Source organism: Pezoporus flaviventris, unplaced genomic scaffold, assembly GCF_033815535.1.
Source record: "Pezoporus flaviventris isolate CSIRO_AGI_PZ_B2104156 unplaced genomic scaffold, CSIRO_AGI_Pfla_v1 ptg000050l, whole genome shotgun sequence".
Taxonomy (NCBI): domain Eukaryota; kingdom Metazoa; phylum Chordata; class Aves; order Psittaciformes; family Psittacidae; genus Pezoporus; species Pezoporus flaviventris.
The window spans coordinates 1,606,691-1,750,869 of record NW_026892598.1 but is presented as its reverse complement, the minus strand read 5'-3'; the positions used below and the strand labels follow the sequence as shown (position 1 = coordinate 1,750,869).

General features: G+C 39.0%; 1 protein-coding gene across 3 annotated transcripts; it reads left to right on the top strand.

Annotated features, from left to right (window-relative positions):
- Positions 1-27,870: 27,870 nt before the first annotated feature.
- Positions 27,871-104,288, top strand: SNCAIP (synuclein alpha interacting protein). Of its 3 annotated transcripts, XM_061468680.1 has the most exons (13): positions 27,871-28,736; positions 54,124-54,226; positions 60,591-60,663; positions 69,560-70,422; positions 72,340-72,519; positions 78,420-78,533; positions 84,172-84,297; positions 88,010-88,179; positions 93,782-93,874; positions 96,307-97,363; positions 99,101-99,171; positions 103,168-103,266; positions 103,732-104,288. In XM_061468680.1, exons 2-13 carry the CDS (start codon positions 54,170-54,172, stop codon positions 103,814-103,816), a joined length of 2,988 nt encoding a protein of 995 aa, XP_061324664.1. In that variant the 5' UTR covers positions 27,871-28,736; positions 54,124-54,169; the 3' UTR covers positions 103,817-104,288. The 3 variants fall into 3 exon arrangements, with proteins under 3 accessions (XP_061324664.1, XP_061324661.1, XP_061324663.1); XM_061468677.1 differs by lacking the exon at positions 103,168-103,266 and having other exon boundaries at positions 27,872-28,736; XM_061468679.1 differs by lacking the exons at positions 99,101-99,171; positions 103,168-103,266 and having other exon boundaries at positions 28,439-28,736.
- The last annotated feature ends 39,891 nt before the right edge of the window (positions 104,289-144,179 follow it).

Sequence of the window (144,179 nt, the reverse complement as noted above, 5' to 3'; positions counted from 1 at the left end):
ATGCTTAAGAAATATTTTTTCTTTACAGTCATTGAATTTTTTCCCTAAATTGTACATATTTATTAATCATTTATTACTAAAAGCCAGTAAATATCTAACTAGAAAATCACCCAACTTCCAGACTTCATAGATATATCCTTGTAAACAAGCTAATCCACAACAGTAGCATGCCTCTGTGAGTTTGTGTATGTGTGTCTATTAGGCATAGATGGGAAGGAACCAAAGATTAATTCAGAAATAAACTAAGGAGATGAAATACATGCGTTAAACTTCTGTTTCAGCATCTCCAAGGTTGTTATTGTAGAGTTAATTTACTACATTTTCACAAAGTATGAAATGTGCTCAGAATTATGGGTGCAACACAAACGTGTCATTCTTTTAAAGTTAATATATAGTACCAGGAAACACCACAAGAATGGATTTTATCAGAAACAAAGACTGGGTGAACCTGGCAAGTTGCAAGGTATCAGTAGCCAAAAGATTATCATTCCCTAGTGGATTAATTTTTACAATACCAACTCATTTAAATTTTGCTTTGTTGGAACATGAGCTATATGCCATTCTTTCAAAGGGATACTGTAGTTTAGAGACAAGGACAAAACTCCATGACAAGCAAAAGGCTTTTGTCTGAGATTCAGTTTTGATTGTTTGGAGCACTCCAGGAGGGTCTGATCTCATCTGTCACTAGTGTGCCATGTAGCTTAACGGTAATGTAGTGCTTCGGTTTCCAAGTGAAATACTGCTACTTAGCCTTCCCAGTGATGTTATTTCCCTGTTTCGGGCATCTACGTTAATGAGGAGGCTGCAGAAGTTCAGCTTACAGTTGTTAGTCACAAAGCATAACAAACTAAACTCCAACCACTTTCTAGTGGCACTGAAATGACCTTTTCCATTCTTTAGGGCCTTGAATCTTATCTTTGTATCTGTTATGTCTTTGTGCAAATCACTCTTTGTAGAAAAAAAACCTGAAGCTAAAATCCTGACCCTAGAATCCAATGAAAAAAATGCCATTGATTTTGTTGTAGCCGAAAGATTCCGAAGCATTTACCTGTTGTAGTATTTTAATTGTTATACTATATTAGTTGAATATTCTCTGAACATTAAAATAATATTCTGTGTTTCTTGCAGGGAAGCAGCTGCCATTTGCTTCTGTGGCATGGAGTTGCAAAACAGTCTTGGCTCATTGCACAAAAAAGGTTATGATGTGTTAGCAACAAATGCTTAAGTGAAGCATCTCTTAAGATCTGCAAAACAATATCCATAATCTGGGTATTTCTGAAGGCTCAAATTCTCCATTTTCCTCTAGGTCCAGATTTCTTGCCATATCATTTCAACCAGTCATTTAAAACTTGCTGTAATTATCTTACCTCTAAGAGACAATTTATTTAGCTTGATGGATGGCTTGATGTGTATTTTTTTTTTCTTAATTGAATTCTTTGTTCCTTTAAGCCACAAATTCAAATCCTAACAGCATCAATTCACCTTGTCTTTTCAAATCAAATCAGAATTTCATGCACCTTCTTTTGTTAGAAGACAGTGAGCTACATTAATTATTCTCAGGCAGTTTATGAAAGAGATTTTTTTATTACCTTTGATCAATCCTCCTTTCTTTTCTTTATCACCTAACATATTTCATGTACATTAGTTTTCACTCCTACACAGCAAAGGAGCAAACAACCAGTGATGCTGCACAGCTATAATCCTTAAAATGCTTTGTAATAATACACAAACAAAGAGTCAATGCTATGTGGAATAAATGTAAAGTACTGTTCTGTATTAAAATGGTTCTCCAACACAATAAGAGGCTTCAGGAAGAACATTTTTAAAAGGCAAACCAAAAGAAGGCGTGATGAAACACTATCTCAGAATTCTCCCAATGCACCAGTGCCCTATATGACTCATGCTATCCTGTAAACTACAGTTCTGATGTCAACCTTTTTATTAGGCTATTTTACATTCTTAATTTACCAGTGCATATATATGAACTGTTTTCATGAAAGGCTTGGAAAAGAATAAGACTTGTTTTCTTTTTATGCTTATACAGTGTTTATGCTGTCTTGGAATGTTTATTCAAAGCATACTTGTTTCCAAAGGATAATGGCGCTTGGTTCTTTCTTCAGAGTAAAGTGGGCAAACCAAAAAGCATAATTTTTCAAAGAAGCAGCATCAACACAAATAAAATTATAAAGGTTTCTGTGGAAAATACCTGATTTCAGTGTTCAGTAGTCCTCACTAAATGTTCCTTTCTTCTGATTTGAATTTATGCCCACTAAGACCTCAGCTCCGCAGTGTTCTGAGTTCAGACACCAGCCCAAAAGCAAATGTTAGCACAGCAGAAGTCATAGCATCCTCTTTCTCTATATGCAGTACTGTGCATATGCATTGGTCTGTCATATTTTAAACACTTTGTTTACAGTACACGAATAAATAGTTTTGTAAATAATATCTGCACTTTGCAGACTTTCAATAATGATCATATGGAAAACAATTCACAAAAGGAAATTTTTTATTTTTGGCATCTAGAAATGATTTCCAAGTTTGCTAGATGTGAATTTATATTATTGCAGGGCCCTCATTTAAACTACAAGATGTACGCTGTTGCCCTTACCCCAGCTAGTGTCTTCTCTCTGAGTGTCAATGGCAATAGATGAATAAAAAAAAAAAGACAATATATTTTGAGGTTTCTTGAAAAAAAGCCCCTTCATACTCAGTGTTTAATATTTCAGGATGTGTTTTGTGGTTAGAAAAACTTAAACCAAACCCCACACTTGTCAGAAAAAAATGGATTTCCATTTTGAGTCACTTTTTAAAATTAATAAAACAGTTAAAGAGATGACACACTGGGTGGCTGACAGCTTCTTTTTTTTTTTTTCATGGCAGCTCAGTTACCAGAAAATCCACCAAGCCATGTTAGCTCCAGGTCCAGTCACATTTATCAGGCTCATCTGCCTGTGGTGATGGAAACAGAGTTCCCTTTAGTGCATTACAGCCACTATGAAATACTGGGAAGGCTGGAAGAGGGTTTGTGAGCAGTCTTATTTTAAAGCCTTCCACTTTGTAAAAGCAGAAAATACTTTTTGGAGGACAAAAGCTTTACCTGCCAAGATAATGTTGAAGGCATTCGTCAATGCAAACAGCATCTGTGTCCTCCTATGTGAAGGAAACATTTCACACAGCATGAATGGTCTCTCTTAGGAGGAGGCAAACTTTCTCCTTTGGCCAATCCTTTCTGAGGTGGACACAAATTCAAATCTATTTGATACCTCAACAGTGTCAAGCTGAGACAGTGTCAAGCTGAATTTGTCAATCATTTCACTGACTATGGGCAGGGGAGCAGCCAGGGTGTCAGACAGAGCTGTGCTGACAGCTCTGAACCCTCATCAAGCTGGTGGGTATAATAGCGCCTTCCACCCTTCCCTCCCACCAGTGACAGCAGCATCTGACAGAGTGAGAGAAGCTAAGAAAAGGTCCTTCTTGTGGCCTCCCATACCTGGTTTTAGAAGTTATGGGAGCTCAAGGTAAACAAAATTCTCAGTGTACTAGTGTACTAGTGGGAAGTTGTTGCTGTTGCTGCATGTTTCACATACTATCCATGTCCTTCTAGTCTCATCCGTTCCACCTTGAGCTATGGATCTGTGTTGAATGTAGAGTGAGATTTCTGACCTGTCTTGGGTCAGAGGCACTAAGACATAGCAAATAGTATCAATATAGTAATGCAGTGAATAACACAAAAAGGAATTGAAAGCTGCTTTAATATGCCCTCGTATAACTAAGGCACTGTAGATACTCCACATGCAAGTACCATATGACTGGCATGAAAAGTATGTTGGGGTGTAAATTTTATATAGTGTATATACTGAAATACCCAGCCAGATCAGGGTGAGTTAAGGATATGGTTTTGCCTTTTTGGACTGGAAAAAAAAAAAAAAATTATCTTTAAGTGATGTTTTTCCTTATTTTTGAACATAGCACCTACAGTAAAACAAAACCATCTCTTATTGTCCTTGTACAACTTCCAAAATGCAAAAGGATCAGTTATATCCGTAGGAAGCAAAGCTCTTGACACTGTTTCCTGCCTCTATCTTCTTTGGATCTGATACATCTGTGGAGCTATAATGGCTCCTTTTGTGAGACATTGCCTCTGATATTATTATCAGACTCTCCAGACATGATATCATGAGAGTGCTGTCAGTGTGGTGCTGTGATATAGTATGTCACTGAATTTTTCCATAATGTAGCTGAAGCTGTCACAAGAAATAGCTTAGTATGGGTGGTATATGAGCGTACACAGCTTGTGTGCTGAGGGAGTTGTTTAAAGTAGTGAAAAGCATCATTTCATAGTAATAACAAAGGGACTTAGTCTGCATTTCTTTTATTGTTGCCAATGGCAGCTTCTTTTATGCAAAGAGATTAAAATATGCTTGTAAGTGCTTGCAAAGCCTTGGAATGTGTGGTTTACAACGGTATTAAGAACTGACCTATAATTACAAATAGACATGGTACTAGTAATTTATTTAGTAAGCTTCTGAAATGCTGACTATTTAATTCCTTCTTATAGTTTGAATTTAGGTTGTACAAAAGCAGGCAAAGCAGAAGGTCATGTTTTTCCCCCTGCCTCCCCTTCCCCTGGGAATTCAATTCTGGACATAGTCTGGATCTCACTGTCTCATTTCCTTCAGAATCCATGGTACCAAAGCATCCCTGGCTCTGCCTAACCCAAGCCAATACTGGCTAGCTGTTTTTCACATGATACCCTTACTGGAGGGGGTTATTCATTTTATAACAACGTCTGCAGATAATGCAAGAAATCAACAGGGTAGGTTTAAAAAGGTAAGGAATAGCTTACAAACACCACTTTGCTGTTCAGGTCCTCTCTTGGTAGAAAGCCTGCCACATCTGCAATCATCAGAGAAGCCCAGACGCAGACTGTTTTTCCTGTGCCATGTGAAAAGACTTTAGCAAGACTACCCAGCAGAGAGAATGGAGGCCTTTGTCTTTACAGTTCATTTGATGTACTTGCTCAACCACTCATGCGAGACTGAAATGTACCCATCACCTCTGACCAGAGGACTAGCCCTCAAAACAGGGATTAACAGTCAGTTTGGGAATTCTGCCTTGTATGATTAAACTGATGACTGATTTAGTTGCTGTTTTTATAAGATTTACAAGACAGCTCAAGTATTTTTTTTTGAAGTAATCAAGTTTTCAGCAGTATATCAAACATTAAGAAGTGAAATCCACTTGGGCTTCTTTTAAATCAAGGTTCATGCAAAATCCATGAAAATTTGTTGCATCAAAAGAAGCTTGTAATTCTTCATCAGACTGTCATTGCCATACATGGCATCAATCTGTATACTTTATCAAGCTGTGTAATGAAAAGGAGGGAGAGGGGCTGGCCAACTGTGCTTTCTTGAAAGAATTTAGAAAATGTTATTTTCATTGCATGTGTTGACCCACTTCAGCAATGACATATCCAGAACTGGAGTCCCTGAAATTTATTGTTATGGCAACAGAAGAAAATTAATCTGACGAGGCAATCCTGTGTGAAGAAAGCATAAATTGAGAATTTCAGGCTCAAGTGTTACATCAGAATTCTTAATGTCAGTCCTAAATAATGAAATAGATTATTTCAGGATTGCCTCTTTCAAAAGAAATAGGTACTAGCTGGATCAGTTGCTATTACATATTTTCACCACTTTCTTCGCTATGGTACTCATAATTCGTGAAATGACATTAGCTGAAACTCTGGCTCCTTCAAACTATATTTTCTTCAAGCATTAAAATATGTCTTTACCAAATATTATGGCAAAAAAAGTGGTAATAATATTGTAGGATCTGTTTTAATTAGTGTTTACTATAAGGTTAAATTGTCATGAGACAGTATACTAAAAGTAGCAGCTGGAAATGGAAGATGCTCATAACCCTTATTAGAAAGGGTGCTCAAAATACATCTTATGCAGGTGCAAACCCCACTGCCTGTGCCCCAGGCTAGATGGTGATGGACCTGTTCCAATCTGGAAGTGATTTTAACAGTGGTAGTCAAGTGCTGCAACTAATTTAGTAGGGCCTGCTGAGAGTTTTGCTGAATGGCAAACATATTAACTCAGGCTTACTGCCATGCCAAAGCACCATATAACTTCAGCCATCCAGAGTAACCAGAGAAAACACTGGTCTCCTTGCAGCTTTTCATGCAATCATGATCCCAGAGTCAAACTCAGAAATTTAGTCCTAATTTTGCCCTTCATCAGTATTTTAAACTATGAGAAATTGCAATTAATTCCATCACAGATTTTCCCAAGAGTAAGAACGAACAGAAGCCATTTGAATATTGGAAAGAGTTTACAGAGAATAATTCAGGTTGGAAGTGAGTCCTGGAGGTGGAAATGAAGAATTTTCTAGGCTTGCCAACTGTAAAGAAATCACTACTTTAAGCAATTTAGACATACAGATAGATATGGGTATCTCGTTTTAAGAAGAAGCAGCAGTGGAAGGAGCAGAAAGTTTCAGTGAGACAGCCATGTGCTAACCTACATAAGAATAGGAAGACAGTCTGCCACAGAATCTGGGGCAAAGATAAACCAAGAGGCACAGGAACTGGAGAGTACTTTACCCAAAAATGACCAAACATTTTCAGAGAAGGGTACCCATTGTCACGAATGTGACAAGAGAAATATTAATTTGCATTTTTCCTCCCTATATAGTTTTAAATCTTGTTTTCAGTGATTCTTGGTTTTTCTGTTTCAGATGAGAGGTAAAAGAGTACTTTTGATTCTGGTAGCCACATTATCAGTACACCTGCAGAAAAGGCAAAGGAGAAGCACACTGTATTCTCTCTGGTACTTCCTTACCTCTATTTCGCTTAAGTGTTCTAGCTCTCTCTGTGAATACAAAAGAATGGACTGATCACAGTAACTCAGACACCAGACTGACTGTCAAATGCTTAGAGCAGTCTTTACAGAGGACAATTCACAGGTAAGCAAGCTGTTGGTTTTAGTATCTTCTTACAACCCACTTTTACATTAGCTACTGCCTGAACAATGGGCGTATTCACATACGGCTTTTAATGTGAAATACATACCAACAAAAAAGAGCTGAATTTGATGGCTATTTGTTTTAAATAAATCATGGAGACTGTCCAGCAGCAGCAGAGGAAAGACAAACTTCATCACCTTCTCTTCATGGATGTAAGGAGGTAACATGACAATCTTTACAGAAAAAAAAAAGTGTAGATTATGTTAAATTTGCATTTGTAATGACAAAGTAACAGGAAAGATTTCAGTTACAAAGAAAACTTGTCAAAAACTTCTAGAACAAAGAGCTTTAGTTTCTTGAAATATGCAAAAGCCTTACTCATTCCAGTCACAGGCATGAAGGAAAGCTGGCTGATAGGAACAGAAAATAAACCTCCATGCCTCAATCTGGGCTTATTCTGTGTGCCAAAGGGTAGTGGAATGTGGATATTTTTGTCTTCATGGTGTCCAATCTGAGTTCTTCTATAATGCATTTCTTATTTGGTATCTTTTACATCATTTTACTGCCCACTTTCCTGTGGCCTGCCTACTTTGGCTGGTTATCTCTTTAGCCTTCTCTACCATCCTATAAACAGAGATCCCTTCTTCTCTAGTCTGTAATAACCTAGTTGTAACTGTGTACTTTGTGTATCTCACTTTGAATCAAACTTCACAGAGAGTATAGTGAACGATCCTAGTGACTCTTTGGATAATGGTATGGGATATTTTATACTTTCAGAAAAGGCAATTACAAAGGGCAGGTGAACTTTCCATCACTGTGGTTTTTTTTTCCAAAGGTGTACCAGTTTGCTGTGGTTGTTACAGTTGACTAGGAAGTATGTAAGCTCTGCTGTACCTTTATGTTCCTTTTGCCATTTCTCGTCACCCCCAGTAACAATATGTGTAATGCTCCTAACTATTAGAGTCTTAAATATTTCATCTTATCAGAGATCAAAAGTAACCTGAGTTTGCTTTTCTCATGTACAAGCAAAATTCATTGCAACAAAAGAGAAGATTGGTCTGATGTTCTGTCCTTTATTTACCACAGAGCTTTCATTTCAAAATAAGCTTACTTGCATGGTCAAACATGAGCTGACAGGTCTAACCCCTGCCCTACTTTTCAGCTGTGCTAGTCTCTTAGTGAAAATCTTACATGATAAACTTTTCATGGATTGGACTTCCATGATTATAACTGAGAAAAGCACTGACTTATAAAGGTGTTCTTTCATGCATAAGGGAAAGGTTTATCCAGCTTAATCCTGTCAACGCAGGACTCTGTTAACACAGCATATACTATTACCATGGCAGTGCTTCCTAATACTTCTGTACCTAAAAATCTGTCAGCGTTTCTCCAACATTCACCTTTTTGAACAACACACATCTTTTATCTCCATTAAACTTCCTAAAGATATATGTTTTAAACAATTTACTTTGGCTAAACAAGGACATAGGTACTTGTAACTACAGTTGTGTGAAATTATAGGGTGCATTATGTACATTGTAAATGTTCAATAACATCAAAATCATGTGAAAAAAAGTTAGCGGTGATGAACTTATTCCTTGGTTTTAAGAATGACAGCTTAGTGGAATAAATTCCATCAACTATATGCATTTTTGTTTTACCACATGATGTCCTCCCTGAATCTAAGAAAAGAAACAAGAGCCTAGGCTTTTTCCACCCTAAAATAAAGCACTGCTTTTAAATCTGTGTGTCTGGCTGAACTGAGGGATCTGATACTTCAGGACTAATTGCAATCTAACCCCATTCCTAGAAAACCTGAATGTATCTTGTTATTTAAAACAATGACAACAGTTTAATTTCAGAAGTATAGAAGTACATCAAATAAAAGGTTTCCTATTTTAGCAGTTACTGAACTCTCTGAAACCCTCAAGAAGATATGAACTTTATGAGTCTGCCTCATGGGCTATGCAAAAAGCAAACACAGGTAAAGTGGCAAATGAGTTGACTTTTGCAATATGGAAACATGACCTCTTTCGAGTAAAATCTGAACCCTGTGAAGCCAATGGAAATTTTGTCTTTTCAGTACAGACAGAATGACAGTCTGCATGGGAACGTGCAGCACTTTGACAGCCCACTTTGAGCCCTGTACATCTTCAAAAAAACAACGCAAAAAATGGAAAAGCAAAACTATTGTTTTAACCTAACTAACCCATTACCTTAGATTTAGTGACACTGTGCAGCTGACTCTGAGCAGGTGTGTCAAAACAACACAGCGAACAGCAATTAACAACACAATGTTAATAGTAGGTAGTCCTTGAGAGACTGAATTGGTTCACACATTATTGAAGACAGAGTTATGTTACTATGATTCATCCACAAAAAAAAAAAGCAAAAATTTTCTGCAGGTCTCTACAAAATGCAAGGAGCCAAAGTAAGAGAAAGAGAGAGAAGATGAGTGATAAATAGACCACACCCACTCCAGAGAAGTTAGATGTGGCAAGTAAATTTTCATTTCGACAATTACCTGTGTAGTTATACACACAGTTTTGGATCAGATGATGTTATTTTGCTTCCTTGCTTTTTCCTGATGATACTTTTTTGAGGTTCTTATTTATTCCTTGGTTAGTGTTACATATGAAAGAATGACATGAACTGAAAGAAAGCAAATAGGGCAAACAGAAGGGATATGTCAAGTCACGGATATTAAATCTAAAATAGCAGCTGGCTGAGAGAATGTTTGGTAAATTGAAGAACAACACCAGAAATAAGCATCTTGGTGCTGGGTCAAGATTACTTAATATTCAACTGCATGAAATGTCTTACTATTTCCTTTAAGTCAATAAGGCATTGAAAAGCCATTCAGCAGTACAAAGACAAGCTATTTCAATGCAATGTCAGAATACATGGTTAATGATGAGCTGCTACTGGCAGTGGCACTGGAATTTTGTGTAAAAAGACAAACAGAATACATGGAAGAATTCCTCTGCCTTACGAATGTCAGTTGGGCACCTATATGGGCACTACTCTTGTTTTCTTCAACAAAAGAACAATAAGTTATATAATTACTCCATATGGTCTGAAATTCCTTGAAAGTGTTTCTCTTACAGTTAACACTGCTCTGGCCTATTTTCTCTCTGGATCTGCTGACTGCACTCCTGACCTTACACACCAGAATCTAGTTATCACCCATTCACACTAGACCCAGTACAGTTCCTCTCTCGTATGTCTCCTATTTTTCTCTGTCCATTGTGCCTTCCTTTTCTGCTTTCAGGATTCTCTCTGCTCTTATATTGCAGACTACGGTTGGAAAAATTTTGTGAAGTCAGAGTGTTTAATCTTGACAGGTGCTGAGACTGTAAATTTCCCTGCTTTTCTTAAATAGGGTGGCTTCAAAGAGAAATGTGGGGTTCTGGCCCCTATCAATGTCAGATCACTATTACACTTGTCTATTTTACCCTTAAAAGTCACAAATCCTTCTTAGCTAATTCACAGTTACCTCAATGATCTCCAAAGCTTGAACTTTCATGTGTATTTTACTTTTGCTTATATCATCCTTAAGTGAAAGATCTGATCTCATACTCTCAGGTCTGATTCTAAACTTGGCCTTTTCATACTTCATGACTGCTAGATAGCCAAAAAGAAAGAGCTGGCAAAAGTACTTTTTGGCTGGACAGGAGACAGCCTGTTTTGACAAATGGAGATTTGGCAAGGGTAACCAATGAACCTCTGAGCCTTCAGGCTTCATCATTGCAGTGTACCATACCTGGCCCAGAATAATTTCCCACAGGGTGAAGGATGTGACAGCCTATTGCTGTACGAATTCTGATACTATAGATACAGCATCTGATCCAGTAGGTTTCTTGGTTAAACTCCAAATTCTTGATGTAGATTCTTTGAGGCATTCAATTTGGACTTGGCAATCACATAAAGGGTGTGGGGGGATGAAGGCTGACTAGCTCGATCCTCAGGTTGGTTCAATGCCAGCTCCCAGTTTAAAGCAACCAAAAAGAATTTCTAAACTATACCAGCTGCTAGCAGCTCCAAAGGAACCATCTGCCAGGTTAGCACAACACAGTGCAGTCATGCCTTGATTGTGCAGCTTCCAGATCATGTTCTGGCAGGACAGATTGTGTGTAAGAAACCAGCTAGATGTTAACATAAAGTTTCCTTTCAGAAATTCAGTTCTGGCATGTGACAAGTTTCAAACCCCTCTGTACTTCTCTTGTATGGCAAAGAGACTAGAAAGAGAGAAGATATAATTTCACATCTTCATTTTCCAAGCTCTCAGTAGGCTAAGTATTCTGGAGTTGCTCTCATTATGCAGGCATACCACAATAACAACAAATATCTAGAACAATGGAGTTGTCACTAAACACAGAGACTGGTACTTCCTTGGTGGCCCATGGGTGGGGAACACGCTGCCAAGACAGATTCAAATAAATCTGTTTTCTTCTGGAGAAAAGAAAATTGGGACCTGTTTCTTTGCCAGTTAAAATGACAATAATATCTCAAGAGAAAAGACACAAAAGAAAGAGGAGGAGAAAAGGAAATGTCTGGAAAAAGAGAAAAATAACTAGTGTAGTACATAATACAAGGAGGACAAATACAAAGAAAATATGAATCCTACATAAGATGTGTTATCATTGGCTACTATTACGATCCTTACTGATGTATTGAAAGGAAGAAAATGAAAGATCAGAGCTGGAATCTCCATGTGTGTAAATCAGCATCATTCTTCCTTGACCACAAAAAGCTATGTCAATATAGAACAGCTGTTATTTGGCCCATATTGGGGTTTAGGGGTTTTATTTGTTTGCTTTATTTTTGTAAATCACAGTGATGATCACAGGACAGAGCTGTGAATCTCATGGGACATGTCTGCTGTTTCAAGTTTTTTAAGTCTTTTGAATGCTTAATGCAATGCTATTTGAATAACTAACAAAGTTTTTTTTTTTGGCAGAAACCCTATTTGGTATCAGAACAACTAAACGATGACTTCAAATGATAATTACCAAATTGTGTTATTGCTGTTTCATGATTACATGTTTCAGTGTTGGGAAAGCGAGAAATTAAATTCTGTGTCATTGACCATGTCAGGAGAACTGTTATTCTGAGTTCAGAGAGAGTTAGTTTAGACTTTAGTTCAGCTTCTGCTTTGAAAAATGCTTTCTTCCATATAAAGAATAATGTGGTGTTTCTTAACTAGGTTTTGCCCACAGAACTTACCTGCTTGTCAAATTTACAAAGAGTATCACAATACCATATGCCTTTATAATTGTGATTCTTTTACGAATTATTTATTGCAGACAAATAACAGTGCATATTACTTAGTAGCAAGAGCGGTATTAAAAAAGAACATAAATTATGTCTTCTTTAGCTCACAGTACTTTAAATAGATATGTGCTAGACAGGAGAGCTGGCAAACATAAATAATTACAACGCTGAAAGAAAACAGTAAAGTACAACACAGCACAGGAAAATGCTGTTTGAAATAATCTTGTTTGTAACTGCCCCTCTACAAGAGTAAGAAAAATAGGCTTTCATTACGCAAGTCATACAGTAGTCAGGTTAAGTCAGTCTGAACGTTCACAAAACAGTTCACTTTGTCTACTAGGAATGTATAATACCACGTAAAAAATGTTTGATTTGAAATGCTGATTATGGCAAATGAACTATTCTCCTGTGCTTTTCCTAGTTCACATTACTATTTCAGACCTTATACACAAAAGTTCAGGCAGGGAGGCCATTTTAGTAAGCTCTGGTGAACATAGATCTGCTAAATAAGAAGTCATGTGAACGGGATTTTTTTCTTAATGTGAATACTAATGTTCAGAAGCATCTTGTCAGCCACTGAGGAAGTGAAAACTCTAAAATACCCGATTACAAAAATGAGATTCCCTTTTCTCTGATGCTGTTGAATTGGCTGTTCCTCAGCACAAAGCAGCACCTTTAGTGAGCTTGGCCATAGCCTCCTGTCAACACTCATCACAAAATGTGGATCCGCTCAGCTTCTATTCAAATGCCATTTTTGTTTGCCATCATCTGTCTCAGTATATTGAAACTCTGATACTATTTTTACCCAAAGTAGTACCTTTGATCTTGACAGTATTTTGAGAGGTTGTTTAAGAAGGCATCACTGTGATAGGTGTCTGTAACTGTAGTGTGGCTGCTGTTAGCACCCTTACTTTTATGAGAAGCAACGAGACCACTGCATAGTCTCATTTATTGAGGTAACACAAAAGTTGAATCCTCTTCTTTGTGATTCACAGAGAATTAAGAGGGGTAAAGAACCCATGCTTACTTCCAGTGACTTCCAGTTTCAGCTATCACTGGCAAGTTCCTTTCATATAGGTAGACCATGCAGACAGATGTGTGTATCTGTGTGCACATGTCTACATGTGTTGTCTTTGAGATCCAGCAGGAAAAGCAAATAGAAAACAGACACCTCTCTAACTGCTTAGAAAGTTGTCATCTTGTCCACCAAGTTGCCTCCACTGATAATTATTGCAGAACTCTTCATTTCAGCAGAGAAGTACCAGGCCCCAATACAGGCATTTGGTCAGCTCCCAAAGTTGAACCTTTCTCATCCTAACTTTTTAATAAGAAATAGTTCTCCTTTCTCATGTGGAGACCTATTACAAAGTAGTCTTCAAGTCTTACTTTACCTTCCTCTTAGGCCTATGTCACACAGTCAGCTGGTTTCCAGAGATTTCTCCAGACTGTTTTATTATTTCATTCACTGTATTATCATTTCATTATTTTAGCAATTACCTAAAGATTGATTGAAATGTCTTGATTTGACCTAATTCAGGACATGCACCCTTCTGCCAAGAGATTGACAGTAAGCATGATTTGAAATTTCTCAGAATAGAATTATAAATGGGGCCATCTTCAAGACAGTTGAATTAGTAGTGATGTATTGATTATAGCTATAAAATTTTTCATTATTCCATAGGGTTGCTGTGGTTAGAATTCACTTCCACCCCTTACAAGAAGTAAGGTACAGATTTTGCTTAAGTGAAACATTGTATTTGGTCTTAATCCAATTTAAAGTGTTGCCTAGTCAGGATTTCCTCTAATGACTCACTCATACCCCTACCGAAGTGGAAAAGATATGTGTAAATCGATATTGAACTAAACTCCAAGGCTTTTGGCTTCTTATGTTATCTTTAAATTGGCACCATACATTATATTCTGATCATAACAAAAAAACAACTGTTCCTTTTTTTCCTTGTTTTTCTTGTCTAATGAGGTCACATCAAAGAATGCAGGTCACACATACAGGATGGAACAAAAGTGGGGTGTAATTCTGGACAGCCAACTACACATGTACTCCCAGTATAAAGCAGTAGCTGAGTAATCCCACAAGCACCATAATGCCATGAGTCGGTGAGGTTCAGCTACTCTGTGGGATCTGCTTCTGTGCATGCTCCCCTTCTGATGAGTGCAAGCTCACCTGCCACTTAACAAGAACACGCTTGCGACTTAGCAAGTGATCTGATTTCAGTACAGGGGGGACAAGGAGCTACACAAGAGCAGCTACGGAGCAGAGATTGTAATCTGCTCTACAGACCATTTTACCTTGTAGTAACCTGCTTACATGGCTTATATTCAAAGGTGGTCTCTGTATGTATTGCAGAGGAATAACAGATTAAAAAAACATGTATCAACATCTGTAATTGCTTTGAAACCCACTCTTAAAAGCTTTCCGATTTGCCATCATTAACTTTCAGAATGAAAATCTGTGATGTGAAATACTCATGAATTTGAAGTTTTAGGTTTTATTATTGTTGAAATCTCAGGGAATTCAAATATATCCTTTATAATCTATCAAAAAAAAACAACAACAACAACAAAAAAAAAACCAGCCTCCCCCTCCCCCCAAAAAAACAACCAACCAAAAAAAAACCACACAAAAACCAACCAAACAAAACAAAATGAAAACCTTTTGCAGAGAGGCAGAAATAAAATCTATGAGAATGGTAAGCTTATTTACAGCAGGCAGAGGCAAAACTAAAGCCAGTGTCAGAACTTTGAAACTCCTAATAGCTGGAGGAGAAGGTGGACCAAGCACACATAATTTAACTGTGAAGTTAATTATCTGCTACAGCAACATTGTTAAGAGTGTAGTGATCAGGATTAGATCACTTTCTGAAAAACATTCTCTAGTTCAAACAGTAATTGTGGGTCTTTATGCAGGAAGCTAGGGTAGCTGATTCTGGTAATAGTCCCTGCTATGTACTAGCTTTCCAACCATACATATTTGTTCTGCAATTCTGCACAGTTATGCTGAATGTGTAAGCAGGACCTTGGATGCCACATTGTGAAATTCACTATGTGCTTCACCCAGCAAAACAGATCAAATCAATAAGCATTTAATAAAGCCCAGGTTTCAGACTCCTCTTTGCTCATGCTTTTTGTCAAGTAAATGGTTTCTTACAGCTGCAGAAAATACCTTCCTGCACATTCCCAGAAACAAAGCTGAATGCACTGAAAGATGTTTTTGAACTAATTATTCAAGTAATGCTGTCTCTTCTTCTGAATGAGGATCCGATCTACATTCTTTGCAAGGCAATCTCTTGCTTTCTGAAATTCATTGAGAGCAGAGTGGCCCATTGAGATCAGGTTCAGACATTATGAACATTGAAAACAGTACAGAGCAGAAACCCAATTCTATTTTATCGCAGTCCCAGGTATGCAGTCTCACGGTTCATTCAGATGCAGCAATTTCATGAATCTAAGATGGCAGACTTACTCATCAGCAAGTGAGTGGTATTGTTTGTTGTAACCAAAGTGAAACAGTGAGTCAGTATACTTCCAACAGACTATGCAATCTTGTTCTCATTCTCTAACAGAACTATCCCTAAACCTCTATTTGCTATATTTTTACATGATTTTCAGAATTGTTTTTCCCAATTGTGTATAGTATTTTGTATATTCTAGGGCAAACTGAAGATAGGGAAAACTAAAACCTATGTTTTTTGAAAGTTAGATACAAGGTTAACTTGATCTGTGTCCCATTTAACTCCATTCAGAACCTGAAGGTAAATATAGGAACAATGCACCTCATTTGGGCTCACTCTTTCAAAATGAGTACATGAATTTTGTTGTGCTCTAAAACTGGTAGTTATTCTTACTGGTTCTCAACGTTGAATGGGATTTATTTTTCTAAAAGAGAACATCTAAGTGCCCTGATGACTGCTTTGAACGACTGTGAGTCATCATGGACCATCATATGACTGAGTTAAAGCTTATTTTTGTTATTTCAAGAGATGGACTTACTCTGTAATTATTAGGTTTTGCTTAATATGATACTGCTGGTGATGTTCCTTGGTGGAGAAATCACACATCAGCAGTCCTAGTCACCATCTGGAAGTCCACACACTGCCTTTAAAACCCCTGCAGTGTTACCTTTCAGAGCAAGGCTGGCCTGAAAAAAGAATGACAACATAGTGTATCTTACTGAACTCATCTCTTTCAGGCTCCTCTTACCTTCTTTCTGCTCCTGCCAACCTTCTCCATTGCAGGACTGCTGCACACTTCCAGGAACCAGCATAAAGGCACTCAAGTTGGTCCTGCAGAGAAACAGAAAAGCTCCTGCAGTATGTGTCTGAATGGGCTTCATGCCTTAACTAAAATGTGTTCACGTCTTCGTGAGCAGCGTAATTTTCTCTGTGGTCAAAAAGCGCGCCACATTTTTAAATCACTGCAATGTCATCTCTTGAAGGAGTTTAAAAAGTAATGGAGGGTTTTCTCTCATATTAATTAACATCGATGGATGTGATCACTGACAGATGCTGCTGGATCACTCACGGATGCTGATGGATTGCTGCTGACTGCCATGAGCCCTTGACGGGGGCCACAGAATTCATTTTTGTGAGTGTTGCTAGCCCACAGAAGGCCTGTCTTTTCCCATCTGCATCCAACCATATGGTGTGCAATTCTGACACAAATATCAGCCTTAGCTTCATCAAGTAGACATTGAGGTTCAACAGACCATTAAAGGATCATGGAGAGATGTATGAGAAAAGCAAAGTACAACACATTTTTGAGCCCCTTACTGCACTGGGAATAAGATTATCAACAAGCAGTTGCTTCTATTTCTGCAAAATTGTGTATCTGCACACACAGTAAGAAGAGTGCTAGGGTTCTGTGATTTTATGTTAGACAAAAAGTACTGATGGTGCCATGTAACTGGCAGTAAAAATTAATTCTGAAATTTTCAAGAACTGAAGTTCTTGACATTTCATCATACAGTTTTTGTGCAGCCCTGTAGCCTAATCAGCACTTCAAACAGTATTTCCAGAAATAAGTTCAGAAATAGTTATATAAACAGGGTTATCAGCAGTAATTGAAACACTATCACATGTAACATGTACAAAGGCATTTGGCAAGCTTTTATCTTAGAAATGGTATTTGCATATGGATGGTGTTTTTTTTTTCCAGTTTACGTTTTTCATCAGTTTTGTTCATCAAGCAGGCCATAGTCCTACCTAACATTGTGTTCTGGAGCTGACCTGCATTCCTTTCAAACCATTTAATCACACACAGCTGACCAGCATTATAAAACCACCTAAGCAAATGCACTACAAACACCCCAGATGGGTACTTAATCTTCATATACGTACAAGTGTGAAATGTGCAGGGTCCAAATGTGTCCTTTCATAAAAGCAAGTGACATAAAAGCAAAAGGCTTTTCCTAAGTAGACCTCTCCCTCACCACAATCAGTACAGACATTCTTAAAGTGGTTAAGATAGTTAGCCTTGCACGTGAAGATTAGGATTCACAGCAATTAATATTCAAGACTGCTTTCTACTCATCTTAAAAATGCAGTTTAAGAGGAAAAAAAAAATATAACAGCTTTCCACTTCAGGCAAGTATGTCAAGTGAGCTGAAAAATATTTGAAAATGCATGACGCTGGGCCGCTAGATAGCTCGAGGAACGTATCACAGAGGACTATACTTCCTTTCATCTCCAAGTTGCTGGGTTTGGATGAAAAGCTTCTCGAGGCTGTTACTGTCTGATGACTGTCTCTGGATCAAGGGGAATGAGTTATTTTTCTGTGTCCAGTAACCACATTTTGATTAGCACTTTCACTAGAAATCCCTATAGGAAGAACACAGAGCCGCTGAGCTGGAGACTGAGCTGTTTCCCCAGTTTCCAGAAGCACTCGTCCAGAGCAAAGTTAACATGCTGACTGATCTGGGCACACTTGTGCTGCTGCTGAGTGTGTCCTGCCTGCAACACTCTTCCAAAATGCCAAACTAGCATAAATTCAATTAAATTTCCTACATGCATCTTTTGGTCTTTTGCAGCTGTTTGCTTGTCAGAGAAAATTACGTCTGAGGCGGTTTGTGTTTGAAATGTAAAAGCACACAAAAGCAGGAGGCGATGGAAAGGTATATGAAGGGATACATTTAAGTGACATGATGGAAGAAAATGTGCCTATGAACAGTAAGGAGGAGAGGGGGAATAAATGCCTGTTGATGCCGTGAAAGTAGGGCTCAAGACAGGCTAAATGTCAGGAAAAGAAAACCGGCCAGAGCACGTTCACTTTTCTGCTTTTCTCGTGCCACCAGATGCGCCGGTGGCAAACTGTTAACCCGAACCGACCCATTCGCAGGCCCGGCGAGTCGTCGTCTGTCGGGCTTACGGGGCGGCCAGGCCAGCCCACCCTTCGCAGTCCTGCTGACTCCAGCCCTGTAACCGAAGGCACCGCTTAACCACCGGGGCAGGTAACACCTACTCAGCGAGAAGGAGACCGAGGGTGTCACCGGCCCCATCCGCATCAAACAAGAGGGAAGGCAGGCAAGGCAGCAGCGATACTCTCCAGCTTCTGTAGCAGACCAAACCCCCTCCCCACCAGCCCCAAAACACCCCAAAACCACCGACTTTTTATTTTAAACAGATGTGCGCGGACTAAACTCGGTATTTCCAGGTGTTTTTACCGCACCACTCGACATGACGGCTTCGGTGCCTCGGGCACGGCTCTGTACAGCCGCAGCGGCGGGGCTCGCCGGCAACGCGGTGATGTTGGACGGGGAGTGTCGCCGCCCGTACATCCACCGCAGCCGGTCACGTGGCAGCGCCCTCCGCGCCCCGCACCCGCGGAGTGTTGCGACATTATGACGCAGCAGGCCCCCAGCCGTGGCGGGAGGAGGCGCGGGCGCGGCGGGTCACTGGTCGTGCGTGGACGCGGGTTCCGGCCCGGGCAGCCGAGCAAGCTGAAAGACCGCCTCCCAGTCTGCCTCCGGCCGCGGGCCTGTGGAAGGACAGGGGCGGGAGGCGGGGCAGGGGCAGCGAGAGCCCTCCCTGCACCGGCGGGGAGTGGCTGGGGGCGGCAGCCGAGAGGCGGCACCTGGATCCTTCCTCCGTCTCCATCACTCCGCGGCTGCCGAGGAACGGTCGAGCGGGACGGAGAGCGATGAGATGAGGCGCGTGAGCGGGTAGGGGGCTTTGTTGCCGCCACTGTCCTCCGGCGTGACGGCAAGGGGGGGCGCAGGCACAGGCCCAGGCCCGGGGTCCCCTGCGGCGGGTGCGGGCAGCGCTGGAGGCGCCCGGCGCGTCTGAGGGTTCTCCCCGCCGGCTTGTCAGCGGGCGGCGGGAGCGGGAGGAAGGGGGCTCTGTTTTTGCGAACCCCGGCCCCCGCCAGCCCGCTCCGGGGAAGTGCTTTCCGCATGAAATCAGGGCTGAACGCGGGGGTTTTATTAAGGCTGAGCGGATACGTGATGTCAGCTCTGCGAGTGCCGCTGCAGAACCCCTCGCAGCACGGCGAAACCGGCTGACACCCGAAGCCGGCTGACACTCGAAGCCGCTCCCGCTCTGCTCGCAGCCGGCGTCCCTGGCGGGCACAGCCTTCCACATTCTCCGTCCCACCGGGTCTCGCCGAAGCCTGGAGGAGAGTCAAGTATGAGTTGCATGTGTGTAACTGTGGGAAGCAAATGCAAAGTTGTCTGGTAGAAAAACTGCACCTTGGGTCAGTCCAAGACTGTGGTTTTTGCAGTACTGGGGGTCAGACGGGCCTTTTGATGTGAGCAAATACAGTTTATATGAAGGGGAGCTCGAGGATTATGTCCTAATGGTACTGGATACAAACCAGCTCCTAAATAGTCTCATTGTCAATGTTATCACCTCATGGCACGTTCAGTGGTTGGCTTAAAGCCACAGCTCTTAAAGAGAGATTAATCAGTCACAACTGCTTCTCAGAAAGCCTCCCCCCCCTCCAAAACCCACCAAAAACCTGCCAGTGCCTATGTTTCCGTAGAAAATCTTGGAAGCATGGCCTTCTTGTACGCTGCAGTGATTCAGCTGCAAAAGATAACTAAAAAAGTTTTTAAAAAATGTATTCTGAAGCAAATCACTTGATAGTTGGACCTTTTTTTTTTTTTTTTTTTAGATATTTAAATGGCTGAAGAGCTACAATCTTAGCACAGGAAAATCAAAATTGCATCATTTTCAAAGACCTCCAGTCCTCCAGCCAGGAATTACACTGAGGTGCACATATTTAAGCTTTGCACAGCATGCTGTAGCAGATTTTCAAAGTACCCTGTCCTTGTATTTGGTAGGTGTATGTACTATCAGCACTCCCAAAGAGCCATAAGTGGTATGACCCATTGGCTTACTACTATCCATAAACATGAGCTTTTTCACCCTAAAATCCTCTGCACCTAGCTCATGGTCTGCCTGCTGAACATGGCTTCTTCATGTCTTCTACAAAGACCACTTCTGTCTTTGTACTGCGTGTATGCCTGGTGCCATACTGGAGCCATGTTTTAAAGATTTTGTACCTTAAGCTGGAAACCTCATCTTGAGAGGAGGCTTGAGGGGTTGCTCAAGAAGGAATTCAAACAGTGAGAAAGGATTTTCATATGACTAAAACAATTTCACTTGTCCATCTGTCAAGAAGAAACTTGTCTCACTAACTTTTCCTTTAGGTATTTCTTCAGGTACATAGAGGCCATTGTCTGTTGTGAAAAGGCTCCCTTTGTAAGACGGGGTATGTTTCTTTCCTGTGTAGATTTGTGTGTCAAAGACTGACTGTTCCACATTACCCAGTTACTTAATGGCATCTTAAACCAGTTCAGTCATTTTTCAGGTCTTTTTGTTTTCTGATATGTGTCATTGACTGTCAGTGTGCTGCAGAAAGCAAATGTGACTTGTAACTTACTGGAAGAAGTGGGTAAAATAGGATTGTATCAGAGAACCAGTGGAGAGTTATCTCCAAATCCGAGCAGCCTGTAAAGAGCAGCCTGTTTAAAAAAAACAAAAAAAAACCAACAAACCAGCAAACAGCCTCTTTGTTTGAGCAAATAATCCAGTGTGGACTTCTCAAAATACTACAAATACTTTGAATGTATTCTCAAAATACATTCAAAATACAATACGTTTTGGCATAAGGAGATGGGCAGTCTTTCAGATAAGCAGATTAGAAGATAGCAGATAATGTTAGATGGAAAATGCTCCTTTTCGTACTGTTGTTTCTCTGGTGACAGTGATGTGGTAAGTATGACATAATTCTTTGGGGCCAGCTTCTGAGTTTATGAAAAGCTGCATGTAAAACAAAAAGACTAGTTGGACAAGGTGACTGAGTGGTGCCTTTGGAGATGCAGTCCCTCCCCTTAATACTGTTCATAAGCAATAGGTTACTTTGCATTTGTTTTTTTTTTTTTATGTTTGGAAAACCATAATCCCAAAAATACAAATTTTTGTAACATTTTTTGGCAAGGTATCAGCAGAGCTTCAAGGAATTGGAAAGTGCTTCCCTATTGTTCAGCCTTCCGGGCAATTAACTATCCCAGTGCAAACTCCATAGCTGCAAGAAGTCTCCATCCCACAGGTACCTGAGGTGGGATACTGTCTGTGCTGGTACAGCTCTCCTCACATAATCCTCTTCCACAACATCCCAGCCGCTGTTGTTTCTGCACTCAGAACAGCTCTGTCCTGCTTGGACACTTGCCTGATTACAGCCAGGAAGGGGAAAGCACTACAGCATTGCTGCAGCTGCTCTAGTTTCTGTCCTTTGAAATGGAGACACGGGGGTAGATCTGCCTCCACACTGTGATGTGGTACCAGCAAGAAAGGGGAGCACATAGCCAGAGGCAGCCTGGTGGGGGGACCCAGCCATCATGGGCAGCAGTACAAAAAACATGTTGGCAATAGTGCTGGGATGATGGTACTCTTAGTTGTGGCGTCATTTGGTGGTCATATATGCATAGAGTGGTGTTGCTGCACCTCACAAGCACACAGACCAGGGGTTCCAGCAATATTTGTGGGATGCAGCAAGTTCCTTCCCCTCACCTGGTTTATAAACATTTCCACTGACTAGATGGGATGTGCAGTAGAGTTCTGTTTCCACCCTTGTCTGTTCCTGATTATGTGCATGAAGCTGCAGAAGCAACCCATGAATCACGAGCATGGTTACAGGAGCAAGGAGGCGAAGAGAAGAGAACAATTACCATTTTAATTTTGATTTTGCTAGAATAAACCTTCATGTATTTCAGGTTAAAGTTGAAGGTAAGATACCAGAGTGAGATTGTGCTCCTCCTTCCTTATGCACCCATGTTAATTAATGCTAACCAAAATAAAATTTAATATTTTTCTGGTGAAAGTCTTTGTAAGGAACCCATTTGCCAATGCTTTGATGTATATTAGTTAGAAAATAGAGTGATTGTGTTCATTGTCAAGATTAAAAGTATGTTAAAAGAAGTTGAGAAGCATTGGATTTTGGAAGGGCAGATAGTTGCTCTTTTCAAATTCTGTCAGCATAGGGCGATAACTAAGCTAAAGGAAATAAAGCTTATATAATTAGCAAGAGGACTTGGAAGAGCATTGTGTCTGTGCTCTCTCTTTTTCCGGCAGACCTGCCTGTTTCTCAAAGGAGGCAGAGAAGACAGGCTTACATGGAGCAGGTGCAGAGTAAACTCAAGGGAATTTGTCTTTAAATGCAAATGTGGTTGTATGATAGATTTATATTCACAGTGGAACCACTGGAAATGAGAAAATAGAACATATGCATCAGATACCTTATTGATTTAAGGTCCCAAGAGAGTTTTTAACTGCAGGGAAAAAAGTAATGAATTAATTATTGTGATAGAAATATCACCTGCTGTTTACCTCTCTAAGGTGGAACTGTAATTTCATCTTCTAAGATAAAATCTGAGTGATTCAGAGGTCTGAAGATCCTAGGGATATCAAAGGAAAGTGCAGTCCAGCTGCCATAGTTTGGCAGTTGGCACCATCCTTCATTAGCTGTATTTACTAGTATGTTAAGGAGCATTTAGGAAAGCTTATTTTGAATATGAATGCAGTTGATTTGCAGTTTATAAAGAATTATTGAGTAATGCCTGAAAATATATTTTTCAGATTAAAATGAAGCATTATGTTTCTAAGGTTTGCTGTAAACATTTGCTTTTCCTCCCCAGTTCTTGTTTGCAGTCAAACTGCTGGCATCATTTTTCTTTGTTTATACTGGAGAAAAAGGCATTGTATCACTTATCTTTTAAACTCAATCTGGTACACTGTGTGACCTCTCCTTGTGTATAAATCCTCCCCCTTCTCTCCCCCATCTGTTTTATTGTTACTGTATCAATCTGGAACTCACTATTTAAAATTAAATTCCAATTAGGAATTTAACTGCTTCCCCCCCCCCCCTTTTTTTTAGCAAACCTGTTTACCTCTGTGAGTAAAAATCATGCTGTACTTCACATGCACATGACAGGGGTATGTACATGATTATGATTTGAAGCTGTACTGCTCTGCTGGTTATTCACCCGTGTAGTAGTTCTGCAGGATCTGGCCATACTGACTGGCATTTTGTTAAGAAATAGGAAATGCCTTTAACTGCTCAGACTAGTAACATATAACTGCTGGCATGTTTATACATGAATGTACATGTCTTGTGTTCTCTTTTACTAAAATACCACTGTAAATATTTGGCCTTTTGTATGCGAAGCTGTCAGTTCCAGTTGAGTCACACTAGTGAATTTATGAAGAGCCAAGAATTGCTTTCAAATTGACTTGAGGTTTTAAATATTGAAGGTGTCAGCAAGGTGAGAGATTTATTTCAGTATTTGTAAATACACTATCGAAGATGTTTTTAAAAACAAAAGCCAATCCAACAAAATAAAGCAAAATAAAACTGCCAAATTTAGTGTACACAGAAGCAGAAGAGTGCTAGCAAGGTAAATAAGCTTCATGTCACATTCTCTGACCCACGCTTCTATCAGGCTAAGAATATTAATTTCTTGTATATTCAAAGAGCCTTAAGGTATGTTAAGTCCTAATTATGTTAAATACTGGGATATTATAATTTTGTAAATTCTGACATTGAGCACTGGCTAAAGCACAATATTTGTGCTTGTTGCTAGGACGTGGGCCAAAAACTTATCTTGAGTTACAGAATGGAATCACCAGGAAATTGACTTACATAATTAATTATTTGCTTTTCATTAACCTAAACCAGATTTTAAACTAGAGGTAGAGGGGTTTATAGTGGCTACATGTAAGGAACTTTGAATAAATATTGTAATCCTGAACTCCGCCAGTGCTTTTCAATTGATATCTGTGGAATCCTAGTTACCAGGGCCACTTGACTAACATGTTCATGTTTAAGTTAATCTGCACCCTTGTCATAGATGTGAATGGAGTGAGGTGGTGTACCCGTGGAACAAGCAACAGGTTAGAAAATGGAGCATTCAGCTTTTCACTGTTCTTTTGAATATAATACTTTCTACACCTTCTTGATGAGGTATTTGCTTAAAACAATTTAATAGCATAATCTTCAGGAGGCAGAGTTTGTATTCCTCTTTATACATCTTTGCATTAGTTATTTGTATGGCATTCTAAGTTTTCCATAGGAAAAGAAGAACTACTTGTAAAGTCTCATGATAACAGTAGGTGCTGTTATGATTGAACAGGCCAGATCTTGGGAAAAATGCTGTCAAAGCAATTAGTTGCAAGTTAAAAGAGGACCAAATTTGTGATATGCTGTTACACAGCACATGGTGCAGTTCCAAAAATTAATGTTTGGAGTGTTTGCATCTAAATTAGTATGTTTCTGTTAATGTTTGTTTGTGTTAGTGTACCATGTATTATCCTTGATAAATGGTAATGATACTACTTTTGGTGATAAGTTGACTCTTAATTCTAGATTCAGGAAGCCTCTGTTTACAAATAGCTCAATGAAGCATTTTTTGGAACAGATTTCTGAGAGCACCAAAATCTGAGAGGTTAATTTATTACTTATTGTTCAGCAATATGAATCTGCTACTGGTATGTATTACACAGATACAGCAGTTATCTTGTCTGCTCAGTAATGCTTTCAAAAGCACTGATATTGTCAGTCTAATGGGTAAGTTTTTCACACCATACTTGGCAAATTTAGCTGTCATTCTCTAAAAGTGAACACAGCAATTAAACTCTCACCCACCTCCTTATAGTTGTTCTTGAAGGTCGCAGATGAAGTGCATTAGCAAACAGAGTAGTGGAAAATGTATTTCTGCTCTTTATGATGATGCTCCCTATGTGGAGGAGTTAACCACTGTCTCTCTGCACTTCCCTAGTAAAGCACTTCATGAATCCGAGACGAAATGACTGGAGTGGCACTGCCCAGGGACTGGAGATTAAGCTGTGATTTGAGTGCTGAGATGCCCAGATCTGGACAGCTAAGTGGAGCACAACTGTGCACGTGCTCAGTGTTTCCACAGAGAGACAGGCAACAGCAAGGGATTTTTATCCCCACACCCAGAACTTTCTTAATTTCACTGGCTCACTTCTTCCCATGGTAAATTAGACTATATGTAACCCCTGCTGCTGTGATCTGATTCCTGCCACAACTTCAGTCATCAGAGTCAACACTAGCTTTTGTGTCTTTATACTCTCCTCATAAGGCAGCTAAGCATGCTGAAGAGCTGCATTCCTTCTTGACTTGTCTTCTGGTTGTGATTTAGCAAATGCACACAAAATCTCCCTGTAGTGAATCATTCATTACACAGTCAGTGTAAGAGCATACATAAATCCCTTTGGTCACTTGCTGGACAAATGGTAAGCTATCCTCAACAGGATGCAGTGTAGTAGTTTATATTTTGTAGCTAATAGATGATGTAATGTTGCAGATGACCAACAGACCACCATTTCAGGGAAGGAGGTCCTGAATTTGAGGTACTTCATCAGCTCCTGGGTTTCTGCATCACAGTAGGTTCTGCCACTGATAGCAGCAGTACTGGATAAAGGCATTGCTGGTTATCTTGTTCTTCTGAAATAGCTAGCCTTGAAATGGTAAATAACTAATATGCCTGCTTAGGTTAGGGCTTCAGCATCTGGCATTGGTACTTCATGAAGAGGAACAAGTGCCATTTACACATAATATGGTTGCCTCCAGCTGCCTCTAGAGTGTAGCTGTATCTCTTCATTAGCCAGTAAACCTGGGTGAGCCACCGTACCTGAAGGATCAGGTTAATCCAACCTGACTGTGAATCCTCATAGGAAAGGCCAACCAGCTCATTATCATGCCCTCCAGGAGTACAAGGAAAGCATATTGTGTAGGCAAAGGAATTAGTCCAGCTAATACAATTTAGCATAATGGACACTGTCTCAAGCATATGTTCCTCATCACGTCCCATATGCTTTATGGTATGTTCCCAGGCTTTGCTTTTTGCAAATGCAGTTCTTAGATGAACATATCTACAGTAGCACTATTTCTGGATGTGTCTACACTGTAGTTGAGTAGTTTAATTGCAGGACATGCAGACAGATCCATACTAGCTTTGATCTATATGTGATGTGAAGAAGTGTCAGCCTAGACTTACTAGAGGGCTGTCCAAACCTTTTGGGCAGATTGTTAAGCCATGCTGAAGTCTGCTTTCATCTGTCTGCACTGCTATTTTTAACTGTGCTGTCTAGATTGGCGCTACCGTGGATGCTCCTACACATGCTGACATAAATTCATGACCATGCCCACTGCTTCCTTGCAACATTGGCAGTGCATGCTCTGCATCTGGGCCTGAGTCCCTTATTCTTTGTACTCATAGAGTCTACTCATACACTCTTTTCTATAGAGTTTAGCCAGTTATTCCACTGTTTAATTCCCTTATGTAAGGAATTACAGAAAAGACAATGGAGTATAGGAGAGACTTCTGGCAGTTATCCACTCTAAAAATTAATTTTACAGTCTCTCTTCCAAGTTTGATTGCTAATCTCTGCCTTGAAAAACCTCCAGATCCAGGCCACACATTTTTTGCAAGTGTTAAAATCCAGATGAGATAACAGGTTGATGGAGCAATGTTAGAAAGTTTGCATTTTTAAATATTCTTTATGAAAGTACTGAATCTAGAGCACAATTATGTGGAAAAAAAAAAACATTGTGAAATTATATGAAAACTATCAACAATGACAGTAAGGTAGTTGTAGTTGTAATAGGTAAAACACGGTTCAATTTTATTAAGAGGATTTGAATGCATTTTTGAGAGGAGTAATAGGGTTTTGTGTTCTGTATATTGCAAGGAAGAGCCCAGCACTACTGAGAGTTTCTTGTGGGTTTTGCTTTTTGTTTTGTTTTGGTTTGGTTTTTTTTTTGTTTTGTTTTGGGGGTTTTTTGTTTGGTTTTGTGGTTTTTTTTAGTTTTTTTTATTGTTTGGCTTGTTGCTTTTTTTTTTTTTTAATGGATGTCGTAATGGTTTTGTTTTGTCAGATCAATTGTTAAGTTGCTCTATAGTTTTGTTAGTGAAGTGTGCTTTCAGTTAAGGTAGCATGTTGTAAGAGCGAAGTTTGACAAGTATGCTTGCAAATGAGATTATTTTTTTTTATTCAGAAAGACACTTTCCTAACCTTGTAAAAAAACAGCCAACCAACCAATACCTCAGAAAACAGCAAACCGATCTCTACCTCTAGTCTGAAAAGGTCTGTTGAATATCCAGTTCTTTCACTGTGCAGTATTCATAGTATTAAACAAAGACAAGGGAGAAAACATGGTTTGGAAATTGAAGTTAGGACATAAAAAGATGAATTCATGCACATTTTTCCTTTCCACAGAAATATTTCACAAAAAAGAGAGTACTGTCAAACAAAAGAGGAATACAAAATAGACTAACAAGGCGTATATTTCTGTGACATGAGATAGGCTATAGAGGAGTAAGGTGAAACTGAGATTTTCAGCCTGGTGGAATGTTGCAGCTTATCTGCCAAGAAAATATTTTGTTTCTAGGTAAATGGTTGAACTGAAAGAAATAAAATATCCCCTCATCTTTCCTTAAATAGTTATTTAAAACAACTATTTCTTACGTCTGACCTTGACACCTTTCAAAGGAAAAAGAACAGCCTTGGTTCACCGAATGGAGCACAAGAATGCAGGAACGTACTAGCTAAACCTGATTCTAGCACCACATGGACTTGAATAAATTATCTAACTCGTTTCACTTATCCGCCTATAAAATAAGAAGAAAATACGTTAGGAAAGTAAGTTAGCAAAATTGTCAATAGCAACATCTTTTTGTAATATGGCGATCTAACAGTGTCTAATCTTTCTCACCATGAAAACAATTACAAAAAGATTATGAAAAGATTTTTCACTATGAAAAAGAGTCATACTTTTTGCTGAATAGCTCCATTACCTTCATAGGTGGTAGCCTTTAAATTAACAAATAGGAGAGCCACTTTGTGCTGTCCTTGCTCTTCCCTCTTTTTTGGAGGTTGTGAGGTAGTCAAGGGTGTTTAACAGATACCCTTGGCTCGTTTCCTAATGGAGCTAGAAGGCACATAGATAATGTGGTAAAGAAATGATAAGAGGAACCTGTTGCAAAGGATATGGAAAAGGTGGTAGTACTGAATGTGTTCCTTGCCTCAGCCATTACTAACAAGACTGGCCTTTGGGGATGGAGCAAGGAGGATGTACCCTGGAGGTTAGGAAAGGGAATACTTCAGCAAACTGAACATACATAAATCCAAGGTTCATGACAGGATGTGCATGAGTGCACAAGTATGAGTAAGGGGTTGGAGCATTTCACGTGAGCATAGGCTGAAGGTAGTGAGGCACTGGAACCGGTTGCCCAGAGAAGTTGTGGATGCTCCATCCATTGCAGTGTTCAAGGCCAGGTTGCTTCTTGATCGGGGTGCTGGAACTAGATGAGCTCTAAGGTCTCTCCCAACCCAAACCATTCTGTGTTTCCATGATTCTACTATCTGGAGCTGTTCAGCCTGGAGAAGGAAGGCTCAAGGGGACATCTCATCAATATGTATGAATTCCTGCAGGGAGGGTGCAAAGAGGATGAAGCCAGGTGGTGCTCAAGGACAGAAAAAGTGGCAACAAGCACAAACTGAAACACACAAGGTGTGTTTCACACAGGAAACACTTTTTTATTATGAGGGTGACCAGCACTGGCACAGGTTACCCAGAGAGGTGGTGGAGTCTTCATCCTTGGAGATATTTAAAAGCCACCTGGATGCAGTCCTGGGCAACTGGCTCTAGCTGATGCTGCTTGAGCATAGGTGTTAGGCCAGGTGAGCTCCAGAGCTCTTGCACCAACTCTTGGACAATACTGATGAGTATCCTTGAAAAAGCTATAAAGATATAAATGATTTTCCATACAGGCTTAAACAGACTATTTAAGATTTAGACTAGCTAACTGCTGGATGGGGGAAAACAAGAAATGGAAATTGCTACCTGATATTTCTGAGTAGCTTTGGCTGTGCCCTGCATGATTTAGATATCCTTTTGTAAGACATGAAAGTGTGATCCTTCAGCTAGACTCTGTATAAAAATCAGTACAAGCAAATGAATGTCCCCATGCATAGATTTTGTAACATTGTAGTTTCTGACGGAGTGAGGTTTATTTCTTTAATGTAGTTTCAAAAATGTAATTAAGTTTTCTTGAGATGTCTCTCAAGAATCATTCAGCTGCTCATCACTGAATTTTTCAGTTTCCCCAAGCCTTAACTGAAATAAAAAGTTCTTGTTTGACAGTGCTTGCATTTACAGTAGTTTACACTGTTTAGCCTCTAAGAACTTTTGCAAACAACATCATGGGCTATGTTTAGGAAATAAGATTCAAAAAATTGACAAGTTTTTGTCCTTTCCTCATTTAAATTTTGTCAAAATAAATATATTTGCATGGATGCTAATGGTCAAGTTCCATTTCTAGTTATGAGAAAAGTTAATATTTGCAGTATAATTGTTAAATACTTTTTAATAGTAAGTTTACTTTTAAAGTAAATACCTGTAATATATGTATACAGTCAAATTTGTGTGATTCACCAGGTAACCTCAAATGAAAGTGGGCTGTTCCGAGTGATACGGAGTTCTTTTGACGGAGTTGTTGAATTCAAGGTTTGCTTTTTGGCCTATGGCCACAATATTTCCAGATATATGCTCTGTGTGATGCACCCTGCCTAAGGCTGGTTCACATACCAAATGGAAGTGTAAAGCTGGTTACTCGCTGGTGCCCCAAATCCTGACTGTGAATAAAACCCACTTTACATCAACAGGAAGTTTCACTCTGAAATTTGGAGTATTAAAGTTTGTTAGAGATTAGTTGCTGAGTGTCCTAGTGAATTTCAGTGTGCAAAGCATGGGACAGTAGAGTTGGTTGTCCAAAAGTGAAAAAAAGAGAAAATAAAAGAGTGGTGGTCAAGGACAGTATAGCAAAGTGGTTTGGCCCTTGTTGCAGAGAAAACATGCCTTCCACAGGTGAGCAGGGCAGTGCATCAACTTCACACAAATGGTGGATATATTGAATATGTTATGACCTTTACAGGGAATGTTACTTACATAGGAGTTTTCTCTTGAATTTATAATTAAAGCTCACATGAAGCAAAAAAAATCATCAAGGAACTAGATGCAGGATATATATTTTGACAGGCGAATGTAAGTGAAGCAAGTTCTACATTTTTTACTTCAAATACATCATTTGAATGTTACAAACTTTAGAGTGTACCATTTGGCATTAGTTCTTTCCCTGGATGTTTCTAGGAGTAACTGAACAGACCACTGTGGGACTACAAGGTGTTGAAATTCTAATGGATGATTATTGAATTTTGGTTAAAGAATTTAAATGAAAAGATGAAAGATGCAGATAAGAGTTTGAAAAATGCCTTTTTCTCATCCCAAGAATAATAATTAAAAAAAAAAGAAAAAGAAAAAAGAGGCAAAACCCAACATGACCTAACAGATACTTTCAGCATTCGAATTACATTGAGCAAAGATATCTCAGGTTACTTGGTTTATTGAAACAACAGTTTGTAAACGAAATATGTTCTTGCATGAAAAAAGCAGCTTAAGAAGAATTATGGGGAAGTTATACCGATCAAATTAATCCCGCATTTTTCTGTGATTGGTGCCACTGCAAAAGATAAGGTGAGTCAGGGTGTTGAGACAAACCAAAGCCAGGATTGGACCACTGTGTCACAAAACTGCAGTTTCAGATTCTATGATTTAATTGAATGGAATGTACTGATACTAGAAAGTTATGAAGAATCCCAGCCCCAGTGCTACTGTGCCCAATGCTTCTGCTGTTGATTCAGTGGAAACAGGAGAGACTTCAGTTTCTGATTTTAAATGAGAGTGCAATGAGTCACATCTGCTTTATTAAAGATGTTGACACAGAATTCCCTACCTCCCCCCAAACCAGTGCATGGTTTGGAAAGGCTGAGCTATGCTATGCTTGATTTCTTCCTAACACAAATGCTGGAGCCTACATCAGCAGCGGTAGTTGCCATAAGCCCTTTACTGCTCTGTCTTATTTTGGGGCCAAGTTTCTGGTTCCTTGTGGATGCTGTTACTAGGGTGTATTATTTTTGGATTTTTACACAAGAACTAGGCTACCTAAAGAAGGCATTTTTTCATTTCTGTAGTTCATGAACTTGCAGCAGCCCTGCAGATGTGGAATATTCATTATCTTTGCCAAAAAACTTCAGAAGCTGTGAACACTTTTATGGCACAGTACTTTTCAAATTGTACCTGGAGTAAACTGTTGTTAAAGCAGAATATCGTTCATATTTGTATATGACACTTTGAAGTTGACTTGGAAGCGTATGTAACCATTAATTTCCTGGATGTTGTGTTTAATTCTCCAAGAAGTCATGTGTCTGAAGTTTCGCTTAAGTAAATACTAGTACAGTATGTATTTACTTAAATACAGTACAGTGTGTATTTACTTAAATAACACTTTCCCATGTGTTATTTATGTTTGTAAAGTTTTACATTACTATAGAATGGTTTTAGGTGACACATGGGCTTTATACGTTCAGCCACCTTTCAGGATATAATGGTTGAATTTTCATTTTTCTGTGTGTTTTCTGTAGAGAACGAGTCATCGTTGTGTGGACTAGTCAGTTGTTCATGGTATGTTGCGAGGCTTGATAGTAAATGTGGAAATGAAAAGCAAGACATTCATCGTATTCAAATAGTTATTTCTTTCTTATTTGACAGTATTAGTGAATAGCTGCACAAGGCTCTGCTCGCTCTTTGCTTACATTAGCAGTGTACTGATTGTGTTGAATAATTTAGGAGTCCTGTCAGCTGCTCTCCCAATTGTCATTTAGTAATTGCCTCCTGAATTAAAGAAAAGGAATAAGTACTGGCTTTAATCTGGAGTGCACTGTATTTCAGTCACTAATATTCTCTGAAATAATGAAGTGAACTGCAAATAATTCTGACATGAAATAGCGCAGCATTTTATGTCTCTCTTTCACTGTTCCAAGCAACCATGACTTGATCCGTATAAGTCTTTGGTTCAGTCTCAAATTTAAGTTTAATGGAGGATTTACAGAAATGTTGAACAGCACAAGTACTTGTGCATGATTGATGCAGTGTTCTATATATATTTTACAGATCTGCATTATAAATTATTTGGTGTTTTAGTATTAAAACCAGATGACAACCTATAGGTTTAGTATTATGTATGCTTAGAAGATGGATATATACTCATACATACTCTCTTTATTTGTGATTGCTGAATGTCTACACTGTATTAAAATGTATTATTCATTTCTGCCAGCAATCATGAGTCAGCGGAAAACAATGAGTGCAATCATTTGAAAAATGTGCACTCACAATTTGCTTATATTCATCTCAAAGTTCAGATTACAGATACATAACCATTCATTTTACTGTTCTCAGTAATGCGTGAAAGCCTCCTGGGGATTCACATTTATGAACTTCCTGCACTGACATTGGTAGTTAAAGTAGAACAGATAGGTAATATGGAATAAAATTTATTTCTGCCATAGAATTTACTGGTATAAGAGGTAGCTATTAAAAAAAAAAAACAAAACATCAACACTCAACCTGATTTTGTTAGTTCAGCTGCTGTATTTTCACTTGTAAAGTCATAAATTCAATTAGCAGTGGGCTTTTCCTAGTAATTCCAAACACTGTATGTGCAAGGAGTCATACTTTGGAGTAGAATTTACTTTTTTCCCCTAAAATTTTGCAGGAAGTAGAGAAAAAAATTAGTATCTTTTAGGCTTGCTTTATTAAGCAAGATTTTTCTGGTCAGAGCTAACATTTTTAAAATGTCTGAAAAACAGAAGAGTTAATTCCTGCTGTTTCTGCTCAATCATAATTTTCCATGAAAAGTTATGTCATACACAATCTCCTGATCTGTATGCAAATGTATTATTTTAACCTGGGTTTGGTGTTAGCATTAAATTACTGATACTCAAATGTATTTGAAGACTTTTTTTGCTAGCTCTGCTTAAGAAAATATTTTTTAAAGCATATAGGAGGTACAATGAACTAGTTACTAGCTGCACAATTTAAACTCGAGCCTTTGTATATGCAGTGCTCCAAAATATACCAATGGCAGATTTCCCACTGTTGTACATGTTCTATTAGATTGTTCCAGATTGTGCTGCTGGTGTAATTTAATCTTATTCATAGTGTGATAGGATATGTAATTTTATTCCTTTGATTCAGTTGTTTTTGTTTTGTTTTAGTTCATTTATTGGTATTATATCCTTTATATTTCTTCACCATTTCAATATGCAAAGGAAAAAGCCCTTTCATAAGCCTTCTGCACAGAGCTATTTTTTACATGTTGCTGAGATCTTTCACTTTCAGAGGGTGTTTTGATTAGGGGGATAGTGTATAATTATAAATTCAATCTTAATAAAACCTCCATAAGAAAATATTGCAATATCAATCCATTGTTGTATTTTTGGCTCTTGAAACAGTTCAGAATGCAAATTTTTTTTTTTTTTTTTTTTAATTCTTCAAACATGTCAAGATAGATTGATGTGATGGGGGAGAAAGTGAAAATGATGTTTTAAATACAGGTATAGGATAATATAATGCTCCCTAAATCTATTTTAGGTCTCTAACTGAAACATGGAAAACATGAGTTTCACTAGTTGCAAAAATTCTTTCCCTGTAAGTGGAGAGGTTTAAACCAAACAGGATGCTTGAAAAATTACAACACTTACAAAATCTTTTAAAAATATTTGCAGATTACAGTTTTTCTAGACATGGGCCTCCAGCATGGCAACATAATAAATAACCTGCTTTGAGGGAAATTGCTTCCATAAAATTGAGAAAGTGAAAAAATCACCAGTGCTGCATTTACATCACCATAATTCTGCAGAGTGAAGGAAGTAACTGTTTTTCTTGCTTTGAAAACTAAATTTAATGTACATTAAGAAAGAGATAGTAATCTTTTTCTTTTTTGCATCCTTCACTCACACCCTGTGGAGTACTCTGAGGCACCCTGTCCTGGCTGAGAAAGATCAGAGCACAGCTGATGCCAGAACTGTTAGGTCATTCGTTGGTGAAAGCAGGAGGATAATCAGGGCTTATTCTTTCATAAACCCTGAAAACAGAGCTTTTCAGATTTGTGCAACTACCTTCCCCAGAGTTTAGTCTTGAAGACTGGCTGATCTGGCAGCTCTGGTTTTCAGGCAGGTAGATAAATCTCAGTTACGTTAGCAGCAAATCCTGTCTGGCTGTTCAATGTAAATCTGAATTTTAGATTCTGTAGTATATTAGAGTGTGACATTCTGCAGAATCACTTGTTATATGTACTCTTGGTTTCTGTATTTCTACTTATGTAGTGCACAGCAGTGTATTTTCTGTCCTAGTGAGACTGCCAGCTGATTCTGAAAGATCTTGCTTAGATCTGACTTACACTCACTTCCCTTAGGATAGAAATAATTGCTTAAAAGGTCCTGCTGCATTTTAAGAGAATTTGTACAAGCCTTAACTAACTTGCAGGCAAACAAAGAAGCTGAATTACCTTGCAGGGAAGAGTGTGGCTTTGTAAGTATTTTGATGATGGGCTCTTTGAATCTAACAGTTACAGGAGAGACTGTTGTCTCTACCGCTTACGGTTCTATGGATGTGCCTAATATCTTGTCGGAACTCTCCCATAAGGCTCTCAGTAGTTTCTTTGTATGACTCCACAGCACTTCTTATGGCTCTGCATGTGTTTCTGCAAACCCACTGCAGTACTGCTACAAAACTTAGTGGCTGTCTTCACTTGTGAAAGTATTGGACCTTTGAGTGAACAACCAAAGTGGGTGAAATTCTTCATAAATGGTCAGACCTTTGAGAGCACAGCTCTGGATGAGGGTTGGACGTCCTGTTGGATCCAGGATTTCAGGTGGATTTAGAATTCACTTGCCCTTCTTCTTCTGCCTTCTCTAAACACAATTTAATTTTTAAGGTAGTCAGGTTTCAGAATTTGTATGTGTGAATAACTGCCTGTTCCGCATAGTATCTGCACTGTAGCTGACATTCGGTTTTACTATTATATCAGAACTATTCACAAGAAAGAACTGATGATGATGACATAAGGGGCATTCATATTTTACATGAGCCTGAATCACCAGTTAGCAGAGGTCTCTTGGCAGCTGCAGACAATGTACTCTTTTGTTTGCCTAGCCATGGTTCTTCTGGAATCATAAGACATCATCTCAAATCTTCTAGGAGCATTGGTGAGAGTTACAACTGACTTTTGAGTAGCAAAAATATAGTTCTTGGAAGATGGATTTACTAGGAAACAAGCAACCTAGATCATATTTGTTAGTAGCAGCTAAGTGCTGAACTGACATTGCAGTCCAGAGTTCCTTTTCAGACTGTACAGCTATGATAAAAATCAGTGAATCATCTGTATAATTGAAACACCATATGAACATCCTGGACCACATAAGGATCCCAACTTTGACAGTATTCCACAATCCAAATTCTGGCATTGGCAATGCTTTCTTCTGTTTAGTAGGATACATGAACCAGGAAATCCTTGTTCCTCCCTGCTTACCAGATGTAATGCCCCTTTACCTTGCAACAAGTGAATGGAAAAGATTGGAGCTGGTTTAAAAGGAATAATCTCTTGAACAGTTGCAACTGGCCCTGATTTGTTCTGAACAGTATTAAAGCTGTCTTCTCTTCCTGAAACCGAGACACATCCTACCTGGAGTGCTGTTGCTTGTTTCAGCATATATGTGTGTGGGAAAAAGAGGCAGTAAAAGAAATACTCCTTTGTTGAAAAATGGAGTAACAGTCTTACAATACTGCCTAGCCAGCTGCATTTATTCCCAGTAAAGCAACTACACTTGTAACTTGGTCACATGCCAAGACTGATGATTTACTTTATAGAAGGAGAAAATTATGTTCATAAAACTACAAATTATAGTACTATTATCCACAAGCACAAGCTTTCCTATGACAATATTGTTTACTTGAAAACTAAACATTATAACATTGATGCTAAATTACTTGCTCAGATTTTAAACCACATCTAGCCAATCAGTGTTTCTGCTTACTTGTCAGTTGCAGATAACTAAATATTTGCTTGTGAAGCTAAACTGCTGTCTGCCAAATGTTCTCCTTTTTTTTTTTCCCTCAGTAGATAGATGTGTTCCCAGTTTCTAAATTTATTCTTTTACACCCTTCTAGGACTAGGAGTAGAAATGTTGGTTGTTGTAATTTTTAGTGAAAAAACAGATTGTGGTATTTGGCCATGCATGTGGTATTTGGCCATGCATTCTTTCAATAATCCCTGTCAACAGATTGTACTAAACATAACAGCTGTTTCTGGTGGGCCCAAGAGTCATTACTAGAGAAGAGTTCAAGGGTGAAGTACAGGCTAACTCATTGGAGGTGGAGGAGTTGGGAGTCCTGGAAATCAAGATAGCTCAGTGGTGAGAGCTTAGTCCTTCTGTTTCTATGATAAGCAGCTCGGGCATACAGTTTCTGTATCTCAAATTGCAGGCCCTTTCAGAGGTCATCATAAGTGATACGGTTGCATAATTTTCACTTGTGAAGGCTAGTGGCTAGGAATCCAAATTGGATATCAGTTGATAGTTACTAGAGACCAGAACCATCTGGTTTTGGCATGCTTTCTTGGCCCTTTGAACAGAAATATAGTGGTGTGGAGCAAAAATGAAGCTACTGCTGAGTAAAAAAGAGTTACAAATCAGTCAATACGTAAATGATTTCTGGTGTCCCATTCTTGTTTATCAGCAGGCCCTTTCCGGTCATCTTCAGCTGTTAAACTTCCTGGTTCTCACTGTCTAGTTCACTACATGGTTTGATAGCTCTATGAATGATTTCTTATTCAGTGAAGTTTGAGTAGAATATGTAGAAAGAAAATACAATGTGCTTTTAACAGTTTTGAAAGGTTTGTCCGTGTTAATATTTTTGGTTTCCTGTTACCTTTGAAAATTTAAACAGTTTCATTTTTCATTTAAAAAAAAAAAATCATTCGAGGCAGATTTTTGAGCTTCTTCGTATGCTTGAATAAGAGGCACTAAACTGTTTCTATCAGCTGCAAACATTTCCTATTATCCAGCTCTGCTTTTTCCTGCTGTTGTCACCCATGTCCATGCATTCTAGTGTTTTTCCAGACAACAAGAGTGCTTTTTGGCTCCTTCATTTCCTTTCCATGTGTCCTTAATTAAAAGTGACACCCACAGAAGTAGCTAGAGTCCTTTAAGGCAGAGCACTTAAAATATTGGGCTTTACGAGAGTCACATATAGTGGAGCAAGGGAGTTTGAATAGTTGTCTGGAGATTAGAGTCCTGGATGGAAAGTAACAGAAGTGTAAATAAAATGTTTTCCTGCTTGTTTTAGTAATTTATAGTGTGGAGTCAAACCCAGGAGATAGATTTAAACTTTAGCGGTAGAACATTTGTGGTTTGTTTTCCAACTGTAGTAGCAAGTCATTCTGGCCAACTGACATCCAAAAAGTTAAAAATACTACTGCAATATTTTTGCATGTGGTAAAGGAAAACACACTGGTTTAATGGAGGGCATTGGTTATAAATTCCTCTAAGTTCATTAAAGCTCTGAGGTTTTTCCTTTCTCTCTGCTGCATTTTCTGCAGCTGTTTATACCAATACAGAATAAGTGAGAGAGTACAATACTGATAAATCAGAAAGGAGGAATTCCAAATCCACTTTTAAAAAATGTAGTAAATTACACAGGGCAGAAGTGCACCCATCCCTTTTCCTTATCTGTGCTATCTTTAAAACACTCGGTTTAAACTTGCACAAATCATTATTGCTCCAGTTAGCGGGAGACAGTGAGGCATGCCTTTTCATCTGTCTGTTAAACAATTCTGGAAAATACAGCTGCTGAGAGAGGATGTGGTGCATGCTTTACACGGACAGTAGTCCTGGCAAAGTTCTAGCTGCTACTGGTTCTGGTTTTGGCAAAAAAAGATAATTACAGTAATTGATGCTGAATGACAGAGCCCTTCAGGAAGACTAATTGCTAGGTGTCTGATTTGGAACATGAAAGATCTATATTCAGAATAAAAAGTTCAAGATACTTTCTGTACTTTTCTCTGATAGCATTCAAAGTGTTTCCATGTCTTATGTGGTCTCTTTCTTTAACTGAATAGGCTTGTTAGATGCAAGAGGATAAAAACTCAGAAAAGAAGTAGTAAAGAAAAAACAGCTGAGGAAGTCATGCTGTCCATTTTAGATTGTAAAGAGTGATATACATTTTTCAAGTGGTGAAGTTTTTTAAAATTTTCATCAATGTTAGTGTTCCTCATCCAGAAATTTGTGACTTTTGCATGTCTCTAATGGCTTATAGATATTTAGCTGAATGAAAGTGAGTAAAGTAGCTATGTTGATCTGTTTGTGTTTTTTGATGTATCAGTCAATAGTAATAAAAAACCTGTGGGATCAATTTCAAAACCTCTTAGCAACCACATAAAAAATAACAACTGTATTGATTTCTCTGATAATTGTCCTGGAAGAATAGTAGGAGTTTAATGATACGAACATAATGAAATGTGTTTATCAATAGCCTATGTGTTGGCCTTACTGCATTAGAAGCCTACAGTAAGATGCTGTCAGTGGAGCGTCTAGATATAAACTTTCATGGCCTCTTTCATAGACTGATAAAGTGCAGAAATCATGAAAATAGGAGAGAAAACAAATACTGCAGAATACCTGTAGCAAAAGGCAGATATTTGAAAGGAAATGCAAGAGTGATGCTCTCTTAATTAGTCTAGCACGTTCCTTAAAAGGACTGAAGCATAGTCTGTTGTACGTATGTTCTAGATGTATAGAAGGAACTTTGTGAGAAATATTTTCAGAGCCTGCTGGGATGTAGTCAGGATTATGGCAATTTCCCATAAGAACATGTGTTTACCAGCTCCAGTTTCCTTTTGAAACGCTGTAAAGAATTGCTTTCATGAACAGGGTTGGTTTTTTCCTGTTTGAACAGGGAGAACAAACAGGATATTTTGGTCATAATGAGCAACATAATGAAATGATAAGTACATCCTAATTGCAGCTTGTTTATATCATAATTATGCAAACAATTATTTTGATAGGTATTTCTGTTTCTGCACAACCCAAAAATTCTTTAAACAGTATTATTTCTTTTTTGTTTCTCTTCTCTGTTAACTATTTCAATACATAAGGAGGACACTAAAATCAAAATGCATTGAAACCATGGCAATCTGTAAAAGTGTATATAAAATGCAATTGCTTGGCCATCCCTGGCAGTGTTCAAGACCAGGTTGGATGAGGCCTTGGGTGATATGATTTAGCGTAAGGTGTCCCTGCCCACAGCAGGGGGGTTGGAACTAGATGATCTTAAAGTCCTTTCCAACTCTAACTATTCTATGATTCTATGATCTCTGCTTTGGGTTTACTTTTCAATGTTGTATATCCTACATTACTAGCATTATACCCAGTGTTACCCAGTGTTTGAAATTAAAAATTTGTTTTCTTTAGAGTCACACAAATTTATAAACTAGAAAAATAACAGAGAAATAAATGCTTAGAGAAAGAAATCATTGTTAACATAGGAGCCACCAGTACTAGTCCATACATCTCTTCAGAGATCTGCTTGGAAAAATCCCATAGGTTACAGCTCTGGAAAGAAGAGGAGTCTGAATTCACTTGTTGGTATACAAAGACCACCTCTAAGCTGAAGAAAAGTCCAGCCCAACAAGCCGGAAATCAAGCAAAGGTGGCAGGAGTCTGTTCTGCTTATTGTATGAATGAGCCAGGAGCTCCTGAGTGAACTCAGACATGAAATGTACAATAGTTGGAACAGGGGCAGTTAACCCAGGAGCAGTATAAAGTTGTTGTCTGATCTTGCATGGATGAAAGCCAAGGCTGACCTGGAGTTGAGTCTGACAAAGGATGTGCAGGGTAACAGGAAAGGCTTCTGTAAATACATAAGCAGTCAAAGAAAGACTAGAGAAAACCTGCTGCTGAATGGGGAAAGGGAACTAGTGACACCAGACACAGAAAAGGCCAAGTTACCCAGTGTCCTCTGTCAGTCTTTATGGGTGTATCTTTATGGGTGTAGCAGGCTGCATGAATCCCAGGCATCTGAGATCAGAGGAAAAGTTTGGAGCAAGGAAGGATAAGGAGGAGGACAAAGTGAAGGACGAGGAAGCGCTTCAACTGGACACACCTACATGGGGCCTGACAGACTGCACCCATCAGTGCTGAGTGAGATGGTTGATGTCATTGTGTGACCAGTCTAGATTATCTTTGAAAGGCCATGGTCATTGAAGGCTGGAGAAGACCAAATGTCAGTCCTGACTTCAAGAAGGGTGAGAAGGAAAACCTGTGGAAAACCAGAGTTTTTCCTCAGAAAAGAAAAAAAGAGATCAGCCTTACCTCAGTCTCTAGTAAGGTGATGGAGAGAAGCTTCCTATAAAGCACTTTCAAACACATGAAGTGCAAGAAAATAATCTAATCAGCATTGATTCGGGAAAGAGAAACAATGTATAACCAACCCGACAGTGTTCTACAGGTAGGTGGATGCAGGTGGATAGTGGGAGAGCAGTGGATGTTGTTTGCTAAGATTTTTAACACTGTGTCCCATAACATCCGTATAGACAAGCTGACAAAAGTTGGCTCAAGTGGACAGGGAGATGGATTCAAAACTATCTGTGAGGCTGCACCCAGAGAGCTGTGATCAGTAGCACAAAGTTTAATTAATGACAAGTCATTAGTGGTCTACCCGAGCAGTGAGTACTGGTGCCAATACTGCTTCAGATCTTCACATGAGCTGTTAAACAGACCTGGACAATGGGACAGAGTGCAGTCTCATGAAGTTTGCAGATGATACAAAACTGAAAGGACTTATGCTGCCATTCAGAGGGACCTGAACAGGATGATGGACTAGGCAGAGAGGAATTACACAAAGTTCAGCAGTGGGAAATGCCAAGTCCTGCATCAGGGGAGGAATAACCCCATGAATCCACAAATGTCTGGGGCTAAGCGGCTGGAAACAAGCTCTGCAAAGAAGGACCTGGGGGTCTTTGTGGACACAAGGCTGACCATGAGCCAGAAATATGCTGCTGTGGCAAAGTTAGTCAACAGACTTCTGTGCTGCTTTAGGAAGTTTTGCCATCAAGCCAATAGAGGTGGTGCTTCCTTTCTGTTCAGCCCCAGCAAGGCCACACCTGTAATACTGGGGCCAGTTCTGGGGTCTCCAGTACAAGAGAGATACGGACTTACTGGAGTAAGTCCAGTGCAGAGACAAGAAGATTAAGGGACAAGAGCCTCTTTCATATCAACAGAGGTTGAGAGAGCTGGGACTATTGAGCCTGAAGAAAAAAAAGATCAGGAGAATCTTACCTATGTGTATAAATACCTGATGGGATAGAATGAAGAAGAGGGAACGAGTCTATTCTCTGTGGTGCCCACTGTCAGGACAAGAGGCAATACGTACAAAATGAACCACATGAAATTCCATCTGAACACAAGAAGACACTTTTTTTTTTTACTGATCAAACAGTGGTACAGGTTGCCCAGAGATACTGTGGAGTCTCCATCCTTGGAGATACTCAGAAGCCAGCTGGGCAGTCCTGGGCTTAACCTACTCTAGCTGACCCTGCATGAGCAGAGGTGTTGGACTAAATGATCTCAGGCCCCTTCAAATCTGAATGATAAGAATATCACACTTTAAGTAGTTTATTTTTTGGGGGTGACTGTTTCATATATCTCTGCATGACTGGATTTTAAATTTACAAGTAGGTAATTTTAAATGGACACTAGTATTTTTTTGTATAACAGAGATTTGAGAACTATTATTCTCTATTTTAAGCAGAAACATTTTGTCACTTTAGAGTCACACTGCTGTGAAACGTTAGTGGTGAGACTGAACAAATTCATTTTGAGAATGAGCCATAACTGAAGATAACATGAAGTTAAATACATATTTAAAGAACAGTCTAAACGAAGTAGCAGGACCTCCTTACCATTTAAAGACCCTTTTTAAACAAGTGAAGGGAGAAGCTGTCATGCCCAAATAGGGTCAGCGGCTGTCAGGAAGTAGTACTCCACAGCTTAGGTAAGTGGGATGAAAGTAGAGTGGATATAAGTAGAACTACAGGATATTTTCCACACTTGACTGGTTTAACGCCCTGTAATATGAAATGGCTGAGAAGAATGAACAGTGCATCGTTTCATTTTATCTTCCCTCACATGTAAAATATTTTTTTTAATATGGAAAATTGCTAAATAAGTAATAAGCTTATAGAAATTAATGGTTAAAGTTACTTTGTGGTCTGTGTCACAGAGGAGAGGAGAGGAAAGGATGCTGATGCAGCGTACTCAGTAGAAACTATACCTCTGTGCATGGTACCTCGATTAAAGTTCTGTGATTCTTACTGACGTGAGTTGGCAAGTGGATAAAGTGGCAGAGCCAGACCATGTCCCACTTCTAATGCAAAAGTTAAGATGTTAGAAGCTATAATAAATCCCACCACCTGGTTTACTTGCAGTTTGGCTGTGGATTGCATCTAAGGCAGCAACTATATGTTCCAATGTTCCAAATGTGCACAGAGCATCCAGTACAACTGCTATCCTACTTTGTACTCTGCTGTCACTATATCAGTACAAACAGTGGCACTCTAGGGATAAGTAATGGTGATAGTTATTGCTGTGTATACTAGTGAGGTTTCTGTCTGGTCTTCCCCTCCATTTATACATGTATGTGCTTATGTCATTTACACAGGACAGTTGCTTGATCTGGTTTGGATCTGCATGTCAGTGAGTCTTAAAGTCCATAGAGTTAGCTGATGTGAAATAACTGAAACAAGTTGCCATACAAGCTTGAGTACAATGATGTAAACATATTAATTTTGCATGACTGTAAGGTACTTTGTATTAAGAGCAAATAACTTTATAGTAGTTCAAAGGAAATAAAGCCATAAATTAATCAAATACAGCCAACTAAATATCTTCTTTTCAACAGATCAGTTGACCTCTTATTTTTTTGATCCTGTCATTAATCAGACAGTGCTTTAGCTTTTGCACAATGCTTGAATCATGTATGCTGTTTCAATTTTAAAATAACAGCCGTTAATTTCCAATTCCAAAGGTTTCTGCTTCAAGCCTAATTGAAACAAACAGATTTATTTTTCTAGGCCTCAGTCCACAATGCTCAAGTGCATTTATTTTGGCTGAATGCTTGAAGTCTAGTTTTCTGCATGCTTGAATGTTGAAGAAAAGATAAGCTGTGGGGTGGAAAGGATGGTTTAATTATGAGAAACCTGGGGTGGTTTGCAGTGAGCAGATTTCTTTCTTTACAGTAAAAACAGTTCTTCAGTTAGTCAGATCACTTGGTAGCCTGAATATTGATTTGGTTTTGTTAGGTTGCTGTTTTCTTTTGGGAATGAAGAAGTAATACTAAATCTCGTGGTTATTCATGAGAGTGCTAAATGGAGTAGTATTTACAAAAGCAAGAAGGAAGTACTTCCTAACAGTCAAATAAATACTAGTTAAGGTGTGTGATGTCTTAGTCACACAGAGAGTAATGGCAAAGCTTGTTTGTACTTTACTGGAGCTCAGATGTCATCCTTGGAGTAACTCTTTCCCTTTGTAGTAAGTTACATGGAATACAATTCAGCCTCCTAAAAAAAAAAACCAACAAACATTAGGAACTGTGTCTTCATAAGCACACTTTATCTTCACTCTGTTAATCATGACAAATGTTTACTTACAGACTGCATAGTGTCAGTCACTGTAATCATTAAAGATACTTGATGTTTACATGCCCCAAGTTGTGATGAATTTTCCATACAATTCATGGGGGCAGAAGACAAAGTAGGTGAACTGTACACTGTTACCTACCTTTAAGTGACTTCTTTAAAATAGAATCATAGAACCATAGAATGGTTTGGGCTGTAAGGTCATTTAGTCCAGCCCCCCTGCAATGAGCAGGTACATTTTTAACTAGACCATGGTGCCCAGAGCCACATCCAGCTGGGCCTTGAGTGTCTCCAGGGATGGGACATCTACCACCTCTCTGGGTGACCTGTTCCATCCTTGTAAACAGTTTCTTCCTTGTATCTTATCTTGACCTACCGTCTTTTAGGTAAACCATTACCTCTTGACCTGTCACAACAGGCCCTGCTAAGAAGTCTGTTCACATCTCTTTTATAAGCCCCTTTTAAGTATTGAAAGGCCGGAGTAAGATCTCCCCGAGTCTTTCTCTTCTGCAAGGCTAAACAAGTCCAACTCTCTCAGCCTTTCCTCGTAGGAGAAGTACTCCAGCCCTTTGATCATTTCTGTGGTTCTCCTTGGGAGTTGCTGCAACAGATCCATGTTTTTCTGGTACCGGTGACACCAGAGCAGGAAGCTCTACTGCAGATTTTGTCTCACTAGAGTTGAGGGGCAGAATCACCTTCCTCGACCTGCTGGCCATGCTCCTCTTGATATAGCCCAGGGTACAGTTGTCTTTCTGGGCTGGAGGCACACATTGGTGGCTCATCTCCTTTAAGACTTGATAAGACTGGTTTATATCCAAGCAGTATGTGATCTTGAGGTCTAGGCAGACAACCAGGAGAAGTTCAGTTTTGTCTGGCCAGAAACAAATACATTTGTTCTTATCTAAAACCAGTGACTTCATTAGGAACAGAACTGGGCTCAGTATTCGTGCCTCTTCAGAGCTGTGGGTATATTGTTTCCACATGTCTGAAATGCAGAGTTTTTCTGAAGTTGAATTTTAAAAATAGCATCTTTTGGTCTTGGAAAATTGTTGTGCTTCACTGCATTCCTTTTTCCTGTCCTATCAGTATAGCTTGTGCACTGATGGTACTTGCATGGTGATTAAAAGCAGTGCTTTTATTTCTACTTGCTTTAGAAGTATCATGCTGTTGTGAATTGCTGCTGTGAACTTTTAAACTCAGGAAAACTTCGGTACAAATGTGATAAAGGATAAGGTAATCCTGGTCTCAGAATTTATTCCTTCACTGAAATAAATCATCATTTTTCAGCCTCACTGGTAACTTTTTTGGTTTGGTTTGGTTGTTTTTGTTTAACAATACATTGCTATTTAAAATTAACCTTTACTCTTTAAAATCTCCCTACTGAGCCTTCCCTTTATATATTTATTTTAAAAATTGACTAGATAGATAATTTCATTTACAATATATTTTTCTTGGAAAATAAAAGGAAGAAAAGTAAATAAAACAAACTAGTACAAGAGATGTGCTCAGTCAGTAATAGACAATCCAGACACTGAGCATGGCAAGTAATAGAAAAGATGTTACTTCACGTAATTGGAAAAAGAGCACTTTGAGACCCCTAGAAGGTTACAAAAATTGATTGCACAATGCACTTCACAGCATTATAATATCACAAATCCTTATGTGACTTGGAAGTGTCAACCGAGTCTAACCATATGTCAGATTGTCATTTTATGTGACTGAATGAAGCAAAAGTGGTATGCTTGAAAAGAAAACCTCCATTTGAGCTGTAGTGTCATTCTTTCTGTTCTTGATGTCATATGCTTGAATATCGATTGATTTTATCCAAGTAATTTCCCCCTTAAGGATAATGAAGCGAATGTAAATAAGAGTGAGAAGCTGTGGTCTTCTACAAGTGTATATGTATAGTATTAAATATAAAATATTTCTCATGGCTAGATGATCATTGTAGGTCCCTTCCAACTGAAATTTTTCTATTCTGTTCTGTTCTGTTCTAATTCTATTCAGATGAAACTGCAAGCTTTCTATATCTTTGATGCTTTCTCCTTGTATTCCGCATTTATCACAGCTAGGCACTAGGGAGCATAAGTACTAAGAGGTGTGACAGCTGCAGAGGTGGTGGTGTTAGCCCAGACTGGCTTTGCTGGGATCCAGTGGACAAGCTTTCTTGCCTTCATTAAATTATCCAAACCTCATATCCCCTAATTATAGCAGTGCTCCTGAACACAGGCTGTCTTTATACTATGTAATAAATAGGGTTACAAGGACAAATCAATTTTTTTGCTAGAACTTCACTGTTACAGAGGATGGAGGAACTGAATTCAAGGTTCTAGATATTTCCTACTGCTGACAGATGATGTACCTTCCCGAACCATAAATTTTAATTAGGTGCTGGGCTTTTCACTGCATGCTGAATAGATTTAACATAATATAACATTACACTGTTCTATTTATTTCAAAGTGAAGAAACTTGGGTTTATGCTCTTGGCATTTCTTAATGTTAGGGAATAAAATTCAGACACTTACCAGATTTCAAACATTACTTGAAAAACATACTGTATGCTTAAATTAAAGATGTAAGGTCTTTCCTTTCTGCCCATGAATCTTGTTCATCTTGAGCTGCTATAGTTTCTGATGCTTAGGAAAGGGTGATATGTTTATTTTGTTATCTTAGAACTATAATTGTAAAATGTAACCTTATCTCTTAATTAAAAAGCAACCATCATGGCATTCTGATGTTTAAAGCCTAAATCTTTAATACTAACTGTGCTTAAGGAAACAGCCTTTTGCCAACCACCATAGAAGTATTTACATCTGATTTACTTTAATTAAAAGTTTAAGTAAATCCTCAAATATTTTGGTATAGCAGTTCTGAGATTTCTGAGATGTGAAAAATAAAATCCTCTGTGGCATTTAGCAGGATTTCTTAGAGTTACAACCAAAGTAGACATTCAATTGACAGCAGATTATTTTATTATTTGTTCTTGTTGTCTATGTATCCATAAATAATTAAAATGATGCATTCTTAATTAGTTATTTTGTTTTGGCTCAATAGAGGATGTCTCTCCTGTGCACCCTCTTGGATTTAGTCTTTCATGTGGAGCACTAAGACTGTTTTTGGCTGAGGTACTGGATCAGATTCCTTTCAAAGCTACCGTATTTGCTACAGCCTTGTTGCAAAGGGCAAATCAGTTATTTTTTTTTAGTCCACAGTTTTGCATTGAGCAGACAGAACAAAAAACAGATGCTTGCCTGCTTTCTACCTGCCATGCCAGTCTCTCCATTCACTCAGTTAATTGACAGACAGCAAATGTTCACCTGTATGATCTTGTTCTTGCCTGATGTGCCTTAGTACGGATAAGGCAATGCCCATTGGCTTCATAATACAAAGTCAGCATGAGGACTGGCTTTTAAAGCAATCCTGCCTTTCCCACGTTCAGTCTTCCTCTTCCTCAGAAGGCTCATCAGCCCCTTGTTGGGGTGATTGTTTTCTTGAGACAGTGTGGTGAGACAAATCCAAGTCTTGATCTACCTTAAAAAAGAAATCTGTGAACAGTGTAAGCATTTCATCTCTAGGTAATGCATACCCTCAGTGTAGAGTGGAAGTTTAGTGTTTGCAGAAATTGATGGATTTGCTTTTCTGTATCTAATACTTAATTGTTGGGGTGTTTCTGTTTTGCGTTGTTTGTTTGTTTGGGTTTTTTTAATTATCATTTTACTGGGAATTGCTTTCTTTGTGCCTTTTTTTTCCTCATTCACGTAATTGTATTGAATATTTGTCAGTAACAGGAACTGAGTTCAGACAACTACTTTAGCTAAGAAGGACAAGAGCAGACAAAATCTATGTTTTGGAAAAACAAAAAAGGATTTCTACTGCTGTTTGAAAAAGGGAAGGGTGAGTTTGGGGTTTTCTTTTTGCTTTATTTCACAACCTAATCACTGTTTAATATCAGTTGCAGTGCAACATATGCAATATGTTACTATACCAATACTATTACCACATTTGTGTGTGGTAATTTTTAGCTGGATTATTCCCCCTGGTGAAATTTTTTCATGTAACTATAAAAAAAAGCAATTTTTCTTGAGCACATATGGGTGATGTTTATGCAGCTTCTTTCTTTTAGCTGTGAATTCTGAGAGGAAATAGGATTTCTTTTACCTGTATAAAATGTGTCCCTCTGCAAGCCAAATTTCCAGACAAGAAATGCCCTTTTCTGGATTAAATTTTGTGGGAAATTTAATGACTAGCTTCCATAATACAGTTAGGAAAATTGATCAGACATTTCTGCTGGCTGGCTAGAGACAGTCATCTGTATTGTTCCGGTCTTAATGCTGGAAATAGATTATTCATCTCATGTCAGTCTTTGCTGGCAGTTGCAATTCTGATTGCACTTATTTTTACCCTGGATTTGAACAGTTGTGCTTATGATCTGCTAGTGAGTGGTGTTCAGATTGTTTATACTTCTGGTGATATGCTGGATTCAGCCAGCATTGGTCTCAAAATAGTCACAACTCTGAGCGCTCTGCTTACCATATGGTTTGAATTATGTATGGTATAGTTCTACTATGTTGAATTGTATCAAAAAAAAGTGCACCTCTTGAATTAGACTCCAAGCACACTCATGGGAAATCATATTTGGTCATAGTATTTGTCCTGAGTTGCTGTGCAGTTTTACCTCATCAAGTAAGAAATTAAAATCTTACAGCAAACAGAATGCATAACTCTCTTGCCCTTTCTTTACATATAACTGAACACTATTTTCAGAAAGATAAGTTTTCCGTAGAGAAAATATGTTTTGGTTACCAGTTTTCTCTTCAGCCTTTGTGTGTTTCATGGTCTTTATGTTTTGAGATGATGGAAGGTAACATTTTTGGGGAAGTAATGTTGCAAGGCTGTGGACTGACACAAGGAGTTTTGTACACCTTTAGCTAAAATGTAGTCCTTTTGTCAACCATGGATGGATGCAGCTGGGTTTTTTTTTTGTTTAATGGTTTCTTGCAATTTAGAACTAAATAAGAAGTTTGAAAGGTTGAGATCTTTTTGTTCTAAAACCTTGAGATATGTGGTAATGAGGAATAGTAGTTTTCTATGCAGGTTTATTTTTTTTTTTTTTTAACTTGAATATATCAGTTTTAACTGCAAAATAACTTCATGATTCTGGCTTGTTGTGTGACATTCTTAGAGTATCTCTTTCATTGATTTAAACATACTGATGAGGGGTTTTTAATCCATTTAATTCCAGTGGAAAACTGAAACTTAGTGAAGCTGTAGTTTGGTTTTAGGTTCTTTGCATGTGATATAGTCTATTTATGTCTTTAACCTTTAAACTTTTATATTTTAATTCTCATTCATACTTCACACGTATCACCTTATGGAATAGTACTGGGTAGATTCTACAATCCTGTAATTTTTGTAAGATAGTACATACAGAGTTGGCACTTATCTTGCTCATAAAACCGGCTTAATTACTTGGTTTGAGCTGGTAGTCATGGTGATAAACTGACAGCTAGCCTTTACCTTCGTGGAGGGATTCTGTGGTAAGTTGATTTTGCTTGACTGTCAGATGCCCAACAGGACAAGAGGAGAAAATAAGATTAAAAGGTTCCTGAGCTGAGATCAAGACTGGCAAAGCAGACTTAACTTGGGGTAAATTTCTTTCATTTGTTGCCAGTTAGAAATAGAGCAGGATAGTGAGAAACATACACAAGACCTAAAACACCTTCCCCGCACCCCTCCCTTCCCCCATTCAACTTCACTCCTGTGTGTCCTCTTCCCTTAGCAGCTGAGAGGGATAGGGTATGGGGGTTGCATTCAGCTCATTATATGTCGTCTCTACCACTCCTTCCACCTCACACTCTTCCCCTGCTCCAGCGTGGGTCCCTTCCAAGGGGTGCATCCTTCAGGAACATACTGCTCCAGTGTGGGTCCCTGTGAGGTCACAAGTCCTGCAGCAAACCTGCTCCAGCGCAGGCTCCTCTCTCCGTAGGGCTACAGCTCCTGCCAGGACCCTGCTCCAGCATGGGTTTCCCCTGGGATCACAGCCTCCTTCAGGAATCCCCCTGCACCAGTGTGGGCTCCTCCATGGGCTGCAGGTGGAATCTTTTCCACCATGGACTTCCATGGGCTTCAGGGACACAGCTGCCTCACCATGGGTTGCACCATGGGCTGCAGGGGAACCTCTGCTCCAGTGCCTGGAGCATCGTCCCTGCCTCCTGTCTGCAGGGCCGTTGCTCTCACATATTCTCACTCTTCTCTCCCAGCTGCTGTTGCGCAGAAGGGTTTTTACCCCTTCTTCAGGCATAGCGTGTTATTCCAGAGGCACTACCACTGTCACTGGTGGGTTCAGCTTTGGCCAGTACTGGGACAGTCTTGGAGTCAGTTGGGATTGACATGGGAAGCTTCTGCTGTATTTTCACAGAAACTGCCCCTGTAACACCCTGTTAACAAAAGTTGCTACACAAACCCAATGAAGTGGCAGTGCACTTTGCCACAAGTAAGCTTTAATGTCACCCAAATGCAACATGTTAAAGCATAAACCGTAAAAAAATGCTGAAATTCTATGTTTCTGTTAACAAAGCAAAATCTTTAATGTGGAAAAGAACCTGTAGACTCGAATATGTCGTGCCTTTTCACAACAGCTAGTTCCTCTCATTACAGGGATTTTGACTGATTTTAGTGGCTCCCTTTAAGAATAAATTTAGCATTTGGGAATTGTGCTTCTGACTAGTTTCACATTCTAGCTACTTCTATTTCCTCATATTGAGCTGACTGAGGGCTTTATACTGTTTTTATCTTTTTGTATCCATCTCATTTCTCACTGCTTGACTGAAGTCTAACAGTCTCAATAAAAGCCAGCAACAGGTAGTTGAGGTGGTTCTTAGATGCTGCCTTCCTCCCCAGTTTCTCCTCCCCAGGAGTTCCTTCTCTTTTTGCAAGGAACACAAATACCCTAATGTATGAAAGAAAATACATGCTTTCCCCCTTTTCCATCCTCCCTTTATCTGCTTCCCTCCCCCCACCGCATTTTTTTCTTTCTCATTGTCATTGTTTAAGCCCATACAGCAACTAAGCCCCTTAGAGCTGCTTGTTGACTTCCCCTTAGTGGAATGGGGGAGAGAATTGAAAGGGTACAAGTGGGAAAATTCGTGGGTCAGTAAGTGAAGCAAATTCAGGACTTCACATGGGCAGGCAGGTGTTCAGCCATATCCAGGACAGCAGCTCTCCATCACGTGTAATAGTGACTTGGGAAGATAAACACCATCATTCTGAATATCCTCCCTTCCTTCTTCTTCCCCTAGCTTCATATACTGCTCATGACATCATAAAGTGTGGGATATCCCCTGGGTCAGTTGGTGTCATAGAATCATAGAATAGTTAGGGTTGAAAAGGACCTTAAGATCATCTAGTTCCAACCCCCCTGCCATGGGGAGGGACACCTCACACTAAACCGTATCACCCAAGGCCTCGTCCAACCTGGTCTTGAACACTGCCAGGGATGGAGCATTCACAACCTCCCTGGGCAACCCATTCCAGTGCCTCACCACCCTAACAGGAAAGAATTTCTTCCTTATATTCAACCTAAACTTCCCCTGTTTAAGTTTTAACCCGTTACCCCTTGTCCTGTCACTACAGTCCCTAATGAAGAGTCCCTCCCCAGCATCCCTATAGGTCCCCTTCAGATACTGGAAGGCTGCTATGAGGTCTCCACGCAGCCTTCTCTTCTCCAGGCTGAACAGCCTCAACTTTCTCAGCCTATCTTCATATGGGAGGTGCTACAGTTCCCTGATCATCCTCGTGGCCCTCCTCTGGACTTGTTCCCGCAGTTCCATGTCCTTTTTATGTTGAGGACACCAGAATTGCACACGATACTCCAGTTGAGGTCTCATGAGAGCAGAGTAGAGGGGCAGGATCACCTCCTTTGACCTGCTGGTCACGCTCCTTTTGATGCAGCCCAAGATACAGTTGGCTTTCTGGGCTGTGAGCGCATACTGCCGGCTCATGTTCATTTTCTCATGAACCAACACTGCCAAGTCCTTCTCTGCAGGGCTGCTCTGAATCTCTTCTCCACCCAACCTGTAGCTGTGCCTGGGATTGCTCCAACCCAGGTGTAGGACCTTGCACTTGGCATGGTTAAACTTCATGAGATTGGCATCAGCCCACCTCATAAGCATGTCAAGTGTCAGCTGTCCTGCCTGTGTCCCCTTCCAGCTTGTGCATCTGCAGCCTCCTTGCTGGTGGCGTGGGCTGAGAAGGCAGTGTGTAAGCACTGCTCATCAGTAATGAAAAGGTCCCAGTGTTATCAACAGTGTTGCCAGCACAGATCTAAAATATAACCCCATACAAGCTACAATAAAGAAAATTAACTCTATCCTAGCCAAAAGGAGCACATTCATTTAGAAAGAAAATGATGCTGAATAATATTTTACTTTCAGTAACTTTCTGAGAAATAAGAAGAAATAAGAATTTGCTTTTTCCTGTTCTTTCAGCTTAGAACTGTAAGTTTGCCTTTTGGTTCTTCTTCTAATAATTTTTCAAGAACAGGTGTCTTAAGATCATCTTTCTCTGTGGATGCGGTGTTATGAAGGACATTAACTGAGGTTTTGTTTGCCAGTAGCACCTGCAGAAAATCATTTTCTTCCCTTTTCCTAGGACATTCTTAACTGCATATGAATATTTCACACAGTGTTTTTATTTAGACCTACACAGCCGACTTCATTATTCATGAATATATTTCTTGGCAGTTGTCAAATGAATAAACTGAACTTGTATTTTTTGCTTTTCTTCAGATGTTTCCTTTTGTTATGTAAAAATACTAGAAGGTTTTAATTTGCTTTCATAATAACACTTGACACACAGTGCCTCACATTATTTAAAAATGCAGTGATTTTATTTTTCAGCTTCCTTTAAAACAGCTTCCTTGTGCAGTTCTGTTGTACTTGTCTGTAGTGATAATGCACACCTTCATTCTAGTTAGGAGTAAGAAAGTAATGAGGGTTTTATTGTCTTTGGTCTTTTGATTGTTTAAGCTCCAACTTATTCAGAATTACGTATTCCCTTTCCACCCAGATTTCTTGCTTTGCAAAAGAATTTTCTCTTCTTTCTACCTTCGTGTAAGGAAATGGTTAAGGCCACAGATAATAAGTTCACATTGATGTAATTATATTTTTGCCTTGGTTACTCTTCTGGGAGAAGTTCACTCACAGGCTGAGGAGAGATAAATCTCCCATGTATAAAACACGGACTGCATTATGTGTTTGATTGCTTGTAAGTGGAGATAAGGTGTGATAGGATTTTGTTTTCTGTGCACAGCATGATTCTCAATTCTTCCCTACTTTCTTGGGCAGAGGAGAACTATAGTTGCAGAAGTTGCTGCGTTCAGGCCAGTAAAATAATAGCATCCTTAAGGAAGGTACATTATTAACGTAGCAGGTTAATGATTGCAGGGTTTATGAGGATGCTCAACAGCTTAGGTCTTTACACCTATAATGAACTTATGGAAGGACTGAGTGATGTTGAATCAAGTATTTTTGGCTTCTGGTTCAAGTATTATTCTCCCTTAAATTTTAAAAAGGCTTCTTCATGGTATGCAGAGTAGAGATGGCAAATTGCATTTAGCTTTTAGTATTAAATTATGAAAGACTTGACTATACAAGTTAAACATTTTCAGTAATTTAGCAACTATATTAAACCATTTCTGTGTAATTTTTGGCTCTTCAGTAGACAATCAATCTCTTTTTTTCTTAATTAGGTCTTTACTACTATGCTGACTCACCCAAAATGTCCATAGAAGAATAATGGAAGCCCCTGAATACCTTGATTTGGATGAAATAGATTTTAGTGATGATATATCAGTAAGTACAAATCTTATTTTATTTGTTCAAGTTGAGGTATTCTTAGATATCTCAATCCTGATATAACAAACTACACTATTATTGGAAGCCATACTCCTTTTTACTCCTCATATAACAATGTTTAAATAAGTTTAATTTAGAATAAAATAATGTGGTTTTTAAAGGAAATCTTGATTCCTGTCCTCCAGGTACTAAAAATTGCTTGTAAATCAAATTAATAAGAGAGTTATATTTCTGGGTTGCTTGTCTACTCTGCTGTCTCATACGAGTTATATGCACTCTGATGCTAGCCGTAGATACCAAAATGATGTTTATCTTGTTTTTAACTGAATGTATTTAACTTGTAAAAAACCTCCTGCGTCTCTTACTTCTGAATTGCTCCTTTTCCAAATCAGTTGTTGCTCTGCCCTTTCCTCCAGTAGCCATCTCCAAATATACCAAGATTTTATCAACACGTGTGATGTATGTACCTGTGATACGGTAAAGACAGAGGCAGAAAGACTTCCAGGGATTCACAGACAACACTGATCCTTAGTGTCACAATTAAAACAACTGCAGCTGTAACTGCAAGCAAAAATGCGTTCACCTTCATTGTTAGTGGTTCTTCTAGGAAGCACTGATACAGTATATTCTATTATGATAACGCTCCTACTGCTAGCGTTTCTCCTTTTTGTAGAATAGAGTTGATAATACTTTTAATGTCAATTTAACAATGGGCTTGAATACATAACTTAAATCCACTAGAAGATAATTTATTAATTCAGTTTTCAGATCAAAGAAAGTGTTCCATCACTTCCACATTTTCATAATTTTATACTTTCTTTTTAAAAAAAAAAGAAGTTAAATTAAGGGCCTGTTTTTCCTTTAACATTTGGGACTCTTGATTCATTTTAAAAGATTCCAGATGCTTTATTCACAGACAGATTCCTTTTGGAGAGGATTGGTTTTTTTTAACCTATTGTAATGTTGAATTTTTATTAAAAAGGAGTATGGCAAATGTCCAAAATATTAGAAGACAATGAGCCAATCTTAAGTGAATACTTTGTGCTGGGCAACTTTCTTTTTATTGCACCTATATGCTAGATCATGTCCTGCTATCTGTTTCTATACTCAGTTTTGTAAAACTGTAAAACGTAATAGATGTAACCTCTCCATGTCTCTCCCATTGTGGCTGTTGCTGCATACTGGTGGGTTAGGTTACTCATTTTTCCGCTGAACAGCTCAGGCTGCCTGCTTTAATAGGCTGTTCTTTCACTGGACACTGAACCTTGAATGAAAAACCAGCAGAAATTATAGAGGTAGCAGTTTTACTCCTTGCTTTAGCAGGTAGGAGAGCAAAGGATTTGTTGCAAAAATCCAGATTAACAAGAGAATTCCTGGTTGTGCTAGTGCTCTACTCATATCTCACCACATACAATTTAGAGATACCTGACCTTCACATTTTATCATTAGCCTGATGTGGAAGAAGCAGCTGCATAGCATCAATATTAGCAATTTATATTGTTCCTGTTAGCCGTCTGGTTCTACTCCAGTGCAGAACAGTATTGACTAAAAATAATGGCAGCAAGAAGGCTGTTAAAAAGATGCACTTATAAATGTACCTGAATTAGAAAGTCATTGTTTATAGTCCAGACGCTTGTAGAACCTTCCAACCAAAATAACATAAAAAATAGAAGGAAATTGTTTGAAAAGGAAAATAAATATGTAAATGGGCTTGTTACTTTTTTTTTTGTTTCAAATGTCTAATGCATTTGTGCATTAGAAAATGAAACTGTACATTTCCCCAGTATTATAGATGCAGAGAGGTGTTCCATCCTTTTGACCATTTTCATGGCCCTCCTCTTGACCCGGTCCAACAGGTTTGTGTCTTCCTTGTACTGGGGGCCCCAGAGCTGGGTGCCATACTCCAGCTGGGGTCTCACGAGAGCAGAGTCAAGGGGGAGAATGCTGTGTAGCCCAAGTACAGTTAACTTTCTGGTCTGCAGGTACACATTGCTGGCTTATGTCCAAATTTTTATCCACCAGTATCCTCAGGTTCTCTTTTCTGCTCTCTATCCCTTCATCCTCCCGTCTGTACTGATACTGGTGATTGCCCTGACTCAGGAGCAGAATCTTGACCTTGTTGAACATCATGAAATTTGCATGGGCCTGCTTCTTGAGCCTGTTAATTTCCCTCTGGATGGCATCTCTTCCCTGAAGTGAATCAACCACACCACCCATCTTTGTGTTACATGAAAACTTTCTGAGGGTGCGTTCAATCCCACTGTGTCATTGATCAAGATATTAAATAGTATTGGTTGCAGTATGCATCCTAAAGGGACACCACGCTTACTGGTTTCCTCTTGGAGATTAAGGTGTTGACTGTAGCTCATTGGGCATGGCCAATTTCTTATCCCTCTAACCATCCATCCATCAATCCCATACCTCTCCAAATTAGAGGCAAGGATGTTGTGTAGAGCCATGTGAAAGGCCTTATGGAAGTTGAGGTAGATGACATCTGTAGCTGTTGTCACTCCATCATATGATCACAAGATTTGTCAGGAACGATTTGCCATTTGTGAAGCCATGTTGGCTGTCTCAATCATTTGTCATGGTCTGACTGGGCACTGAGGTAAGGATGACTGGTTTGTAGTTCCCAGGTCCTCCTCTTTACCCTTGTTAAAAATTGATGTGATACTTACTTTTCTCCAGCCACTGGACACTTGACCTCACTGCCATGACTTTTCAATATATGATTGAGAATGGCTCAGCAACCACCCCTACCAATTCCCTCAGGGCCCTGAAATGCAAATGAGATGCTTATTTGCAAATTAAGATGGTACTCTGCCAATATCCACAGTATATTTGACTGTGGTTGACACATCAGAATAGGTTTCTGGGACTCCTGTTTACATTAAACAAAAATAACATTCTGTCTGCAATGAAGCAATGACATTAAGCAACCAAGCTGTATATTTTCATTTATTTCTTCATGAATAACTACTCACAGAAAGGAAGAAAAAAATTGCAACATATAAGTTGCGTTAAATGGTAGATACAATACTAAAAGTTTAAAACGTCCTGCTTTTCCTCTTAAATTTATTCCTGCCTATAAGTTGTAGGCTATTGTTAAGGTTACCTGAAGGTTTCCTAATCCTTTAATTAAAATTCTATTGGCAGGTTTTGCAAATTTAAACTATTTTATTTCTTCGTTTACTGAAATAATGCCAAATGCCCTGGTCATAATCAGAGCTCCTGGTGCTAGTTATTTATAAACTGTTTGGGGTTGAGTGTGTATATTATTGTTCTGATCATTCAAATAGTTCTGCATGAATAAAAGCCTGGCTCAGTGGTGCCAGTGGAGGAGTGGGCCTGATCTGAAAGCTTGTGAAATGTGAGTGCAGTAAGTTAATTCAAACATAATTAAGCAGCTACTGATTTTTTTAAGTATTTTGAAACAGCTTGAAAACTTCTTCATGTCAACCTTTGTCTCACAGGGCAGGTATGAACTATGTATGGTCAGGAGTATGGCTGATGATCTGGCCTTCCATTTACTCGGCACAGGGCACCTCCTGAGCCTGCTGTCATCCTTCCTTGGCAGTGGAAGGAGCTGGGTCACTCCACAGGCTTTTACAGTTGTACAAGCAACACACAGTTAAAGAAAATTGGGAATATCTTGCATTTGCATAGAATACTTACTGCTGTTTTTTATTTCTTGCTTGCTGTTGATCCTGTTCTTCCATGTTACAAGGACCTTAAGGGGTTTACTGAAATTCACTATTTCAGGTTGGACATAGAAAAAAACCTCAAACCTTTAACATTCATTATCCTGGGAAGAAGCCAGGGAAGAAGCTTTTAATTTTGTTACTGAATTTAGCCATCAACCACAACACGCTTTGATTAAATACAAAAGATCACAGTAAGCATTGACTATGGAAGCGACCTCATGTGCCTAGCTCTCACATTGTCATGCCTTTGGGCATGGCCCTTGGCTCTGGTTGATTTGGTTATTCTAATGGTGAAATGTAAGAAATTGCATTTATTTTTGTATGTAGAGTAGTTCAAAATTAATAAATGAAGAGTGGGAAATAATCTATTTTAAATGCCACTGAATAAGCATTAGTTCTAAAATTCTGTTCCAGGGAAGGGTTGCAATCTCAATCCCTTTGCAATACCTCTGATAACCTTAAAATTTTTTGTTGAAGAAAAGCTAACAAATGTTACTAATTATCAGAGCTGGAGATAAGCGTGTGAGAGAAAGTAGTTCTAGAGGGAAGAGCTGGCAATGGATTGTGCTTATGGTTGGGAGAAGTCCACTTTAAAGAGCAATTTTAGTTGCTTCCTGGATCAAAAGCCAGTTCTCCACATCTTGACCACAAAACACAGATGGCAGAATTGTAAATGCACCGACTGACGGAGGTGAGTGGGAGGAAGTCTGTTAATGAAATCAAACCAATATGATTAAAATGCATAATGAAATTTATAACATTTAATAGATTTTTGGTGGTCAGAGGTGGTAACTGGATACATTTTAGTGCAGTGTCGAAACAGAAAGAAAATCTGTTCTTCCAGGAAAGAATAGCAAAAAAGACAAAAAGAAAAATGGTTTTCTGTTTTTTGAGGTTGCCTGACAAAACACATAGCAGTGGAATACAAAAGGCCTCATTCTAATTGAATTACAAACTGTGTAATAGTTTAAACTGCACCAGCTGGTCTTATGAAGCTACCATATTCCTTGGAGACATGTTCCTTGGATTCTCTTAAGAATCTTACTAGACTAGCTCAACATTGCCTTCTGAGTCTTTGTGCTGAAATAGCAAGATGTATAGCTTAAAGCTCAATCATTATTAAACAATAACCAAAGTGAAGCGCAGCACATGGTGTTTGTGCATGTGTACGTTTAACTCATATTAATTTGTATTTCGTAGCATCTTTCTCACTGTCTTTGTTCTCGTGCTTTTTGTTGTTTTAGGCTGTCACATCCTGCAGCCACAGCCTTAGTAGACTACCTGTTATTTAATGGGATTGGAATCAGTGGATAGTTCTGTGGTGTGCCGCTACCCATTTTAATCAATAAGTTTAGTATTGATCCTGGGAATACTTATGAAAGATTCTTGTTGTAGTTAAGCTTTCTCAATACATCCCTGAAGCAAGCCAACAAGGGAAAAAGTGGGAGGTTTTTGAGGCTTAATAAAGTAACTACAATTGATTGAGCAACAGTCTTAAACTTGTGCTGGAGAAGTAAATTACTTCTGCAGTTGGTCACAGGAGGTTAACTTCAGCTTGTTTTGAAGTAGATTGCCAATTGTGATCAGAAGCACATCAAACTCAGAATGACGAACTGTCAGCAAAAAGCAGGAAAATGCATGACCATTTATTTTTTGTATGGAAAGCTTATGTGGTTTTCTACGTAGTTGTTTTGCTTCGTTGATCAATAGCATACCAGCTAAAAATATCTGTTTCTTTGAAAACATATGGTGTTTATATATTCCTTAAAAATTTTCAGTTGTGCTAACCCTAAATGCAGTTTTGTGTTTTAGTTTCCAAAATACTGGTTTTAATAGGGTTTTTTTGAATATGAGCAAAGCCATTGATCTTTCACAGGCATAATGATTTTCATTTGTTTAAGTAAAGATTCCTGTAACATTTAAGCATTTGATTAAGGAAGGCTTACTATTAAGTAGCTTAATTTCTGTATGTCAGAATATGTAGCTTTATAACGCTGAATCATGTGTCTTACCAAGAATATTCCACAAGTTTATAAGAAAAAGATTTCTCTTTAGTAAGATACATACATCATCCCCATTTTTTTTCCTTTTTATTCAGAGAATAATATACTGATTAATATCAGGCATATCCTGTCACATCAAAGTAATAATGCAAGTGTGTTTTAATAAAGCCTAGGTTAGAGAAATGAGCCTGTCATCTAATATGTGTATGTACATGGATACCCCTCTGAAATCAGATCTCTACAAATACAAAATATTGTCTAAATATAATGCAAATATCCTGCATTATTTCTACATATTGATTTGGGAAAGCTTGACATTTACTATGAAGTCTAGATCTATTCTCACCTTCACGGTATCTTGCATCCCATGGAAAGGATGGAGATATAAAATGTGTTTGTGATTTGAATCATGGTGATCAACAGGAAGGAGAAGATTGAGGTGGGGAGACAATTTGCTGTAGCTTTGTGAGTCTGTTTGACATCCCTCAAAGTGGGTCACAAAAGCAGATGTCATCCACTTTTCTTGCACAGCCTGAGAAGACCATCAGTCTGTTGGAAGTACCCCTGGGTTGGTAGATGTAGGCTGTGAGCACAACATTACTTTTTTATCTTTTTTAATTAATTACTTCATATGCATTTTTGCCTTTTTTACAGTATTCTGTAACTTCTCTCAAGACCATTCCAGAATTGTGTAGAAGGTGTGATTCACAAAATGAAGACAGATCAGGTATGATGCCCACTTCTGTCCACACATAGTTTTCTAGGCTGCTTTGTATCGTGTACTAGTTGGCAATAATAGCTTCTTGGCAGTGTTCTGTTGTTTTGTTTTCTCTCATTTTTGTACAGCTTTCTGGAAACATGACTTTTTTTTTTTCCTCACCCCCCCCCCCCGCAACAGATGTTAGTTCATTAGAAGGAAAAAAAGTTCCAAAAAAGGATTTGGCTGTATACAGATAAATGTAGGGCTTCATCTCAGCAGCTCCAAACCACAGTATATGCAACAATTTACTTGAAAACCCGAGAAACCATTGGTGACAAGATGTAATAATGTAGGCGCCAATGAAAAAATGTTGGATACATTTACTACCCATATGGCCATGACCAGTTTGAGGGATGATGTTTTGCCAGAGTCTGAAACTGTATCAAGGATGCTACATGATAGAATCTACTCTAAGGCACACTGTAATAGTTAAGATTAAAGCTGAGTTTTTTAGTTTAATAGTGTAAACTAAATGAAGAATCATGGCATATATATGAGAACCAGCTGGAGACCTCCCCCCTCCCCCGACAAAAAGTGCATTTAGTGTTGGTTTTCACTCTTTAAATCAGATTAGTCCGCTTTTGTTTTTCTCTTTTTGATGGAGCGGAAATGAATTGGTGAGAGGAGCATTTTTGTTGAGCTATGAAAAGTTTATTACGTTTTCTGATGTTTTAATTGATCTTCCATTAATGTTGTTTCATCAAACACTTTTATAACAGAAATGCAAGACCTGGAATTTATGGGATGGTAGAAAGCTTTAAGACCTGTGATATACTTTGGGAACTTTTATTTCTCTATTTCCTTTCAGAGAGTTCTAAATGCCAAGGTGTGTAACTAAGTCAAAAGCTTCTGGGAGCTACTTCTTCTACAGAGTCATTAAAGGCCAGGTCATCACAACTGTGTGCCACTGCCTTTGGCAATAAAAAGAAGCAAAGCTCCCTTTAACATACCTGTTTGCCATGTTACTGCCCACTTATGGCACAGCAGTGATAGCACGTGCAGTATTACCTGCTGCAGGCGGATGCAAGGAAGAAGCAGAAAGGGAGAGGACCCCTGATTCACCCCTCTCAATTTAGAATCAGAATCATAGAATAGTTAGGGTTGGAAAGGACCTTAATATCATCTAGTTCCAACCCCCCTGCCGTGGGCAGGGACACCTCACACTAAACCATGTCACCCAAGGCTCTGTCCAGCCTAGCCTTCAACACCACCAGGGATGGAGCATTTACCACTTCTTTGGGAAACCTGTTCCAGTGCCTCACCACCCTCACAGTAAAGAACTTCTTACTTATATCTAATCTAAACTTCCCCTGCCTAAGTTTTAACCCTATCATCACTACAGTCCCTCGTCTCATTCTACCATTTCATGTTTCATTCTACTGCAGTCTTCCCCCTGTCCTCCACCACCCTTCCCTCCATATTCACAGAATCATAGAATTATAGAATAGGGTTGGAAGAGCCTTAAGATCATCTAGTTTCAACCCCCCTCCCATGGACAGGGATACTTCACACTAGACCATGTCGCCCAAGACTCCATCCAGCCTGGCCTTGAACGCTGCCAGGGATGGTGCATTTTTAGGTTTTCCTGCCTAAATTTGCACTGTCACTTCCCTATATTGGACAGCACTGGCCAGTGATCTGTACCAGTGGGAAGGTCATGTGGTTCCTTCCTCACCCTTTGCAAGATGTGTATGGAAGTCATGCAGTCATTACAATCTCAGTCCTGACTCCTTTGCGTTCTTCCTTGGATTTAGGGAATTCTGACTCAGGAAAATTCTAAGGGACCGTTGGAGCCAAAGTAGCCCCAGATGACAAGGTAAAAAATACATGAAATTGGAGAAAAGCTACAGGGCACATCCTGGTTTACACACAATAAAGCGTGATTAGGGGTAGTTGTTCTCTCTACCATCATGCTTCAAAAGAATTATCTTCTTAGCTAGTGTATTAACCACTAAGGTCAGCATTGTTCATCTTCAAAGATAGAAAATTAGAGTGTAGTTTAAAAATAGATCTAAGTAATTTTTCTGAAATGAAGTGTTAGCCAGCCTGTCCATTAATTTCCAGCATTAACTAATGTAGAATGATGAACTGAAACAGAAATCGGTCCTTTATGCTTTTGTTATTAAGCATGAAATTGGTTGCTTTCTTTCTGGGCAGATTTTATAAGGCCCCATGAGCAAATGGTGCAAGACATCTGTGTTCAAAAAGCTTCACTGAGCCATATAGCTGTTGAAGTATATTCTGTGACCTATGATGACTTTTGGTTGTCATTAAATGTATGTCTCAAATGAGGACAACATCCTATTCTAAATCTTTATTCAAAGGTTGGTAAAAGGAAGGAAGTTCATTTTTAATCTCCAGCAGTTATCCTTCTGCACTATATTCATTCCCAAAATAGCTGTCATTCACAGAATTGTTCAAATTTGTTTCCTGTTTGAGAAAAAGAAATAAATCAGTGAATATGAAATTGAACACACTTTCTGTCTAAAGTTCTTTTTAGTTTTTTAGCTATAAGAAAAATTAAGGCAAAATTTGGTCTGGAGGCAGTGTTAAATGGCATAAATTTCACTGTTGTGCTCCAAATACCTCACAGGTAAATATGTCTGAAACAGTGCGGTATTTATTGATTGAATACTGAAGAATTTTCTTAGAAAAAAACCAACAATTAGTATCATCGCAGTGACACTTGTGATGCTTGTATATAAGCTCCTCTTCTACCTTATTTTTGCATCCTGCCTCTTCCTGTTTTGCACATTTTGTGCCAGAATGACCTCTTCTGATTTTTCAGTAGAACTTAACTTAGTACTTCCCTTTCACATCATTAGATCAGTCTGGACAATGGGACACACAATTTATTTATTTTGATATTTTCTTTTCCTCTTCTACATTCTCTACCTTAGAAATGACAGCTTTTGTATTGTTCTTCCTCATCCCTAGGTAAAAAAAAATAATTAGTTCACTGAGTCTTGTATTAATGTTTGAATTTCCTGGAAAGTGCACTGTTACTTAAAAAGATGAATTATTATTTACCTTGTTTATCCTTTCTTTCTTCTTTAGAGTAGCTTCTAATTCTACTTAAATGGGAGTAAACCTTCTTTGTTCTTACCTGTGCAGGGTTCTTTAATTCTTATGCAACAGAGCTTACATTGAAGAACCTAAAATTTTTCTGGAAGTTATTCCTATATTAAAACTGTAAAACAGTGCCACCTTCAGTTAAAATGGTTAAATATTATTTCAGTGATATTAATAGTAAATAGATATTCAGAACTGGTTTTGATTATGCTTTTATATGAAAGGCACATCCCTTCCTCCATCGCTTGAAGCCCCAGTATTGCTGCCAGTGTTGGGGATAAATTTATGTTAATAGCTGTGATGAATTTTCTAAAAGTTTCCCTAGTGTAGACAACAGCTCAGTGTCCATATACAAAGTCAGAATCACAGTGCTCTAAATGGACCTGGAATGAGTACAAGTCTTAATTGATTCAAGAGTCTGTGCTGAAGTCATATCACAGGGAAGAAGCTCAAGCATTTCTTTCACAGGACAGTAACACTCTGAATGTGAAACTTTTCAGGCCCCTAAATGATTATCTAGTACGTGAGCAATACAGTCAAATACTGCATTTAAAAAAATGTATAGGTAGTTGTCAATGAAAATTGCAAGCTTCCTTAATGATGATGATGGAAAGTGAAGAAAACTCCACAAGTGAATTTTTAAAGCAAGGAGGAAGAGTTTTAGGTAAAAGAAAATCATTTGAATGCATTTGGCCTTTGCAGCAACGGAGTCAACCTAGCAGAGTTTGTTCTCATTTATATAATTGTAGAATCCGAGAATGGTTTGCATTGGAACGGACTTTCAAAGATCATCTAGTTCAACCCCCCTTTCCATGGGCAAGGACATCTTTCACTAGACCATGTTGCTTCAAGCCCCATCCCGCCTGGCCTTGACCACTGCCAGGGATGGGACAGCTACAGCTTCTCTGAGCAATGTGTTGTTCCGTTGTCACATCACCCTCATTGTAACGGTACAAGACCTTGCACTTGGCTTTGTTGAACTTCATAAGGTTCACACAGGCCCAGTCCTCAAGCCTGCACAGGGTCCCTCTGGATCCTTTTCCTCAAGCAGACCAGCTGCACCACTCAACTTGGTGTCTTCTGCAGATTTGCTTAGGATGCACTCAGTCATGCTGTCAATGTCATTAATAAAGTCATTGAGCAGTACCAGTCCCAACACAACCCCTGACACAACAAGTGAGGAACACCAGTTGTTATTAATCTCCATTTGGACATTGAGATGTTGACTGCAACTCTTTTGGGCGTGGCTATCCATCAAACCTATCTCTTCACATCAGGGGTAAGAATGTTGTTGGGGACTGTGTCAAATGCCTTACAGAAGCTGATAGTTTACATCAGTAGCTCTTTTCTTGTCCACTAATGCAGTTGCTCTAACATAGAAGGTCACTAAGATTAGTCAGGCATGATTTTCCTTTGGTAAAGCTTTGTTGGCTGCTCCTGCTCATCTCTCATCCATATAACTGTGATTCAACCACAGAGGTTCATGGAATATTGAAAAATCTATTAGGCATGATGAACTCATCACATCAGTAGGTAGTCTTATCATAGCCTGTGGGCTTACAAGAGCTCATGTAGTGCAGTGTTCTCCATTATTCAGTTTTACCATGGTTATTGATTGCACAAGTATGAAAAAAAAGTTTGAAATGCAGAGAGTTTAGAGATAGCACAGCCTGGATGCAGGTCAGGCCATTAGGTGTCATTGATGACTGATGAATGTTTGGATAAAAGGAAAGCATATAGTTTTTCCCCTGGACAGTCTTTCAGTGCAGTTTACTATAAGATACTGCTCTGGACCATCCTGAGAAGGAACAGAGGCAGCAAGCTGAAAAGGCTCAAGAGGTTCATTGAGGGATGTAGCATAGTAATGGGGATCACTGGTTGCCCCCTATGGAAGAACAGGAGTGAATTGATGCTGTTTTTCATTCCTGTTAAACTGGTGTGTAGGGTGTAAAGTGATGTAGTAAAGCAACATGGACTTACCTGCCAGTTTATCTGCCAATGACTCAGATCTTTACATCCAGTTTCCTGCTTGCCAACACCACTGCCTGTTGTATGTCCCAGCTGTTCAACAGCAACATTTGTCATTACAAAACACTTGTCAAAGCATAAACCTAAATGAGTCTGTAGTGATGGCGATAGAAATACACTGTTACGAGTTTGACCATTTCCTCAGGCAGTCAGTGCTCTTTGAACGTGAGCCATTCTGGGTTCATGAAGATTTGGCATAGCAACATCTACAAATACCACTCTGCAGTATGTTCAGTTCATTTTGTAATGATAGTGATGTGTGATATGCAGCCTTTTGCCACCTCCTATTTGTGTTACCAGTGCTGTAAACTTCATGAAAACATCATCATTTAAAGAATGTTACTGTACCCATATGCCAGGGAGATAGGCTCTTGTATGCACACGAGCAATGAATTTCAATGGTAGTTTCCTTATAAAGCTAAAGTAAAAGCTGAATTTTTTGTTATTTTCGTTATACTCAGGACAATTTAAAGGTATTCTGGTGTTTGGCATTAGGTTTTAAGTATCACAGAAACTGCCTGTCACAAGGGTAAAGTTTCATCTGTGCGTGAGGTAGTCTTGTGGTTGGACAAAACTCATATAGTTACCCTATAATTCTACAGATGCTTATGTAAGAGATACAATTCCCCCTCTTGCTTCCCTCTGCCCTAGATACAGAGATGATGTTGAAAAATGCTCTGAAGTCAACAGATGCTTCCAATTGGAAACATAAGGATTTTATTTTTTTTTTTAGAAACTTCAAGGTAAAGATGGATTCCTAAAATAAAATCTAATGAAGTGGATAAATTGCAAGAGAAGTTACTCCCTGATTGTGCCCTTTTCTTATTATTAACCCCCAGTAGTTTTAGGAGACACCTGTAAATAAATAAACAAATACAAAAACTAAAAACAATCATTCAGGCCTCTTTATTCACCTTTTGCCTTTTCTCATCTTCAAGGAGAGCATAGATCACAATTTATGGTGAAGAACAACCTTTTCAAATTTGACACAGGTTTTCATCAGATACTATTTTCTTTTGTTCAAAGGAAATGGTTTAGCACCTCTGGTCTATCAAGCAGCACAATCCTTCTTTACTGATACGAATGAAGTCTCTCAAGTTTTTATGTTCCTCTCTCATTTTACTTCAATGTCACTGTCCAAATCTCCATATTAGTGAATAAAAGTTAAACACATAATTTTGACACCCTAGTTGGCAAAAAACATTGTCATCATTTTTTTGCATTTGAGATATCACTACACAGAAAAGATGTGGCTTATCCAAGATTATAACAGAGTTATTTGTCAGACTCTGGAATTAGGATAGCTGCTCTGCATTCTAGTTACCTTCCTTAAACTAAGACAATCCTTTACTGTTGTTTGTAAAAGAATCAAAACAGCACTTGTTTGACCCAGATGTTTAATGGCCTCTGCCCAAGTTCGTAAGTATGGCGAGATGAGCAAGAGGTTTTTCCTGTGGAGCAGCTGCTCACATGACTCCTGCTGTGCTGGTGCTTTGTTGCATAGGCAGCACTTGATTTGCTTCTTCAGGAAACAAGCATCTGAAAAGAGAGTAGAAGAGATTCAAGTCATGCCTTTATCCAGTCTGGGCTATGATTTCAATGCTCTCTAGGCAGCAACCATTTTGTTATTGCTTAAGCACTGATGCAGCCTGTACAGCAACCAAGTAGAAAACAGCACAAAGAAGGATTGTGTCTACCAGTCTAACTTGCTTTCTTCCCTACTGCTGTGTGGTTAAATGCCATATTCTAATAATTTATTAGATGCAGTGTAAATTCGTCACCCCAGTTAAGTGAAGAATATGTCTTTTAAGTCAGTAAAAATATTGCTAACCATTCTCTGTATTCTAGTTTGTTTTCTGGAAAAACAATGTTTGTAAAGGGGAGTTGGGAACAAAAACAGCGAAAAATGTGGAAGTACCTTACTGTGCTCTAACTGTAATGAAAGAAAAGAGAAATACATGACTTCACAATGATCCAAGACAGATTTGTAACAAATGCCATTCCTTCTTCACAGTATCCAATTTTACAATTTTGTCATCAGTGATTTATGTAAATATGTGTTATTAAGGTTAGAAAGTGGAGAAAGCCAAGCAACAAAATAAATGTAAGCCTAAATAAAGTGACAACAAACAAAATGTTGATGCCTTTTCCTCTGTCTAGACCCCTGTGTTGAAAGCAGTGTTTTCATAAAACTCAGACAGAATTCATTTCCATACTGAGTGCTTAATAGTTCCTGTCAGAGCAAAACAGCTGGGAAACATGTGGTATCCATTTCCCTGTATCACTTGGAAAAAATTTCACATGTAAATAAAACCAACATAAAAGTGTAGGCCTTTGAACCTAGAATCTTATACAATACATGAATAGGTCAGTACAGTGTGTTCTTTGTATTGGCCCACTAACTTACATGCCTTTTAATTATTTTTATTTTTATTTCTTCTTCGGAAATGTATTCTTAAGTGCTTCCAAAAGCATTAAGGTAATTTTCAGACATCTGTAACTACTAAGCCATACTAATCCTTTACTTCAGACATTAATGTTGCACTGAAAGTGTATATATGTTTCCTTAGGAAGGTGTTCATGGCAAATTGTGTGTTTTGACCACAAATTAGATCCCACTGATATGCAGTTAGCGCATGTAATAAATCTGCTTTGTTTAAACAGTATTCTTGACTTTTAGAATGCATTAACTCTTAGTGTACCTTGAAAGGGCATAGAAACTGCCTAAAGGCTTTAGTGGTTTTAGTGCTGTCCCTCAACCAAAAAAAAAGACAAAATAAGGAAAACTCTGTCAGAGTTCTGGGTCTGTGTGAAAGAGTGCAAGTTCTGTAGGATTAAGTTCAGGTTCAGTAGGATTAAGAGTTCAGGTGTCTTAAGCTCCCTTTCTCATCTGCAAATCATATTCATTGGTCAAACTCCAGGTCCTGCAGTGCACTGAAATAATGGTCTGGAATACCCAGAGCTATGTATGTGTGTGGGGAGTGCGTATGTGTGTACAGGTTATATATATAAGAGATGGAAAGCTTGGCAGAGAAGGCCAGCATAGAGAGAAATGGAAAAGGAAGCATCATGCCTGAATAAGTAGGGTTAATTTTCAGATCAGAGACTCACAGAATCGTTTAGATTGGCAGACTGCTTGAGATTAGGTAGTTCAAAAGCCTTCCTTAAGCAGAGTCAGCTGGAGCAGGTTAAGTTTAGGACTGTCCAGTTGGATTTTGAGTATCTCCGCAAATGGAAACTCTGTATGAATTTCTCTGCGTAACTTGTGCTAGTGTTTGACCAGCCTCACAGTAAAAAAAAACATTTTCTTGTGTTCAGGATGGATTTTTGTGGGTTTCACTTTGAGCCCATTGTCTCTTCTCTTGTCAGTGGGCATTGTGGAGAAGAGTCTCACTCCCCCTTCTTCCCTGCTTCCCATCATGTAATTACATTTAAAGATAAGATTCCTTCTGACCATTCTCCAGTGGACAGGACCACTGTAAACACCACTAAGCTCTTATTGATGACCATTACATGATTAGAACTACTTTATTTGTAATTGATTACAATGCATGTCCTGTTTGAAGAAAGTTTCTTCTCTGGAGTCTCAAATTCTTCATTTGTTTTGATAGAGATGCTGTTAAAGCTGCTTAGATATGAATGTGGCATTTCATCATTAAATTCTTGTTTCCAGTGTTTGGCCAAGTATATCTTTAAAGCATGCTGTATCATGTCACCTGTCTGGTAGTAATTACTTCTAAATCACATTCTTCAATTTCTCTAGTTTCCAGCAGCAGCTGGAACTGTGGAGTCTCAACTCTTATTGGAAATGCACAAAAACCATCAGGAATTGCAGATGTGTGCAATAAATTCAGACCAGTGAAGAGGGTTTCCCCATTAAAGCATCAGCCAGAAAGCTCTGAGAACAATGAAAGTGATGACTGCAAGAATCAGAAGGGAGAATACCAGAAAGGTAGTGATTCTCAGTCTGCCTCTCCAAATGATGACCAGAGTCCAGAAGAAGAAGAGAGCCTTAAAAGCAAAAACATTGAGCCTGCTGTTATGCTTGGGGAGCTGGAGCACTATGACCTGGATATGGATGAAATTTTGGATGTGCCTTATATTAAATCAAGCCAGCAACTTGTTCCTTTTACAAAGGTAGTTCCTGAGAAAAAACTTTTGGGTGTGTGTTCAACAGTGAATGGTCTTAGCAGCAAGACCTGCTCTGCAGGGAACACAGAGAGCTCGCCTGCTAATAGCATGCAGTTCTATGTGCTGTCTCCTGTGAAAGGCTCTCAGCTGAGAAAAACACAGCCTATTGTCCTTGATCAGCACAAGCATTTAACAGAAGAATTAGAGCTTTCCCAGCCTTTAGTGAAGTGTAGCTCAGTCCATGAATCCGAAGCCCAGGGTAAGGGCTTCCTCAGCAGGACATTTGTTGATCCTCATGCTCACAAAACTGAGAAGACTATGCCAAACTGCCATCTGAGGACTTTCCACCTGCAGACAGCAGTGGCAGAAAACAAGCAGCTAGAGGAACTGAGTATGAACTGGAACAGTGTAGGGGGCCCAGAAGAGAGGAGCGAAGAGGGAAAAAAAATTAAGAGCATCTTAAATATTGTAAAGGAAGGCCAAATATCTTTACTGGTAAGTATCATCTTTTTCATGAAACAAGAAGAATAAAGGTTATGGGGTTTATTAAGCCGGCAAAGCTGATGAAGCACATATTTTGAAATTCTGCCTTTTTTATCTTGTGCGCTTCCTCATAATTGAGCATATGGGCTTCCAAATGGAAAGTTTTAGTCTTTAAATCAAATATGTAACAAAACAAAGATACTAGTTTTATGTAAAGACTACCAAGATTGCTAGTGTATGTAGTACACTGAAGTGTTATAGAAGGCATGAGTTTTACCTGTTGATTCACTTAAATATTGAATTTAAATCTTCATCCTTTTACAACATTTGTGGGTCGCTTTGTATAATTATTGCTGATTTACCTCAGTTATTTAGAGACTGATGATGGAAACAGAGGGGCCTCTGTTGTATTCTGATTATTATTCAGGAGTTTTCATGCTGTCTTGTTGCTGCAGCATTCACAGGCAGGAGCTTTCTCTGAAGCCTCATTGGCCTCTGACCCATATGAAATTTTTTAGTAAATTTGAGCACGGTGATCAGACACTATCAATGATGGTTTCCAAAGTAACTAGATTTAAGTGAGCACAGTGATTCAGAGAATGGGATTTCTACTCAGGGCAGCTGGTGAAGGCACAGTGTATGTATAAGAACTGGTTTTGTTAGATTTTTGTTTAGCTTCTCTGTTTACCAGTCTAGCTCAAGCACAGAGGCATGCTGTTAACGTAGCAGCAAGAACAAAAGCAGATATTCAAAGACTATACTGAGGCACAAGACAATATTAGACTGCTCAGTAAGAAATAGAAGCAAATTAAATTCACTCTGAAATAGGAGCAGAGAGAGGAAAAAGAAGTCACCATAGGCAGATAGGTAGTAAGAAAATGCATATTATTCCCAAACAGTTCGAAAATTTTGCATGAAATAGACTAACTTAACTATACTCTTGCAAGTCTGCACACCTCTAGGAACTTACTTCTACTTCTTAACTCCATCTTCCGTCTTCTGTTTTCCTTCTGGATTTTCTCAGTCTTACTGTTTTGTCTCAAAATTACATTTGAGAAGAAATAATGTATTAGCTCATGGTTGTGTAGTATGTATACATAAATGTGTAGTATGTATACATAAATATTCCAACATTTTTTTTAAATGGAAACAAGGTACCATTTGTACCACATGTGTTCTATTATGCAGTTTAACTTCATTTTAGATGGTGCTTAATGCAAGCTGCCACTTTTGTGATGAGCAAAATTAATCAGGAATTTTTTTTTTTAGGAGTCATAGATGTTTTCTGTTCAATTACTCATCAATATCTTTCTAAGTCAGACTCTTACCAGTGGTGCCACATGATAGGATGGAAGACCAGGGGTATAAACTAAAACACAGGAAGTTCCATCTGAATACAAGCAAGAACTTTGTTACTGAGCATTGGAAGAGGTTGCCCAGAGAGGTTGCAGAGTCTTCTTCCCTGGAAATATTCATGAGTAATCTGGACATAAACCTCAGCGACCCTGCTTGAGCAGGTGTCAAGATGACCCCTGGTGATCTTTTCCAAACTCAAGCATTCTGTAGTTCTGTAATATAATGGAAAAAAAAAAAAAAAGAGAAACCAAACACAAAATGGACAGAAATTATGAAAATGTAGGTATTTTCACAGGTACTTAATTGATCAAACTAGTACAAAGACTTAAAGCTACTTAAGATCTTGCACTGACAATTGTATGACAGTTGCATGAAAAAGAGAAACTACAAGTGAATCAAGCCAATTCAAACCCCATCTCTGTCCTTCTGTTAATAGTAGCCAGTTTGCATACAGTGAGGTGAAAAGCTTCTGATTTTGAGTTATAAAAGAACATTCCTGTGAGGAAACATCTTTGTGTTTGGCTTGTGTCTTGGGATGTGAGGCTGTAACTAACATAATGCTTTTCTTAATAGCCACATTTAGCTGCAGATAATCTGGATAAGATCCATGATGAGTGTGACAACAACCTGTTACATGTAGCAGCATCAAGGGGACATGCAGAATGCCTGCAGCATCTCACTTCTTTGATGGGTGAAGACTGTTTGAATGAACGAAACATTGAGCAGCTAACTCCAGCTGGATTAGCAATAAAGGTAAACTAGTCTTTGTCTCCACTGTAATCATAGAATCATAGAGCACTCAGGGTTGGGAAGGACCTTAAGATCATCTAGTTCCAACACTCCTGCCATGGGCAGGGATGCTTCACACTAGACCAGGTTGCTCCAAGCCCTGTCCAACCTGGCCTTGAACACTGCCAGGGAAGGAGCATTTACCACTTCTTTAGCAACCTGTTCCAGTGCCTCACCACCCTCACAGTAAAAAACTTCTTTCTTATATCTGATCTGAACTTCTCCTGTTTAAGTTTAAACCTGCTATCCCTTGTCCTATCGCTGCAGTTCCTAAGGAAGAGTCCCTCTCTGATATCCTTATAGGCCCCCTTCAGATACTGGAAGAATGCTATGAATGCTGTGCAGCCCCTCTTCTCCAGGCTGAACTGCCCCAACTTTCTCAGCATGGGGTCTCACAAGGAAAGAGTAGAGGGGCAGGATCACCTCCTTTGACCTGCTGGCCACACTCCTTTTGATGCAGCCCAGGATACGGTTGGTTTCCGTGCTGTGAGTGCGCACTGAAGCCAGCTCATGTTAAGCTTCTCAGCAGCTAACACCCCCAAGTCCTTCTCCGCAGGTCTGCTCTCTGTCACTTCTCCTCCCAACCTGTAGCTGGGCCTGGGATGGCCCTACCCATTATCTTGCTCTTATTATGTTGGAAAATGTGAAAATTACTGTTGTTGCTGCAGTAAAATAAAACATAGTGGTGCACAGGAAGGCTGATAGTTAAACATACTGATTCTGGTTCTTTAGTAAGTGAGATTGAATAGTTGGATGCCATTTCTTTTATCCACTAAATATCTTAAGAAGAAACAAGGAAAGGGGTGAAATACAATACAAGAGTTTCTTATTCTTCTGGGATTTTATTGTTATTTACTTCTTGGGAAAACTTTAGAAATGGAAAGAGGACTGCTGGATTCCAGGTTTGCATCTTTGAGGCATGTTTTCAGTGACCTATGGCCCTGATCCAAGTTTCAGGGTTGTGGTTTTCTTTCAGTTTCTCTGGGACAAGCCATATGAATATAAACCTAAACCAACAGCTAGTTGTACTAATGAAATGCTATTATAAAAGTCAGGTATTTAGCTTCAATACCTTGGCCCATGTCCAAACTGAATAGTTACAGTCTCCCAATTTAAAGTCTTACAATTTTACTTGGAAACCGTTTTCTTTCTTGTTTGTTTTTTGTTGTTTTTTTCCCCCAACCTTCGTATGTTTTGTATTTATAGTCAAATAAAATCTTTTGTCTTTTTCTCCAGAAAGGTTAGCTTTTTTAATGATTGGCTCCTTTAATTTTTATAATAGTTGAGCATGCTTTGACATTCACAGAAAAATGTGTAAATGTAATGGAGTTTTTAATGTAAATGGGGGTGCTAAGGCCCAAGTGTTTCTAATGATGACCTGCATGGCTGGACTTGACCTGGATCATTGTGAAATGTCTTGACAGCCTTAAAGTAATTTGGCATAATTAAACTTTGTAGTCCTTGAGTCTTACTTCCAAAGTGGTTTTGCATACTGATAGAATGGACTTTATTCATTCCAAGTTCCAGAATATTACACCATGTGGGGCATGCACCTGTGTTTTACAAGAAAACTTGCATGCAGGAACAGAAATTTCCATGCAAGAAAATTTAAGCAATTCACTGATGATGCATAACGTTTCCCAGTAAAGAATTAATTAATTAAAACTAATTCTTTCGATTATAGTACTCTTTCTGACCTTTAGCTGTGAGCTAGAGAGAGAAAAATGGAGTGCTGTTATGTCATACTGTCATGTTGATAAGTTATTTTAACTAACTGCGGAGAAATCTGTTCCACATTAGCAAAATTATCTTATTTAGCAAGTAATTTATTAATTCTATAGCTTAAATTTAAAAAATACAAAATTATTTTACTCAGTTGTGATACAAAGGAAAAACAGAATAAAAAAATTATTAGTCACTAATATTCAAACTCAAATATGATAAGGGGGATTTTTTGTAATATACTAAAAAGAACAGAAGTAGCTTCATTGTTTCACTTCATTATTGAAATTGAGAGAAAAAGAGAAAAATAAGTAAAATATAATGGTGTGCATTTTTGTGTTTATATACATACATTACATATGGAAAGAATAAGACAAGTATCAGTTTACTCTTATTCCAGTTTTTATTACTCCCGTATAATTTTAGATGGGTTTATCACAGTATCACAGTATGCTAGAGATTGGAAGGGACTTCAAAAGATCATCTAGTCCAATCCCCCTGCCGGAGCAGGAACACCTAGATAATGTTACACAGGAATGTGTCCAGGCGGGTTTTGAATGTCTCCAGGGAAGGAGACTCCACAACCTCCCTGGGCAGCCTGTTCCAGTGTTCTGTCACCCTCACTGAGAAGTTTCTTCTCAAGTTTAAGTGGAACCTCTTGTATTCCAGTTTGTACCCATTACCCCTTGTCCTATCACTGTTTGCCACTGAGTAGAGCCTGGCTCCATCCTCGTGACACTCCCCCTTTATATATTTATAGATACTAATAAGGTCACCCCTCAGTCTCCTCTTCTCTAAATTATAGAGACCCAGCTCCCTCAGCCTTTCCTCATAAGGGAGATGCTCCACTCCCTTAATCATCTTCGTTGCCCTGCGCTGGACTCTCTCCAGCAGGTCCCTGTCCTTCTTGAACTGAGGGGCCCAGAACTGGACACAGTATTCCAGATACGGTCTCACCAGGGCAGAGTAGAGGGGAAGGAGGACCTCTCTCGACCTACTAACCACCCCCCTTCTAATACACCCCAGGATGCCATTGGCCTTCTTGGCCCCAAGGGCACAGTGTCGGCTCATGGTCATCCTGTCGTCCACTAGGACCCGCAGGTCCCTCTCCCCTACACTGCTCTCTAACAGGTTGTTCCCCAGCCTATACTGGAACCTGGGGTTGTTCCTGCCCAGATGCAGGACTCTACACTTTCCCTTGTTATATTTCATCAAGTTATTCCCTGCCCAACTCTCCAGCCTGTCCAGGTCTCGCTGGATGGCAGCACAGCCTTCTGGCGGGTCAGCCACTCCTCCCAGCTTAGTGTCATCAGCAAACTTGCTGATAGTACACTCAATTCCCTCATCTAAATCACTGATGAATATATTAAATAATACTGGTCCCAGTACTGACCCTACAGGCCTCCAACTAGACTCCGCCCCATAGACTACAACTCTCTGGCTTCTCTCCTTCAGGCAGTTCACAGTCCACCTCACTACCTGATCATCCAGACCACACTTCCTCAATTTAGCTGTGAGGATGCTGTGGGAGACTGTGTCAAATGCTTTGCTGAAGTCAAGGTAGACCACATCCACTGCTCTGCCATCATCCATCCACCGTGTTATTTCCTCATAAAAGGCTAAGAGATTGGTCAAACATGATTTCCCCTTGGTGAAGCCATGTTGACTGCCCCTCATAACCCTCTTATCCTTGATATGCCTTAAGATGGCACCAAGGATAAGGTGTTCCATCACTTTCCCAGGGATGGAGGTGAGGCTGACCGGTCTATAGTTACCTGGGTCCTCCTTCTTGCCCTTTTTGAAGACTGGAGTGACATTTGCTTTCCTCCAGTCCTCTGGCACCTCTCCCGTTTCCCAAGACTTGGTAAAGATGATGGAGAGTGGTCTAGCAATGACTTCCGCCAGTTCCCTCAGCACCCGCGGGTGCATCCCATCTGGACCCATGGATTTATGGATGTCCAGATTGCTCAACTGGTCTCTAACCCATTCCTCATCGACTAAGGCGAACCGCTCCGTTGAGCTGACTTCATCTGAGGTCTCAGGGGTACAGGGCTCTTCAGGACTGCCTGCAGCAGAGTAGACAGAGACAAAGAAGGCATTCAGTAACTCTGCCATCTCTGTATCTTCTGTCACCAGGGCACCCATCCCGTTCATCAGTGGACCTACATTGCCTCTGGTGTTAGTTTTATCTGCCATGTATTTGAAAAAGCTTTTTGCTGTCCTTGACCCTTCTCGCCAGGTTTAATTCTAAGGAGGCCTTAGTCATCCTATCTGCCTTCCTACATCCTCTAGCAGCAGCCTTATATTCCTCCCAAGTGGCCAGCCCCTCCTTCCATGACCTGTAAACTCTCCTCTTCCACTTGAGCATACCCAGCAATTCCCTATTTAGCCACGCAGGTCTCCTGGCCCTCTTCCTTGACTTCCTATGTGTCGGGATGCTCCGATCTTGAGCTCGGAAAAAGCAATCATCAGGGAAGTTAAAATCCCCCACGATGACCATGGCCTGTGACTGTGAGGCCGCTCTCAGCTGCCTGTAGAAGGTCTCGTCAACTTCCTCACCCTGATCTGGTGGTCTGTAACAGCAGCATCGCCCCTGCCAGCCTGCACCTTAATTCTCACCCACAGACTCTCAACTCGCTCATCATCTGTCCCTGGACAGAACTCGGTGCACTGTAGTTGCTCCTGCACATAAAGAGCAACCCCACCACCCCTCCTGGCTGGCCTGTCTTTCCTGAAAAGGACATAGCCCTCCATGACTATATTCCAGTCATGTGAGCTGTCCCACCACGTCTCTGTAATTGCCACCAGATCATAGTCCCCTGACTTAGCACAGGTTTCCAGCTCCTCCTGCTTATTTCCCGTGCTGCGCGCATTGGTGTACAGACATTCCAGGGAGCGAGCTGAGCACACCGATTTCACCCTAGGATTATAGGAGGCCTCCCAGTCTTCATCAATTCTGGAGCGCTGCTCCACTGGGGCAAGCCCAGCTACATCCCCAGCCCCCTCTGAATCTAGTTTAAAGCTCTCCAAATGAGCCCTGCTAATTCGTGCCCCAGCATCCTTTTGCCTCTGTGAGATAAACCTTTCCCACATGCCATTGTCCAGACTGGTGCCCTATAAAACCAGCCGTTATCAAAGAATCCAAAGCCCTGCCTGCAGCACCAGTCTTGAAGCCAATCGTTTATATATAATATAATATTTGTTACAGTCTTCTGTTTGTTTTTGTAAAAAGACTAAAACTTTAAATAGATATTTCTTTCCTTTTCATGATAGCTTTTTCTTTTTAATGTACGCAAACGGTTTTTTATATTTATGTATGTTGATCTCTCTAAGGTTTTGACTGAGCAATTGAAATACTTGTTTCAGCTATAAAGAATATAATAGCCTTTATGAACATGAGAGCTGAAAAATTAAGTAAGAACAGGCTGGAATGTAAGTCTTGCAAAACTGCATTTAGTGAGGTACCGTTGCTGAAAAGTAGCTGCAGCAAGGGAAGCTGCTAAAAACTCTTGCCTTTAAACTGGGCCACAAGTGTGGTCTGAAGAAAATGTTCATATCTTTCCAAAGTATCTATGTCCCACTTCACAGTAACTTGCAAACTACTAGGAGCGTGCATAACAGCTTGGAAGTCTTGAAACTAGGCTGTAAATGTGTTCAGGCCAAGAACCACCTCCTTGTTTCTGTTTATACAGTATCTATTACAGATAGGTCCTAATCCATGAGGATTAGGTGTTCAGCTACTACGTACATAAGAATAATTTAGGAAGCATGGATTTGAATAGTGATTAGTGCATATCAGAGTTTGTAGGGAGACTGTTCAGTCTGCTCCAGCAAATTATCTTATTTAGTCATTGAGCCTTGCTGTACAAGTGATGAAAACAGAACTATGGTTTTTCTCTGAACAGTCTGACAGGACCAGGTTATGTATATAATACTGTTTGACTGCCACTTTCACTGCAATCAACAGCCGAACCATAACTGATACGGGACAAGATAAACAAGTGCATTACATGAGAGCAGATAACACATTTTCAAACAAACTGGAATTTCATAATATTTTAATAATTCTAATAAACTTTTCTGTGTTTAGTAGACGTGTTTAGAACAGAAACAGTTGGAATGTATATTTTTTATTTGTTTAGAATGGCCAGCTGGAGTGTGTTCGATGGATGGTGAGCGAAACAGAAGCTATTGCAGAATTAAGTTGCTCAAAAGACCACCCAAGCCTTATTCACTATGCAGGTTGCTATGGCCAGGTATGACTTTAATTTACTTTTTTACATAGATTATTTTGGTGCTTGTAGAAGAATTTCAATGTAAAGCATTATTATCATTTTATGGCTTTTAACTACAGGTGTTTTTAGTTCAAATATAGAAAATCTTTTGCCACTTAATCTCTGTATTTTTTTCAGTAAGTTCCCTCCTAAATTCGGGGGGGGCGGGGGGGAGGTCTTCTTTCTCTCTTTCTGTCTTTCTCCTTCTCTCCCTCCCTCCCTCCCTCCCTTCCTTCCCTCCTTCCTTCCTTCCTTTCTTTCCTGACTTTCCTGTCTTTCCTTTCTTTCTTCTTTCCTTTCTTTCATTTCTTTACTTTCTTTCTTCTTTCCTTTCCTTTCTTTCCTTTCCTTCATTTCCTTTCTTCCTTTCCTTTCTTTCCTTCATTTCCTTTCTTTCTTTCCTTTCTTTCCTTTCCTTCTTTTTTAACTAATGGCTTGGAGAAGATTAGGTGGCATATTAGGCCAACCTATCAGTCTCAGGAACATAGAATCATAGAATAGGTAGGGTTGGAAAGGACCTTAAGTTCATCTAGTTCCAACCCCCAACAGGTAGGGAAATGAGCTGTCATAATCCCTAGAGGACTCCTAGGACATATTAGAAAATCATCAAACATTTGGGGATAGTTCACATTTCCTTTCCAGGAGAGATTAATCTCAAAAAAAAATTGGCAAATTGTGGCAATTTAGGAATTCAGTATATTGGCAGTGAAGTGTGTTGAAACTTGAACACCATCTGCCTACTTCTAGCTGGTTTTATTGAGAACTACATATAAAAGATGTTGTAAATTGATCCTCTTCCACACCTCACTTATCTGTAAATCTAATGATGAGAAAACACAAGAAGTACAGCATTTCAGTGCTTTTCTAATGTCTGGGGAAACATATACCACGTAATTGCACCACATTCTTATCCCACAAAGTCTGTTTTTCCGAAGTAGACCTTTCAATAACCTCTGTTCAACAGACTTTCTCCAGGATCTTCTATACAAGGAATAGTGATAGGTTATTTTTCTATAATCTCTTTGGCAGGTGGTCCAGTTTAACGCTCAGTTTCTACACCAGAGATTAAGAATAAATGCAGAAAACCCACTATTTTTGTGCTAATGCTTTTTTCCTCTTTACTTGTTAAGCGAGAACAAGCAAAATATAACCACTAAGAAAATTATCTTTTTATTTCCAGTACAAGTGTGGTTGTCTCATTCAGTGCCATAGAATTATGGTGACATATTTCTGCTGTTAACTGATCCTGTCCAGCCATGAATTTACTGGAGGGGGAAGGAAAGAGAGGGGGCAGGTTTGGAAGGCTGAGCTGGAAGTCTACCCTTTCTCTTCCTGTTTCATTGGGCACAAAGACACACTTGATTTCATGTTATGCAAAGACCTCCTTTGCCTTTTTTCCATTCACCTACTATGCAGATGTTACCGGTGCAAGTTAGGACCCTGCTGAATATACTGATTGGTGGTGTCCTGCTTTCCACAGCAAGTTTGACCTGTAAACGTACCACTGAATTTAGGGAGGCTTGGAGCCAGATCAGGATTGGATTCAAGAAAGGTGTGTTTGCTACTGGGAAGAAAACATCTGGAAAAGAAAATTTCATGTGAACTTACATTCATATCTTCAATTGATTAGCCTAATTTTGTCCTCATCTCTGAAAATATTTGTACAAGCTAAATCCAGTAAGCTTTGGGTTTTTTTTTCAGTCAGCTATGCTATCTAATTCCAGGAACAAACCTGGCACCCTTTATATAGATTCTTTTCAGAGAAGGATGGAAGCTCTACCAGTTAAGAAACACCAGTCACCCATGAAATTTAAAAAGGTAATATATAAATTGCTGACAATTTTTCTTAGTTAGCTGAATGCCAAAGAAAGTTCACATGTAATGGCAATTATCTTTTATATATATATATAATTCATAAATATCTTGCAAACATGAGGGAATGTAGAGGCTGAATGTTTGCCAGACTGTCTTACCCAACTGTGTTAAGGCAAAAAAAAACAACTTTGAGAAATTCAAATATGTAGCTGGCACTTTCCTCAAAGTTTTGATTTATTTTTCCATTACTTACATGAGAGATAATCTGTGTAAACACTGGTCTTGGCAGAATTACAAGAGTAATATTTTTACGAGGAAGACCTGTTACTGAATCATTTTCTAAAAGAGTCAGTCCATCCATTGTTTCCCCAGACATTAGACATGGCCACCATATTTTTCTTCAATAAATATCATTTAGAATGGGCAGCAAAAGGGAGTTGATAGCATAGCTTCTATGTTGAAGGTTGTCAAACCACAGTCATGGCCTGACTCCAAAGACGTCTCAACAATGTTACATTTTCCAGTGAGAGAGGAACTACATAAGTTCATGTGATGGAATATAGGAAGAGCTTAAAGTCAACCTGTAGCCTGATCAGCTGCTCCTCCTATCAAGGGCTTCTTTACGCATGGGATTATGCAAGATACAAACAGGGCTGTTGGCAGTCCTCTCCATGCCAGGTATAAATCACAGGTACATGGCAGATTGTGTACCAGCTATGTCTGGCACAGACACCATGTGACAGGAAGAAGTGGTGGTGCAGTCCTAGATTCACATAGTAGTAGTTCCTGAGTAAGAGTTTCACAGGGCTGTAATTTCTTCCAACACGGATACTGTGGTAGCATGCGCTAGCACAGAAGAGGCAGATGGGGGGGGGGGGGAATGCCGAGGGTTTGTTGCCTCCAAGCTCCAGACAGTCTAACGGAACTTTAGGGAAGCAGAGCTACAGCATGACTGAGAACCTAGAAAGGGTTCCGAACACCACTTGGCAATGGTGTAATGTGGAGAGCACAATGGGCAGGACAGTGTGACATGCAGGTATGCAAATGTCTAACAACACACCTATTTTTCACCTTCAGGATGTTTGAAGATGTTCCCTGTCTAATGTAATTTTTGCAAGAATAATGTATTTTTTCACTCACTCTATGGTGAAGGGATATTGGGAAGGGTACCTTATTTAATTAATATCAACTGATGAGGTTAAGATTAGAGTTGGTCCTCCTCACCGTGCTAAGCCTTCCATTTGTAGTCTAATGGTTTAAATGGTGCATGTTAGTTCTTTCTGCTCCAAAACTCAGCCAAAGTCTGCAGCCTGTCACAAAGCAGAAATTATGTATTGTGACATTTTCCCAGGATCTATTTTTAGGGAGGCTTGAATTATTATAGGCCTAGAATATGTGAGAGAGGTTATTAACCACTGCTACAACATAAGGCCATTGTAGGTCTTAGAAGGATCAGATAGACTAAGTAATTTGTCAGTATTTGTCATTTCCTGTTACATAACAAATATGTGATTATTTTCCATTATCTTAATCTCATGAATTTTCTGATCTTTCATTTTGTCTGAGTAAATTGAGTTGATTTTTTTAACCTATTCCTAAGAACACTTTTGTCCCAAATAGATAATGTATTACTGAAGTGATACATTTTTCATATATAATTTTTTATTTTCCCTAGATGTAAATGAAGAAAGTAGCTGGGTTTGCGTTTTTGTTTTGCTCTGGATTGTTTTGTTTTTGTCAAGAGTACGTTTGTTGAAAAATACGGTTATTTGAGAGGAACACAAACTGTTTGAGTAGGCCTCTGACTTTGAGCCTGTGATCAGCTGATGCACAGACAGTCCTAAGTACAGATGATTACCTTTAGCCTTCCAGGCACTTGATTTCCATGTTGATAAGATAAATGAATAGAAAGCATCATTTGCTCCACGATGATAGTGATCATAAAATTACAGAACATGCTTAACATTCTAGTTCCTATTATGTTTCAAATAAATATATGATTCCAAAGCTGTAGCTGTCTTCCAGTTCTACAGAGGAGTTTTGCTAATATATTTTTCTTTTAATTATTAAAACATAAGGGCAATTCATAGGAGTAGTGTAATCCTTTTTCACCGCTGGCCAACACCACAGGCATCTCAAGAAATTGCTCAAAAATATTTTAAAAGGGGTATGTGATCTGAAGTCATCTCTCCATGGTGGCTGTCAGCTATATTAGGCATTCAGCCAAGGAGAAGTAAATATACCTACCCCTTCACCCTGTAATAAAAACAAAACTGCTGTTAAAGTGGAAATATGAAGAAGATAAGTTCCAGACAGACTAGCCCTTTGAAGCAGTAAGCAGAGATCCAGGTGCTTGAATAATGAGAATCATTTAGAAGAAACCTAAAAGAGTCTGAATCTCTTTTTCCTTGATATTGAAATTTCTGTGGTACTTTTAGACACAAAAAAAAAAAGAGGATTATGCTCAAGGTTACTAGGTAAAATTTCCTTTTCTCATTTTTATTCTTTCTCTTTCCTACCTGATTACTGCTCAGAGTCCTAGACATGTTTTCAGTACTGTTTCATTTGGGTACATTTCATTCTTACAGGCCCATGTATCTGACTGTGAGTGATGATGTACTTAGTATTGCTGAAGCAACTGAGGTACTGCAGGTTAAGTCTGTGCGTTGGTGTTTGCCTCACCAAGACTAGAAACCATTTTGAACTAGAGCTCCTAGCTAGTATAACACATGATAGATGTCAAAGGAAGATAAGAAAAAAATTTTTAAATGAATTTTCAAGCTAGAAAGTAATTTATTCTTTCCAGCTATTCAGATGCAAAAACTGTGACTACAACTGTAGTCAGCTACCCTTTGATGGACCTCACTTTTTAATGTAATCTGTAGGTTAATTCTAGATATTCATTATATATCACATTCAGCAATGCACAACGAAATTTAATCTGGAGAGTCATGGAAGGTTCCTAGAGAGAAGAAGATTTTTCCAAATAAACCTGCTGGGACAAGTAAGAAATAGAATAAGCATAGTGCACTTATGTAAACTGTCCACTGTTAGGAAAGAATACCCATATAAATGTGTATACATGTACACTGTAAATATGTATAAATATACACTGGCATACATGTGCAAAAAGCAATGTTGAAAAGAGTTAGGTTGGCATCTCAGTTTTTGCTTCCAGACTTCCACTTCCAAGTTTGCAGTTCATGTTTTCCCATCCTTCCCAACATGCACTCGCATACAAGCAGTCAACTAGCCAACACACTGAGAGCTCAGGGTAGAGGGATTTCCTAGGTTTAGTTGTATTGCTTCTCCTCTTGCACACACGGAGCTGGGCAGGTGATAGATTTGAAGAATCTGAACTGCTCAGCCCTATGAACTCCACATACTCCTGCTTTACTTTTCCAGAGAGACTTATGAGGTTTCACCGCATTTCACAAGCTGATTTTCAGATTGACATACAGGCTCTTCTGCCCAAGGTCTCCCCTGCAATATGCGGGCATGCATGCTTTTTAATGAACAATTTTTCAGAAGTACAGTACAGTAATAACAGTACAGTGTTACAGTACTCATATTTTTCCTAGTATGTCTTTTTATAAAACAAAGTACTTCAGTTTATTTATCCAGGGAACAAACAAACAAACAACAGAGGCAGACACATGATACATTAAGTCTTACAAAGTTAAGAGAGATGAAAACAAGGAATTATTGGACAACATTAGTAACAGAAGACAGTAGCCATAATCTAGCACATTTAGGGCTGTATTATTTTTTTGTGTGTGTGACATCTCTTTCCCCCTCCCCCTAGGAGAAAATCCTTCTGTGGCTTCTTCAGTTCATGCAAGAACAGGGAATTTCACTGGATGAAGTCGACCAGGATGGAAATACTGCTGTTCACATAGCTGCTCAACATGGTTATCTAGGATGCATACAGGTAGAGTGATAGCTGTACCAGAAACCTCTTTACATCAAATCACTAATAAAATGATTATAAGAGATCTTACAAGAGGGAATAATCATTGATACATTAAAATATACTAGAATGAGGAACTTTAAAGCAGTAGGACTCAGACTGAAATACTGAAAAGATCTGGATTTCGATTCTGTTGTCAATTATGCTGTTGTAAGCCCAAAGTAACTGTTGTATTGCAAGAATAAAGTGTGCTTATATTGTTATATTGTTTATACATGAGCAACTAGTGTATACTCTTTTATGATACAAAAGGGCAGCCAGAGTAGATACTTGTACTCTTCTGATATTTTCCTTACATTTCTTTTTCCAGTGAATAGTTGTAGCTCTCCTGCTTAGGCAAAGTCTGGCAGATAAATTTATCTATGTTGAAGGATTTCTACCCTGAGTAAACCATTCTTTCCAGACTTAGAATTTTTGAATGTGTCTGTACTGAATAATGCAGTGTAATGCCGATTTCTAACTATTTCTCAATGAATTGGCCTGGCCACTGAAAGCAGTATAGTTGTGTCTTATAGAGCTACTGAAAAGGGTAGTTTGTCCTGCTAAGAATGTTTATGCAGCTATAGTACTTCTGGGAGCCAGATCTGAATAAACCAGTTTGGATACCTCTTTACGGTACCATTGTCAAGTGCAGACATACCAAAAAAGCTATAAGGTTGAACTGGATGGCTAGGTTAAACATCTCAACTCTGCAGATTTGCAGTTGAATTGCTGATGTACTTTTTGGCCATCAGAGTTGTTAGAACCTTTAGTTACAGAAGCACATTTCAGTGTTCAGTGCTGTGAGCACTTAAAGTGAAAGCTGACTGGAGAAGAAATAATAATAAAATTATTTCAGAAATGTATTTGAGAAACAAATTAGTCATTGGATAAAAACAGATAAAAGAATAAATAATCCTGTTACCATATATGACAGCACTTCTTAGTTCACTGCAAATACAGAAAATCTGTATTAATGCTAAAAGAAATACAGCTAGTCAGTACTCATTATCTAACCTCTCTGGAGTGCACAGTTATGTTAAATCTGCAGATACATAGCTGCTTATTATTATTATAGCAGTCTATCTATGTACTTGGACACCAAGAAGACTGCTAAAGCCAGTTTGAGAGTCTCGTGCGATGAAAAAAGGAAAACAGGTGACAGCTGAGCTGAATGAATAGACTTGAACACAGTCAAATAGATTTGGAGGAAGTGACTGTGCATTTTCTCATAGATGTCTGTCTTTTTAAGATGTCAGGGATGGACCCTCTACAAACCCTCATGAGAAAAAAAATAAAGATCATCACATCCATGCTAATTTTAGTGGTTTTAATATTGTATTGTGACAAACTATAATCAGTTGAAAAAAGTGGATAGAAGAAATGTTGATGATTTACTGGGGGGGAGCACTACTGTGGTAGGGTGTGTTGCTAACTCAACAGTGCCTTATCAAGATGGACAATGAATTTCAAAGAGAAATGAGAGTAGATGAGTTTGAACAGAGTGGTGACATCTGCAGGCTGTTTTCATGGATAAAACAAAACAAAAAAGAGAATAGCCCTGCTTTCCCTGTGAAGAATAAACCTTAATAAATAGCTTAGAATTCTCAATATTATTTTATTGTAAATAAATGTAGAAATCAAAAAGTGTTTTGTGCTGAAGTGAAACCAGGAGAAATAAAACATGAAAATATCTAATGACAACAAAAATATACAATGTTAGTAGTGTCACTTCATGAACACCTCAGTCTTAAGTGTAGTTGAGGTTTTGTTGTGCTCTATGCAAAATAAGCCTTCTTCCAAGTGAGTTTATAGTCTAATTTAAAACAATATACAGTGAATGATATGGTAAAAGGAAAGAAGTGATAAAGGGGGCATTGAGATTCTAAGTAGCATTACAAAACATGGAGGGTCACCAGCTGTCAGTGATTCTCTGGCTCTCTCATTGAGCTGGTGATACTCTTACCATGTTCCAAACTATAAGATTGCTTTCTACAGAACTTTCCCTTCTTTATTTTCTTTATCAGAAAATTAAACCAAATTTATTGACATGAGATGCAGTGACAGACTTTTGGTAAGTTCCCTTTCTCTATAGATTTAGAAGCCCAGACAGATCATCATTCCTCTTCTCTGTAAGCAGATGTAGAGGTCTCTGTGGCTGGTGTTCTTAGTCAACAAGGCCACTCCAATGCTTGGTGGATTACCAACTCTGCTTGCATAAGTCAACCAAGAGCTCAGCCACGCAATACCTCTTCTTCATCTGTATGTGTGATGTCAATAATGCTGTAGTTTAAGAATGCATTATGATTTGTTCAGAATTTTTTCCAAAGTGCTATGAGCAGTGTGTGTCTGAACATCGCTGAGAATATTTAGGTCCTATCTTAAATGCACACCAGTAAAGCAAATAGTGCATAACACTAATTATCATAAACAGATTGAAAAGGCTGAAGATTTGGTCTCGATTGGACATCTTGAGATCAATCTGACAGAACTTCTTTGCCTTTACAATGCTCTGGATTCAAGTCCCCGAAGTAACTCAAATGTCATGCTCACAACTTAGTTCTTCAGCAACAAACTAGGTTTCTTTGCTAGCACTGTGAGTAACACAGGAGTACACATCAAAATATAAGCCATTATTTCTCTTAATGACTAAAAGTTGGCATATATTTGAGTATATCTTTAAAAGAGAACAGAGAATGTAACCAAGCAAGTGCAAAGCAATGAGACTTCTTTCAGCATTAAAAACACATATACAGAAGAGAACCCCAAGCAAACAAACAAAACCAAAACCAACAGAACAAATGAAAAGTGATGGTACATACTTTTTTTTTTTTCTGCAAAAAAAAATTTTGTCTGACTTAAAAGGCATTGTTGAAAAGTATCTGCCATATTTTTCCTATCCAAACATCATTTGGCTAAGGAATCAGGAAATTGAGACTGAGTCTGTTGAGTGTTTTAAATTAGGAAATTAAGAGCTAAACCAGAAAGAGAGTCCGCAAATACTGTAGTAAAGACTCCTAAAATGAGATTCTAAGGGTGTGTTGCAATGCAGCACAGAGATCCCAAGAACAGTGGATACCAGACCTGGTAAGCCAATACAGCTGATCACCGTCTTCTATAAATTGGCTAGCAGTGTGTTCAGTCTGCCCTGGCCCCTGATGTTATCAAGTCATTTTAATTGCACTTGCCTGTGTCTTCTTTTTTAAAATTACCATGTGCAAATTTAGCACAATGTTCAGTAATGCATAGACACATGCTTCTGTTACTGTGGCTCAGTATTGGTTATAAGGAGATAATAGGTACCTGAAAGTAAGTCCTGTGTTTTCATTTGGTAGTCCTGCTCACTCTATGAATACTAAAAGTCATACTGTACTGTACAAACAAGCAAACAGAAGACTGAGTAGAACTCCAAAGAGAGAGGAAAGAAGAATACAGCCTTTTCTTAGTTCTTCTGAACAACAGCTCACTATTCTGTGTTATCCTTGCACCTGACTGCTAGATTTTGATGGTATGTGTTTTGAGCTCAGTCTGCATACAGACTTGCAAGTGACCAATTTTTAAAAGTGATTGGCTTAGACCAGCATTTCCAAGCATTTTATTCAGGAGTGATTTGGGCCCAGTCAATATTGTGCTTAACTAGAAGTCAGAACAGAAACATTTACAGATGTCAGTGTTTCTTTTTGTGTTTTTACAGACATTGGTTGAATATGGAGCAAATGTCACCATGCAAAACCACGTGGGAGAGAAACCCTCACAAAGTGCTGAGCGACATGGGCACACCATGTGCTCCCGCTACTTGGTAGTTGTGGAGACATGTATGTCATTGGCCTCTCAGGTGGTCAAGCTAACTAAGCAGCTAAAGGAGTAAGTGTTTCATTGCTAGCATTGGAATCATTCTTAAAATACCCTACTTTGTCTTTAATTTATTAGCAGTGTCTCGTTTCTGCTTCTTATGTATGATACTTTCAAGTCATATTTCTACCTTATTTTTCCACTCTTTCCTGTTCTCAAGAATTTGCCTCTTCACCTTTAACAGCTCAGTTTTTCAGCTGTTCTCTTTGTAGGCAGTTTGCTGTGAACATAGATGAAAGGAGTGGAACATGGTATGTATGAAGCAATATAGTCCCTTTTCTGTTTGCATACCTAGGGATCACATTGTTGATGATCATAATTTCTGTTCACATAGCATGCTTTTATATACAGTGAGTTTCTTTTTCTAATTACAGTGCTGGGGGTTGATGTTGGGAAAAATAATGAAAATAATAGTTGCGAGGGGGGGGGGGGGGGGGGAGGTTGGACTTGAAAGGTCACCAAAGCCCACAGTGGCTTCTTAGGAAATATGCTCTGTTTTTTCTTCATAGGAGCTGGTTTGAATATTTTTGTTTGGGTTTTATTAAACATTCTGTAAAAAGCCTGTTATTTTGAAACATGAATTTACGCAGTTGCTTGCTTTTATTGTAGATGCAGTTACTGTGACTTAGTAATGTTGACAGTTTCGTAAGACTCTTAGAAAGCATCAGCACTGACCTAACATTGTTTTGACTTAGATGCATGATGAAGAGCTTGTCAGCTACCACAAGCCATGAAAATAGTTTCTGATAATCCTATGTATCAGGTGTTTTGTAGTTGGTTCATTTGCTGGGAAATACTAAAATATACAAATCAGCTGATATAAAAGGAAAAAAAAAAAGAGAACATAGGGTATTTCTTGAGTAGCCTGCATTACCATCTGAATCATCTCAATATATATAATGAAATTTCCTCATAACTCAGCAGGAAAAAAATTGCACACACCAAGAAGTAAGAATGGCGACCTCAGATTCTCCATGTTTCAGTTCTTTTCAGTGCTCACCCAGTATTTGATATCTCTCCTATGGAAAAGAAAGACTTGTTACGCCAGCCAGCAGGCTGTTTACCCCTATAGAAATAGTCTAGTTCTGACAAAAATACTGCCACTTTTTCATGTCTCTCCCTGTCATCTTACAGACTGCACGCATAGGAAGTCATTTAAATTATTCTTATCTGGCTCCTGGTGGGTTCCTTTACTTGTCTCAGCTGGAGTTAAATCTGCTTCCTTTCAGCAGCCTATTTTTCAGGCTTCAGATTTAGCTCCAGTAACTGCTGCATCAGTCTTTTCTTCCATGTCTACAAAGAGACTGAGTCTTGTGCAATCCTATTGCAGTTTACTGAGGCAGTGAAATACTCTATTTTCTGCTTGAAAGATCAGCTTCTATGTGGCTATTTGGGCTGCAAGCTTCAGGCTGTGAATGACTCTGATAGAAGCAATGGACCATGTTCAGAGGCCCATTCTCAGGAGCTGTAGAGGATGACAGAAAAATCTTCCACTGCTTTGCAGGCCCATCCTACATAAAAATCCAAGTACATGCCTGGGCATTGGCATCTTCTCAAGGATATTTACCTCTGGCATAACAGGAGAATTCATTGGTTACTGCAGCTCTGAAGATCCTGAAAGCACCAGATAGCAACAGATGGAAGTCCAGTTTATGCTTAATCACTTCAAACTGCATTTACATAAGGATATCTCCAACTTGGCTAAATCAGCTGTATTTCCTCCACCTATTTCTGCTGATGTTAATGGACAAAGTTCTAGAGACAGAGGAGCTATGATTGCATCATGATGGATTATGTGAATGGTTCGTATCAACACATAATGTGCTTCCCAGCCGTCCCTCAACTGCTGTAAACACGAGCTGATCATTCAGTCTTCTTTTATTCTCGGTGCTTAGTAGCCTCTCTCTGGTAACACTGTATCTCCCCAGCTACAGGAAGACCAGAGTGGTTGATATGGTGCAAGAATAGCAGCACAGAAACTGTCTTAGACCAGCACCTACCAAGACCTGTCTTCAAAGGTCCTAAACCAAAGAAGGAAGTACTTTCTTTTGTTCTCTTTTCATGAGCCCTCAATCATCAAGGCAACACAGAGCAGTTCTAGAGAAGAGTGATCCCAATTCATCTCACTTTTTGGAGCCATTCCTGAAAAGAAGGCCTACAGCCAAAACAGTAAAATCACATTTTGCCGGAGTATTCACATCTTTCAGCTCTTTGATCCAAAGCAGCTCAACTACAAATGCTCTGTTGAATCTTCACAAGAGTATTAACTGAGACTTTTTCTCAAAAGAGGGAAGGAACTAAAAAAACCCAACTGTTTCTGGTTTCAAAATAAAAGTGTATGTTTACATCTCTTACTAATTATAGATCTTTTCTCAATCCAGTAGGACTTTCTGAATTAAACAAAATGCTTATGACACAAAAGTTTCTTGCAGAGTCTATGCAAAATATTGCCTTTCATTTTAGTTCCTGAGATCTCGTAAGTCTTAAAGTCTTAGTTATTTCCTCACTAATTTAATCTGCTTAAAAAAAATGTAGATGCCAGTGTAGAGAATTCCTACTTTCACAAATACATACTTTTTAGCACTGATGACATTAGCAGTAATGATTTGTATCGTTTGGACTTTCCTGGCCTGAAGAGACCAGATCAGAACTACTGACATAAAATTAATGCTTCCCTAGACTACTTTTACAATTCTGCTTCATGACAGACAGTTCTACTTGCACTCCCAAAGGGCTGCACTGTCCTACGTTTATGGGCCTGGATGTGCAAAGCAGTTAATCAGTGAGAGACTTGTTGATCCTTCTGATACACAAGCCAAAATCTCTATCAAGGCAAAGATCAAAGCAAACCATGAGTCAAAAGATGAAGATGAGAGAGTGGTTTAATATCCTCTTTTCCGTGTTCCGTAAACACACTTTTCTGTGTTCTGTAAACAAAATCCATGGTTTTCCTGAAACTTCAGAGGAATAGCTGAAAAACAGCTGAATAAAAAAGTTATTGCAGAGGTGCGCTATGGTGTATGCAAGTTGCTAGTGTGTTTGGGGGTTTTGTATTGGGCTAGGTTTGGGGGGGAGAGTGTTTTTTTGGGGGCTGTTTTTTTGGTAGTAAATGATATACAGACATATAATAGGAAACCCAGTATATACTTCACAATTATCCATTCGTCTCTTTTCTACTTAGTTCAGCTGTTCTATTTTTAGCTTCATAGAGTGGCCATTCCTTTATTTGAAACAAAGCAGATAAGTAAGGCAACATGCTATGACAGATACTTCAGTAGAGCCCAATGCCTCAGACTGTTCCTTGTTCAGTTGCTGAGCTCCCTGATTCCATTAGGCGGTAGTGGGAATCCACAGTTGTCTAAGTAGACACGGAAGTGTCCTTACATATTACTTACTGTGAACATTGTCTAAGCTAAGACCTTCAAAATTTGGGCATTAAACATCATAAAGTAAGTAGACTTTTTTACTCCTGAAGCTATAGTGATCCTGTCTCCCAAATCAGTCTGGTTTTAATGCTTAAATATCCCAAGAAGTTATGATCCCTCATTTTCAATGTTACGTTAAATATATATGTGTATGTTATATACCTTTAGGGACAGTTCTGGCAAGATGTGTGGGTTTCTGTGAGCTATTTGCTAACTAGTTAAACTGTGAAAATAGAGGAAGCTTCAATTCTTTTAGCATAATAAGATGTTTAAGTGGAATGAGAACTTTAACTCAGTAGAAGAGGTGTCAGAGATTTCCATTACAGCTAAAAGCATAAGAAACTGTTAGCTACATTAGTTAGATATTTAGAAATAGAAGTTGAAGGAAGTATAAATGGCAAATAAAGCAGACAAACTGCATCACAATCTAATCTCAAAATGCAAATTTCCCTGGCTCTTGAAAGAGAGTATCTGGGAAGTTGCAATATAAGCCAATGTTGACAGATGGTAGGAGTCATTTTAAAATAATCTAAGGAAGTGTGTAGGCAAGAGGAAGGAAGATGGAAAATTAAAAGAAGAAAGGATCTACATAAAGCATGTGATGGCAATTCAGTATGTCAAAATCCTACCTTTATTTCTGTAGCAGTTTTCAGATCCACTCTGATATCTTAAAACTAAAAAGTTTGGTTTTCTGCCAGCCCTGCAAGTACAACCCGTAGTCTAAAAAGTCATCTGGAGTCATTCTGGCTTTCACATTGCCAGTTACAAAGGCTGCACTTGGAACTCAGCTAACTCTTCTGCTGATGGCCTGTGAGCTAAGAAAGAGTCCAGCTCACTGGTGGAGAACTGTATTAGTTCTGCAGATCCAACAAGAATTAAAATACTAAAAATATATTACTTCTACAGCAACAGAAGCAGAGCCTGGAAGAAGCAGGTAAAAAGTCATTTTCACATGGTGATTTTATGAGGACCAGGAAATAAAACCAAATGTACCAATTATATTCCAGATGAAAGGTACCATACACAGAGTAACAAGAAGTTGTAAGTCTCTTTGGTTTCTCAGTAGTTTCCCAATAATTCTGTCTGTGCAGTGTTTAGAAGCACTGGAACTTAGAGGTCACTAAACAAGATGGAATGTTAACTGTAGTGGTTGACAAGCTAAAGGTGTGGGTGTTTTGATGTTAGAATGGAAGGTCTAAATTGGATGGGAGGGAAACAGGAGAAAAACTTTTTTAGGCAAATAGAGCTAAGCCTTCATTTTTATAGAACTACTTGGAAGGTTTGCAGGTTATCTTGTGGAACTGAGTCTTTCTGATGAAAATAAGAATGTGGCAGGATAAGAGAGATTATGATTACATTTCGATGGTGAATGGAGTCTGTAGTATGGATGTCACTTTCATAATACTAACAATTAATATATACTATCACAATTTTTTAAACAATGGTCTCTAAAGTTATTTACAAATCAGTGCAGATCACACCAGACTGAAGGCTACAGTAGGTACAGCACTACTGAGTATAAAGTTAGTGTAAAGCACAGGTAGGATCTGTGATACATTTGGGCAGCAGGCAGATGTGTTTTTTTCCTACTCCACTGAATCACACAGAGATCATACTTAGCTTCATTCTGCAGTTGAAGAAGATTAGACCAGTGGGCAAAGGCTCCTCTCTGAGTTTATTTGCAGATAGAAGAGTAGAGAGCAGTTGTCGGAGCTATCATTTAGCTCAGTAAAAGCCAACTACAAAATGTAGGAAGTGACTTCTTAATCTGACCCTTTCCTCTTCCTTTATGGTAACAAGTAAGAATCAAGTGGCCCTACATTTGTTCTGCCATATCTTTGTTTCTCTGCTATTATTTTCTGTAAGTCAATTGGTTCCAATGAACTGCTGCTTCCACATTTTCCTTATATGAATTACAATAAATAATCTTTGACAGGTAATGATTCGGAGAAATCTCTGAGTTGATCTTGTGCCATCATCACAAAATATCCACAGGAATTCAGAGACAAGTACAAGCTGCCTGTTTGTGCTATTATTTATAATTTCTCTTTTTACTTACTATGTAAAGTATAGGTGAAAAGGATTTATTTTTTGAATATAAAGTTGAATGGGTAGGATCAGTTATCCTGTAGGTTGTTAATGCTAACAGTTTTACAATTCAAGGTAAACAGTCTTACATTTTCTTGCAGGCAGACAGTGGAACGTGTTACATTACAGAACCAACTCCAGCAGCTTTTAGAAGCCCAGCGGTCTGAGGGCAAGTCACTGCCCATGTCCCCAAGGTAAGGTGACTAGAATTGTGCTGCAGTCTGGATTTGCATAGTTTCATGGTATATCAGTTGTCAAGAGAAGCTATGACCTGGCTAAATGGTATATGTTGGGTTTTTTTTTGTGAGCTTGAAGCTGAGCTTCTAGAATGTAAAAGTGTGTAATGTCGTATAATTATTGGAAATTTTGACTATGAAATGAACAGTCCCTATTACCCAATAGAGTGAAAATCAGATTTACAGTAGAACAGAATATATGTTGTATTAGATGAACAGCAGAGGAGCCTAGAAAACCCTAGAAAAGTTGTAAAGTTTGATCTTATAATGGTCCATACAGTACCTCCAGCAATAATTCGTCCAGTTGCCAACAAAACCTGCTTTCGGATTAGTAAGACTCCTTATGCTTCTTAAATCTTTTGGCTTCATTAGATCGATGGAAAGTCAAAATTCCAAAAACTTTGTATACTGTTTACGTATCCTGTCAGAAGTGCCAGAAATACACACAAACTGAGTGAGGAGGAAAGTAAAGACAGCTGACTGGATCTGGAGCCTGCTAACATACCTCTGTGACTTCTGCCATAGACTTCCAGTGTGATGCATGGAAGTCAGGCGAGCACATGACTTTTGTCTGATAACAATCTGAAGAAAACTTTGAAAGGAATTAAATAACTCACATGCAAATAGGACTCAGTTTGTCATAATCTTCTAATCCAGTTTCCTCTCTGGAAGACACATGCAGTGCTCCTTGTTTCAGAGTTGTTAGGGAATTTCATATATGTTAAAATGTAAAGTTAACAAAAAAGCTTCTACAGATATTGATGGTCAGAGCTTTGGGTCATCAAGTATGAATTCATAGATTCAGTGACTGCTTTTGTTCCACTCTCACAGAATCCCAAATGCTTTTCTGGACAAGTGCTCCATGACCCTCAATTTAATGTGTGAGTGCTTCAGACAAGTGCAAAAAGTTACAGAAGTAGATAACAAGGACATTGGGATTGGAGGTGCATGTGTGAAGGAATTTCAGCTAGGAAATGGCTGTAAACTCCAAACTCCTAAAATAGAAAACCACACTGGAAAGAGTTGTTTTGTCCCTTTTTTTTAAATCATGGTCTCTGTCTTCCCTGTCTGCCAGCTCAACAGGAACAATAAGACCAATATCTGTTTCAGCTTATTTGGTTTGTGCAATTTTTGCTGACTGGTCTCACATATGAGTACTGGTGAGAACCAGGACTCTTTTCTTTAAGTATCAGATAAGATCATTTGAGAGCAGATATCTCATCATTCATTATTCCTGTAAAAAGGTAGGTTTCAGTATCCTTTTAGTTAAGTAAGGAAGTCTGAAAATGATGCTCTGTTATTTAATGTTTTACTTCACAGTTGGGTACTACTTTTCCTTCCAGCTAGAGCTCATTTGTGAATATTATCATCATCCAAGCAGCCAGTAGCAGATCTAAGAGAACCTATCATTTTTACTAGGAATGTCTGTGGTAGATACATGCGTATTCTTTCATGTTTATTTCAGTTTGCCACAGGAGAAGCAGCAGAAAATGATTTGAAGATGAGGTGGCTAATACAGGCATAGTGAATTTTATACGCTATGAGAACTATGGACTCATCAGAAGTTGCTTGTGAGAAAATAAATTAATTGTATGAATTCAGTGCCTCATACTAACCTTAATTTTATCGTCTTATCCTTGCTTCGAGGTAAAGAGGTTTAAAATAAGAATGCAGAGTATTATGAGCTCTAGCACATGTCATGGAGAAAAAAATGGTCTCTAGAATTTATGTTTTTTGCAATTCAGACTTCTTCGAGTCTGTTTCCTTGTTCTATAACTTTTGGAGTTCTGAACTTCATTATTCTAATAGTATTGAAATAAATTCATGTCACCTTTTTCACACTTTTCAGTATTTCATATCTGAAAAGGTTTTGAGCACAAATCACCTTGACTTTTTATGAGGTCTTATATGGCCAGACAATACCAGATGGAGTTTAGATTTATTAAACAATTGCTATACAGATAGCTGGTAATTTCACAGTATTTAGAATAACCCACTTTTTTTTGGGGGGGGGGGGATAGGAGGCACTTGGCCTCACACGGTTTTTTCACCTTTTAAAACATGTCAACTCCCACAAATAGGAAACAGTGGTTTCTCTAAAGTTTTCCTAGTAAAGTCATCTTTGGCATTGAAACAACCATTCTAAGTTTTAATTTCAAGGAGTTTTCTTTGTAAGAGAAACTCAAATCCTAATTAGGAGTGGAAGCAGAGTTACATCCTTCTCTGTGTAATCCTTGCTGTGGCATCATAGTAATGAGCTCCATGTGGGTAGCAATGAAGAGAGTAAGTAACAATAAGCTGAGACAGACACATACACTGGAAATGGCAGTTTCACATTTTATATGTGCATTAATTTGGCTGTGGTATTTTCTCCTCTTTTTTTCTTTAAGCTTACCATCATCTCCTGCTTCTGGCAAACCCCTGTGGAAACCATCTGAAGCAGATGAATTGTCTCCACCAAAAAGTAAATCAAACACCCAAGATGGGATTCATATTCTTGGCAGCTTGGGAACTTCTAGTCGCACTCGAGCCAAGACAAAAGATGAGGACTCAGATAAAATCTTACGCCAGTTGTTAGGGAAGGAAATCTCTGAAAATGTCTGTACGCAGGAAAAGCTGACTTTGGAATTTCAGGATGCTCATGCATCCTCCAAGAACGTGAAGAAGATTTTGCCAGAGAAGAGGGAGCTGAAGTTAGCCAGACTGAGGCAACTGATGCAGAGGTCACTTAGTGAGTCTGACACAGACTCGGCTAATTCTGAGGACCACAAGAACACCCCTATCAAAAGAACTGACAAACCAAGGCCTCAGCCCATAGTGGAGAGTGTTGAGAGCACAGAGAGTTTGCACCTGATGATTAAGAAACATACTTCCGGAGGAGGACGCCGCTTCCCTTTTGGTATCAGGGTCTCCAAGTCTGTGGATGGCCACAGTCCTTCCCCTACTTCAGAGAACAGTGATCCGGATAATGAAGCCCCTTATCAGCCTGGTACTGTTCCTCAGAGCCAGTTTTGTGGAGATAACTCTCCATCCAGCATGGATGCTGCTCAAAAGGTTGCCACCAGCCCTAAGAGTGCTCTCAAGTCTCCATCTTCAAAGCGCAGAACCTCCCAAAATTTGAAACTTCGAGTAACTTTTGAGGAGCCTGTAGTGCAGGTGGAGCTAGCAGAACCAGAACTAAATGAGGAAAAGGATAAGGAGCGGGGCAAAGGACTTGTGCGGGCTCCACCTGCTTCTGGTGAGACAGCAGGGGATCAGCTAAAAAGGCCTTTTGGAACCTTTCGGTCCATAATGGAGACACTGAGTGGCAACCAAAATAACAACAACAACTGTCAAACAGCTAACCTGATCAAAACCTCATCTACACTGCCTTTTGCCTCATTAGGAAGGAAGATGGCAGACAGCAAGGGAAATCCAGCAGCTCTCACAAAAGGAAGAAACAAGCCAGTGAGTGCACTGAAAGGAGGAAGGGCCTCTTTTTTTTACTCTTGTCTCTTTAAGCAGTGTATAAGTTTGACAGCTTCTTCTTCCTGCCTTCCTGTAGCAAAAGGATGCACACAAATACTTGACTGAGAAAACTCTCTTTGTTTTAATTTTAGAAGGCTTTTTCAAAGAGTATTTACATAGGTATTGCTTGTGTGCAGAGTCTGTATTCTTGGTGCACATGATTCACATGTTCTGTGTTGAAAGCTTTCTGCAGAGACATGACTCACCTGGAGATGTTTGTTGTTGCTCTGTGTGACAAGTCATACAGTGAGAATGTCACATTTGAATCCATGTGATTTCTGAGGAGTGAATAATTGAGGATCTAGCCCTGTCCTGTTCTATAGCCAATACTAATGAGAGCAACATGGTAAAAATAAGTGGTAGAACACAAAGAGGAAGAATAGCAGAGATTGTCCTTCCTACCTCTGTTGGAGCTACAGCCTTCCCTTAGGTGTTAAAGCCATCAGTACCCTTCTTTGCCCACCCTCTTCTCATAGTATGGAGTCTTCTGTGGCACAGCATCTCATACTGGTCTGCAGCAAAATGTACTGGATCCAGGTGATTCCCAAGAGTTCCCTTTCTGGAATCACAACAGAAAGAGTAGTGTCTCCAGTTAAGGAGGCTGGCTCTCCTGTTTAATAGTAAAGAGAAAACACTTTGAGAAAAAATGTATCTTCCAAAAGAAAGAAAGAGGCATTGAATTAAGGAGGCAGGTAGGAAATGCTGTGATCACTATGTATTTGTAGAGCTGAGAGAAGTGCTAGCATCTGGAGACACGATAAAGAGTTGAGTGAGAGGCAGTGGCAGAGAATTTAATCCTCTGTGAAAGACAGGGTGGGAGGGAATGGTGGATGGAAAGACATGAGGCAAAAGAATAATTTCACGATTAAAAAGGTACATAAAGCAGGCCAAAAGGAGGAGGAATAGTGAATTATATACTGTAAAAAGTATGACAAGGTAGTGGGAGAAAAACACAGGAAAATCTTAGGCATAGAGGAGGCAAAATGAGCATGGAAAAGAAAGAGTGGAAAAAGAGAATTGGGAAACAGTGAGTAGTCCATATTAGTGGGTAGTGCTAGAACAGTAGTGCTACAGCAGAATATGAAATGAAATACAAAATTAAAATGGGACCTCATAAACTGCATTGAAGTGGGACTGCATTTGTTAAATTTTACTCAGAATCACAGTATGAATTTTACTGATTCGAGTCTTTAAAAGGCATACGCCTTCTAGTCAAACAGCCAATTTAACACAGAATTATTTTCATAACACAGTGGCAATTTTTTTTAAGAGTGATTCAGATTTTATAGTGACAGAGAAAAGATGGTCTGTCTTCAAAGGTGTTCTGATAAGAGTGCAAGGTTATGAGAAGTTTTCACAGTTCCCTAAGAAATTTGAAGAATTAGATGAGGTAATTGTAACAGTATTGACACACTGTAAAATACATCTGTGAAAAGGCCATGTTTGCATGTCATTGTGGCCAACATCAAAATTGTGGGAAGAATACATTTTCATACCAAACCAAAGGACCAAAGCACACATCTCAACAAGGTGACAGATTCAGCCTTATTTACTAACTCAAAAAGAAATTTGTTTAAATGTTATTGTGGCTATTTGCATGTTTTGTTTGCCTTCTATGTTATGTATGTAGGAAGCTTAGTGCTTGTTTTTAACTGATATGATGTTGTACTTCCTTAGGGTCCTTGCTTCAGCTACACCAGTCTTTCCTCTAGCATGCTGAATGAAGAACTTCTGTGTAACTATGCTTGGTATGTGCTTATGCATGGTGATATTTAGCATTAATGTTGCTTTGTTTTTTCAAATTGCATGTCTTTGCTAACTTTATTCATAACTGAAATACTGTAACTGATTGATACATAAGAAGGGAAATAGATGAACAGATAAATATGTGAGTTCCTAGAAAAGCAGAAATGTATGATGGATTTCTGCTGATGTCACCATTGAACTGGCTACAGATTTTGAGTCCAAGTAAGTATAGAAGGTATTCATACTTGTAAACCCACCAGGGAGTATAGCACACTTTAACTGAGTATTCAGCCTCTCTTGAATAAAAGGCAAGTACCAGATGAGAATGGAAGTTAAATTTCCTCTCATGAGGAGAGCAAAACAACTACAGTTCATCTCTAAATGGAGACTACAGAGAACATGAGGCAGAATGCTGTACTTTTAAGTCTAGTGCTCTCCTGTTTTCACACATTTTTCTTACTTTGGCATTAAATCTGGTTTTAAAAGTCTGGTAACTTTGACTGTATTCAAACTCCTTAATTTAGACATGTTCCATCAGGACTATTCAGGCAAATAGAGACCAGTCTCTCAAGGTCCATAAGGATATACTGGAAAAAATAACATTTGACAAAATGGGATTTTATTTGACAAGCAAATGCTTTGTAAAAATTACCTATTATCATTTTTATTCAGCTCTTCACACTCACAAATTTTTGTGATTATCATTTTTTCTGTTAAACTGAGGTGTAAGTCCTTTCATTAGGCCTGGAAATGACTGCTGTTAACCCCATAATTGTACATATGAAGGGAAAATTATAAAATAGTCATTCTGTATTTTTCAAAGCCTAAACTCCTTTCAGGTTACTCTTTTCTAAACACCTAATTTTGTTGTTGTTAGGTTGTTTTCTTTTCTAAAGCCAGGATCCTCCCCTGCTTAAAAACTCAATTTCCATAATGGAAATGGGAGTCTTGTTCTGAAGTCATTGGCACAGTATATGTGAAACCAGGTGGAACTGCAATATTTCCAAGAAGTTTCATTCTCTCCTGAAAACAAAGTGGGAAATTGTAGTGCAGAAAACTGACTGCACAGCAGCAGTCTGAGGGACCATCACTGGGCAGCCTCCAGTCAAAACAGCCAGCTGCCTGTCCAGTCCATGGAGTAACACAAAACCATTAATCTCATCTTTATGTTAGAGCTATCTCCCAGATGTCGCCGGTTGTTGTAATTTGGTATTGTCTGGTGTAAATGTTCTTGTGTGAGAAGTCCCTGGCCGCACAGCATTTACCCAGAAGCAGCAATGGACAGGAGGGGTTTGGCTGCTGCTGCAGAGCTGCAGAATCACCTGCTGGAAGCGTGAAGGTTTTGCCAAGAAGTGCCTAGAGGCACTTCTGGTCCAAGCATGATGTCCTGAAGCTGTCCCTGTGATGGTGGGCATGTGGAAAACCAGAGAATAGGAAACAAGAAGCAGAGTGCACTAGCGGCACAGTTGAAAGAGTCTGTTGTTGTACTCACAGATTAGGAGAGAAGTACCCACAGATTAGGAGAAGAAAGAGAAACTGTGCCAGAGACTGTTGGCATGAGATTTCCAAAAATCACATAAGAAGGAAGGTGTATTGTGGTTTTCAGAAATCAGACCTGAGGGCTCTCGGAGCTTCTTAGCCAGCTTTTGTTATGCCTTTTATCATGTGTTGTGCTTTTTGAACAACAAAATAGGTTCCTGTTATTAGTCCACTGCATGCTGCCCTGCAGCCTGTGAAATTTAAATAACAGAAGAACATCACCATCATATGCCCTACAAGCCCCTTGACACTATGTGAATTTTCCCTGTAAGGTCTGTAGAGACTGTGTAAATACCATTTCAGAACTGTTTTGAAAAAGAACCTTTCTGAAAATAGGATGGTCTTTGGTGTTTAAAACCTTTATAGATTGTTATATGGGAGGGTTATATTTCTGGACACGGTCACTAGCCCACAGTGACTGTAGACTGTAGATACAGCAAATTTTATTAGCATCTTCTGAAATCCAAAGTCATTATACAAAAATCTACCTTGAGTCAGATGACATTCCTGTCCACCAGTTTCCAGCTTCTTTTTTTCAGCTTCTGTTTATTTCATTTGTTTTATTTTTTCATTTAAAATACCAAAGTACTTCAAGGCTGTATAGATTACTTTTTCAGATTGGTCACAGCTTATTAGTAAGGGATTGTGCTGCGTTTTTTAGTGTCTTTTTAAAACTTTATACACCCTATTTTTCTCAAGTCCCTAGAGTAAATTTTGGATATGTAGGATGGGTTGAGATTTTTATTCCCCTTTTGGAAGGATTGGCTACTTTCTTGCATGTTACAGCTCTGAGCAAATGCTTGTAGTTTTTTCCATCTTGTATGTTTGCCAGTGAACAGTTCCTTCTCACACTTTAGATCATCTGAAATCTACAGTACATTAAGGTAAGCACTAACTCAACATATCAATACAAACCCCTTAGCTGCAGCTATAAACAGCAAAAATTGTTTCGGACATCAGGGGCAATCAGCAGAATCTACCATCAGATTTCTGTCAAATGGTAAACTGCGCATACTTCTAAAATAAAAGTGTGTGGATCTCACCTAACAGGTATTCCACTGCCAGGAATAGTGCTGGATAAATTACAACTTCAGATATATAGTCTAGAAAAAAGGATACTTATCTGGATAACTAATAAAATAGTTGCTATTTGAACTAGTAAAGTATAAAATCAATATTGGAGTAATTTAGGCCTTGTTCCAGACAGTTTACAGTTGTTGTGAGCTGTTATGATCATGCATCAAGTGCCTGTTGTATGGGGGGATATTTTAGTATTTCTGTGGTAACACAGACGCCAGAAGATACTAGAAATTTGGTTACTAGCTAGTAATGTTAGTAATATGGTTGCTTCAGCTCAGCAGGCACTGTTGTAAAAGGCATGTGTGTTCAACACTACAGACCTACAGTCACCTGCATTAGCTAAAAATGATCCTGAGGTCACAGTGTGACTGTAGACCTGAAAAATAGTGTCTTCAGAGTGCCTAATGAGCCCCTACATGGAGGACTCCTCCAAAGGGTCTTTCAACACTACAAGTCTAAGCTAATGAAGTAGTAAATTGATGCAAATTATCTTAGACTTAGAAAGCACCCCTTAAAAAAGATCCATGGTTAACACTAAACATACTTGATAATAGCAATACATGTTAAATGCCAAAAAGTTAATTGCTACTCTTTTACCTCTTCAAACCCAGTCCTACAAATTCTATCTCCCCTAGTTCAATTCTATCTTTTCCTCTTGCTTTGGGTATGTGGCAATGGTAATTTAGATGAATTAGGGGGATTTTAAAATAAAATGATCCCTTGTGCCCTCTTATTAAGACCCAGAGCTGTGGTCCCTGGAAAGGACAGCTTCTGTTAAAACCTGAAATAGCCATGAGGTTATCTGAGCATCCTAAGTATCAGTCTCTTGGAGCTTTTTGGTTCTTTGTGGTGATTATAGCCTGGAATAAAGCTATTCTGCTTTGTAAGAATTAGGCTCACAAGTATGCCAGCTGAAGGCAAACATTTTATACACATACTCTTACCTTTCGCTGTGGGTATTTAATCTCCTGCTGGTATCTGTCCTTTGCAGCAACAAAGGAGTTCTACTGTTCAGCAGTAATAACTGAAAATAAGCCTAAAAGGCTTTCAACCTGTTTGGAAGTTTCTGTGGTCTGAATGCTTAATCAAAAATCATTCAGCTGGAAGGTTAATTGAAGAGTAGGGGAAGCATACTGGGGATTAAGAATAAGGACATATGAAAGGAAGTGAGGAAAAAAATGTTACAAATGTTTAGTGTTTCATTTTTCGACTTTAATTGGCAAACTATCATTTCAGTTTTGCACACAATAGATGGATTTAAAGATTATTTAATTTAAATTTACTTAGTGTGGAGATGAAGATGCACTGTAGAGAAATAATTCTTATCTATGTAACTAATAATATTAATGATTTTAATGGAGATTTTACCTAAATCACAGTGTTAAAAGAGATATAGGGCCCGTATCAGAAATAGAATTGCTACTTGCCATTTTTCCTCTGGCTTTTGCCACCATGTTCTACTTAAGTAGACACTTAAAGTAAGTCCAATGAATCAACTTCTGAAAATGTTTGTTTCTTTATGATGACTTCTAATGGAGACTTGATGATTCCCTTACAGGTAGAGTCAGAAGCAAACAGGATATGTCTCATGTTTATTGTAGTGGACCTTTTTATCACTATGTTACTTTTTGCTAAAAGAAAAGGAATTTTGGGACATTCTTTCAGTTATTACCAGAATATTATGACAGTGTACCAGTTAATGCCATGACTTAAAAAGGTCTTCATTGTCCTGCTGCTTTACCATTTTGATTTTAGAGTAGGAGCTACAAGAAAGAATCCATAGTATTAAGAAGTATTTTGTATAGTACATGTTGAAAGAAATATACAGAGAGAGGAAGATTGATTAGAGTTCAGTACTTGCAAATGAAGTAGAACAGGCTATACAAACACAAGGCAAACCCCTCTATGTTGTTAGTGAGTAATTTTATTCTTTCTTTCTCCAGGCATGATGACATCAATGGGAAAAGCCAGAAACCCAACAGTCAAAAGAGTACTGAAGAGCCAGAGCTGCAGGAATTCTTCCTCTAAACCATATCTTTACTTGTCTCACTTTGTTTGAAATATATTCTTTTTGAAAAATTAATGAGACATGTTCCTCACCAGCAAAACAGCAGCTGTTAGGATGCCTTAATTTGTAGCAGTTAGACCATATACAAAACATTTTATGATATATGTGTATATGTAACTTGTTTGTAAGCTGTGCTGTGTAAAGGCAAGAGTGAGCAAAAGTAACAATTTGAAAATTGTTATGACACAGGCAACCTGCAAAATGTTTGTTGGGCCACAGAACACGTTTTGTACTTTGTGTCTTGCATGGATATATTGTCATATATCTTTATTCCCCTTTGTCAATGGCATATACTGTCAAAGTTTCAGCCAGGACTCTGCCTGCTCAACTCCTCAGTGAGACCAAGGCAAAAGCATTGATTTTTTTGAGTATGTTTTGTCTGTTGTTATTTCTGTTTTTTGTAAAAAGGAAATAAAGATGATGTTAATAGGACATGCTGAGTGCAGATACTTTTTATACTTCAGTGTTTCAGCTTTGAGCCTTAAGTGCCTTATTGGCCTTTCTGGTGTTCATTTGGTACTGAGACAGTGTCCAGTACCACGATTTCAGTTCAGTCAATCAGCTGAGCCAAGAATTGCTTTACTGTTTAGTGGTCCCTTTTCAGCTTTAAAATGTGTAAAAATAAATAATAAAAATTAAAAAAAAATAGAAATGCAATTTTAAATTACCATTTATCATTACTTACCAAACACTAGCAATGTGCTTAGCAATCTGCTAAGACCTAGTCCATATTCTGTCAAAAATGTCATGATCCTTTTACTAAATGTTCTTTTAACCTTTCAGATAGATAAAATATAGTCTCTTACTGAACTCACTTTATTTCTGGTAAACTGTGAGTACATACTGCAAATGTGTCATACAGCACAGCATCCAAAAGCAGACTACTACACAATCTTTACTTGACACATTTATTTATTTCAGATATGTGTGTTTACATTTGCTTTGATTATATTGATCACTTTCCATTTGAAGACTGCTATGGTTTGATGAGAAAGATCCAAATACATAAGCATTTATTTTACTGACTGCTCTAATGGAACATAGGGAAGTCACAGGCAGTTTGCCAAAGAAATTTTTTATCACAAAGACTATCATAGAATTGTAGACTGGTTTGGGTTGGAAGGGACCCTTAAAGATTGTCTAGTTTCAACTTCCCTGCAGTGACCAGGGAAGTCAAAAAATGAGAAGATTATGGAAATTAAATTCCCGCAATTGTAGAACTACTAGTAAGTAAATAATATGGACACTCAAGAAGATTTTGATTAAGTACAAAGGAGTTGTTTCTGTGCAGTTTCTCTTGCCTGTTTTTGCTGTGTTCATATTGACCATTGGACTTCCTTTCTGGTGAGTGATAAGAGAGAGGGACTTCCTGAGTATGATTCATCATACGTATTATAGATATCTCATTTACAGGAGTACAAGTCCCTTCTTATTTACTACAGGGGAAGTTGAGGTAATAGATTTCTTGGAAGAGTTACATGGTACTTGGACGCCTTCAACTAAGTGAGATAAGTGTCTTTCTTTGGGTCACTCTTCCGAGTGATGTCACATTTGGTCATACAGCTGCCATGGACCAAGATGACTGAATGCCCCAAGCAGCCTGCATATAGGCTTTGGATAAGCACAAAGTACTACTGGATAAAAAAGGGCCAATGGAGGCAACAGCGAAAACCTCCACAAATAGAAACAACAAAGGCCTGCACTTACAGAAATAAAATTCTGATTTTCTTTCCACAATTCTTATCTGTCACTTGGCAACACTTGGATTTTTGAACTAAAGTGATAAACCTAGCACTCTAGCTGACCTGAACTGTGTTGTTTAAAGAAACAACCAAACCTCCAAAAATATACGTCAGCCAGGAACAGCAGTACCTCTAATGGGCCTCCTGTCATCTGTGTGTATATAAAAAATCTGAATTCAAAGTGAGATGAGACATATATGCTGCAATTGCCAGAGTGCTGAAAGAGAGCATAAGGAGAGATCCTGTGTCTGGTAGATGGGCTTAAAAGAAATTGGCAGGTAGCATTTTTGAAAGATGAAGAGACTAGACATTCATACTACAGTTGTATGAATGGCAGAAGCATCAATCCTGCTGAGTGATGTTCACTGGCTGGAGATATGTAAAGTCTGCTAGACTAGATATCTGTAGAATCTGACTGAAACAGGGGATAAAACTGGACTTCTGTGGAAGGATTTGAAACAAGGTGTAGGCATTGTCAGGCCCCAGAAGGAAGAAATTTCCTATTATGGAGACCAAGGATTTAAATCACATGCTCTTTGCAGGGTATTTGTTTCTGGAGTACATTTTCATACGGCACATGGTGAATCAAATTATGCAAGTATCCTATGGCAATAGAGATTACTAAATGAGATAGCGTTGGGATAATAGAAGATCTTCAGAGTCTGTGGTCAAAGACACCTGATAGGTAAGTGATGTATTGAAGACTCCTGTCCCAGGTAATTGTATAACTGAATACATCTGGGGAGGGGCTGGGTGTTTCAAGTGAGAGCTACCCATGCTCTTCATATGGCTCTCCATGGTTTGTGAGCACACAGGGGTAGAAAGCAGTTTTAAGGCTAGCTAGTGCAAAACAGATCAACTTGATATAAGCATAAAAAGTAGTGTCCGGAGGGTTTTATCTCTGGAGAAGGTGAACTCATGTTGCATAAACTGCTGATTTCATTGTTCCTAATTTGTAGTTTCTTTCCTACTTAGGGCCCCAAAGTCCACATGTCTGATGTTATTTGTATTAGAGAAATGCTGATTCTATGTTCTTCAGCTGGCTGAAGCTTGTGCTCTGCATATTTGTATCCTTAGTCACTATAGAGTCCAGGTGCCATAACTCCTGTTTGGTTTATAATCCTCCAGGCAGATCCCTCCTGGCATGAGTCTAAGTTAGGCTTCTGTCAGCAAAGGAAAGCATTTTGCAGAGGCAGAAGAGCTGACCTGGGATTTTGCAGAGAACATCTTCAGAAAATATCAAAGATTTTAACAGGAGCACAACCCCCTTTTGATTACAGCCCTTGGCAGAAAAGGTCCTCTCCTGTCCACTCAGAAATTTCTAATCAAAAGGAGATAGTGAAGTCATTTGCTAGGGAACCATTGTGTGTCCTAATAAAACTGCCCACAAATACAAAGAAGGGCTTTTTATGTTCCGTCACCCCCAAAGATGTCAGACTAAGAGCTCTCTGATAGTTATGTCTGATAGTTCTGTACCAAAGGTAATAAATATGGTGTTGGAGAGCAGTAGTGAGTTACCAGTTTTATATAATTTCTGTCTCTTCTCTTTTGAAGAATGAAAAATCATTTGCTAGGAGCTTTGTTTTTTTATGGTTGACTGATTCACGTGTTTGTCTCAAGTATTTTGAGATGGGCAGTCTATGGATACATGCAGTGTTGAAACTGCAAGCAGGGGATTTTATTTCATCAACAGGATGGTGGGCTACACTTTGTTCTGCATTAGTAGAGCAGCATTTTAGTAATATTTTATCTATTTGCCTCTCAGTCCCCATATTATAGGGCAAATACATTGTTTTATTAGGTTACTAATGATTAATATAACTGTAGTCAGCATAGTTGGTGTGTGAAGGAAATGCAGGAGACAAGTTAAACAAACAGTTTAGGTTTAATATTAATTTCACTGCAACTGCCATTCAGAAACCTTTTCATAACATCAAGCTGACATAAGATCAATGGCACAGCAGAATACAATTGACAGCATAGCAGTAGAAAAAAATATATTCCAACATCTGCTTATTTATAACAAAATGGTAACTGTCTCAGAAGGTTCTCTGAGAGCTGATTTGTTGCATGTTTCATCACTTACCATTACAGCAGTGTCAGAATATGGCCATGCAACACAGTCAAAAGTAAAGTAAAAATGTCAGTCCATCATATGCTAGCTATGAATTAACGGATTAGTGAATGGATGTCATAGTGAGACAACTTTTGTTTGCATGTCAACTAAGATTCAGCTCCCAGTACCTTTGGAATATTTCTTATCTTTTTAAAAACCTACTTGATGAAAATTTGACAGAAAGGTCTGTGAAAAATATAGTCCCTGCATTTGCAGCATCCAACTGCAAGGCTTAATTGTCTGTTGTGAAATGATTTCTCAATGATATGACAGGAATAATTTCTCAAATTATATTTCATTTCCTATTGTAAGTAAGTTCAGAAATGTCTTTCTAAATATACATTAACTGTACTCAAATATAGCCTGTTGCTCAGTTAGCTTTTGTATAACCTTGATTCTCTGTTCTTAAATGCATTTTTGGGTTGCAAGTAAGTACAGAATTGTGCATGAGAAATGGGTACAGTGCATTACCTGTAACCAGAACGTCTGTCAGTCACAGAACTATGTTAAGTATATGTTGTTGAAGTGAAAAAGCCCAATCCACGCACTGCAGTTCGTGCTCTGACTCTGCACTACATCACTGCCATAACACCTTCTTGCATACACCAGACATACTGCTCACTATTTGTACCCATCTTTGCCTTGTTATATTGACCAGTCAATATGTAACTTGGACCCAGGTATTACAGACTTCAGCCAGGAGAAATCCATCCTTCTTGCACACATTTAATCTCTACTTTTCCACATACTCCAGATTTTGTAACATGGACTGCTTTTGTCTAACAGAAATGGACAGCTATAAATATAAACTCAAGCCATCTGTTTCCTGAAGAAAATGTTACTCTTTGTCTTTGACATCTGCACAGCTATTTCCTTTCCCACTCCAACTGCTAGGTGTTTTGCCAGGGCACTTACTGGCAAGCAGTGTACAGGAGGAAGGAAAATACTTATTCTGGGTATATTTGGGAAACTGATAAGAAATCCTGAGGCTATTAGAACACAGACCTAGCTTTTTATCTGTTCTGCCAGTCAGTAATACTGCTCCAAGAAAAGACAAAATAAAAATTAAGTGAGTCTGGAAGGGAAAAAAGCCTGAAAGGAGTTTACCCTCCTTCCTCTACAGACATGAACATAAACTTGCATCTAGATGGTATACAGATATCTGTAGAACCTTGAAAAACTGCAGAATAGGAACAAACTCAGGGGTTTTGCAAAAAGCAGTGGCATAACTGTGTACGTCTGTGTTTGCATATGCATGTAGACACATGCATGTATGTATGGATGTGCAGTAGAAGAAGTTAGGGATATGGACAGCAGACCTAGAAATATGTTTAAAAATGGAACATGAAACTGCACAAGTGCAAAACCATAAGGAAACACTGAAAAGGAGTTGCCAAAAAACAGGAAAAAAAAACAACAAACCAAAAAGCAAGTGACAAAGACAAGACAATTGTCTTCTAGTACACGACTAAAATGAAGGATGGGAATAATTACCCCTCCTTGTTGACCTGCACATTGTCTACTAAGGGTAGAACTATAGCAAAGGGGATAGAGGTTATGTGTTAGCAAAACTTTACACAAGTAATGATAGCGCTGGAATCAATAGCCTGGGGGAAGATGTGAGAAGGTCATAATTGGAGGATTTTAAGAACAGGTGGGAGAAACAACTGTCAGAAATGACATGCCAGCAGCAACCACCAGAAATGCCATGGGGCCAGCGGCTGAATTTGGATGACCTCCCAGGGTCTCTTTCAGGCTGCTCTCCTTTAATGGGTCTGTGGTTCAACTGCAGCAGAGTCAGCTAAAGAGAGAGAACTGCTGAGGTCTTTACAACTCTTGGCTTTTATAGCACTGTCAAGGCAACCAACAATTCTGCCAGAGGTCTGTTATATGGCATTTATTATCTGACAACATTGATGAAATAATTTCCACATACAGGTTTGCTAAGGAATCAAATAGGTGATATAACTTTCAGCTTCCTTAAAAATATCTGCCCCCATTGTGGCAACTTCTAAAGTAATTTTCTGGTCTATTAATAAACCAGATTAAATCTTTTTCTGTAGTGCAGTGCCGCTTTTCACTTTTCACATATGGTAAGAACTTTTTTTGAGCTATAAGTAAAAGTTCTTTTACAGGATTCGCAGATTTCACTGTGGGTGCAGTAGTGGCACAGGAGGTAAGAGGAGAGCTCACTCACTGAGGTAGATGACCAGTCCAGGTTTAGTGAAAAGGAAGAGCCTCCAGCAGCAGCTAAAGGTGCCCATTTTGGTGAAGAGCAGCTAGCAAGCAAGTTAGTAGAGCACGTGTGGGATGAGAAAGTGACAATCCTGGGAGTGATCCTAGGCCCTTAGTTCCCTTCCTTGTTGCCCAAACATGGATTCCGTCTTTCACTAGCTTGAGCTATGTGTAAAAAAGCATCCTAGAGGCACCAACAAGATAAATGTGGCGTCCCCCAGCAGCACAGGAAAAAGTTACTTTTGCTGTTCTAGTGATAAAGGGTTGAGTTCCTATCATGAAAAGGAACTGGTGAAGGGCTCTTTAAAACCAGAGCTGATGCTGATGCTGCCAGGTTCTTAGTGGAAAAGGGTACAGGAGTATTATATTTTCAGCAACAGCTGCTGCCTAAAGTACTCATCAATAGCTACTGTAGTTTCCACTGCTCTGACACCTGCAAAGTGGCAGCAGTGCTAGTGCCTTACCCAAATGCCTGCTTTGCCAGGGAAGAAAGCAAGGCCTGTGCAGAAAAAGCGCTGCACTGAGACAGCACGTGTGTAAAACAAGAACATTTTCCTGTTTTCCAGAAGGTCTCACTTTGCAATGCAGAATAGGATGTTGGTTACAACCATGTCACTCCAGGTCTTTTATTTACATGTGCAGGACCAAGTAAATAAATCATACAAGTTCTTCTGTTTCCTAGAATATGATGTCTGACAGCTCTCCTAGAGGAGACAACAAACTTTATCTTAGAGTGAAGATTTACACCCCAAAACTGTGGCTGAGGCAGCTACATTTGTATTAATTACTTCCTGAGACACTTGATAGCAAAAATACCCTTTAGTTCATCCCTTACAGATGATGCTACAGTTCACAATAGTACTTTGACTTCACAAAATCTAATTAGGAGAATTAAATATCCTCAAAATCTACATCCTACAATTTCTGTATCCCCTGGGAGTGCATTTGCAGGAAATAATTTTAAATGTATTCCTTTAAATGAAGTACAAGAAATGCTGTGTGCAAAGCGCTGACTGTTCTCACCTAAAAGACACTCGGATGTCTTACTGGCTTGAAAGTGTCTGCCTGATGTGTTCCTGGGCATCTTCTTCTAAGCTGCTTTTCTGAAGCTATGCTTCCTCTATAGTATGAAGTTGTTAGAAAACAGTCAACCTTCTTCATGAGCATCTCTAATTCTATGATGGAAAATTGCCATCCGGTGACATCCAGTGTCAGCATTGGAGATGATTTTTGCCAGTTTTCAATTGAATTGTGCTGTGTCTTCACAAACCCTTAGGTGCTTTAGGTAGGTGCTTTAAAGAGTGCTTCAAAACATTAAAAACCACTGTGTACTAAGATTACACACAACTTGTAGCATAGGTATCCATACTGAAACCTTTTTCTGTCTTCATATGAGGAAGCTAAGCTAATGCTGCAACAAAGTGCACAGTAAAAGAAACAGAAAGAAAATCCTTTCTATGCTACAGCATAAAAAAGCTTTCCTTTTTATTATACTTTTACAACAAACATAAAATATACACATAATTAATTTGGCAATGTGAAATAGACAAAAGCATCTGGGGATCAGATGCTTATGTACGCTCCAATGTATTTTCAGGTTTTATTTATAAAAGTCCACTACTGGGAAAGTAGAGATGATTGCTCTTTTTGAATATCTGGTTTCCTTGGGTAAAGAAATTTTACACATGAAAAATAGTAGGCACCTTTGAGGAGCTGTTATTCATCCTTTCCAGCCTTTTTCAGTACAAACAGAGAAGAGATTTGTACTTCAGCGTAAAGTTCTTAGTCCAGAATCTGGGCGTGTAAAAAAGGTCTGTTATTTGTTCTGAGCAGCCTTTGAAACAAGGACCAGGCAATATCCAGCAGAGACTAAGGGGAAGAAAGTGTGGTGTTAATTAAAAAAAGAAGCTAAGTAACCTGGAGATCTCCATTGCTCCCTCTTAAATAAGTGCTTGGCAGTCAAAAGGCCACTTCATACTTCCCCCGTAACTTCACCTTTTGAAGCTGATCGAAGTCACCATCTCTTGGACTGTTAATTCAGATACTCAAACAGAATGAATTTATTCTGAAAGCAAAGAGAGCACAGGGATCCAGAAACAGGAAAAATCAATTTCTAACAGAGAATGACTTTTCACTTCTACCCCTGTCCTTTAGATGAATGGATGGATGAGTATATAGATATTCTTTTATACATATATGTAAATGCATGTGTATATATAAAAAAGAGGAATTATGTGTATATACATAAAAGAATTTAAGATGGTTCATAGGTATAAGATGTAACTTGACAGCTACCTGTTAACCTTAAAGGTTTTCTCTGGAATTTTTTGCTCCTGGTATGCATTTACGTAGCAGAACATCTGTTAGTCAAACACTGCTTTTTCAGAATAATGGTAACTTCAAAGCAATGAAAGCATATTGTGCAACGCACCAGGGAGCTGTTTAAGAAATATTTCACATAAAATCCTTTTCAGGAGCCAAAGTTTTCCTAATGATATATTTAGAACTTGATACAACATAGTTTGGAAAGATTTTATGTACAAACACTTTAGAAGTTAAGTTCAAACTGTGAGCATTGAAATTCTATTGGAAACCCAGTAACTGCAAAATTGTAAGTCAGTAGTATAATCATCCAATTAGCAACTATCCTTAGAGTATTAGTTTCTGTATTCTGGATGCTTATTTGTGCCATTTCAAGTGCAGCATGCTCCAGGTTTTAGAGCATAGCTCTTTAGATTGATCTCCAGCTTCTGGCATTAAAGTATTACAGGAACATATTTCAGCAAACTGTTGACAAAATTTTTATTGCAGGGACCAAGCTGTTAAAAAGTTGGCTTTGCAGGGAAGAATGTAGACATTGTTCACACGCAGTCATTTGAGTGCTAAGTGGAAAATGAATGTATCCTGAGTGCAGAGAAACTCCATAGACAGGCAGACCACAAGAACTTGGAGAGCCTTGCTGCTGGGATGCCTGGCTGATCACCAGAGGGAGACAGAGTGTGTAACATTTCAAGATAGCTCTGGAAGCCGCAAGAAAGGGTGAAGGTAGTGCAAGATCATGTGAATTTCCAAAATAGTGTGATATATGTATAATAGTGAGGCTTTACTGCTTTGCTGTTTTCCTCAGGGTGTACGTGCAAATGACAAGAGACAGAAGAGCAAGTTTGCATCAGCTGAGGACAAAATATTCCTGAATAAAGGCAAACTCACTATTAGTCATTTTATTTTTTCCAAGTTAATGCAATACTTCTGCAATGATGAATGGTTTGATCTAAGTAACATAGAAGCATTATTCTTTATTGGGGTGCAGCCTTGTTGAAAGAGAACTTAAAGGGTATTTGAGACTTCATCTTCAAACCAGAGGTAACCTGATGTTATTAGAGAGGGCATGACTACATTGACAATTGTTTCAAAACTCATAAATAATAAAAAGGTAAGTTTTGGTGGCCATAATACTAGGGGGAAAAATACGTTCTCTTTGATAACCACAGTACTTGTAATAAGCCTGTGTTACACCATGGCTCAAAAGACAGCAGAGTTCATTTCTGCCTGGGTGCCAGGGCTGGACACCTGCAGAGAAGTGAGATCAGCTTGTGGATGATGAACTCAAGCCTTCCCTGTTTCATCAGCCAAAAAAATGTTTTAGAAGTCTGTAATGGGGTAGCAATGACTGCTGGAAAAAAAATCTAGCCACCAAAATCATGGTACTGCTCCAGGCAACAGGCCTGCAGATCTCAGAGGCATCATATTTACCTGGATGAGATGGCTTCTCACAGCTACCACAGTTAAGCAGCACCCTCTGTTCTCAAGAAGTTGTATTTGATAACTGCCTATCTGCTAAATGTCTTCATTCTGCTTTGTATCTCACTTTATTGATAGGAAAGAAAAAATCAGCAACTTAATGATTTGTAAGTAGCTGGGCTGTCACACACTGTTTTTCACTGAAAGGCTATTGTGTCATTTCCCTGACATGTCTCAGAGCTGAACCGTTCTGTAATGGTCAAGATAATGTGAACTCTTAAAAACTCTGTGCTCCAAAATGCACACAGAAAATCTATCATTTTTTCTGTGTGCCACTCACAGTTGCAGGAGGAACAGATCACTTACGCAGCACTCATTTCAAATTACCAGGTACACTACAACTTTCATCTATTCAAACACAGGGACATGTAGAGTTATTTAAAGTATGGGAGGGGAAAAAAGAAAGACAGCACCTTCCACAGCATGGAAAGGAAAAACTGTTACTATATGTTAATCATATAGCAGGTATCTCATTTTGTTCTGTTCAGAAAAGTGCCTTCATGTATGGCTTCAGGCCTTGGCTCATTTTGGTTATTGCGACTGTTCTGCAAAGTGTCCCATATGCCGTTCTATGAACCATTTCTTTTGTAGCACTAAGATAATGCCATTTGTGGATTGGTCAGGCCGAGAGGATTACCTGGTTGTTAATTGCTTAGGCTTGGCTTCATTGAAAGGTTTTCGCATTTAAACACCTCAAACAGATAAGCAGACACATTCTGGTCTTCTTTTATGCTACTTCCTCTCAGATTTGCTGAGTTTCTCCTAGTTATGAGTTCTACCTAATAGATAAAGAAAATAAGACATCTTTATTTTCACAGGTAGTACACACATTCATCTGAATATTACCTGAATGGTAAGTTTTTGTCCTCATCTAGCATGGTTTGCTTCAGGAAATCTCTGTTAATTCAAACAGAAACTTAAAAGCCTAACATTTTATCTATCTCAAGCATCCATTGTAAGATCACTTTGGAAAATAGTACTATTGTTTTTATTTCGTTGGAGTTTTTTCCTCTTTTATTTAGTCATTTACACTTTATCCATCATGATAAAATTTAGCCATCTATACCGTGTCGTGTGAGCCAAATATTCCTTCTAAAGAAGTTCCTTGGGAATTTTGTCATCAGTTTTCAGCTATACTTGGATTTTTTCCCACTATTTACAGTTAAGTAATGTCTTTTATCTCCAGAGATCTTCAGAGTTTCTCACATGCTGTGGACCAGCCCGCAGTCATTCTTAGTTCTTCCAAAAATTTGTCTCCAGTGATGGGATTTAGGTTTTAGTTCAGCACATGCTGCATTGGGTGTTTATATATAATGCTTTTTTATCAAAAGCAAACACAGTTTTGTGAGAGCTTCAGTCTGTAGGTGCACAAAGACAAGTTGCATGTTTTAAAGAGCCATTGTTTCATTTACTGACAGAGCATAACATGGGAGAGCCTGATGAGGGGCAACAAAGACATAACTATTTTGGCCTGAGAGTCAGGAAGATAGCTGAAGAAGCAATTTTATGCTTTCTCACCATCTGCAAAAAGATTTTCTCAGCTGGTTGGTACAGGCTGCTACAGACCAGGAGTGAGCTCATGCCTGTGTCTGTCTCACAGAGCTTCCTGCTGCCATTGCTGGAAAGTCCATTTTCTCTCTCTGCAGTTTCAGGCAACTTTGCTAAGGAAAGACCATGACATCATGAAAGTGGAACACACAAGCTTTTCTATGAGAGGCCAGCTTCTGAAAACTAGGGGTTTCCCTCTTTTTTTTTGGTCTTTCAATTCAAAAAGTAAGTTACAATTTGATAGTAATAGAAACTGCTAATAACCCATCTTTGATTTCCATGATTCTCATTGGAATCTAAACCAATCAGCCACTGACTGCTGCTCGAATTCTTCTTTACCTGCACTTGTGTTCTTTCTCCTTTCCTCTCTTTCTGGAGGGAAGGGAGGGTTAAGTCCATGTCCTCACAAAGGAGTAATAGTTCTTCTCAAAAGACAAGTCACAAGCAAACTATTTAGTTGTAAATGTCTCACTGAAGAACTGGTATACGAATGAGACATGACTTCATCCTTTAACTCACATGCTTCACTGGTCTAGGAACCCTGGTGGGTTTGGCCCATTTTAGTCATACTTGTCATGGGAGGTCCTTAATGACTTAGTAAGGTAGCTTTAAAAATCTCCATACAGAATCCAGCATATGGTATATTTATTGGCAAAAGTTAATCCCCATAGGAAAAAGTTCTGTAGTAACAAATGATGAATTATGTGGCTTCATAAGCACTCATGTCATCAAAAGCACCATTGACCTTTTTACATTTTCAGGGGGATTTTCTGCTGTGGGCAGTTTCTCTGGTTTGGAAGTGAAGCAGTTTAACAACATGTCCTGAAGGAAACAGGTAATCAATAATTTCAGTTTTGGTTACTGTAAAACGTAAATGAGACCCACATATTTGTTGGGCAAGTAAGCAATCCAGGGTTTAGCAAAGCTTAAACAGGGCCTAACAAAGAACGTGAATACTCAGTACAGGGATACAAAGTAGAATTCTTTGATAGGAGGAAAGAAGTAAGAGTAGACCAAAGAGGTCTCACAGTGCCAGAGGAGAGAATGTTCATTTATAGCATGGTTTTTTTGGGCAAGAAGAAAAACTATGAAAATACCCCACCCCAGTGAGTAAGTATGTTATGAATTTTAACAGAAAATGTTTATAAGGTAGCCTTCAGTTAGCAACTAAGAAGATGAATCCCCATTTAGGTTAACCTAAGAGATGATCTGAAGTTGTTGCCTGCATCCTGTAATTATAATTTTGGTCTTCAGCTTGTTAGGTCATGGAAACTCTAGGAACTATATTGAGAACTGGTGAAGGGCTACCTAAAATGACCACACTGAAAAATGGACCAAAGAAGACAGGGGTATGGTCATGTCTGGCTCTCCTCATAGCCCGAGACTAATCTGCTCACAGGAACAGTGTCTGAACCATCAATTCAGCAAGATAAGACTGGTGCTGGAACCAAAGCACCACTCTCAGGAGAATGGTTTTACAAACCTAACATTTTAAGATCTGATAAGAGAGGATCAGCTATTAGTATGTGTATGTAACACTCACAGCTCTGTGTGTACCGTATACAGTCTGTGCTGCATGCAAGTACCCGCTGACTACAGCACAAGCATAGCTGGAACAAAAAATGCTTTCTTTTTCTCATTGACTATAATCCATTTTAAATCCAAAACTATAATCCATGTTGAGCTAGCTGATGAATTTGAGCTCTTCTGCCCTTGCCTTAATCACTGCCACAATCTGCTGTACCCAGAAGTAATTCTGAAAACTGGGTGCTAGAGCTGGTATCAGGTGAGGAAGTCCATGTAGGAGAAATGGAACCTAATGTTTCACAAGGTACATCTGCTGCCAAGTGAAACTCAGGAATCCATATCTACAGCAGTAATGCAGTTAGTTTTGGGCCTCGTCTCTTCCAGCACTCTGGGCAACACCCAAGATGAACTAACAACACAGTGTTGCAATGCGTGTACATGCTGTGCCAGCTGTGAGCAAACAGACAGCTGCTGAAAATACCTTTTTTTCTTGCGAGCTAATCCATAGAAGGTGTGTAAATAAATATGAAGGTAAGTTATCTTGATTGTAATTCATTTGTAATTCAGAGGTGAGCACAATTCTGAGGAACAGTTAATATTAACTTACCACCCATTGCATTATGTGCCCCTAAAATCAGTGCTAGGAATTGTGCAGTGATTAGTCAGAGAGAAAGGGTGAGCTGTTGGCTGGACTGCCACCAGTGTTTCTCTGTTTTAAGGTATTTCCTTTGGGGCTTTTCTACATGGCTTGTCTGGGCTGGTCCATATTTCACTGTAGAAGCAGAACAGGGTTGCAGATGAAGTTGAGCTAGAAGTGCTACCCTCATCACTTTTGTGATACTGAACTGAATCACAGTGTCGGTGCAGGAACCTGGGCATTTTCACAGCTCCCCTCCCATTATACATCTCAGGCTGCCCACCCACACCGACAGGGGCTGTTCACCAGACACCTGACAACTACCTCGCCTACCCTTGCTGCTCTCCCTGAGGACTCAAGGGCAAGCAAATGTCTTGTCAGCATCCCAGAAATAATTCTAGAGGTCCCACTCACCTCAGAAATATAAGGCAAACCACGCTATACTAGCACAGGCACACTGGGGTAATTTAAGCAGACTGAATCACTAGGGGCTTCGGCTGCCAAGAGAATTTTTGGGCCCTGAGAACATTTATATGCCCTGGGCCTGGGCTGCCTTCTCCATCCCATCATGACTAACGGTCTTAATTGACTGTTAATTGACCGAACTATTTATGCACCAACAAATACAAAACTTAGAAAAGAAAGTGTGAAGTAGAACTGCAGAAAAAGAAGCAAACTAGCAGAGAGGACAGTGAAATGATGAATGACAAGGCACTGAGCGGCGATACTACACGTGAATAGCTGTGCCTGGTGCTAGTGAGCGCTGAGAACACTTCTAGAAACAAGTCTATACAGATCTATGAAACAGCGCTTGACACGTATTTTGAGAAGTTGTCTTACTTTGAAATATCCACTGGCCTCTGCTTTTCTGCTTTCAGTCCTTTACAGGGACAAATGCCACCCAAATTCATCAGCTTTGCCAGAGCACTTTAAAACTTAGAACTAAACCTGTTACAAGATGACAGCCACAAAGGATCGCAGTAGGAGCAGATTGTTTTTATTGAGAAAACCCATTCTTTGGAAAAGACCATTCTCCTCTCAGGCAGCATTGCAGCTTTTTTAGCCAGCTAGAGTAAAAGATGTTGTCCTTGTTTGATTCCTGCTGCTAGCCAGAATAATCAGTGCATGTCTACTTGTCACAGAGGAATGGTCTCGGAGGAGCATTGCATTTTTAAGGCTGGTTTTTACACCAGCACATGATAGCCCAAATACGTACTATAGCTGATCCTATCTAAAAAGTCTTTTTTCTTTCATTGCTACTTAAAAAAGACATGGGAATAATAACAACCTGTCTCACATCAGCTCCTCAGCACTGACTGCAAGCCTCCACAGGCTTATTTGGCTTACCTTTATTCAGATGAGGCTAACCCTCCAGTTAGTTATACTTTTTTGTAGTTTTATGAATGCATCAAGCTTAAATGAAACACTTGGAAAAAGCCAGAGAATATCTCAAGTAGACCCCAGGAGGCAGGAAGGGTAATCCATAAGCTATGGCTTTCACTTTATCCAGATTTGCATTCTGTCTGCTTTTGATCTTAAAAAAAAATTAAAAAAAAAAATTGTTATTGTGGACTTCTGTTTCCTGTCAGTCTCTAAGCCCAGTCTTTCCTACAGCAGAGGCTGTCTGCTTCTGCTCATCAGCCTAGTAAAATCAAAAAGTGAGAAGTGGATGTATTTCCAGTACTTGGTAAGAGCTTGTCTGAGCTCTTATAATATTTTCTTTGGATTTCTTGACTGTAGCAATGAGTCATAAGGTGCCTGGCAGAGACTGAAAGCAGATAAGCTTGTCAAAGGACAATAGCAAAGCAAGAAAGCTCGGTAAGAAACTGTGTTAGTTGTAAATAAACACAGCCTCAATCAAAACACAGGAGGCAGACTGGCTCAGAATTACTTCTGGGCCAGAAGATCAGTGCCCCTTCTCATGCATGAAGTAAATGACCTGATCTTTTGTGTGATCCACCAGGAGTGTTTTATAAGCAGGACTGCAACACAGTCATTTGTCACTGTAGGGCTGGGAAGATGACTGCTGAGTTTTGCCCTTCTGTCTGCCTCCAGATATGAAAATTGATTGTGTATTGATTGTACGGTGTATTGGCTTACTGCTAACATCGTAAATAAGGGCTGTAAATCTGCCCAATTTTTAACAGCACCAGCTAAGCTAAGAAACTGCCTACATGGGATGAGTCTCCTACCATGTGTCCCATCCAGGCAGTGGTAGCAGCAGTAAGGGGGAGGGAAATGGCTAATTATCTCATGTGACATAGTGCGTGATTGTGGCATGACCAGGTAGCAACAGGCACCAGTGAAGAAAAACGCCTGTGAAGGGACTTGCTCACATCTTTACTTCCATGCATCCTTGCTGGAAAGAGAGACACTAAACTTTCCTTTTGGCACCCCTTTAGCAGGACCGATGCTGGGCTCTAGTATTCCCTCTAAAACAGCAGAGCAGTGCCCGGGAGCGCCGGTGCTGACCGAAAAAAACCGCTTTTTTCTCCTTTCCTCTCAGAAGGCAGCAGAGGGGGCCCTTGCCCCGCAGTGGGGAACCTCCTGCCCTGCAGTGGCTGCGGCGGGAGAAACGAATTATTTGCCGAGTTCTTTAACTCAGAAGGATGCGCTGTAAAGTTTGTGTGGCACGGTAGGTAGAGTCACCGGACTCCTGTCTGAACAGAAAATAAATACAAACTCAAGTTACCAATGCAGAAGAAGCATTACCGGGTGTGGGCAGCTGTGTCCTTCTCCCTTTCCCTGTACCAATCCTCCTTCTCTGCCATGGGCAATCTGAGAAGATGCTCTTCCCCATCACTCCACAGTGATTAATGCAGGCATATCCGATGGGTTTGCTCCCTTTACTAAGGTGCAGTTTGATTTCCATGGCTTTGGAATGGGCAGGACTCTAAGACACCCCCGGTGAGACTGACTTGCTTCCTCTATATTCAGGAAGATCAGACACAAAGGGTGTCATGCTCTTGATCCTGCCTGATTTTCCAGGAAGGTAATTGTGTTTGCGGTCACCTTGAAAAGTCACCACGAAATGAGAACTTTCCAGAATATTTGCCTTTTTTTTTTTTAGTAGAAAAATACTAAATTTTCACTAACAAGGCAGAATTTTTTAAAATCACACACAGAATTAAAGGATAGGTAGTTATCCAGCACTGGTAACCAGAATTCATCTTATTTCTGGGCCTAATTCAACAACACAGCATTAATGCCAACACAGTAGTGCACATAATTATTCAAAAAGGAATCTCATTGTACAACTCTGTCATAAAGTACGCTTATGATTACAACTATCACTGAAGAAGAGTTTGGTTTAGATTATTATTATTTCTTGAGATTTCATATTCTCTACAAGAATAAAAGAGTAGAGTTGTCATGTGAAAGTTGTTCTTCCCATATGACAAGAATTAGGTGATCTTTGAGGTCCCTTCCAGCCCAAATTATTTCATGGTTCTATGATGGTGTGTGTAGTTCACACTTACTCCATTAGTGTTTATTAAGCAAGAACTGTATACTTTAGCATGAAAGACAATCAATCCGTGATTCAACAGCCCACAATTCAGAAACAAAACATAAACAGGAAAGAAGAATGAATGGCAACAAACCTTTTTTTTTTTTAACTTGTGACGTTTATCCTTTCCCTGGGATTGTGTGTTATACAGATAACTCACTTCATGAGGTGTTCTGTATTCAAGTACAGTGTAGCACATGATGTTTGATTACTCAAATGGACCAACATTTTCATGACAACCTAGAAAAAGTTTTATGTGGAACTTGTAAAGTACTTCCTAATTACTTCTTTCTAAAGTGGTTGGACAACAGATAGACTGCAAGGGAAAAGCAGGGATAAAAGCACTAGGATAAATAATCTTGGTTTAATATCAGTTTTGAGGATTTCTGTATAAAGAATATCATAATTTCCTTTTTCATAATTTATAATCAGTCATCTGATTATTTAAAAGATATAATTAGCATGTATTCCTAAGCAATATTTTTCACTACAAGAAAATTCACAAGAAATGTCAAAGTTACTGCACTACTTACCTTCATGAAGTATAACTTTTTAAGTATACAGAAAATATCTATACACCTTTCAAGGAAAGTTTTTGTGATTAATTTTTTAATATTGGTCTTTTGGAGTTTGTTTCTTTGCCAGACACATGAAGAAAAGAGAAATATGTTGACCATACAATATTGATTCAGATGGCATACTCAAACAGCACTGTCCATCTGTCAGTACAACCTGCTTGGGATAAACAGTGGAAGCCAGCAGGAAGATACTAGCTTTTAATGGGAGGAAAAGTGAGGAAGGAGCGTGTGAAACAAGATCAAAATGAAGAATTTGAGATGAAAGCTTTCTATCTTCTCCAGATTTATGTGGCAAATCCATCCTTAGGAAGGCATCATAAGGTAACATCAAGCTGAACTTCCTCAGAACCACCTGAAGCACCTGTCCTGCTGCACCTCACAGCACATCATGGACATACCCTGTGCATAGATCTCATGTGCCCTCACAACAAGCAACACAAACGCCACAGAGATTTGAAGCTGAAACTAGGTTTGTGGCCTGTTGCAGCTCAGGAACCTTTGCAGGTTTGTGTGTTTCTCATATACCCAAGCATCAAGAATGTCTGAAGAGAGAGATCAGGTGACAGTATGAAAAAGACAGAAATATAGACTATTTGCTTGCACCCATCTGCCTCCTTGACCTTTTGACTGTCTCATGTCATCCCATCTGTCAGCCTAGAGTCCTGGAGCCATTTGATGTGCCCTTGTGTCAGTGAGCAGCCAAAAAGCACAAAGAAGCTGGGACTCAGGCTGGCTATTATCACCCAGTGATGCTGTAACACTGAACACATTTCTATTGACCTTAGTCCTCAAACTTTCACTGAAACCAGTCAACACTTCTAATGCTTCTCTGAGTTGGGTAAGGAAGCACTGCTGCTCTGAATTTACTGATGAAAGAACAGTGGCAGAGTAGGTATGTGACTCTTATAGCCTTGAAACATCACATCAGCAATGTGCCTCCGCTCAGCTTTCTGATCAGTGCTGTACCAGGGTGTTCCTTCGATCGCTTTCCCACGCTAGATATGCTAGAGCTCTGTGGCAGTTCAAATCTACCTGGAAAGAGCTGCATCCCCTTTGATACTTACCATGTCATCAGTAAAATTGTGTCTTAGAGATTTTGCTTTTCAAAGGATCCCGGCACATAATAGGTTCTGTAGAAAAAAGTTGGAATAATAAATGAGTTCATACAGTGTGCAGGAATGACCTGGGGTTCGGTTTTTCACAGTATCCAGGAAAGCCACCCTTTATTGGCTTGCATTATGCTGCTGAGGTGCTGCTGCTAACCTGGTACTACTCCTTGACCATCTTGACTAAAAATGTAGTGTTTGATTTGGGAACAAAGCATTTTTTATTTTAAATGGAATAGAAAAAAATCAATTTTAAGCCCTAATTGCATACACATCAAATAACATGTCACATTTAAAGGCTGCTGTTGGAGGCAACCATTGTAATTGTTTATGGACAGTGTTATCTAATTTACCCTGCTTTGAATGATTTACTGGTATATTTTGCTGTGGGTTGCAGTATTTAGTTGTTTGATAATCTCTTTTCTTTCTGCTATGATTTATGAGATGGCATTTCTGCTTGTTTTATCTCAGCATGTTATTTTGTCAATCAAAATCTCTTCGTGCAACAGTGATATGCAAAAAAGATAGTAGAGAGCAACCCGGAGAGAGTATCTAATATTTCCTTTAAACAGATTATTTAGGGGTAAATACATCAGAGGAACCAATTTGCAAAGCAATGGCTGGTTCTATGTAAAGAACAAATGCTACAAAAAACACTCTGTGGGTTTGCTCGTGTATGTTTTGCAGATCTGTGCGGTTGTCTAAATGATTAATAAGGACAAAATGAAAATACTTTTTTTTCCCTTTTGAGTCTTTGTACTTTTTCCTTCTCTCTCCTGATGGTGGAGTCGTATCCTCTGTCTTTGCTGCATTATGTTTCCTCCTCACCTTTCTGTCCTTATCTGGTCCAAGAACAGAAACGGCACAGGGCCTGCCTACTGCTTTTGTTTGCTACACAGGCTACTGCTGCAGGCTGGGGAGGTTCAGAGGTTTTTGTCTGATTTGGTGGCTTAGTGCCTCTTAGCCACAGCTCATGAAAGAAAAGAGGATGGAACAAAACCTAAGTATTCCAGGCTGTGTGTTCAAGGGTCTATATATGCATCCCGAAGGCAAGACGTAGAAAAATAAGTTAGTTATGGTCCTTAATATCTCCTAGTGAGATGAGGTGCTTCATTTGATCTCTTCCAACACGGGTATCAAATTTGGATTTCATAATACATAATTTTATTAGGTTTTTCACTGATGACTCACTGCGTTTATTTGTAAAAGACATTGGAATTTACTGAAATTAAATAAAATATGCCTTAGACCTGTGAAACACCTGGTTTACTATGAACTCTCCACAAAATACAGTAATGCAGTGACAGCAATGCCGATACCATTACACAAAGTAGAGAGAACAACGTTGGAAGGATATGCAATGTTTAAAAGAAAATTTCATGTGAAATTTTTTATGTTTTATTAGAACCAGTTCTGCTTAGACAGGTACCCATCCAGATAATTAATGTGAGTCCCAGGCAGTTGAATGATGATGTACGGTACATGCAGGCAGCCTTCTTATATCACAAAGAAAGGCATAAACACAGTGTTAAATTGGTGCTGTTCAGTTTTGTATGTGTATAAATTCATGGTCCTGTTTCTGGCAAGAGCAAAAATAAAATTGGCTTATGTAGGGATTGAAATTCACTCAAAATATTATCAGCTAAAACATTAAATATCTGATTATGGCTTCAGTTATTTACTATACAAATGATTCAGATGTCAGCATGATATAATCAGGAATTTAGATGGCTACAAAGAAAAACAAAGAAAACAGCGATAAAATGATCTCTGTTGACACAGAGCAAATACATGTATCTGAAGTAACTTAGGAAGCTGGAGCCTTTTTGTTGATTTCAACGAGCTTTGGAGGGAATGTAAAATACTTGGTACGCTATTGCATGAGGTGTGCTTATACCTTTAATACATGTCACATATTTGACAGGGAGAAAAAGTGAATCTATTTTTAGAAACAGACTTTGCCTGAGAAAAGGGAGCATGGGAAAGTGCAGTTCCCACACAAGCTGTGAATTGGTGTTTCCGGGTTAAGTGACCAGAAGGCTTGATGGCCCTACTCAGAATTACACGTTTACATGCTTTCTTTCTCCATCTTTATCTCTGCATTCACAAGTTCAATGGATACTAGGTGTTTAAGCAAAAGATCACAATTTATTCCCTTGAAACTAAAAAAACTTCACAAGTTCAGGTGACTTGAAAATATACAACGCAAGCAAAAGCAAGACAGAAAAGAAACATGCTACTGATAACAGAAATTCAGAATGTCCTTATTTTCATAACAAAGCTAAATCAGTCAAAGACCACTTTCCGAGGAAGCGACAAGAGAAGCAGAGTGCTGGTTTAAATGGAGGAAATAAACAGGTATGGTATTTTGTTATCTTTCCCATAAAATATAAAAATTCAAAAAATTAACTGTGCAGGCAGTGTTCAGAGAGTATATAAACCAACGGCTTTTTTTTAATCCTTTACTAATCCCTTACTTATCTCTCCTATTGTACATGCGTTAACAAAGATACAAATGGAGCAGAGACATGCAGGCATTCTAAAGAAGTTAAATTCCGATATTTCCAGTACAAAATGCAGAATACCCTCCACAGAAAAAGTCTTTGCAGTGACCATATCATATTTAATTTTTAAGATTTATGAACATTTTCACACTATTTGTTAGCTCACGTGTGTATTTCTGGATTATTGAAATATTTCACTTTTTTAAAAAATTATGGTAGATATGGACATTTAAAGATAATGTAATGATAACCTTTGAATTATGTACTAAATTTTCACTATAATTCAGGAATACATAACAGGAATGTAATTAAACTTCTACAATTTTTATGTATATTTTATGAGATAAATGAAGTTTTGCTAAAAAAAAAAAAAAAAGTACTTCTAGTGGAAGAAGACCAGAAGTTGGTCCCAAAGTGATATTCCAGCCCTTTTTTGAAATTTAGCTCAAGATGAAGTGTGGTGAAAATAATATAAGATACTGATAGTGAATGCACTACTTATATCTGAAATACAGGCCATTCATGAATTTGGCATTTGGGTGTTCCATAGACCTGCAAGATTTTGTTAAAGGATACAGCGCAACTGGAATTTTCAATCTCCTCTATTTCAGACAATTTAAAAGAGACACAGCTATGAAACTAAAGCACAACTTTGTTTAGCGTAACCTTATTTTTTGTTTTATTTTATAGGTTACTTCCACCATTTTTATTTTAAAATTGCAGTAGAGGGGAAAACCTTTGCAGATATGACTTGTATAATCAAGTGTTCTTGATTCCACATCCATTCATTAGTGTATATTTTAATGGCTAAATGTGGGGGATTATCAAGTCGTCAGGTATGGAGGTGTCTGTGACAATATTGTTTAATGCTAGATATTCTTCTGAAAAATCTACTCCACTGTTCATTGTGTGTATGATGATGCTGCTGAAGGAGGTATGAAACAAAGTTACAGACAAAATAAACTAAAAAAAACACAACTCTTTAGAGACTGGATAAATAGTAAGAAGCATGTTTAATACAACTAATTTATAGATGAATGTGGTGCCAAGCCAGAATACATTAACAAGGTAAGGCTGCAGGGTCTCTAGGTAAGATAATATATTGCTTTCATTAAAAAGCAATCTGCATGGACCATATCCACTAACACTGGAAACTCTGCAGCTGTCACCTTTATCAGGGGAACAAGAGCAAGCCACTACATTTTAATCACTGGAGTTTGTCAGGAACGAAAAACAGCCAGCTTCCAACAAATCAACAGACATGTATCCTGATAAGGAGAGTGAATTGGAAAAGGACAGCTACACCCCGCACTACACCACCTATTCTGGAGTGATCAAAGCGCTGTAATTGTATCAGATAAATCTACTGAATTAGGCTCTGGGATGAAACACACATCTTTTCACAAAACAAATGCATGCTTACTTGAGTCATCTGTGACATATTTCACTTTTTAGTTTGAGTATTCCCAGTGGTCCACAAAGGCATCAGGAGAGAAAAATAGGACACTTGTATCCAAAATTCAGCAGCATTTTTTCCAAGGTACCTTTCCTGATCATTACACAGTAATTAATATCTGCACTGCAGTTGCTGAACTATTCTTTTGAGTAGCTCTGCCAATAAAAGTAAACATATATATTTGCTAATACTCCTAGTGTATGACTTTGGCATATCTGGTTTACACAAGAACAGATATTTTTTTCCTATGGTAGATAATTATTCTTCAAAGAGATGTCAGTAAAGAACTGAGAAGGGCAATGCTTGGTATAATAAAAAAAGTGAAGATTCTGGAGAATGTGTATTATGAGAATCAAATTTTAACCTCTGGTGAAATCACAGCTGTATGGCAACTATATGGCAGGCAATGATAGCAGATATGAACCCTATTATGGATAATACAAGAAGGATTTCCTGTTAGGAAAGACGTATTTACTATAAAACTGTAATGGAAAATAAATTTTTTGTCCAAGGGAAATATGGAAATACTTGTTTGCTTGTGGATGGGCAACTGTAACTTTTTTTTTTTTTTTTAAGGCAGGGAGAGACTGATAGACAAGACTTTTTTTTTTTATAGACTAAAAGAAAATTAGGTTTTAAGGAGAGGTATTTTCATTTGCAAGATACTTGGAGTACTGATTAAAATCTGTATAATCCAGTGGAGACGTCTTTTAAAAAGTAGTAATTCTAATCCTACGTATACAAAGTTTGGAGGGAATGAAATACATCCTCTTCATAGGATTTACAGTTCCGAACTCCCCACTAATGTACTAAACTGTTTAGCATTAGCCCATTTCCATGAGCCGATATGATCCTTGCTCTCAGTCCAGGTGAGAGCACTTAGCTAAACAGCTGACTACCATTTACACAGCAGTTCAGGTTCTTAATCAGCAATGAGAAGTGAATAAAATAGCTATTACCTCAAAGTAACAGTATTCATCTTAAGAAATACAACACACAAAGGATCATTACTGGCATCTGTTGTTACTCATTAGAAGACCAAATTTAGATGATACATGTCTTCTTATTTATAGAATTTTAAAACTTTCTAGCATTCAGCAAATATTCCAAATAAATCAATTAAACCTACATTATTGAAACCCTTCAAAGTAGTTTTGTGTATCAGATTCATTGTCTCACTGCTTATTAGCATACAGTAAACAATTAGCAAATGTCAAAGCCACAGATCTCAGAAATTAATTAGAGTTCATAACCAGAAACAGTGTTGTTAGGCTGTTCTGAGAGCTGAGCCTCAGAGAAAGTATCCTGTATTTCCTCTGTGAGGACACATGTCCCATCCACGCAATTAAAAAGGCATGTGGAGGCAGGCACTGACAGATACAGTCAGGTCACCACAGAGACTCAGCAAAGTGCCTGAGCAGTTGTGCAGGACAAGCATCCAAGCCTCCATTAGAAGTCTCAGACACCAGAATTCTGATTTCCACAGGCGTGAAGTGTATGTGATCTGTAGCTGTGCGACTGCTGCTCCCAGAGCCCCTTTACCAGGCTTACATGATCATGCCAGGGCAATAAACCAGAGTTAACAGGACTGTCTGCTGTATCTTTCTGCTGCTTGCAGGCCTGGCTGGCTATCCATGAGAACTGCACAATGTAATTACGGTGGTCCTGTGCTAAGCAGGTAGCTAAGCAAACCAGCCCCTGTCACTTTCCCCCCTGTGTTTTTTGTTCTTGCTAAAAGCAGCAATATCCAGGCATCACTCCCCATCACTCAAACCCACACATAGAGATATGTACGCAAACACTGTTCCCACATGCTCAGCCACTCTGTAGAATGAATCCACAAATATATTACTTCTTCTGGCTTCATTGGGAGATTTTTTGTTTGTTTGTCTGTCTGTTTCATATCACAATGGCCCTATATGTTTTAACTGCTGCAGACGTGGGACACAAGGTTTTATTCTGATGGCTGTAAGAAGCTCACTACACTGCAAAGAAAAAGTCCTGTTTCCAGGCTCTGTTTAATACTACATTGATCTCAAAATAGAATGATGTTGCTAAATTATTCTGGAACAAAACTGGGAATTATGTTTGCATTTTCTAAATTCTCCAAATACTTATCTATGAAAGAACCCCAGACTGGATTTTATCATACACTTGAAACCTATTTCTTAGCTGAAGACAAGAAAGCCAAACATGAAATCAATTTATTCTTATGTTTCCACCCTCAGAATCAATTATTGTTTATCTCCTCTGCATTTCAACAGTCCTTTTAAGGGTAGAATAATATCCAGAATGGCAAGAGAATCAAAGATTTCTTTTTGGCTGTCATTTTCTTCTGGAATAAAAATTTGTGTAATCCATCATCTGAAGAGCTACTGAAATAAAATCACCAATACTCTGTCAACACTTTACAAAGTGTTACATACTTTACAAAGAAAGTCCCATTGTTTTTCTGTTTTTCTTGTACTTCAGAAGAGAAGATCTGAGAATTTCATGTTGATTGCTTGATTGGCTGCACTGGGACTCTTTAAAAATACTAAAAAATTCACCAGCCTGGTACAAATCAAACACAGGCTTCTATCAATCATGAGCCTGGGGTATTATCAGAGGTTTTTACCCAGAAAGATGTCATTAAAAGTTGCAGAAATTAATTGGTGCCATTAGCTGTAATGGTCTTTCCTGACACAGTTTCTCAAATGTAAAGAAAAATTATGGATAAGCCAAATTCCTCATGGGATTTTTATAGATGCCTGCTTTGTTCTGTTATTGTTTATTGCAAATGTTATTACTGTGATCTATTGCCCCATCATGCTTTGTCTATACTGCTTATACCATTTCACAGCCCACAACAACTGAGGGCTTCCGTCACTGATCAAGATAGCATTTATTTTTAAATTCTATGTTTTATATATTCCTATAGTGATCTCTAGGTGTTAATTTTGTGTGTTTAAAATTTCATATTCAAACAGATCTTGTTCTGATTGATTATACGTTGCAAATGATCTTCCTAGAACAATTGTGAATCTTCTCTCAGAATGCTCGTCTTCCTCTCCAGTAAGTTTAATTGCTCTACAAAGCTACAGAAGCTATTAGTTTATTTCAATTGTTCTGTTTTGCATATATATGAAACAGGTCTGTTAGAAGACAGTTCATTCCCTTCCTTTCTAAATTTATTACTTATAAGACTATCTTCTTAATTACAAGTTAGATTATCCTGAGAGCTAACCTTCTAGAAAGGTGAATCTTTAAAAAACAGAAAACCAAGAAATTCACCCTATGCCTCACAGCAGTACAAATATAATAGCAAATCAATCTCCCAAAATTAGATTTGAGATTCACAAAAGGTTTCATATTTAATACCAGCAGGTCTTCTTAATACTGTCACTGAATTCCCATCATGCAATTACATTGCACTGCATTTTCCATTCTGGTTCTTGAAAGATCCACTTAAAGGCATTTGGAACAGTAAGTCTTGCTTTAAAAAGCTGACGTGAATTAAACTTCAAAGCATACTTTCCTTTATTAAACCTCCTCAGAATATGCTGTGTATAATTTATTGGACCTTTAGGTTAACCTGTTTGGTGCTTTCTGTAAAACGCAATAGATTGAGTCAGATATGCATTGGCAATATAACCAAAACCCAGTAAACATGGGCAAAGAGGAAATCCCATTGCTGTGCTATAGTTTCAGCAATGGGGGGGGGGGGGGGGGGGGGGAAGAAAGAGAGGAAAGAGCTTCCCCTTGGGCTTGGGCTCGGGCTCATCATACTCATGTGTGAAGTACTGTATAAAGGACCAACATCTTTAACCACCTGCCCAGCCTTCAGTCTGTAAAACAGTGATGGTTAGCCTATCATCTTTCGGTTTTAATCTCCTTCTGTTGCATGTGCTAGTAATCTGTCTCCTGCACATGCATTTTAACTCTGGTGATGCCGTGCCACTACTCACCATAGTTCTGGTACCTTCAGTGTACAGCTTTCAAACACATGCTTTATCTCTTTGTGACTGTCAGTTTGGTTTTGATTGAGTAGTTTCAACACTATACTTCAGTATTCAAATTGATTATTGTGTGCTAAAGTTTTAAATCCTTGCATAGCCCCAGCAAGATTTTACTGAAAACAGGAACAATGGGCTGCATGGGCTCAAGGGATCAGTAACACAAAAAACGCACTTGTTTTGTCCATATGTTCTGTTTTCTGTGGCATAGCTTCTCTTGCCACTGAGAGTCCTATTCTATGGTAGGTCTTTGGTGGCCTGTTTTACGTGGCATTATAGTCACATCCTGGTTGCAGTAGTCAAACATCCCCATAGCAAAAGTATGACCATTTTTATTTAGACTGTTGCTGTCTCTTCAGGAAAAAGGTCTGCATTTTAATAACTTTAGCGGTTGAATATGGTGTTTCTATAAAGGCAGCTTCTGCAGGGCAGCATGGTGAGACTGAAGGTGTTGACAAGTTCCATCCTGTGAGTCTCAGATCAATGAGAAAGGGCTTTCTCTACCCATCATTGGTGATATCCAATACCACTACTCTGCCATCTCTTTGTGTTTATTTTTCCATCCTCATCTCTCTATTGTGGGTCAGACGTCCCATATCATTTAATGGTCCTCACTGGGAGTATTAGGGAGCTGCTGAAAACATCTCTGTATGTTTGGTATCACATTGGGTTGTTCAGGCAACGCTACCAAAGTGGCACAAATCTAAGCTGAAGCTCATAGTGACACTGTTCCCATCAGGAATTGTTACTTTTAGGACTGCTAACATCACTATCCATAAAGATAGGCACTTGTGGGACAACACTGTTGACCATTAAAGAAGCCCAGGTACAAGTGTTTCTGCGGTGTCTGGAGCTTGAAACAGTGTTTAAGGTTGGAATCTTGCCTCCTTTTGCCTGATCATCTCCCAGATATATATGATTTTTTCAGGTGCTTATTATGAGTATGATGCTGAAGCCATGTAGTGAAGGTATGACACAGCTTGTTTAGTGAAATGGCATTTACAGAAAAAGCTGTAAGTAAGCAGACACATGTTTTTAAATCAACTAAATCAACTATTCATCATATGGTTTAGATTATTCATTATTTTGTAAAGCTGTGATCTATTCGTAAACATCTCACAAAAAAGCTACATTTGACAGATGGTTTTCAACATCCAGTTCAACTCCCTGTAATTCATGCCTAGAAAGCTAAAATGACATGTCTGAGATCTCATAACCACTGTGTGTCTGTTTGTACTGAAAATGGAGACTGGGTTGCATGTCAACTGCCTTGCTCATATTTGCTTAATTTCATGGGAAGAAGAGCCCTTGGGTGGTATTCTGTTTCTTCTTTCTGATTCAGATAAACTTGTACAAAGGTACTGCAGAAATGCATCAGAAAGCTCCTGGGTGCCCACATGAGCAACCTATACCTAGCACACTCCCTTGGCTGCCAGCTCCCAAGATGAGGCCCTGAGCAGATAACATCTCCAGAGAGGGTGGGCAGTTACCTGTTGCAGTCATTTCTACCATGCAGTGTTATCTTCCCTATAACTTATGGGGTAAGGAGGCAGGTTGCCCTCACTCACCTTTAGTTCCCTCCACGGGCTTATCAAAGGATATATAGTACGGATGGAAGGGCACCAGCCTGCTGGAGCTCAACCTCTTGCTCTGCTTTCCACCAGGTTGCCTAATTATAGTCTATGTATCGCTCTTCTGACAGCCATCCTTACAAAAAGGTATAAAAATCAGTCTGCCAATGTGCTCTGGGAGTGGAGTTAGGTTTTCTTAGACAATACTTTTCTGATCTATTGAATCTGCTGATCACTTCACAAAGTTAAGAGAGGGAAACCTTCATTTTTATCAGGTCATCCATGTAGTCAGATTATGAGTCTCTGTGTAAAGACTTGGCAAGACACATACACACAAAAAGGCCCTTGTGCTTCCTATAGTGTCGAGGCAGTGTGAGGAGGGCCTGCTTCTGACTTCTCACTGGTGCAGTTGTGCTGTTCACAGAGGTGCAGAGACAATATGTAAGAACATAGCCAGATACCTTGAAAGCACTGGAACAATGGGATGTAGACCAGACCAATGACTGGGGGCTAGATTCTTTGTGTAAACTAGCACAATGTGATTATCTTTAGTGGGGAACTGTGGTGATTTAAGTCATTCCAGAGGCTGGCTCCCAAGGTAGAGCAATGAGACATGTAGGACAACCAAAAAGAAACGTAAACCATTAGAAGTATGTTGATAATACAATTTTTTTACATATTTACTGCAGGCTTGTCTTTAATCTTTAAAATTTTAATCTTTTGCTGTCTTTAACACAAAAGATGATATATTTTTATATGTTTTTAAAGGTCAGTCCCAAAGTCATGCTCCTTTAGAGGTCTTATGGCTGTTTGTGCTTTTTTGATGTTTGTATCATCATGCAGACCTGATAAGTAGATGAATGACCATGATAAATGTGCATAATTAGAAAGTGATAAGAATTGCAGCATCTGACATGAGTTATGTCTCTGTTGTCCAGAAATGGAGATGCTCTACTTTTATCTGTACTCTCTAATTTCTTAATTAGAAAGAAAGCATATTTTCCACCCAGTGCATATGTATTTGGCAAGCATGCTGTCTAATAACAAGATATCTCAGCCAATGACCTTATTATAGATACTGCTGCAATTTCTTGTTTAAAAATGTCTTTCCTCCCTGTAGAGCGTGAGCCACAGGACCAAGCTTTATGCAGTGATACATAACAAAAATTGCTAGACATAAAATCTGATGGGAAAGAAGGATTAAGGCCCAATCCAGCAAGCTTTTGAAAATACATGCACATTTTCTCACATATATGGTCTGATTCAAGTTGCTGGGATTAGTTACATGAGTAATGACACACTTGTATTTTGAAAACCTAGCAATTGAGGTCAGATTCTAATCTGAGATCCCCAGAAAGTCTGGATCCTGAAAGCCTTATAAGGGCAAAATTCCCTCTACTGAGATTTCTCCCATTGATAGGACTCTTGCTTTAGAAAGACAACAGCAGCGTAGCCATTGAAGTAGTCATCTAATAATGAGCCTCTACATGCTGTTGGAAAACTAGAGCTGTGGATATTTATAGAAAATGTGGTCTGTATTCAGCAACCTCAACTTTCCAGAAATCAAATGAATGGTCTGAATTAACATACCATTCAGCACTGGGTTGCTTTCAATCCAGTGATCATTCATTGTTTTACATCTCTACTCTGCAGAGATTCACACACACTTGCATGCTTTTTTTTCAGGCCAGGCAGTTCCACTGAAAAAGGATACACATTTGTGGAAAAAAGAGCTTAATGGATTGAACCTACTTCTCTCAAAGTGAGTGGCAAAACTGTTCACTTGAGTGAGAAGAAAAGATTAACAGTAATAAAGCTATACCAAGTTAAGAAATTCTGCATGCTGTGAGCAGCAAAACTGTATTGGCTTCAAAATCTTAGAGAAATTGAAATTAGTCTCTTTTGCTTACATGCTGCACAGCTGTTTTAAAACAGTATTTTATTCTGCCATTTAATTATTTGCGTTATTTTTTGTTACAATACCAAATTGCTTGTGCTTAAAAGCTATTATGAATAGTTGAAAACAACTACCCCAGAGAACTGCAAAAGCATATTGAGCTTTCATTTTTGTTTTGCTTGCATCAAAAGGCAAAGGTTGTAAAACATCAGAAATACTATGTGTAGCAAAGAGGAAAGAAACATTTTGTGGAGTGTGTTTATTTAGCTTTTCTTGGTTTCCTTTCAAACTAAGATTTGTTTACTGGAGGCATTACAATTTAGTGAGACAAATTAGGCTAAACTTTTTATCTCTGGTGGTTTGCACATGCACTGATTGAACTAGTATTTCTTTTAAAGATTGCCTAGGAAGATAAATGAACAAGAGGAGCAATTAGAGTAAGGAAAAACTAAAGATTGGCTGACATGATTTAAGTTTACCTCTAAGGCAGTTTGTCATTTTGTCTCTATAATCTCTATCAGAATTGACTAAAACCGTAAACATAAATCATTATACTAATTTATTTCACCATACTGTGGTCCGGGAGAAGAAGATTTCATTTTTTTCAACTGACTCTGGGGGAGTCAAGCATTTGCAGAACTTTTTTAATATAATAACAAAAAAAAAAAAAAAAAAAGAAAAATACAACAAACAAACAAAAACAAAAAAAAAAAAAAAGAAGAAAAAAAAGCCAGCCTAAAGACTCATTGATTAGTATTTCAGCTTCTTTAAAATCTGGTTTTTTTTTTTTTTTGGTATTAAGCCAAGAAATGTTTCTGTTACTATTAGTAAAATATCTATTAAAAATTCAGAATAAATGGGCATGGATTTTATTTTTTAAGTGACTGCATAAAGCTTAATGCAACACAAAATGTAATGCAAGGCTATCAGTTAATACTTCACACTAGACCAGTTAATAAGGAGCCTTCTCTCCTGAGATGCATCAGAACGAAGTCTGTAGGACTTTCGAAAATCTTTGTGGGTGGGAAACCAGTAGATATCTGAGGACATCCTGCAGTATAAATCTCCATGGGCTGTCACAAGGCCTGTTACAGACTCTCCAAAAATAGTGCTCTGTATATCTTCATTAGGAACTGTACTAACAACACTGGCAGCCTGCAATTTTATTCAGACACTGTGGTAAAGCAAGGATTATATTATGTTGCTCTTGTCAACTGAAGATTTCCTTATCAGTGACTTTAAGGAATGGATTTTCCAGTGCCATTTAGACATCCACATCCTGCTGACTTGCCTATTTTGTGAATGGTCTCATTTGGTATATATGCTAATGGCAGCATTTAGGCACATCACTCCTAAATTTTTCCCCACCAGGAGCGCCATCAGAGATTTTGTCTCCTTCTGTCCCTTTATGCTTGCACTCCCACAGACCCCTTAGGGCACAGGCTGTGTGTTCCCTAATTTCACCAGCAGCCAGCCACACCAAAACCAGAACAAAAAAAAAGTTTAGTTCTGACAGCTAGATGAAATGAAAGGGAGAAGAGGAAATTTGTCTCCAGGTCTGGGAGGGCAGCCTGCAGCTAAATCTGTTTAAACATATTGTGAATATTCTGAGAATATTTCTAAACCTCAGCTAGGGGTGATAATTTGAGGATGACTGGAACTTCAGGATTCTGTTTTCCTATGGATTTGTATCTTTTTGTTGATTTGCTTAGTAGTCCAAGAAGGAGAATGTCTGCCACAGTCATTTCCCCTGGCAGATTATTTATAGTTCTGTCTGCCCTGCCTTGGCACCAGTTTTCATGAAGCCATGAAGAGTTTAACTTTCTTTCAGACCACTCTCCCTGCATCTCCCATAGCCCTATGTAACCAAAGGGTTCAAATGATGCTATAAGGGAATACAGAGATAAACATTACACATACACGCAGAACATGATTCTATAAGCCATCAGTAAATACGATAAACCAGGATCCATCAGTAAGTATTTTTAAGCAGAAAGCTTTAGGGTTTTAAGAAGTCTAGCTTGTCTTGATGAAGTTACCAGTCTTCCATGTCCGTAATCTATTTAATTTAGACTAAATTCAGCACAAAGAGAATATGGTAGGAAAATGTGTCCTTCCATTAATTTACTGCTGCTTCACATAATGCACATACCATATACATGCACATCTCACTGAGAAATATGTATAGGATTTGGTGTTTCACTGATTGCACTGGACATCCACTGTGGGTGGTAGTTCATTCTCCAGATGACAGTGATCCCTTGTAGTCCCTGCAAACTACAGAAGCACCCTGCAGGGTTGTGCACAAGCACTGGAATAAACTTCAGTACCTGTATTTTCCTTTCCTTCTGCTTTAGGCTTTTTTTTTTAACTCCCTCTTTCACTTCCAAGTATGAATATCTGAAATCCCACTCTTTCATATTTGTATTTCTAGACCAGAGCTTTTACTAACTAAGTTGCATGAGCAGCTATGAACACAAACAGAAACCTCTGACTCTGAACAGTCAGATTCCCACAGAATAAAACAGAATTGCAGGAGCTTTTACTTCTTTTTCAACTTGATTTCCTATGTTTTTTTCTTAAAAAACATTCTGTGAAAAGTTAGGTGAGTTTCTTATCTTTCCCCCCTCCCTTTCATAGGTGAACTGGCTATTAGGGCTGGAACAGTAATTTCCATAATTAGGCAATGTGTAGGAACTAGAAACCACGCTTGCCCAAAAATGCCAAAGACTTCTAAACTTCTTTGAAACAGTTCAAAAGTCAAGATAAGCATTAGTGATGTAATGAACCAAGGTTAGTTCAACTGCTGCCTTGGCCCTAAAGCAAAATATGTGATTGCAAGGAGCAAATATTTCAGTGCTCTCTGTACAGGTAGGCCAAGCTAAATGAAAGCCAGAAAATTCCTATTTAGTTATAAATTCACTCCATAGAGTGAGAAGAGGCAAACAGTGCCTGGTCTTCTGCCTGAGCAGGAGAAACCTGTTGAGAAAAGGTTCTTCCCAAATTTGAACTCCAGAGGGCAATAGTCCACAGCATGACAGGCATGTAGTTGTTAATTGAAAAAAGGTCATTTCCAGTACCTTCCTTGATACTACCAGCAGGGCGGGGTCCATGCCAACAGACACATAGCAGTGGTGAGTGCAGCACTTACAGCCAGAGTTGCCGAGTGTAGCTGGTAACATGGTATGGAGTTACTTGGGCTCACATCATTCAAGCTGCAAACACTGTTGCACAGCTTTGCTAATGCAACACACTATTTAACTCTGATTAGTCAGGAACAGAAAGATCTAAATATCACTAAATTCCTTAATACCACATTTGGTTTTCTGAAAGGTGTACTGAATAAGGCCTATGTTTTTTGAGTAAACCACTCCCAGTCTTGCTGTCTCATTGGCAATACCTGTAAGCCCCCCCCTCAAGCTTCTCACAGCTATTTAGTTGAGTTTATTTTTGCATTCTTTTAAAAACACCTAAGTTTTAGGGTTTCTACTCTTGTGCCATCAGATGAAGCAATAGCAAGGGTTCTTCAAAATTCCACAAAGCTGTTGGATGATGACATACTTACAAAGGCAATACCTATGATGCCAGAACATACCTGTCTACCCTGTTAATCCCAGAAATGGGCACGGTAATTACAGATTTGTTATCCCTGGGTGAGAGTCTTATTTTTAAAACTAATCAACAAATGGGGTTTAATATTGCCATGCTCACCTTTAACTAAATCTAGAATCTGTTCTACTACCGCCTTCATACTGAAAGCCCTACATTTGCCTGATACAGATACCTGAGGGTTGTATTTCCTTCTGTAGTGATAACTTCTTGTGGCAGTGGCATTCCACTATACCCAGGAAACTGCTGCGCAGTGAAACTGAAGAGGATCTTTTTTTAATTATTATTCCTCCTTACTAATAAGAACAAAATTTTGGATGGAAGTACTGACACAATACAAGGAACACTGAGTGAGGGGATTATATCCAAGATAGAAGTAAAACTCAAATTTACCTTTAACTCTTTGAGTTCAATGTGAGTTTAAAATAGAATGAGCAAATAAACTTTCTCTGGCAATTGTGAAAGGTTTGGCATATAAATTCACAGGTCAGGCAGTAAGGGTTTATAAGAAAACTGTGATTCCACAATCAACTTTACATGTTCATAATTAGCAGTTTATAGCTAAGGGAAGACAAGTGGTCTAAGCAACTTACTCTCCCAGAGTTTGATACCATTCTTCAGTAACTGATTCAGCCAGGGTGGATGGGGCTTAGAGCAACCTGGTCTAGTGGAAGGTGTCTCTGCCTGTGGCAGGGGGTTAGAACTGGATGAGCTTTAAGGTCTCTTCCAACCCAAACCATTCCATAATTCTGATTCCCTGATTCTATGATTTTGTGGAGAAGGTTAAACAAAGCTACCTGTACTTCACTGAAGTATCTGATACACTCTAGCATGGAATATCATCAGCTAAGGCTGAGATTAACATCAGAACTCTGAATTTGATGGTAATTTGCTAAAATGGAGGTGACAGTTTGCTCTTTTGAACAGGAGATTAAACAGCTGCTCTAAGGTTACAGGAGGAGCTTCCGAGAGGTCGTGATGGGGAATGATATTAGTTAGCAGTCTTTGCACAAGTTATACAGCTGTCCAAGATGCAGAGCTGAGAGGAACTGTCAGCAGCAAGGAATCCAAGTGTTCTACAGGAACAAACAAGTAACAGCGAGAGTTACAGTAATAGAAACAAAAGACAACTTGATCACAAAACCTGCCCAATTAATAACTTAGGTTAAGATAAAAATCTGTGCTATGTTTGAGAAACTTAAAAATGAGAGGCAAACAGCGGTGATCACAGATCACAGTACAGTCCTCAATCATACAAGAAAAAGCAATGATATATATATATGACCAGAAATATTGTACTGTGACATTGTAAAAAGATTTACTGAGACTTCATGAGGATGTATGTGGCTCGTAAAGTTTTAGTGTCTGTTAAAGATTGATGAAGTCTGCAGGTGTTGAGAAAGATGTTCAGGGAAGATTAGTAGCTTACGAAGTCATTCCCTTCTACTCATGTCTCTTTGATGTGTCTTCAAGGTGAAGAGAGTTCCTATGACTCCAATGCCACAGAAAATGGCTCTTTATATGTGGATTTGTAGTTGTCATTAATTTTGTGAGTTGCATGCCACTCTTTCAATTTCATCAACAGACTCTCTTCCTAGATGTTCTTTATTTCGAGGGCAAGTTTTCTGGAAGTCTTTTCCAATGGTGTCTTTTCTGAACAGGGAAATGCAGTGTCCTTGGCTTTTGCCAGAGTGTTTCTTCTTGCCCTTTTTGCAGACTTAGAGTATAAAATGTTTGCTATGTTCCATGCTAATACCAATGCTATAACAGGCCTCAACATTGAATTAAAGTTCTGAAGTTATATGAAAGAATACTTTCAGGTTAGGAGTAGGTGTGCTGCAGAGATCTCTGAATCAAAACTGAGGCAGGCAAGTTAAGAAGCCTACACAGAGAATATGTTAATCCTCATCCTACAGTGTGACCAGCACAGAGTGTAGTAGGGAGGGTAGGGGGGGAGGAGGGAGGGGTATTTCATGTGCAGGAAAGATTTTCTGTAGATTTTAAATCATGTCTTTGGTAGGATACATTGAAAAAAAAGCTTGCATTGAAGCACAGTTCACACAAGCCTGTCTTTGCCTCACTGAGCAGCTTGGCATCTGTATTAAAAAATAAAATTATAAAAATAATGCCTCAAATATGCAACTAAAGCTGCCCCGTGTTACCAGAATTTCCATTACTACTGATGTATATCAGTCTTCATATATGTGAAAACAATTGGTTTTGCTCTAGATCAAGCTTGTCTGTATCAAAAGCATGTTGTACATTTTAACGCCAAACAGTACTACTTTTCTGTAATGTGAGTTTGTATCTATTAATTGTGTGCTGCCTTTTCCACCCTTGCTTTTCCAAACCTCTCCATTCCATCTACTTGCTACTTAGGACACACACAAATTAAGTATATTATACAGTGGAACAATCAGTATTTAATGATGCAGTTTTGTTCCTTTTTAATAATTATCACCTAAATTTATATCCTAGCTTTCTGACTTTTTGGGCCTGTTAGATTTTTTGGGCCTGCCTGATGGAGTGCTGATGCTGACCTACAACCCTACCCTGTACTTTGCTCCTTGAAGAATGTATCATTTGCCAGAGCATCTTCCATGCTGGCCACAGTTTTCCTGCATTTCGAACACTTTAAAAAGCCCCTGTAAGTTAGTTTCCACTGTTTCCACTAAGGGTCAAGGTAAAAGGGTTGCACGAATAGTAGCAAGGGGCTGTGTTTTAAGGTGTTATCAAACTTTCCCATACATAAACCTGCACTGAGCTGTGTTTAATTATTTTTATTTGTTTTTCTATGAATGGTTTATTGAAGTACCACAGTATATGTCCATACTGCTGAGGTATATTTTATTCAAATGCATCTTTCAAAATGGGAGAAAAGGGAGGACAGACAAAACATGATGGCTAACAAGAGCTCATACAACTTTCAAAATGCGATGTGGCAGGCATTTCTTCACACTCTGGGCAAATGGCACATGGTACCAGGAGACATTAGGTTTTTAAAAGTGAAGTTAAACTGATAAATTAGACTTCATTTATTGAACAGCAGCTACAGCCAATTGCCCAGGGAGTCATTTGACACCTTTGAAGACCCTGCTAACTTAATTGGTGATAGTTTGGGGGCTGAAGGAAACATTTAAGCCTGTAGCAGCAGGACACCATGCAGCATGAAAATGGAGAAGACAGGCATTCTCACTGACAAGGGGAGTCATATATAGATTTTTGTGTCCATTGTTTTTGCTTATTTGTGTGTGTGCTTTACTCAGTCAATCAAATATAATTGACACCACTGGGTTCTGTTGTTTTGTGGATGACAGGAGTTAATGCAAGAGAAAAAAGCTGGAAGTAAACTTCCCCCTGAAAGGCTGTGTAAAGGTTTTTCCACTGGGCTTGTGACATTTTTTGCTCAATTGTATTAATTGATGTAGTGACAAGGCAGTTGGAAAGATGATGGATACTGATCACTACATTTTTTTTCTTTCTTTTTTTTTTTTCCTAAGTATCTGGGCATTAACATAAACTCTGCCTTTGTGTAAGAAGTAGGAATGCAGCCAGTAATAACGTAAAACAAAGGTTTAAGCAGCTGCAGACAGAGTTTATGGGACTCAACAGTCACAGCTAGAGATTACTGCCGAATGAGCAAGGAATGTTGCCTTGGGACAGACTTTTACTCAGGACAGCCATGTCCCCACCTTGACTTTTCTGTTCTCTTTTCCCGCACGTGTTGGGGCCCTCCAGAGGGACTAGTTTCTTGCACCAGTTCAAAGGGCTAATCTGGCTCTTCCTTAGATTTAAAGTATCTCCAAATTCAGGTTGGAAACATAATTGCCTGAATGGGGTGGTAGAGGAGGTCAGTAGATTTTGGCTTCCACAGTTAGTTACCATAGTTATGTGACTGGTTTCCGGCTCTGCAGAGTACAAGTGTGGTGAACCTTGGATTTACGATATGATGTAGTAACTAACCTGTGCATTTCTGTGAGGATGCTGACAAGATCACACACACATTGTTATTCTGCCTCAGTTTTCCACAGAGGACACTGTAGTCCCAGCACAAAGGAGATACCCCACATGGGCATTGACCAAGTTCAGAGACAGAGACAGAAGCAATGTGGTAACACAAGCAGAGCATTGCCTTTGAATATACGTACTTGATCTGAGCTAACATAGACATCAGTGAGTCAGTTTTCTGAAGGACACCATCTCTGGCATTGTCTCAGTATTAAATTCCATAATCATAATCTTAGTTTTTTTGAAAAGAGTCGTTTCTGAACCTCATTCAAAGGAGGTGGCTAAAAAGGAAGTTTGTAAGAGTCCAGGCTTCTAAAAGAGAAAGTCTGAGGCCTTGACGCAAAAATGTAAGTGCACCTGTGAATCAGTGTTAAGGGTAGCATAGGTATCTTCTATGTACCCACAGGTTGAATGAATATTGAACCAGTCATACTCTTCCCTTTACTCATTGTCTGCAGTTGTGGTTACTAGGCTGTGATGATTAATGCACTCTGTATATTAATGTCCTAATTAAAACCTTGGCTTTAAATATCCCACCATCTTCTTCTGGACCCTGTTACCTTAAGTCCTACAGGTAAGAGAATGTGGTTCCCAGAGATCTCATCAAGATGCAGTGTTCCAGGAACAAAATTCAGGTTAATGCAGGAAAACCAAGGTCCTTTCATTCCTATGGGTGCCTCTATGCCATAAGCATTTGCTTCAGCAACTTGAAATTGAAGAGTTGTGCCCACAGCTTTAGTGATTTGAATTCACTTCCTCCACTACCATTGACATGGTGGGAAGGGGAAATCCTGCCTGACCAATTTGGTGGCCTTCTGTGATGGGGCTACAGAACTGATGGACAGGGGTAGAGCAGTTGATGTCATCTACCTGGACTTGTGCAAAGCATTCGACACTGTCCCACATGACATCCTTGTCTCTAAATTGGAGCGACATCAATTTGATGGATGGACACTCAGTGGATAAAGAACTGGCTGGATGGCCGCACACAAAGAGTTGTGGTCAATGGCTCAATGTCCGGCTGGAGACCAGTAACAAGTGGTGTCCCTCAGGGATCGGTGTTGGGACCGGTCTTGTTTAACATCTTTGTCGCTGACATGGACAGTGGAATAGAGTGTGCCCTCAGCAAGTTTGCCAGTGACACCAAGCTGTGTGGTTCGGTTGAAACGCTGGAGGGAAGGAATGCCATCCAGAGGGACCTTGACACGCTTGTGAGGTGGGCTGATGCCAACCTCATGAGGTTTAACCATGAGAAGTACAAGGTCCTGCACCTGGGTCAGAGCAATCCCAGGCACAGCTACAGGTTGGGCAGAGAAAAGATTCAGAGCAGCCCTGTGGAGAAGGACTTCGGGGTGTTGGTTGATGAGAAAATGAACATGAGCTGGCTTCAGTGTGCGCTTGCAGCCCAGAAACCCAACCGTATCCTGGCTGCATCAAAAGGAGCGTGACCAGAAAGAGGTGATCCTGCCCCTCTACTCTGCTCTCGTGAGACCTCACCTGGAGTATTGCGTGCAGTTCTGGTGTCCTCAATATAAAAAGGACATGGAACTGTTGGAACAAGTTCAGAGGAGGGCCACGAGGATGATCAGGGGACTGGAACACCTCCTGTATGAAGACAGGCTGAGGAAGTTGGGGCTGTTGAGCCTGGAGAAGAGAAGGCTGCGTGGAGACCTCATAGCAGCCTTCCAGTATCTGAAGGGGGCCTATAGGGATGCTGTAGAGGGACTCTTCATTAGGGACTGTAGTGACAGGACAAGGGGTAACGGGTTAAAATTTAAACAGGGGAAGTATAGACTGGATATAAGGAGGAAATTCTTTCCTGTTAGGGTGGTGAGGCACTGGAATGGGTTGCCCAGGGAGATTATGAATGCTCCATCCCTGGCAGTGCTCAAGGCCAGGCTGGACGAGGCCTTGGGTGATATGATTTAGCGTAAGGTGTCCCTGCCCATGGCAGGGGGTTTGGAACTACATGATCTTAAAGTCCTTTCCAACCCTAATGATTCTATGATTGTATGACATTGTGTGTGATAGTGGCAATTTAGAGTGAGAGCCACAAAAGGACTTAATGTCTGCTCCCTCTGGAAATTCTCCATACAAAGTATTTTCCTCCCACGACACAGAAAGCCTCATAAGAATAAGAGGCCCACAAAAAGGCAACCTGTCTAGGAGAAGTCCAAGTTAACCAAAAGGAAATCTCTGGAAGAGAGAGACACAGCTCTGTTCTTCTCTGTGAGCCAGCGAAAGGTGGTGGGATACCTCTTTTGATAACACCTCTAGCCAGGTACAACCTCTCTTCTCTGTATTTCTAACACAATTCTTCTCACACAGCATGTTTCAGGGCTACATTGGCCCTCAAGGAGTGGTGCCTGGTCATGGGTTCTCTGCCTTCCTCTTTCTGATGTGGGTCAATACTTTGTACCTGAGCTTGGGAAAGCATCATGACTCCAAGTCTGTATGACACCAGATTAAGGTTGTGCCATTGGCT

What these genes read in the sequence shown, in the direction of transcription:
- SNCAIP (XM_061468680.1), top strand. Translation starts at nt 54,170, where the DNA reads ATGGAAGCCCCTGAATACCTTGATTTGGATGAAATAGATTTTAGTGAT. An exon ending in GTTATCTAGGATGCATACAG is followed by an intron (nt 84,298 to 88,009) that starts GTAGAGTGATAG and finishes GTGTTTTTACAG; the next exon opens with ACATTGGTTGAATATGGAGC. An exon ending in TCACTGCCCATGTCCCCAAG is followed by an intron (nt 93,875 to 96,306) that starts GTAAGGTGACTA and finishes TTTTTCTTTAAG; the next exon opens with CTTACCATCATCTCCTGCTT.